General features: G+C 41.1%; 1 protein-coding gene and 2 pseudogenes across 2 annotated transcripts; 2 read left to right on the top strand and 1 right to left on the bottom strand.

The window, feature by feature from the left end:
- Window positions 1–1,778: 1,778 nt before the first annotated feature.
- On the top strand, window positions 1,779–69,530 carry AP1S3 (adaptor related protein complex 1 subunit sigma 3). Its single transcript, XM_027514737.1, has 5 exons — window positions 1,779–1,928; window positions 49,817–49,995; window positions 51,762–51,870; window positions 60,607–60,744; window positions 66,728–69,530. Exons 1-5 carry the CDS (start codon window positions 1,818–1,820, stop codon window positions 66,761–66,763), a joined length of 573 nt encoding a protein of 190 aa, XP_027370538.1. The 5' UTR covers window positions 1,779–1,817; the 3' UTR covers window positions 66,764–69,530.
- A 2,866-nt stretch (window positions 69,531–72,396) lies between these two features.
- Window positions 72,397–73,681, bottom strand: LOC113875968 (annotated as a pseudogene). The gene has a single exon (XR_003506368.1). The product of XR_003506368.1 is annotated as a succinate dehydrogenase cytochrome b560 subunit, mitochondrial pseudogene (transcript).
- A 36,328-nt stretch (window positions 73,682–110,009) lies between these two features.
- LOC113900399 lies at window positions 110,010–110,897 on the top strand (annotated as a pseudogene).
- The last annotated feature ends 10,999 nt before the right edge of the window (window positions 110,898–121,896 follow it).

The raw sequence follows: 121,896 nt of genomic DNA, 5'->3' as shown, positions 1-121,896 counted from the left end.
CCCAGGTGCCCCAGCTAAATAACTGTAGCTTCCCCTGTTCCTGTCCAGCAACCTGTACTCATCTTCTTGGTAATGTTCTCACCTACTTAGTATTCATTACTTTGTAATGATTTATTTACTTGTTTATTATTTGTTGAGCCAAAAGAGATTATAAGCTTCCGAAGAAAGTATCTTGCTGGTTCCCAGCTGGATCCCCTAGTCTCCTTGTGTAGGGCTCTGATTAATGTGGCTTCAACAATGCATGGACGTGGCTTGCTGTTTTTCAGTTGCTAAGCCACGTCTGACTCTTTGCAAACCCATGAACTGAAGCACACCCAGCTTTCCTGTCCTTCACTACCTCCTGGAGTTTGCTCAAACTCATATCCACTAAGACAGTGATGCCATCCAACCATCTCATCCTCTGTTGCCCCTTCTCTTCCTGCCCCGAATCTTTCCCAGCATCAGAGTCTTTTCCAATGACTTGGCTCTTCACACCAGATAGCTAAAGCATTGGAGCTTCAGCATGAGTTCTTCATGAATATACAGAGTTGATTTCCTTTAGGGTAAACTGTTTGATCTCCTTGCTGTCCAAGAGATTCCCAAGAGTCTTCTCCAGCACCACAGTTTGAAAGCATCAATTCTTTAGTGCTCAGCCTTCTTTAAGGTCCAACTCTCATATCCCTATATGACTGCTGGAAAAATCATAGGTTTGACTGTGGGACCTTTGTTGGCAAAGCAATGTCTCTGCTTTTTAATACGATGTCAAGGTTTGTCATAGCTTTTCTTCCAAGGAGCAAGCGCATGAGGGATATGGAGCTTATATCTCCAGGTCACCTGGGCTGGATCACACCGTACAAGGCAGATCTGAGGATTTTTACCAGTTTTGATTTCCAGAAACCACTCAGGCAAAGGTTCTTAACCTTTTCAGGGTCACAGATCTCTTTAGGTATTTGGTAAAACCAACCGACTCAACCAAAAGAACATAAAAATGCACTCAAAAACACGACGTACAACTTAGGGTTTGGAGACTTCTAACGCCCCAGGTGGCAACTCCAGGCTTAAGAAAAACCAAGGGGAGAAGAAGAAAGATTAGGAAGTCCACGCCGGAGTCTTAGGAGAAAGTTCTTAAAATCGGGTCTGCTTAAAATGACCTATGTTCTTGGATTGTACACACACATACACACACATACGAAGAAAAAAAACAACTCGGTGGCAAGAGATCGCTTCTGGTTCCGGCTCTACCAAATGCTTCCTCCCTTACGTGGTTCAGGAGAAGACAACCAGTGACACTTCCCGCCGCAAGTGTCTGGGGAAATCTCTTAGCCAGATCTGATCAACGTTTTCGGAATGAATGAAATCACATTCACGGCGCGGGTGAATCAGAAGAGTAGTTTCTTTCGCGCTCCCCGCGCAGGGCTCCTCAGTGCGGAACCCGCAGAGCCCTTGGTGCTCCGCGCACCGCAGGTCGGGCCGGATGCCGAGGTCTGCGCGCAGGTGTATTCGCACCTAGGGCCGCCCGCGCGGCGCGGAGCGGGGCGGAGCCAGCTGAGGCGGGGCGGGGCCATCGGAGGCGAGGTGGGGCGGGAGGAGAGAGGAGAAAGAAGGGAGTCGGGAAACTGGGAGGAGAGGGGGGGGAGAAAGGAGGGTGAGAAGTGATGAGGAAAGGGGAAGAGCAGGAGGAGGGAGAGGACGAGGGGAAGGAGGGAGGTGCGGCGGGTTGGGGGAGGAAGTGCGGTAGGGAGGGAGCAGGAGGAGCGGGAGGGGAGGGAGAGCTGCGGCGGGGGGCGGAGTCTGCAAACTTTCGCTTCGAGGGCATTGTGGGAAGCAGCCATGGTCTGATGTGGGCGCCTCACCTGTCAGCCGCGCCGGCTCCAGCGCTTGCGTCTCGCCCTCGCGTCCCCCGCGCTCGTCCCTCGCCGACCGGGGACGGCGGCGGCCCGGCCACCATGGTGAGTGCGGGAGAGCTGGGCGGCGGCGCGGACCCCAGCGGGTGTGTGCGGGCGCCCTCCCCAAGCACCTGCCGCGCCGGGCCGGGCTAAGGGAGCAGCCCGGTCGCGCCGCGCGGTCCCCCACCCCGCCATCCCGACCCCGGCCCGGGACACCAGGGACTCCAGCTCGGGTCCCTCGCGGCCACGGGGCGCCGCTGCTTCATTCATTCGACCGTTTTTGCTGAGCGCTTAGTCTGTGCCAGGCGCGGTGCCAGGCGGCGGAGACGTCGTGGGGACCCGGTGGAGCCCTGGCTGTTGGCGGCTTATCTTCTAGGAGGAGGATGTGGAAGGAGGGAGATGAGTAATAGACCAGTAAAATCGAGATAACTTCCGAGAGTAAGTGCTGTGAAGTCTCAAGTACAACCGGATGCAGGGATGGAGAGGCAGCTATAAAAGAGGGGCAGGAAGCGAAGGCCTCCTTGAGGAGGTGACATCTGAGCTGTTGGAAGTCCTAGGGGGGCATTGCAGGTAGTGGGAGCAGAGAGAGCAAAGGCCAGAGAGGAGGAACCCTTGCTTCTAGTGGGACAGGTAGTCAGGTACCAGATAAGACATCCTCATAAGCCCAGTTAAGGAGTTTGGATTTTATTCCAACCGAGTGGAAGGGGACCAGTGATCCAGGTGAGAGACCTGGTTGCAGTTGATGGAAGCAATAGCTTCAAGCACCTCTCGATCTTGCCTTCTGTCAGGGTAGTTGGTTTTTTGTTTTTTTTTTTTTTGAGTATGCAGTGGCCTGAACAGCACCGAGTTCCACTTCCCCAGGTGAGCTCACTTCCCAAATCAAAGGAGGAACAAAAGTGATCACACTCTGCACTTGAGTACCCGCTGCAGGCGGAGCAGGAAGGCCCCGAGGGTTACAAAAGTTGATGGACAAGGAGGGCAGCGGAGTGCTGAGCTCCTGGTCCAGAAGATCACAGATGGTGGCTCCTAGGTTTGGCTGCATAGACTGGAGGTGCTATTGTTGTTTGTTGAGGGTTCCTTGTAAATACAGCATGGTGCAAAAAGGAACCTGTAAATAATGGAGCAACTCTCCTGGCTTGCTCAGGTTTCCCAAGGAACACAGTGACGTATGTGCAGCACACTGCATCGTTTGCCTCATGAAGAATGGAATGAGGCCCTGGAGTTTGTGATCTGCAAAAATCTTCCATCCAGAAAGCTGGTACAAGTTCTGGACAACACTTGCAGTGGAGTTTTATTTTTTCTTGCTGGTGTCAATGATGAGTTGATCAAAAATGTGCAGTTTCCCTAGTTTTTCATCAGACCTTGCCCAATGGGAGATATTGATGTTTTTGAGTGCTTGTGATAACCAACTCTACCTTCTACCTTCGTGATCTCAGTTAGTTCTTGCAACAAGCAACCAAATGAAAGTATTATGCTCTTTGCATTTTACCTGCTCTGGCCTGTCCCAGCAACATGGCCTTGGATCATGCCTTGACCTCTCTATGCCAGTTTGCTCATTTATAAAGTAGAGATAATAACTGATCCTAACTCATAAGGCAGTGGTTCTCAAAGTTTGGTCTGGGTACACTTAGGAGTCCCCAAGGTTTTTTAGAGTCCAGAAGGCCAAAACTCTTTTCATAATAACACAAAGGTATTATTTACCTTTTACACATTCATTCCTACATGAGTATACATGATGTTTTCTCAAGGTTAACCTGACCTGGGAGAGTGCAGCAGAGTGAATGCAAAAGCAGTAGGCCAGTCCAGCTGTCTTCTATTGAGCCAGACTTTAAGGAAATTTGCCAAAATGTAAAACAATGCCAATCTCCCCCTTTTTTTTCCTTTGGAAAATATTGTTACTGTTCATATAAGAGTTTCTGTTAATGTGTAACAGGTTGATTATAGTTTTTAAGTGAATTAATAAGTATCTAAATTTTTTCTGTGCTTAAATTCACAATACAGTAAACATCAATACAACTTAAACAAAAAGTCTTTGGGGCTGAATTTTAAAAAATATATATGCATGTTTTGCTTTGTTGTTTCATTTAATTAATACCTTATTTTTATTATTTGGGGCTGAGTTTTTAAGAGTGAAAAGAGTCCCAGGCAGGTTCTGTGCGTGAATGCAAGTGAAAGCTGGTAGACCAGCTTTGCCCATTGTAAGTGCTCAGTGACTGTCACTTCTATCTTTTATTACTGTCATGTGGCAGAGAAGCATAAGTAGCCCTCCCCTTTGCCCAGCATCTCTAGGCTTTTTAGTGAGGATCGCTTTGTTTTTCTTCTGCTTCGTTCCTGACTCTTGCTGCTAGGAAACTGGAAGATGCCCACATCATCCCACTGGTACCTACACACAGAAAATGGTCCTTGGTTCCACTGGGCCAGTGATCTAGATTTCAAGGGCAGAAGTTTCACACACTTTGCATCTAGGGGCAGTGCTTATAGGTGGGTAGTTCTGTTTGCATCAGCTTTGTACTTCTGCACCCTACCTTTGTTTTAGAAATCTCTATCTTGGGAAATAAAGCTAGGGTTATTGTGTTTTCAGAGATCCCCACTGGCTGTGAGCCCAGTGCACTTAAACACTTAACTGGGGAGAATTTACTATTGCATGGTTGCCAGTGTTGATGGAAGAAGGAGGATTTTAAAACTTTGCTCCTTTATGTATTTGTTTTCCCTTGGACAGAGGAGCCTGATGGGCTATCGTCCATGGGGTCACAAAGAGTTGGACATGACTTAGACCACCACCATCACCAAGCAGATATCAGTGAGGATTTACAGGGTGAAGTTTGAAAGGCTTTGGGAACACCCTTAATAAAAATGCATGTGGACTTTGTTTTATGTAGTCATCATGCTTCTGAAAAGTTGAGGTGACTTTTAACATCACATTGTGAACAAAATTGGGAAATTACCCATTGAAAGAATCTCGTGGTGACCCTTTCTGAAACATCAGTAAGCACCTTCTTGTGTTGCAGTTCCAATTCTCATAATATATGTTATTATCTAAAGTAAAATAGACTTATGTTAAAAAAAAAGTCAAGGATTTTTTTATGTGATTTTGTTCTTGACTTGAGAGAGAGACCTTCCCAAACTGAACTGTAAAGTTATTCCTTTATCAGAATTCATGTTTGAATCAGCCTAAGTCCTTCCTTTTCCTAAATAGGGTAATTCCAAGCTTCCATGTGCATCATAATCTCGTTGTATTACAGAGAAATGGGAACAGTGAAAAGGAGTTGCCAAGAGTAAGGGTGGAGATATCTAACTCTGAACCTGGAGACCCTGCTGTGAGTCCCCCTCCCTACCCGATGTATCATTTTTATTGTCTCAGGTTTAAATAAATTGTAACTAGCATGTATTGTTGTTTTGGTTGGTGGTACATATCTACAATGGAATATTTCTCAGCCACTAAAAGGAATGAAATTACATCATTTCATTCCTTTGGCATGGACCAAAGGCATATACATTCCATGGAATTCTCCAGGCCAGAATACTGGAGTGGGTAGCCTTTCCCTTCTCCAGGAGATCTTCCCAACCCAGGGATTGAACCCAGGTCTCCTGCATTGCAGGCAGATTCTTTAACAGCTGAGCCACAAGGGAAGCCCAAGAATACTGGAGTGGATAGCCTGTCCCTTCTCCAGGGGATCTTCCCAACCCAGGAATTGAACTGAGGTCTCCTGCATTGCAGGCGGATTCTTTACCAACTGACCGATGACGGAAGCCATAGCTTTACAACACTGTAAAGCAACTATCAGTTTAGTTCAGTTGCTCAGTCGTATCCTACTCTTTGTGACCTTGTAGACTGCAGCATGCCAGGCTTCCCTGTCCATCACCAACTCCCAGAGCTTGCTCAAACTCATGTCTATCGAGTTGGCGATGCCATCCAACCATCTCATCCTCTGTCATCTCCTTCTCCTCCTGCCTTCAGTCTTTCCCAGCATCAGGGTCTTTTCCAAGGAGTCAGGTCTTTGCATCAGGTGGCCAAAGTATTGGAGTTTCAGCTTCAGCATCAGTCCTTCCAGTGAATATTCAGGACTGATTTCCTTTAGGATTGACTGGTTGGATCTCCTTGCAGTCCAAGGGACTCTCAAGAGTCTTCTCCAACACCACAGTTCAAAAGCATTCTTCAGTGCTCAGCTTTCTTTATAGTCCAACTCTCACATCCATACATGACTACTGGAAAAACCATAGCTTTGACTAGACGGACCTTTGTCAGCAAAGTAATGTCTCTGCATTTTAATATACTCGCTAGGTTTGTCATACCTTTTCTTCCAAGGAGCAAGCACCTTCTAATTTCATGGCTGCAGTCACCATCTGCAGTGATTTTGGAGCCCAAGAAAATAAAGTCTCTCACTGTTTCCATTGTTTCCCCATCTGTTTGCCCTGAAGTGATGGGACCAGATGCCATGATCTTTGTTTTTTGAATGTTGAGTTATAAACCAACTTTTTCACTTTCCTCTTTCACTTGCATCAAGAGGCTCTTTAGTTTTTCTTCACTTTCTGCCATAAGAGTGGTGTTATCTGCGTATCTGAGGTTATTGATATTTCTCCCAGCAATCTTGATTCTAGCCTGTGCTTCCTCCAGCCTGGCATTTCTCAAGATGTACTCTGAATATAAGTTAAATAAACAGGGTGACAATATACAGCCTTGATGTACTCCTTTCCCGATTTGGAACCACTCTATTGTTCCATGTCAGGTTCTAACTGTTGCTTCTTGACCTGCATACAGATTTCTCAGGAGGCAGGTCAGGTGGTCTCGTATTCCCATCTCTTGAAGAATTTTCCACAGTTTGTTGTGATCCACACAGTCAAAGGTTTTGGCATAGTCAATAAAGCAGAGGTAGATGTTTTTCTGATATTCTCTTGCTTTTTCTATGATCCAGCAGATGTTGGCAATTTGATCTCTGGTTCCGCTGCCTTTTCTAAATCCAGCTTGAATATCTGGAAGTTCAGGGTTCATATACTTTTGAAGCCTGGCTTGGAGAATTTTGAGCATTACTTTGCCAGCATGTGAGATGAGTGCAATTGTGCGGTAGCTTGAGCATTCTTTGGCGTTGCCTTTCTTTGGGATTGGAGTGAAAATTGACCTTTTCCAGTCCTGTGGCCACTGCTGAGTTTTCCAAATTTGCTGGCATATTGAATGCAGCACTTTCACAGCATCATCTTTTAGGATTTGTAATAGCTTAACTGGAATTCCATCACCTCCAGTAGCTTTGTTTGTAGTGATGCTTCCTAAGGCCCACTTGACTTCACATTCTAGAATGTCTGGCTCTAGGTGAGTGATCACACCATTGTGGTTATCTGGGTATGAAGATCTTTTTTGTGTAGTTCTTCTGTGGATTCTTGCCACCTTTTCTTAATATCTTCTGCTTCTGCTAGGTCCATACAAAAAAAAAAGCAAAAAGCAAAAAAAAAAAAAAAAAAGCTTTTTACATCTAAAGAAAATTCCAATTTGAGGGTGAGGAAGCCTCTTAACAGTAATGACCACACTCCTCTGAGTGTGATCTGACTGCTGGCTAGTACCTACTGTGGGTAGAGGGCTTGGGAATAGACACTCTGTGATGTTCTGTTCTCCCAAGAGGGTTCATCTACAATAGGCCCTTCTCATGTGTCTCCCAGCAACACCAATGAGACTTGTATTTACCCCTCACTGGGATTGTTACTTCTGAATTCCCATGACTGGTTTTGTGACAAATACTGTCAACAGCTTACAATTTTTGTGTGGTATTTTATTAAAAACAGAGGGAAGGAAATGGTCAGCTGATTGTGTATTTGCCGCAAATACACAGCTGCTTTTAACATCTGTCCTTTCAGGTTCCATGAATTATTTTATTACAGATTAAGACATAAGGATAAAATAACCCCTAACACAAGTAAAGAAACCTCCTGTGGAAACTTCCCTGGCGGTCCAGTGGTTATAACCCTGTGCTCCCTGTGCTGGGGAAATAGGTTCAATATCTGGTTGGGTAACTAAGATCCTACATGGAAATAAAAAAAAAAAAAGAATCCTCCTGAGTCCTCAAAGATTAGCATTCCTTGACATCTCTATAAATCGTTCCTTCAATTTTATTTTCTTGTTACTACGCAGAGATTCTCCCAGTGAGCTGAGGCTTCCCTGAGGTTCCTTCTTTCCTGGAGTCTATCTTTGCGTCTCTGACAGTCTCCCTTTCTGGTGTATCTAGTTTTACTCTGATGAAATTCTTTCCCCAGGAGAAATTCCCTTTCCACGGTGTGAAGCCCCCAAATCCTGTGATGTTAAAGAATGCACACAGAGATCAGAGGCAGACGCCCCTAAAATCCTCTCTGAAGTGTACTGAGCTGTCTTGCCAGCATTCTGAGTAGCTAGAGAAAATGAACTTCTTGCTAACATGGAATAACTTAAGAATTTTAACAGTGGAAAGGGGGTACTGAAAATTGTTTCGATTAGAAATGAAATGCGGCTGACCATTATGAGGAAGCTGGCCTTCAAAAAATCTCCCACAAAGTCCAAAGTCTGAAAACTTCCCAACAGGAAGAACTGGGTTCTAGCTCTCTCTAAATGGTTTTTGAAAACTGCCTGGGGAAAAAGAATATGACCACTCATGAGTCCCTCAGTGTGATAGAGTATAGACCTATATTATATTCAGTCGAGAACACAGGCGTGTGGGATTCTGTGTTTTATGTCCTTGTATCTTCTCTAGCAGGGCTTCTGGGCTGGTAAGAATGGTGGGTGTGTGGCAAGTTTCAGTGGCCAGTGAGATGCTCCAGGAGTCTTCCTTCCATGCTGGGCCTATTGAGGAGGAACTAAAGTCACATGTGGTCTGCAAACTGTGGTGCGTCTGCCCTTTGTATAACCACCCTTGTCAAGGGGGGGACTTCTAGAGATAAAAACAATCCATCCAGCTCATTGTAGATTAAAAGTTTTTTTTTTTGCATTAAAACATCAATGTATTTGGGTCCAAGATACAAAATTCACATAAACTTTAAAAATAAAACCCTAAGAGATAGCTTGTTTCTGACTAGTTTGTTGTTGTTCAGTCACTAAGTCATGTCTGACTCCTTACAACCTCATGAACTGCAGCTTGCTAGGCTACCCTGTCGTTCACTATCTCCTGGAGTTTGCTCAAACTCATGTCTGCTGAGTTGATGGTGTTATCTAAGGATTTCATTCTCTGCTTCCCCCTTCTCCTCCTCTCCTTAGTCTTTCCCAGAATCAGGATCTTTTCCAATGATGAGTCAGCTCTTTGCATCAGGTGGCCAGAGTATTGAAGCTTCAGTTGCTTAAGGCTAACCCTCCAGGTATCACACACCTACCTGCCTTTTCTGCTATTACAGTTATTTGGGAAGAGAAATTTGAGACAGTGTTCTAAGGCAGATGTCTGAAACATCTTTTCTGTAAAGGGCCAGACTGTAAGTATTTCAGGCTTTCTGGGCCCTATATAGTCTCTGTCCCTATTACCCAGCCCTTCTGTTGCAGAGTGAAAGCAGCCATGGACAAGAGGCAAATGGCTTTGATTGTGTTTTAATAAAGCTTTATTTACCAAAGCAGGTGGGAGAGCCAGAATTGGCCTGGAGGCTGTGGTTTGATCTGTAGACTCATGTCCTACCTCAGGTTCCATTAATTCACTCATGTGTGTAGTTTCCCTTTGTGGGACTGCACTGCAAGACGTGCAGAACTTCCCCAACCAGGGATTGAACTCGTGTACTCTGCCTTGGAAGCACAGAGTCTTAATTACTGGACCACCAAGAAAGTTCATTCATGTGTATATTTGACAAATATATTGAACACCTGCCCTACGACAAGCAATGTTTCAGGCAGGACTAGCTATGTAATTTTTGGTGTGTGTGTGCGTGCCAATTCACTCATTCTTGTCTGACTCTTTGTGGCCCTTTGGTCTGTAGCCCACCAGATTCCTCTGTCCTTGGGGATTCTCCATGCCAGAATACTGGAGTGGGTTGCCATGCTCTCCGCCAAGGGATCTTCCTGACCCAGGGATCGAACCTGCATCTCATGTCTCCTGCTTTGGCAGGCAGGTTCTTTACTACTGGCGCCACTTGGGAAGCCCATAATTTGTGGCACTCAGTGAAAAATGAAAATGTGGGAGCCCTTGTTCAGAATTTATTGGAAATTTCAAGATGATGTCTACAGAGCATTAAATCAAGGATGGTGCCTTTGTGAACCTATGGCCCCAGTGTCCACAGAAACCAGCCCTGGATCTGGGCCACAGAAGTTCTATTGAATAACCCGGAAACTCTCCTGGAGGCCACTTTCTGGGTAGGGTGGTGGGTGAGGGGAGTTCTGTAAGCTTTTTTAATATGTATTTTATATCAAGCACACAGAAGAGAGTTATACTCCCAAAGCATTTGTTCGTCATCATCTCATTTTTACTTCGTGAAAGTTGTAGGTGTTTCCCAGGCAGGTGGCGCAGGGACCCTAGCAGTGTTGGTTTTGGTGGCTCCGTCACATCCTGCCACCCTGTCCCTTCTTGTCCTGAGGTGGTGGGGCCATTCGTCCAGCTGCCTCACACTGCGCTTGGTCACTTCCTGTACACGTTCCGGCTGGATGGAGAGTTCAGGGCCGTATCTGTGCCCCCGCATCTGCTGTAGATTAAATCCTCAGGTTAGTGCTTCTGCTACTGATGTCACGTTTGCATGCCCATGGAGCCCTGGGCGCAGGATGCCATGTCTTCTCTAGCCCCTCCCAGTTCTGCCTGATTGTTAGGTATAGTGTCACTTGTCAGCTTAGATCCTGTACATTATTTCCCCATTTGTGTGAAATCAGGACACACATATGCCTACATACAAATAGCAAACTTCCAGAAGAGTATGCTAGAGACACTGATTGTTTTGGGGAAGAACTTTTAGCATCTGGTGTTGAAAAAGATTCCCTTTTTATTGTGTTCTGTTAGATCCTTTAGTTTTTTTATATTTGAATGTAATACCTTTTAAATTATATGAAATGTGACTTCAAAGATATTTCCATTTATATTACTTCTTCAGCAAAACTCTATTTTTCCCCGTGTTTTATAACTTCTTAAGCTTGGGTGTGTCTGGAATTGGGAATGAAGCAGAATAAGTTTCCTTAAAATACACACACATGGACACAGATGCATATACACACACATACATGTACACACACATGCGTGCACACACCCAGACACTTTGTTCTTTTCTCTTTAAGTTGGGCTCTTGGCCAGGCTTCCAGGACCCCTCTTTTTACCTTGCATTTGAAGGAGAATTGAGAATAGCTGAGGGGAAAAAAAGTGATCCAGCTTTCTCACTGAAATGACTCTGAAAGCTTCTGGTAATAAGATAAAATATTTCCAGTCACTTCAGCAGACGGAAGCATTAAAGCACAGATATGTTTGTCTGATGGTCTCGGGTTGGCCTTGGTGGAACGTTCTAGCAAGATTGAGAAGTCTTGTCTCTGAAAGAGTCAGGAAGGATTAGTCAAGGCTGGAACCAGATTCAGATGATCAGGGGATAGTTCAGCCCCCAGTTTTAGTGTCTGCTGCCCATTCACAGCTTCCCTTGGCTTCCTTAAATATCAGGGCAGCAACTTTTCCTTATGCAGGTGAAGCTGCTTTAGGCCTGAAATAGATAAACGTTCAAGTGTCAGAACTTCCTTGGGCTTATATACATGTTGAGCTACACGTTCCTGTGGGGGTGACATGCATACAGCGTTTCAGGAAGGCTGTCTGCATTCAGTTCTGAAGGCAGGTATGGGACATGGGTGTGATGTGATTGGAGGAGAATGTGCTGAGGCACCCAGCCTTGGGCCCGTGTGTGCAGGCTTCGTAATCTGGGTTGCTGTGCTCTTTGCTGTTGTAACTGGGCCCACTTCCTAAATTTCCCTGAAGATTGAGTGAGCCAGTCCAATCCTGGCACACATTCCATCAGTGGTAACCAGGATATTTTTAAAAGAAATAGGAAAAAGCTAAGGAAACACTTAAAAATAGATTGCAGAGACTGGGGAGGTGGGAGAAGGTAAGGGCTGTGCGTGTGCGCGTGCTCAGTCGCTTCAGTCATGTCCAACTCTTTGCGCCCCTGTGGACAGTAGCCTGCCCAGGCCCTCTGTCTGTGGGATTCTCCAGGCAAGACTACTGGCTACTGGAGTGGGTTGCCATACCCTTCTCCAGGGGATCTTCCTGATCCAGGGATTGGACTTGCGTCTGTTATGTCTCCTGCATTGGCAGGCAGGTTCTTTACCACTAGCGCCATCTGGGAACCCTTGAAGGTAAGAGTCACTGTACAATGATATCATATTAAAAATGTGGTTCTAAACTCAGTGTAGGACTTCCCTGGTGGTCCAGTGGTTAAGACTCTGCCTTTCAATGCAAGGGACGAAGGTTCGATTCCTGGTCAGGGAACTAAGCCTGCATGCCACAGCTACTGAGATGGCACTCCACAACCAGAGAGAAGCCCATGTACCACAACTAAGACTCGACACCACCAAAAATAAGTAAATAAAAAACAAACAAACAAAAACTCAGTGTATGTGTCTGAAATAAGTACTTGCCCTCAGTTTCTTTGTAAGAAGACAAGTTCTCGATTCTAAGTGCCCTGAGTATGAGTCCTACCTTTATAAGTGTGTTTGGCCTCAAGGTTTGGATACCTTAAGAATTCAGAAAATCTAGCCTGTGTTGACAATCTTTGCCAAAACTAAAGGGAAAGAGGGAGGCTTGACTGTATAACAAAGCAGGTCTGTCTCTCAGATTGAACCCAAACTTTCAAAAAATATGGTTGTACCATCTCTTAAATTTTGTTCACAACTGTCCACATGATTGTCAAGGTAGAAAGGCCCTGGGGACAGACTTTTAATGAGTGCTGAGTAGGCTGCAGCAGGAAGAAAAAAGATGGTCCTTAATAAACATTTAAGTGGTCATTACCATGCAGGGCGCTGAGTTTAGCATAATGATAGCCTTCTGAACAAAGTTGTTCCTGACCACAAAAAAATTCACATTAAGCAAGATCAAATAAGCATCACTATGAAATATGAATAGGGTCCCAAGTTGTTAATGTTTCATTCAACTTCAAAGTCATATTGAAAATTGCTTGGACGTTCTCCTCCCTGTTCCTAGGATCTTTTTTCTCCTTGAATGATTTGAAACAGAACCAAAGGCCTGTCTGCCTATCCGAGAGACTTCAGGAGAGAATCTAATTAGGAACATATTGACTGTAAGACAAAATTTAACTACTGATAGGTATTGTTGATAGACGCTAAGTTGATTACTCTGTCAAGAGGAAATGATAAATGAGAAAAGAATACATGAATCACTTTTCAGAGTTTTTTTTTTCTTCTTCATCTGTTAATCCTTGTGTTCTTAACTGGGGAGGTTATTAGAAAAGAAAACCCCGCCAGTATCTGTTTCTTGATTCCAAGAAACTTGTGGTGTTGGGAAGAAATTTCTTGCGTGCATAGCAAACCTAGATGAGTATGCTGCTGCTGCTGCTGCTGCTGCTAAGTCGCTTCAGTCATGTCTGACTCTGTGCGACCCCAGAGACGGCAGCCCACCAGGCTCCCCTGTCCCTGGGATTCTCCAGGCAAGAACACTGGAGTGGGTTGCCATGTCCTTCTCCGATCCATGAAAGTGAAAAGTGAAAGTGAAGTCGCTCAGCCGTGTCCGACTCCCAGCGACCCCATGGACTGCAGCCTACCAGGCCCCTCTGTCCATGGGATTTGCCAGGCAAAAGTACTGGAGTGGGTTGCCATTGCCTTCTCCGAAAAGAGTATGGGAATATATAATTAAGCTCTCAAGTATGTCATTCAGATTACATAATTGCTGCAGGAATTCTGTGGAGGAGGACAGGGGAGGGGCTCATGGGAGAGACAGGTGTGGGGCTGAGGCTGGAAAAGCAGGTGACCCTGCCATTAGCTTTTCAGGAAGACTGCATATCTGGTATATATGTGAGTGGGAAAGGGTTAATAAGGAGACAACACAGAAAGGTAGTATTAGGAAATTGAAGTCCTGGAGGAGGGCTTGCTGAAGGTCTGCCACAACAAACTGGTTTCTTATTGATTGTCCCATCTCTAACTCTGCCCTCTAGTCACCCCCGCTAAGAAATTCTTTATCCAGTATTATCAGAATGTATCCAGTATTATCAGAATGACGTTTCTCATGTAGGGACTTTCTAGAAAATGAAAATGGATGAACTTTTTATTTTAGAGTTGAAAAAATATCTTCCTTAAGTGTTTAAGGAAATGGGTCAAAAGTAGCTTGAGGCTTGTCCAGAGTCAGGAGGAACCTCACTTCACTTAACTGCATGGTTTTGGAGGTGACTTGCCTTCTTAGCAGACAAGAAACAATGTTACTGAAGTTGCAAGTGTGTTACAAGGGATGTGTGTGTATGTATTAATATTTTGTCTCTGAATGGGCTAGTGTCCTTGTGTATCTCTAAGAAACCATCTGCTGTTACCTTTCTTCATTACTTTAATGAATGTTTTGAAAATTAAAGCTTATTTTCTTTAACTTTTTATTTTGTATTGGAGTATAGCCTATGAACAATGTTGTGATAGTTTCAAATGAACAGAGAAGGGACTCAGCCATACATATACATGTATCCACTCTCCCCCAAACTCCCCTTCCATCCAAGCTGCTGCATAACTTTGATTAGAGTTCCATGTACTATACGGTAGGTCCTTGTTAGTTATTCATTTTAAATATAGCAGCATAAATTTGTCAATCAGCAATATGTGAACCATGAACTTCCTGATGTTCAAGCTGGTTTTAGAAAAGGCAGAGGAACCAGAGATCAAATTGCCAACATCCACTGGATTGTAGAAAAAGCAAGAGAGTTCCAGAAAAACATCTATTTCTGCTTTATTGACTATGCCAAAGCCTTTGACTGTGTGGATCACAATAAACTGTGGAAAATTCTGAAAGAGATGGGAATACCAGACCACCTGATCTGCCTCTTGAGAAATTTGTATGCAGGTCAGGAAGCAACAGTTAGAACTGGACATGGAACAATAGACTGGTTCCAAACAGGAAAAGGAGTACGTCAAGGCTGTATATTGTCACCCTGTTTATTTAACTTATATGCAGAGTACATCATGAGAAATGCTGGACTGGAAGAAACACAAGCTGGAATCAAGATTGCCGGGAGAGATATCAGTAACCTCAGATATGCAGATGACACCATCCTTATGGCAGAAAGTGAAGAGGAACTCAAAAGCCTCTTGATGAAAGTGAAAGTGGAGAGTGAAAAAGTTGGCTTAAAACTCAACATTCAGAAAATGAAGATCATGGCATCTGGTCCCACCACTTCATGGGAAATAGATGGGGAAACAGTGGAAACAGTGTCAGACTTTATTTTTTTTGGCTCCAAAATCACTGCAGATGGTGACTGCAGCCATGAAATTAAAAGACGCTTACTCCTTGGAAGGAAAGTTATGACCAACCTAGATAGCATATTCAAAAGCAGAGACATTACTTTGCCAACAAAGGTCTGTCTAGTCAAGGCTATGGTTTTTCCAGGGGTCATGTATGGATGTGAGAGTTGGACTGTGAAGAAGGCTGAGCACCGAAGAATTGATGCTTTTGAACTGTGGTGTTGGAGAAAACTCTTGAGAGTCCCTTGGACTACAAGGAGATCCAACCAGTCCATTCTAAAGATCAGCCCTGGGATTTCTTTGGAAGGAATGATGCTAAAGCTGAAACTCCAGTACTTTGGCCACCTGATGTGAAGAGTTGACTCATTGGAAAAGACTCTCATACTGGGAGGGATTGGGGGCGAGGAGAGGGGACGACAGAGGATGAGATGGCTGGATAGCATCACTGACTTGATGGACGTGAGTCTGAGTGAACTCCGGGAGTTGGTGATGGACAGGGAGGCCTGGCATGCTGCGATTCATGGGGTCGCAAAGAGTCGGACACGACTGAGCAACTGATCTGATCTGATCTGAAACTCCCTAACTATCCCTCCCCCCTTCACCCAAAACCATAAGTTAGTTCTCTAAGTCTGTGAGTCTCTTTCTGTTTTGTAAGTTCATTTGTATCATTTATTGTTAGATTCCACATATAAGGGATATCATACAATATTTCTCCTTCTCTGACTTAACTTCACTCAGTATGGCAATCTCTAGGGCCATCCATGTTGCTGCAAATGGTATTATTTCATGATTTTTAATGGCTGAGTAATATTCCATTGTATATACGTACCACATCTTTTTTTCATAGAAGCATTAGGCAAACATCACTAGAAAGACAGAAGAGCATGGTGCTTCGAAGGACTGTTGGGACTGGAAGATAAGGGACTTTGGTTCCTGTACCCAGCCTTGCGAATAACCATGACCTTTATTTACCAGATTACCTAACTCTTTGGAGACAGTTCTCAGCTGTTACATGAGGTGAGCATGGGCCTGAGAAAGAATCTTAAAAATCCTTTCTGGCTCTCACAGTTTGTATCGAGCTACAAGAAAATTGTTTGTCTCCCCAAACCCAGTATACATTATTTTCTGCACGTGTCAGATTCAGAAGCAAGGCTGGCCTTATTCTAAATCGTTGATCCGTATGTTCTTATGTTGCTGATGATCAGGATCTGGGCTTGTCTTAAGTGCAGCCTGCAGGTGGGGTTGTCATGTACCATGAAGGCGCAGCAGCTGTACCAACAGAGTTCATGTCACTGCATATGGAGTCATTGCACTGCTGGCCCATCAGTTTATGTGTGTGTTTTAGGAACAGGAGTAAGTGCAGTTTGGGCTTCAATCAATTCAAGTGTGAAAGAAACACAGCATTATTATTTTGCTCTAGGTACATATTTACTGAATACCAACTGTGTCCTGTACTCGGAATTGGAGATGATTAAGAGAGAAGAGACAGAAATGATTATGCTTCTGATTCCACAGGGAGGGAAAATGTATAAATAAAGCAAGTTGCGTGCTACCCTGAAGTATGGATTTCTTTTAAGAATGTTGAAAATAGAGATGTAGTCGGGAAAGGACAAAGTACATGGGGAAGTGTAAATTTTATTGGTGATTCTGAAAAGGTGTTATAGGCTTGGTTTGGTGAAGAGTGTATTTCAGGCATTGGGAAAGAAGGAGGAGCTGGGGTGTGAGAAGGATCCTAATAAGATGTGTTTCAGTTCCTGAAAGCAGATTGGTGCGGCTGCCTGTGGGATTGGGTGTGGGGCACACACATACTGAAATCTCCTAGAAACCTACTCCCTTAGAAAAAGTGGACGCATTTGGTGGAGGATGTTGAATGACAGAGAAGATTTGCTTCCTGTCATTTGTCAGGAGGACAATCCAGAAAGGTCTGGCTTTTTTTTGTTGTTGTTGTTGTTCAGAAAGATTTTAAAGTGAAATATAAAGTTTTATGTTCATTTTCTTTCATATGAGGTAAATTGAACACCCACGCCCATATCTCAGAAAAACTTGAATCTATCTTTTGTAATTTTTTTCACTTCCTCTGTATTGAGATGAACCTCCTGATCATGAGCTTCGTTGTTGGAACAATGTCAAATTGCTGTAATTTTTTTTTTGAAATATAACTGACATATAATAATATATTAGTTTTAAGTCTATAGCATAATGATTCAGTATATGTATAAACTGTGAAATGATCACTGCAATAAGTCTAGTTAACATCCGTGGTCATTTTTTAAGGAAAAACTATAATAATCATTATATTTTTAGCAAATATTTATAGCATGAATGCTTCCATAATATACTTCCAACTTAGAATTATATTCTGTGCTAGAGTCTTGGGTATGGAAGCTAAAAATTGGGCCTTGAAAGAGTGACCAAAAAAAAAAAAGACACAAATTCTTATGGGGTCACACAGAGTCGGACACGACTGAAGCGACTTAGCAGCAGCAGTAGCAAGATAAGAAAATGGAAATGGAAAAGAACTTTTCTTTACAAAGCATCTTTTTTCTTTCTAATTTTTTTGAGGTATAATAGACCAAAGCACCTTGGGGTGGTATTTTTTTTGTAACATGCTTGAAAGATCTATAATTAAACATCAATTTTATCACCAACTACCATATTTATTTATGGGTGCCAGAGATTTTATAGTTTATTTTGTAGTGATACATTGCTAAAATTAGGTTAGATTTCTGAATTTGAAGTAACAACTTAAAATGTTGGGCAAGGGAAAGAAATGAGAAAATAGAGTGTGCTTTTCTTTCATTGCCTATTTCTCTACCAGGTGATGTAAAGAATGGTTATTTCTTGCAAAAGTGACCCCCAAATATCTTTTGCATCCTCCCCTAAAAAAATTTCATGCTGTTTGGTAGATCTAATGAAAAAAGAAACAAGTGTTCAAAATTGAAGATGTTAAGTCCATCTTCAGCCCTCTCTGCACATGACTAATTGCCATGACCCTAAGATGGGCCAGGCCAGCCCTGGGTGTGGTGTGGTGTTCCCTGAGCTGTGTAGGGAGCTGGAAACCACCAGGTAAAGAACAGGTGTACTCTAGCAATGCATATTTATTTATTAATACTGCCTACCCTTACTCACATCACATTATAAGAATAGAAAAAGGCCCTAAATATAATGAGATTTGAGCAGAAGGCCAGATTCACTATCATTGTAATTAGCCCTGAAATTACTCTGTTGGCAATTAAAATAGATGTAAACTATTTCCCTGTGACTGAATCTGTGACCATTAAATAATGTCTTCAAAGCAGCTGATGGTTTTTAGAGTTTTCTGGGATAAGAATCCTTTCAAAAATCTGCTAAAATTTCTGGACTTTTTCCTTAGAGTGATGCTCATAAATCCAAAATATATTTTTAGGAAGTCTATCAGTACCCCTTTCTCTTCCAGATTATCCCTAGACGTCGGGCATTTCTTGTCAAGCTATAGAGTTCTATGTGAATTCAATACCTAGCTCTGCCATCTATAGCTTGATCACTCCAGGAAAGTCTTCTAAGTGTCAGCAATGTAATTTATTATTATGATTATTATTATTGTCTTCAATGTTGGTACATCACCTTGGTATGTGAATTAATGCATATAAACGTGCCCAGCATTTTGCCTGCCATGCAGTGGGCCATTTTTACCAATAAATAAAATTGTCATGTAGAATACTGCACTCATATTAGTTGGTCAGCAGGTTCGCGTCTCCTTGGAGGAAAGACTCCCAGGTAAGTTAGAAGATGATCAGAAGATTTTGTGGGGATCTTAGGACTGGAGTAGCAAGAGCTGGAGCACCAGTGCCAGTGTCTCCAGTGTCATCTGACTCATAGCTCTTGCATCTGTCTCCCCTTGAGGTAAAGAAGTCAGCAGCAGACACTCAAAGAGGCCAGATGAGACACCTTTGCTCCTGGAGATGTGTTCACAAATTCTTCCAAGTTGTCTTCTTTTTTTGAGGCCTGTAAACAGGCGCTGCTGTGAAGAGAGCCTTCTTTAGGCAGGCTACTGTAGAGAAGATCCTGGAGCCACGTTCTAGTTGTCATTCCAACCATGTCGTCCTCTGACCATACCACAGTTATGTTGACTGGAACGTGTCTTCTGCAGAGGAGTAATCACGCTGCCTATGGGCTATTTTAATTGCCAAGTTGGGGGATTGCATGTAGTCATTTGTGAGCAGTCTGCAGTACTGTGGATTCTAGTGTCATGCATCTATTTAACAGAGACTCCAAAGACTTGTGCAATGTAACAGCAGTCCTGTCTCCACTGTACATATATGTAGATTGCCTTCAATTGTGTGGATGATGGGAAGACCTTAGGCTCTACAGTCAGGTCTGGGTTGGAATCCCTGTTGTTTACTATCCTTAGCGCTCAGTCGTTAACGTAGGTATTATGGCACGTCTATCCATGGCCTTAGATGAACTCTCACTGTCTGTTCACTGCTGGTGATTATCTCAATGGTGATGGCTTGTGGCTGCTCACATTTCCTGCTTCTCTTAGCAACGCTGCATGTTCATGCCTGGCGTTGCCCAAAAAAGGGCCATTGGATCTGTTGATTTGCTTCTGACAAATGACCAGCGGAAGTAGTTTTTTCAAATGTGTGAGAATGGAAAAAAAATCATCCACTCTCTGTCATGGAGATTTATCATAGAATATATTACTTACAGGGCTTCCCAGGTAGCACTAGTGTTAAAGAACTGCCTGCCAATGCAGGGACACAAAAGACACAGGTTTGATCCCTGGGTTGGGAAGATCCCCTGGAGGAGGGCACAGCAACCCTCTCCGGTATTCTCACCTGCAGAATCCCGTGGACAGAGGAGTCTGGCGAGCTGCAGTCCATAGGGTCACAAAGAGTCTGACACTACTGAAGCCACTTAGAATGCATGTACACATATTACTTACATCCTAATTTAAGCGATTAACCTAGCTCTTGACAAAGTTCATTGTGGTGATATTATGTTCTATGGAATGTGGAGTAATGTATAGATAAAAATGGTTTATGTACTTGGGTTATTTGCTGTGGAATTTTGAGCATTTTAGATTTTAGTTGACAAGGACCCATTGCCTTAGTTTTTCTTACAAGGTTCAAATGCTAGGTTGGTTTTACAATATATGCAACATTCATCTTAGGTTCATTTCTACCTCAGTCCTTAGGAATTTGAAGTTAGTTCATAAACTAGGAGGGAAAGTGATTATCTGTGAGTCAGACCCTAAAGAATCATTACTTGAATCTGTCTAAAATTTAACCCAGTCTCTTTGTTTCCTTTTGGATTATACCCAAAATCAACCTGGGATGGTTTCTCCAAGAATTAGTTCCTTCAGACTCTTCCTGTCAAAAACAATGTGTCCTATCCTGGAGGCCATGGCTGGAATTTACCAACCAAGGAGAACCAATGACTGTTACAGTGCAAAAGAGTCTCATAAGTTTTGCAGAAATCATGGTTCTAGAAAACCATAGGTTCTGGTTTATAGAACATTGATACTGACTTTCAGAATCAATGGTATTGTTCTAACTCTGTCTATCCTATTGGTAGAATGAATTAAAAGTACAAAACTCTGAGTCAAAAGCCAAATCTCATTCTTTTAAAATAAAGATCAGGTCTGTTATTATTGTCAGCCTGGTATCTCCTCTACAGCCTTAGGACCCTTATAATTTTTTCGTTTAGTGTATGAGCCTCATTTTGATTGAAGTATAACTACATTTGAAACATGAAACTATATATTTTGCAAATGGTGGTTGTTTCCATGATCAGTGAGAATTTTGTTTGTAATATTTGGTAGGGTCATTGGAAAACCAGAGGGTTGCCATGCATGCCCTCCTCCAGGGGATTTCCCTGACCCAGGGACTGAACCTGCATCTCCTGCATTGCAAGTGGATTCTTTACCACTAAGCCACCTGGGCTTCCCCCAGTATTTCGTAGTGTCATTGGAAAATCAGCCCTGGCCACATGCCCCTGATTATTGTGGCTAGAGAGAGGCCAGGGATGGTTTAAATGTTACCTTACAAATAGATTCAGTTTCAGAATTAGGTGATGTCTGAGAAGCAGAAAGCCCAGCCTTTTGTTATTTTTGCCTCTTTGTTAGCAAACTCCGTTCTGATGGGTGTGGTCTCTGCTCCTAGGCTGTGGACTAAACAGTGCAGAACAGAAAACGAGTCACAGGGAGCAGCTGCTTCCCATTGTTAGTGGACGAAAGAAGGAACAGAGTGTGAGACACTGAGTGATGCCAACCATGTACACCATGGTCTTGTCTCTGATTTTTCTTTGACTTGCTCAGCACAGTCTTGCTCACAATGAGAGTCACAAAGGGTCAGAGCCTGGGGGACAGAGAGGGCATGAAGCCCAGGCCACTTCCATATTCTAAAGCCACTGGCATGTGACAAAATGAAAGTGTCCAAACAAGGCTATAAATATTGTGGCACTCTTTCAAGCCTTATGCTTAACAAGATAATACATGCAGTGTTCATAAAATGTTGTGCACTTTCACTGTGCCATTTGCAAAGTATTTTAAGAATTTGTAAAAATGTATTGATTCACTGTGTATGCCAGGATCTTGAACTGGTCGTGGGACACAGGCTTATAGCCATACAAAGAATGTCTCTATCTTTCAGCCTCACTGGGGTTTTTCTGTGGCAGCCTGAGTGATGCGTGATTCTAAACCTGAGATGCTTTGTGGTGTGAGGCCCGCCCCTTCCTTCTCACCCTTTCATCAGTGGAGCTTCCTCTGAGTCTGAGGTTGATTTGTCTATCTTTGCATCCAACACATCGGCACGCGAAGTATCCATATTTTGGAAAATGGCTTGTAGGAATGATGCAGGGACTGTGTCAGAGTGGGCTTAGCCAGGCTATGTACTCCAAACAAGGCTATAGAAGGTAAAAATATTCAGAGTCAGGGATTTGCTGCCAGTCTGCTGGCTTCCAAGCCCAATATCACCTGTAGCTGTGTGACCTTAGACAAGTTTCTTAACCTCTCTTGTCTCTCAGTTACCCCAACTTAGGAAGTAGAAAATACCTTTCTCTGTGTTCATTGTAGAAATTAAATGATGTAAAATACTTAGCACAGGCGTGACTGGCAGAAATGATATTCCAAATTATGCAAAATGGTAATAAATTCCTATTTGTTATATTACCCATTTTTCTTCCCAAGACTTTAGTTTATTTGTTCTCTTGCTCTTGGGCTCAGGCAGGTGATGAAGGCCTGTGAATATACCATGTAGAGATGCTGTGCTCCATCTCTAGGCATCAGTTTAAAAAAACAGGCTTTGGAAGTCATAGAAAAGTCACTCAAGTAAAGCTTCATGGAGTTCTCTGAAGCCTCCAGACTCTCTTTAACCAGAGTTGTTCAGATTTTGCTTTTTACTCTGTAATTAACTTTTATTTAGATTCAAGTTTTCCATGTTTAAGAAAAATCTCTCAGGGCAAGGGAACCAAAATTTACTACACCTCCCTCACAGCAGATAAACAATGGCTAACACATCGACATGCATAAATGGGGAGGACTTTGACCAATGAATGTGGTATCTGTGTTACTCTAATATTTGGTTTCTGAGAAATATGTAAAAAATGCTTTATGACTGCTGATTTGAGAATCATCCTCTGTATCCCATTATTTTAAAGAATGTGTGGTTATCTTTGTCTTGTGTGATAAATGGCTAGTGTCAGATGTTTAGAGGTGAAAAATACCTTAGAAGTTATTGCAGGTCCAATACCCCAGAGATGCTGGCCAACTTGCCAGTCATATAGAACTGGTTTTTGGAGAAAATCTGGACTCAAAACCACATGGTAGGCCACAACACCATATTGCTTTTCCTAAGGTTGTTATTTTACTGCTGCTGCTGCTGCTAACTTGCTTATTTTACTGGGTCAGTAGTAAATAGAGAATATAAACAGTGTGAGACTTTATTTTTTTGGGCTCCAAAATCACTGCACATGGTGACTGCAGCCATGAAATTAAAAGACGCTTACTCCTTGGAAGAAAAGTTATGAACAACCTAGATAGCATATTGAAAAGCAGAGACATTACTTTGCCAACAAAGGTCCGTCTAGTCAAGGCTATGGTTTTTCCAGGGGTCATGTATGGATGTGAGAGTTGGACTGTGAAGAAAGCTGAGTGCTGAAGAATTGATGCTTTTGAACTGTGGTGTTGGAGAAGACTCTTGAGAGTCCCTTGGACTGCAAGGAGATCCAACCAGTCCATTCTGAAGGAGATCAACCCTGGGATTTCTTTGGAGGGGATGATGCTGAAGCTGAAACTCCAGTACTTTGGCCACCTCATGTGAAGAGTTGACTCATTGGAAAAGACTCTGATGCTAGGAGGGATTGGGGGCAGGAGGAGAGGGGACGACAGAGGATGAGATGGCTGGATGGCATCACTGACTCGATGGACGTGAGTCTGAGTGAACTCCGGGAGTTGGTGATGGACAGGGAGGCCTGGCGTGCTGCAATTCATGGGGTCACAAAGAGTCAGACATGACTGAGCGACTGAATTGACTGACTGAACTGAAGCTACTTATACACAGGAGACATGGGTTTGATGCCTGGGTTGGGAAGATCTCTTGGAGGAGAAAATGGCAACCCACTCTAGTAGTCTTGTCTGAAAAATTCCATGGACAGAGGAGCCTGGTGGGCTACAGTTCATGGGGTGCTAAGAGTTGGACATGATTTAGTGACTGAGCACACACATATACAGCTTTATGACACCTGAAAACTACTAGATCATATATTCTTAATTTCTACAGCTTATATTCAAGGGACCCTAAGACATAAACATGATTCTCACATTCCAAATAATCACTAAACTGAAAAGCCCCAGCATTTACAATTGTATATAGATGGAAGTGTTTTTGGATGAGGCCAAAAACAGCTCTAGAGGAAGGTGGACAAAGAGCTTGAATAGACATTTCTCCAAAGAAGATATCCAAATGACCAATAAGCACACTATCACAGTGCTCACAATCACAGTTCATTCAGTTCAGTTCAGTCGCTCAGTCGTGTCCGACTCTTTGCGACCCCATGAATCGCAGCACACCAGGCCTCCCTGTCCATCACCAACTCCGAGAATTCACCTAAACTCATGTCCATTGAGTCAGTGATGCCATCCAGCCATCTTATTCTCTGTCGTCCCCTTCTCCTCCTGCCCCCAATCCCTCCCAGCATCAGAGTCTTTCCCAATGAGTCAACTCTTCGCATGAGATGGCCAAAGTATTGGAGTTTCAGCTTTAGCATCAGTCCTTCCAAAGAACACCCAGGACTGATCTCCTTTAGAATGGACTGGTTGGATCTCCTTGCAGTCCAAGGGACTCTCAAGAGTCTTCTCCAACACCACAGTTCAAAAGCATCAATTCTTTGGCGCTCAGCCTTCTTCACAGTCCAACTTTCACATCCATACATGACCACTGGAAAAACCATAGCCTTGACTAGACGGACCTTTGTTGGCAAAGTAATGTCTCTGCTTTTCAATATGCTATCTAGGTTGGTCATAACTTTCCTTCCAAGGTGTAAGCGTCTTTTAATATTATGGCTGCAATCACCATCTTCAGTGATTTTGGGACCCCAAAAAATAAAGTCTGACACTGTTTCCTCTGTTTCCCCATCTATTTCCCATGAAGTGATGGGACCAGATGCCATGGTCTTCAGTTCAGTTGCTCAGTCGTGTCCGACTCTTTGTGACCCCATGAATCGCAGCACGCCAGGCCTCCCTGTCCATCACCATCTCTCGGAGTTCACTCAAACTCACGTCCATGGAGTCGGTGATGCCATCCAGCCATCTCATCCTCTGTTGTCCCCTTTTCCTCCTGCCCCCAATCCCTCCCAGCATCAGAGTCTTTTCCAATGAGTCAACTCTTCACATGAGGTGGCCAAAGTACTGGAGTTTCAGCTTTAGCATCAGCCATGATCTTAGTTTTATGCAAATCCAAAGCACAATGAGATAGTATTCAATACCCATTAGAATGGCTATTTTTGTTTAATCCAATGACAGATTTTTTTTTAAGTAGAATCAATGAACAAGTGAAATTGTGTACAATGTAATCCCCAAGGATTTACCCATCAGGAGGCTACAAGAGAGATTCATCCACATCAGATGGGCAATGAAAATTTCTGAACTTGCTGCCCTGTTTTAAAGGGAATTCAAAGGCCAACAAGACTACACAGAAGTTTCTAAAGCTTGCTGAAGGGAGAGTTAGCAGAAGAGGTGGAGTCCCGAAAAGGATAAATGTTAGAATGACTACTATTTTTTTTTACAATCAGAAAATAAGTATTGGTGAAGATGTGGATAAATTGGAACTCTTGTGTACTGCTTAGAGGAATGTAAAATGATGTGGCTGCTATGAAAATAGTATGATGGTTCCTCAAAATATTAAACATAGAATTACCATATTATTAACCAATTCTGTTTCTGAGTGTGTACCCCAAAGAATTGAAAGCAGAGACTTGAAGAGATATTTGTATACTGTCTTCATAACAACATTATTCACAAATGGCCTAAAGGGGAAAGCAACCCAGGTGTCCATCCGTGGATGAATGGATAAGATGGACTATTTATATGTAGTGGAATGTTATTCAGACTTAAAAAGGAAGGAAATTCTGACATGTTTCAACATGGGTGAACCTTGAAGACATTACGTGAAGTAAAAGAAGCCAGTCACAAAAATTATAGTACTGTGTAATTTCATTTTTAAGAAATACCTAGAGTGGTCAAATCCATAGAGACATAAAGTAGAATGGTGTTTGCTAGGGGTTAGGGAAAGAAAGAGTGAGGAGGTATTGTTTAATGAGTGCAGAATTTCCTTTGCGGAAGATGAAAAAAGTTCTAGAGCTGGATGGTGGTGATGGTTCCACAACATTATGGGTGCCTTTAATAATACTGAACTGTTCACTGAAAAATGGTTACAATGACAATTTTCCATGTGGTTTTTTTACATAAAAGTTTAAAAAAACCTTAACAATGGAGCCAAAATTTAAACCACAGTAAAAAGATAATGTACTTCTGGAAAGAATATTGCAGTCAATGGGTCTGTAAGGGAGGGATCTTAAAGGGTTTTAGGATTTAATTATCACGAGTTTGTACCCATCACTAAGGATTTGTTGAATGTTTCTGTAAAGTATATATATATATATTTTTAATTCAGGACCACATCTTTGCATTTAGGCAAGTAGGCATTACATTACATGATGTGCTGTTTCAAGAAAGGAAAAAAATACTGCTTCTTTGGGTCAGGTGCAAACTTAAGAGTAGTGCATGGGATTGGGGTGGGGTCAGGTATCATTTATTTTTCCCTCTGTCATAAATTAAGCTATTTAACCTAAATATTCACTGCCCCAGCTGCATTTTGCTTTGGTCAAAAGACAACTGTGTTTGTCAACAGCTTAACAGCTTTGTGACTTTGGGCTGAGGCATTTTCTATAAAACTGACTACCTATTAGATTCTGTCCAAAATTTTATCCTGTTTTAGCCTTTTGTGAACTCTCCTGTCTATTACTTTGGGATTTTAAATAAATACACAGATTTTAAAAATATTGTTCTCTGCTCATGATCCATATAGATCTTTTCTAATTTACATAAAAAAAAATTCCTCCAAGTTTCATTTTGAATGAACTATAGGAAACCCTGTGGACTCAGTTATTAGCCCTGACTTGAGAAAGGCCATGGTTGAAGATGTAAAGGTCTCCTGATTTTAGAAGGTGTTCTGTTACATCATTCTCAGTATTACTGATAGAAGCATTATTGGGAAAGCTGTTATGCAGCCCTTGATGCTAGAGCTGATGAAGTCAGTTATTCACTCATTCTGCACCTAGTGGACATGGCTGCTGTTCTGTGACTTGAAGGAAACATGGGAAAAATTCTAAGGAGAACAGAAAGGGACGGATAATGACAAAGGCTTGGATCCTCATACTGAATTTAGCGGCTTGTAAATTAAAACTTAAGTTCTTCCAGGAAAACAAAAAAGTAAGATGGCTACCTCTAGTAATGGCTTTAAGAAAACCCTTAAATTTCATCCTCACCTACAGCTTCAAGGGTCCTTAGGTAGAGGCTTGTTTTCTGCTTTTGTACCTTGGTAATTCTTACAATCTTAAGTGCTCAGCCCAGTCTACTTTTGTGTTGTCAAGACATTTCTTTTGGCCATTATTTTGTTTTCTGATTGTTTATTATCTCTGCCTTATTTTCTGGGAGGAGGGTAATGTTGAATATTTTGGAAGAACAGATATTAGGTAGCCAGTCAGAAAGTTAAATGTTCATTTCTTTATTTGAAATTCAACTAAATGTTAAGTCCCCATGGCAGTTACTTTATGACTGTTAGCCTTACCAATAAATGGGCCAAGGGAGATTTTTTTTTTGACTTTGCTGTGATGGATCATTACATCTTTTTTTTCTTTTTATAATTACATTTACAGGAAGGAAAATTCATAGTGTTTTCATGTTGCTTTTAGTGTATTGTCCTAGAATTATCTATCATAGATTGACACCAAATGTACTTGTATGCTTTATTTCCAGAAAAAGTTAATCCCACAGGCAAAATCTGCTATTAAATGTGACACAGAGATGGATTTAGACATAGTTCAAAACCCATCAGTATTCTAAATGTTAATCTTCTAAATTCTTACAGTTTCATTGTAAGTTAATTAGGTAATTACATTTTACGTGTTATGTTTTCTTTTTTGGTATTATGGAACTACTATTAAGTAAATCTGTGCTTTGGCTTCACACAAGAATTGATTTGCCAAGGAACTTCATCCATTCATTCAGATGGTATTTCTTGAGGACCTCAGTTCAGTTCAGTCACTCAGTCATGTCCAATTCTTTGCCACCCCATGGACTGCAGCATGTCAGGCTTCCCTGTCCATCACCAACTCCCGGAGTTTACTCAGACTCACGTCCATTGAGTTGGTGATGCCATCCAACCATCATATCCTCTGTCATCCCCTTCTCCTCCTGCCTTCAATCTTTCCCAGCATCAGGGTCTTTTCCAATGAGTCAGTTCTTCCCATCAGGTGGGCAGAGTATTGGAGTTTCAGCTTTAGCAGAAGTCCTTCCAATGAATATTCAGGACTGATCTCCTTTAGGATGGACTGGTTGGATCTCCTTGCAGTCCAAGGGACTCTCATGAGTCTTCTTCAGCACCACAGTTCAAAAGCATCAGTTCTTTGGAGCTCAGCTTCCTTTATAGCCCAACTCTCACATACATACATGGCTACTGGAAAAACCATAGCCTTGACTAGATGGACCTTTGTTAGCAAAGTAATGTCTCTGCTTTTTAATATGATGTCTAGGTTGGTCATAGTTTTTCTTCCAAGGAGCAAGTGTCTTCTAATTTCATGACTGCAGTCACCATCTGCAGTGATTTTGGAGCCCAAGAAAATAAAGTCTCTCACTGTTTCCATTGTTTCCCCATCTATTTGCCATGAAGTGATGGGACCAGATGCCGTGATCTCATAGTTTTCTGAATGTTGAGTTTTAAGGCAGCTTTTTCACTCTCCTATTTTACTTTCATCAGGAGGCTCTTTAGTTGTTCTTCACTTTCTGCCATAAGGGTGGTATGGCATATCTCAGATATCTGCATATCTGAAGTTATTGATAGTTCTCCCAGCAATCTTGAGGACCTACTATGTGCTATTCCAGAACCTACTATGTACTATTCCAGAACCTTCTGGTGTTGAGAGAGCTACTATATTCTATATTTTCCTAGGAATAACTTAAATTTTAAAAAATTTTGACTAATACATAATTATTATAGAAAAATTAGGAAAAAATGTAGAAACGTAAAGAAGAAAATAAAAACTACCTGAAATGATGCCTTTGGAAAATCGTTGCAATGTTGTTTATACTATTACTTTTTTCTTCAAATATTATAAAAAGTAAATGTGAGCAATATTTCAGCATATATATATAAATATTTGCATTTATTTTGAGTACTGAAAGTATAAAGTTAACTTTCAAAAGTAAGAAAAGTAAAAGGGAGAATCTAAATGATATAAAATGATATGCAGTAAAATGATATAAAAACAGCTGAGTGATATAAATGGTATAAGCATACTCAGTTAAATAATATGAAAATAAACATATGGAAAAAGAATTCTTCATTTATGTGAAAAACTGAAATATGACTATGAATTTCACAAGCTATGCATTTTGCCTTTACTGGTGTGGTTACCAGGGGATTATCTGGGTTATTTGGGTTTGGCACTGTCAGCAGTGAAAGCATTCGCTCAGTTGGAACCTGTCTGGTTTCTTTTTAACTTGGCAGGCATACCTGCTAGAGAGCTGTGCAGTTTTTCTAGTGTTTATACTCAAGTCTGTCTTTATTTTTATTTCTTTAGAACTTAAAAGTTTGACATTCTTTCTCTGTCTCTCATTTGGTAAAATCTCTACTTAGTACAGAACCAACTCGCCTGGAACCTGGATTCTATACTCGATCAGTCAGTGTTAGGAATGGAGATTTCTGGTCTACTCGAAGTAGTGAAGGCACAGAAGGTATTCACATTTAATCTCAGATTCATCATCACTTGTAAAAGTCTAGAAGAAAATAATAAATTGTTGTGTGTACTACTTGGGGAAAATAAAGCAAAAGACACAAAAATTCTCTAAGGTGTCGAAACTAAATAGGTTGAGGTATAGCCTGTGAGAAACCAAAATACATTTTCTTAGAAATATAAGTGGTCAGATGTGGTTCTGAATGACAATGAGGTATTAGCCTATACTTGTTAAAGTAATTTGGAATGGTATTGGATACACATCTAAAAGTATCTAGTGAATCACTTACCAAGCAGAATGAATTCTGAGACTAATTTTGTCTTGACACCAGAAATCTAGCACTGGATATTGTAAATATAAAGGTACAATATTCAGAATTGTTTTGGAAGACTGTCCATCAACATAATGGTAAAACTGTAATGGTAACTGTTTCCTACTTCCTATGCCCCACTGATGGGTTTAAAGGCTTCTGTTCAACATTGGCCTTTTCTTTGCTGGCCATCAGAGGTCTTTCTGTACTTGTTTCTCCAGGAATGTTTTCTCACAGGTTTGTTTTCCTTGGCTTATTGTTGTACATGTATGAGCTTAAATCCTGAATAATTTCAGCTGTCAGTTTAAGGTGGTTTTCAACTAACTAGAAACGGAGTGTTCATTCTCCACAGCACTGCTGCAAAATTAAGTCTTCTCCTTATTCAGTATTCAAGATGGACATACAAGCACAATTTTCAGATTTTACCATTAATATCCTTCCTTTCAAAACTCACCTTCTTTTCATTTCCTTCAGAAGATTCTAGTCTTTTCCAGCTTCTCCTAGTTTGGAATTAGTGATCTGGAAAACTGGAGGAAAAGGGATTATGGTACTGGCAAGCAGGCATGCTCACTTGAAAGTGCATTGTGGAGATAATTAGTGGTTCCATCTCTGTGTTGACAGCAGAGATCTGCAGCCGCTAATTTGGATGTGTGCATCCACTAATTTGGATTTGGGATGTGTGCCTAGCCACTGGCTACTCTGTCATGCCAGAGTCATGGGTGGAACCTAAATTAGGAGCATGAATCTAGGCATCAATTGGGAGATTCTCTGTGTCTAGCTTTACCTGGCTTGTGTCACACATTGTTTTTTTGTTAAAGGGCCATTATCCAGCCTATGGAAAAGGGAAGATGCAGGGTGGGTTGGGAAAAAAATTCAACATTCTACTTGAGTTTGAATAGATATCCTTACACTACACATTTGTGCGGTCCATTCCACCTTTCAAAAGTCAGGAAAATTTTGCTCATTCTAAAGTGTTTTTTGGATACTTAATTTTCACACCAAAGATAATCAGTGACCTGCCATCCTGGGACTTTTAAGAACAATTTTCCTTGAGTCTATTCTATTACCTTTACCCTCATGCTTAGGTGCCATGCTTTTAGGATAGAACTCATTAATTATTGTATGAAGTAAAAACATTTACATATGGAATTCTGTGCAGTAACATTTAGTGACACTATAAACTTGCACCACAGTCTGTAATTTTTGCCTCCTCTTGATCTTCTTGGATGTAAATTAAAAAGCATAACTGGTTGCATTTAGCTTTGAATAAAGGTTTAACTTTCTGAAAGAGGAAGACTGATGAATGAATTTATGACCTGTTCAAAGATAGAAGATCTTGGAGTTTGGTTGGATTGTCTTCACTGAGAACTAGTGGTTTACAAAGAGAAAAACCTTGACTGCTGATAGATGTGTTTGTTTGCATTTGACAGTATCATTGCAGTTTAAAGTTACTCTAAATGGGGTTCAAGCAGTCATAGAAAATGGTTTGTCTGAACTATCAACTGATATAGAAATTTTAACTGATGGAAATGTTTAGACTTTAACAAAATTTAAGTAGATTGCAGTAATTGGAAAACTATCTTACTTTGATTCCATCTTATACTGGTTTATATAGCCAAGGATGTAGATGCTTATTTATTGCAGTTTCATCTATAAAAATGCTTAGTTGTTCAAATATATTTCTGGATTATGTAGTGTGCAGAAAGATTTTTTGTTTTGTTGTTTTTTAGAACTGTGATGGCGGAGAGGACTCAAAACTTCAGAAAAAATGCTTCTTGCCTAAACTAGTGATGGTACTCAACAGTTTACCTGACACTGAGTTTCAAAGAATAAAATAGTTTGCCTTTGTTGCATTTGAGATTAGTGTGGTTTGGGGCTAAAATTGTGTAAGTGGTACTGTTTTTTAACTAGTTTGCATATTGCCTAAGAATGTAATTTGTAATTTTAGAAATTGCTTTTAAAAAATAGGATTCATTAATGGGAATCAGAAAGGGAAAATTATCATTAGTAATTTTTACATTGTGTTTTATGAGAAAATACTTTTATTTGTTTATGTTAAAAACTTTGAAATGGTTAAAACAATCTAGAAAATAAATCACTATTTTTTTTTTTTTACATGTTAATGTTAATTAGGTTACAAATGGGAGGGGAGAGTGGAAATGTGTATATATGGCTGAGTCCCTTCACTATTCACCTGAAATTATCACAGCATTCTTAATCAGCTATACCCAATACAAAATAAAAATTTCAAAAAAAATAATATTAATTGGGACCGTCTGTATAAACATCTGGGCTTCCCTGATAGCTCAGTTGGTAAAGAATCCTCTTGCAGTGAAGGAGACCCCAGTTCGATTCCTGGGTCAGGAAGATCCTCTGGAGAGGGATAGGCTACCCACTCCAGTAATCTTGGGCTTCCCTTGTGACTTAGCTGGTAAAGAATCTGCCTGCAATGTGGGAGACCTGGGTTTGATCCCTGGGCTGAGAAGATCCCCTGGAGAAGGGAAAGGCCAGTATTCTGGCCTGGGGAATTCCATGGACTATACAGTCCATGGGGTCACAAAGAGTCAGACACAACTGAGTGACTTTCACCCACTCACATATAAGCATCACAGATTACATGGTTTATTATTGGGATGTGGTTCATTATTGTAAAATTCTGAGATACTCCCAGTCGACGTAGTGTTATTATTTTTTTTCCTGAGTTATTTTGAAATGCTCTTCTAATGTGAATCCAGAATTTTAAAAGAAATAGATACACAGCACAAGGGCTGTAACTAACGCTATCTTGCTGTCCAGCTCGGACAGCATGCTAGGCCTCCCTGCCCTTCACCTACTCCTGGAGTTTCCTCAACTCATGCCCACTGAGTTGTTGATGCCATCCAACCATTTCATTCTCTGTCACCCTTTTATCCTCCTGCCCTGAATCTTTCCCAGCCTCAGGGTCTTTTCCAATGAGTCTGCTCTTCACATCAGGTGGCCAAAAGTATTGGAGCTTTAGCTCCTTCCAGTGAATATTCAGGGTTGATTTCCTTTACGATTGACTGGTTTGATCTCCTCATAGTCCAGGGGGCTCTCAAGAGTCTTCTCCAACATCACTGTTGAAAAGCATCAGTTCTTTAGTGCTCAGCCTTTATGCTCCAGTTCTCACTACTGGAAAAACCATGGCTTTGACTATACAGACCTTTGTCGTCAAAATGATGTCTCTGCTTTTTAATATGCTGTCTAGGTTTGTCACAGCTTTTCTAGATATTCAGGAAATACTTGCTGAATTAATACATGAAAAAAGGAGAGAAAGGAAGAAAGGTAAAATTCTATGCATTTTCAGTAAGAAATCAAGCCCAGCAGGCACAGCTGTACCTTCTTTCTCTCCTTTCTTGACATTCTTCTCTCTACCTCTAGAAACAGGGACTTCCTTGCCAATACAGGCACTGTTTTAGTTATCACCTCAAAAGAAATAACGGCCTTTTCTCTCAGTAATGTTGTAGACCCTTGACAGAGCTCTAAGGGAGTTTTTTCCAAGTTCAAGGTCCTCACTGCTCCCCATTTATATGAGAAGCGATAAGGGCCCATGTTTGATCTAACTTAACTGCATAGATAGGTTCAGATGATCTTTTTCTGCTAGCGAGAAGCTTCCAGTATAATAAACTTCTCTTAATACTTTCTTCACTTACTTTGATGTCACTGCTGTGATATGTTTAGTAGTAGAGTGACTCAGAGTGATTCAGTGGTAAAGGCATTATTATCTTCGGTTGAATGTTTATTTCTCTTATTTTAATTTCTATAAGCACAGGCCTTTTGACCTTACCTGCTCATTTTAAAAGTTGTTCCAGGAAAAAAAGTAGCTTCCCAGGTGGCTCTAGTGGTAAAGAATTTACCTGCCAGTGCAAGAGATGAAAGAGGCAGGAGATCAATCCCTGGGTTGGGAAGATCCCCTGGAGTAGGAAGTACAGCCACTCCAGTATTCTTGCCAGGAAAATTCCACAGACAGAGGAGCCTGGTGAGCTGCAGTCCATAGGACTGCAGAGAGTCAGACAGGACTAAGCACAAACACAGAGACACAAAGAAAAAAATTTGTTACAGAAGCGTTGGTATCAGATAGGGCAGGGAGAGCTTCAGGGTCTACCTTCTGGTCACGAAGATGGTCGATACCATATTGACTTCAAAAGCGGGCAGATCCAGCCTCACTGGTGCCAGTGTCTGTATCTTTGCTGTCTTCTCACGGGGTGATGTTGCAGAGCAATTTAAAAAGTGGGTATCAAAGATATATATATATATCTCCACATAATATAGGCAAAGATGAATACAGAGAGATAGAATCAGGAAAGGAATATGTCTATATTATATAGATACTGTCTTAAAAAATAATAAAACTACTGTAAAACTCTTTATACCAATACATTTTTTTACTTAAAAAAAAAAGTGGGCTCTAGAATGAAAACCCAACTTTGGAACCTTCTCGCTGCTTAACCCAAAGCAAGGTACATGACTCTGTTGGATCTCGGTTTCCTTATCAATCAAGTGAGGGTAATAATAGTATCTACATCTTACAGTTTTAATGAAGGGTAAATGAGGTGACGTGATGTGCTTAGTGTGGTGTTGGCACATTTTTCAACATGTTAGTCATTATAAGTGGGTCTCTGGCATTAGTATAAGATTTGACTGTCATTATTTACATAAATGAAAAAAAAAAAGTAGTGGTTTTAGCTTTGCTGGATAAAAGTGGTTTTAAGGTGCCAAGTGCAAAGAGCCTTGGGCTGAGGAGGTGGTTTTAAACACTGCTTCTTCTTAACTATGCGACTGAGGGTCCAGTCACCGGCAATCTGTGTTAAAATGAGATTTGTACCAAATCACCTCTGTTATCCTTCCTAATGTTACTACATTACTTCCTAATGTCATTTTGTGAGTCTAGGAATGAGTGGTGGTTTCATTTTAAATACCTCACTGGGATAGACACTGAATAAATATTTGCTAAGCTGATTGGAATCTGCTGACTTTATCTCTGGAATATAGACAATTTGGTTTTATGATTTTGAATTGTAACTGACATGGGAAACAATGGTGGTGATTTGAGGGTTTTTTTTTTTTTTTTTTTTAAGACATAAAATTAAAAGCCAGAGACAAGTTTTGTACTAGGGCTATTGGTAGAAAGTATCACACACTGAGTGGCTTAAATGATAGAAATGGATAGTTTCAGTTTTGGAGGCTGAAAGTACAAAATCAAGGTTTCAATAGGGCTGGTTGCTCCTGGGGATTCTGAGACATTGGGGCTTCTCTCACAGCTCCTGGCACTTTGCTGCCAAGCTTCTGTGTTCCTTGGCCTCTGCTGCATCGCCTCACTCTCTGCCTTTATCTTCACACAGTGTTCTTTCTGTATGCATATCTTGTCCAAATTTCCCTTTTTTATTATTTTTTGGCCATGTGATGTGGCATGTGGGATCTTGGCTTCCTGACCAGGGATCGAACCCATGCCCATTGCAGGGGAAGCGCAGAGCCTTAACCACTTTACTGTCATGGAAGTCTCCAAATTTCCCTTTTTTTGTAATGAAACCTGTCATATTGATAGGTTACGGGCCCACCCTGCTCTCGTATGATCTTAACTTACTATTACGTCTTCACTGACCAAGGTCCCATTCTGGGGTACTGGAGTTAGGACTTTAGCATATGAATCTTAGGGTGAGGCAAATCCAGCCCCTCACAGGCTGCTTGTCCTGTCCTTTTCATATAACTAACCATCTCTCCATCCTCCTTTCCTCATAAACTGTATTGTGAGATGCAGATGGATGGATAACAATTTTATTTATTTATTTCTAACACCAAAACCATTTCGTTTTGGGGTGTAGCCGATTAACAATGTTGTGGTAGTTTCAGGTGAACAGCAAAGGGACTCAGCCACACGTATACATGTATCCATTCTCCCCCCAAACTCCCCTCCCATCCAGGCTGGCACATAACATTGAGCAGAGGTCCATGTACTATACAATAGGTCCTTGTTGGTTATCTATTTTAAATATAGCAGTGTGTACATGACCTTCCCACAGTCCTTAATATCCTTTCCCCCCAGCAACCATAAGTTCCTTTTCTAAGTCATAACAGACAATTTTTGGAGCATCTTTAAAGCTTTACATAAATGACTGCTAGCTAATTCTCAGCAGTTGAACTTTTAATATGTGGATTACTCATGACTTTTATTTCCATCTTATTTCCTTCTTTTTATTTTTTCTCTTACCGTTCCTCTTACTCTCCTCTTCCTCTTTCCTCCTCACCCAATTCACCTAATTTTCCTTTTTCTCTGAACATTTCACTATAAATAGATAGTTCCACCACCAGATGGTGTGCAAGAATTGAGAAAGGATTTGAAACACACTGGCCAGTGTAACAGCTTTTCAACATTTTATCTCAGGAAGAAGGTTGACATAATAAGCCAAAAATGAGGTTGTGTAGATTTTGCTTCTCTATATACACTTTTTCTCTTCCTGTATTTGTGGAAACAGAACCTGAGCTGGAAATCTTGAGGGCAAAAATATTTAAAAATTTGGTGAGTAAGAGTTCATAGGTCACTGATCTGAGAAGAGTTTCAACAATAATATTAGACTGAAAGGTGGAAGCCGGCTCTGAGGTCTGAGGTCTACTTCCTCAAATAGATTCTAAAACCACAAAAAAGGGGGAAATCAGCCCACGAGTGCCATAGGCTTCCCAGGTAGCTCAGTGGTAACGAATCTGCCTGCCAATGCAGGAGCTGCAGGAGACTCAAGTTTGATCCCTGGATTGGGAAAATCCCCTGGAGAAGGAAATGGCAACCCATTCCAGTGTTCTTGCCTGGGAAATCCTATGGACAGAGGAGCTTGGTGGGCCACAGTCCATGGGGTTACAAAGACTAGGATATGACTGAGTGACTGAGCATGCACATTGAGTGCAATAAAGCTATAAATGGCATTCATGAAGTGAGGGGCTTCAACTGTCACCTAATTCAGCAGTTTCAAATGAGGCCTGCAGCCCAAATGCAGCTCATGACCACAGCCACTCACAATGTGCTTGGTTTGACTTGCACAGGTTTTGTTGCCATTATCCCTATTAATTGCCAATATTAAAATAATCCCAGTATTTCACATAATCATCTAGGTTTCAGGCTTCTTTTGGGAAAAAAAAAAATTTGAAGACCTGGCAATACTGGCTGAATGTTTTTCTTGGCAAAACCTTACTATGGCTGAGTTGAAGCTGTCCCTTCAGTTGGAACTTGTGATTTCCAGTTTGATTTTGTGTCTTCATTCTCCTGTTGAATTACACTGAACTTTCACCCTTGTTGAAAATATTGCCTGCCTCTGCCCAGCCCATGAAAGGTATTTGGATACCTGACCCAGCTCTCCTGTTTCTTAGATGAAGAGATGAGGCTCAGAGAGGGGAGCTGGCAGCTGATTCAGTGCCATACCTGTCCTCGATTTCCCCCATGAAAGAGAAACTGGTGGTTAAAGAGTGAGTGTGACCCACCAGAGACAAGTGATGTGGTTCAAGCAAAGAGTCAGGAGGGAAGGTGAAAGCGTGACTTGCTCTTACTCAACTATAGAAAAAGAAACTGGAGCCACATGCACACACAAGTGAAAAAATGAGGAACCCCAAGTAAACACCTTACAGGGAACTTGGAGAGAATTCATAAATACATGATCAGAACACCACTGGTCAGGTATCAAAAGGAAGAAAGGAACTCTAAAGAACTTACACATTTGGGCTGTCTATGGAAGAAATTCATTGTTTAAGCATTAGGAAGGCGATTGATGAGCCTGGGTGATTGAGAAGGCAAGATAGAGAGTTATCCATTAATTAATATTATACAAAGAAACAGCAGACTGCCTTTCTGGGTACCTACGAAATGACTGTCACAGACACTTTCCATCAGAACATGGGAAAAGTGATGGAGGAGATGTGGAATGATTCCAAAGGCAGAAGTGGGGAGTTTTTTGCTTGCCTCAGTGAAGATAAATGGGACTGTAAGTGGGTGGGGCTGACTCCCCATGATTCCTTAGCCATAGCAAGTATTTACTGAGAGCTTACTCTGTGCTAAGCTCCTCACTAAAAGATAGTATCCTCTAACATTACTGATGTCATTTACTGTTGTCATCCCTGGTTCGTAGATGAAGAGACTGAGAAACAGAGAGATCAGGTAACTTTTACAAATGATGGAACCGGGATGCAAATACAAACTCTCAAGCTGCCTATCACCAGAATCTTCCCACTTAACAACCAACCTGCTCTACTGCCCCTGGCCCTGGCCAAGGTTGTGACCTGGCCTAGTGATAAATACCCCTCATGTCCTGAGTCTAATTTGAGTTGTGTTGTTGAGCCGCTAAGTTGTGTCTGACTCTTTGTGATCCCGTGGACTGAGGCACACCAAGCTTCCTTGTCCCTCTCTCCCAGAGTTTGCTCAAACTCATGTTCACTGACTCAGTGATGCCATCCCACCATCCCATCCTCTGTCACCCCCTTCTCTCCTTGCCCTCAGTCTTTCCCAGCATCAGGGTCTTTCCCAGTGAGTCAGCTTCCACATCAGGTGGCCAAAGTATTGGAGCTTCAGCTTCAGCATAAGTCCTTCCAATGAATATTCAGTGTTAATTTCCTTTAGGATTGACTGGTTTGATCTCTTGCTGCTCAAGGGACTCTCAAGAGTCTCCTCTGGCACCACCGTTCAAAAGCACCAATTTTTTGGCACTCAACCTTCTTTATGGCCCAACCTTCACATCTGTACATTACTGCTGGATGTGAGAGTTGACCTAGTGGTAAATGTGGGCTTCTCTGGTGGTTCAGTGCTAAAGAATCCACCTGCCAATGCAGAAGACATGAGTTTGACCCCTAGGTCAGGGAGATCCCCTAAAAGAAAATGAAAAACCCACTCCAGTATCCTTGCCTGAAAAATCCCAGAGGACATTTGTGACCACGGGGTCGCAAAGAGTCAGACATGAATGAGTGACTGAGCACAAACATGTACACACAGTGGTAAATGCACAGCATGTCCTGGATCAAGTCTGAAACAATGGTGGAGGTAACACAGTTTTGACTAGATGGCATATAATGAGTTTGATAAAACTATAAAATTTAAATTTCCAGGGAATTCCCTGGTGGTCCAGTGGTTATGATTTGGTACTTTCATGGATAGGGGGCTTTGATCCCTGGTCAGGTAACTAAGATCTTGCAAGTTCTGTGACATGGCCCAAGCAAACAAACAAACCACTTCCAGCATGCAACTAGTTAGTTTCAAAGGGTCACTAAGGTAGAAAACTGGCCAGTTGTCAATGAACCTTTGTCCTAAAAACATGGGTATCTGACTTCTGGGAAACTTTGGTCTGACACATCTTCTTTTTCTACCTGGAGTGTGCTGGTAAAATAAAGGTAGATCAGTTCAGTTCAGTCGCTCAGTCGTGTCCTACTCTTTGTGACCCCATGGACTGCAGCATGCCAGGCTTCCCTGTCCATCACCAACTCCCGGAGTTTACGCAAACTCATGTCCATTGAGTCGATGATGCCATCCAACCATCTCATCCTCTGTCATTCCCTCCTCTCACCTTCAATCTTTCCCAGCATCAGGGTCTTTTCAAATAAGTCAGCTCTTCCCATCAGATGGCCAAAGTATTGGAATTTCAGCTTCAACATCAATCCTTCCAATGAATATTCAGGACTGATTTCCTTTAGGATGGACTGGTGGGATCTCCTTGCAGTCAAAGAACTCTCAAGAGTCTTCTCCAACACCACAGTTCAAAGGCATCAGTTCTTCAATGCTCAGCTTTCTTTATAGTCCAGCTCTCACATCCATACATGACTACTGGAAAAACCATAGCCTTGACTAGACGGATCTTTGTTGGCAAAGTAATGTCTCTACTTTTTAATATGCTGTCTAGGTTGGTCATAATTTTCCTTCCAGGGAGTAAGTGTCTTTTAATTTCATGGCCGCAGTCACCATCTGCAGTGATTTTGGAGCCCCCCAAAAATAAAGTCTGCCACGGTTTCCTTTATTTCCCCATCTATTTACCATGAAGTGATGGGACTAGATGCCATGATCTTAGTTTTCTGAATGTTGAATTTTAAGCCAACTTTTTCACTCTCCTCTTTCACTTTCAAGAGACTCTCTAGTTCTTCACTCTCTGCCTAAGAGTGTGCATTCTGCATATCTGAGGTTACTGATATTTCTCCCGGCAATCTTGATTACAGCTTGTGCTTCATCCAGCCAAGGTAGATCACTGGTAATTTGCTTTACCTTTTTACCAAGAAGGCAGCTTGGTTTGTGGAAGAGAGAACTGGAGCTCAATGAGAAAGTGAGTAAATGAGGCTGACGAAGAAGCAGTGGATAGTCTGTCTTTCTATTTTCTGGAAACCCCTCCAATAGATCAAAGGGAGATGCCTGAGAGGCAGCAGTCCTAGGGGGTTGGTCTTGTCATATTTAGAGAAGGCTTAGAGGAAGGAAATCGGGGCTAGTTGTTTTGTTTTAATTTATTTGGCCTCGTCAGGTCTTAGTTGCAGCATGCAGAATCTTCTTTGCCTCACGTGGGATCTTACGCTGTGGCTCACGGACTCTCTAGTTGTGGTGTGCAGGCTCCAGAGCATGGCTCAGTAGTTGCACTCGGGCTTAGTTGCTCCTTGGCAGGTGGGATCTTAGTTCCCTGACTAGAGATTGAACCCATGTCCATTGCAACAGAAGGCAGATTCTCAACCACTGGCCACCAGGAAAGTCCCCAGGCACATTGTTAAAAGGATCATTCTTACTTGCAGATATAAAGTTGGGCCCTGAAGAAATGAGTGCCCAGACCAGTCGTGTGTAACATTTGTGTAACTGATCTAGCAGAGAGAACAGAGCAGCTGGAGCTCTTGGTGTATAAATGCTATTAAACTCTTCTGGCCAGAGAACTATTAAATCAGTCAGGATAAGCGGCCAGAAGATTGGGCAAAAAGCAAGCGATAGTTCAGTTTACTGAATCTGGAGAAATATCATCCCAGTTTCAAGCTCATGATGCTCAACAAAACCCCAAACCACAGTGTTCTCCAGCCCTTGTAGAAAACTCAGTTCCCTACTCAGAATATTAAGACAGAGCTAGTTGCCATTTCGCAAAATTCAACAGTTCCACCTATATTTACTGAGTCCTTGTTATGAGCAAAATGTGGAGTTAAACATCATTCAGGAAAAAAAAAAATGCAAAATGGTAAGAGAACTGAGAAACCGATAGTATGAAAAGAAGCTTCAGAGGAGAATGTCTTTGCTCCACAGAGAAAAGCTCGGGGTGGGTGTGTGTGTGTGTATAGGGAATTGTTAGTACATGAAGAATAGCACAGAACCTCCAAAAAATTTTGTCTGTCCTCTCTTTTTAAAAATTATGTTAGAAGGACTTTCCTGGTGGTTCAGTGGTTAAGAATCCACCTTCAAATGTGGGGGATGTGGGTTTGATCCCTGGTCCTGGAAGATTGTGCATGCTGTGGGGCAACTAAGCCCCTGTGCCACAACTCGAGAGCCTGTGAGCCACTGCAGCTAAGACCCAAGGCAAGCCCCAAATAAATAAATATAAAAAATATATTAAAAAGTTGTATTAGGAAGAGTAGCATTCTGGTCAAATGTTATGTGCTTGAAGTAAAATCAGGACGTAGAATATATTATTCCACCTGGAAGCTAGTAAACTAATGGCACTCTTACTCATGAGGTTGAAAAATAAAACTGCATCAGATAAAATCAAATGAAAGCTCATAAATGATAGTTACAACAGTTAATATATTTATGGATGTTTCCCCTCAAGTTTAGAGTTTAATATTGGGAGAGGGGAAGATATCCCAGAATATGTTTTTAATGTCACTGTTAAATATATGTAATCTACCATCCCTTATTTATTGATTTTTAATTCCATTAAACATTTTAAATATAGTAATATATGTGCATATTTTAAAAAATCTACTTGGGTAGATCTACTTTATAATGAAACACAGCAACTCTTCTTCTTTGCTATGTTCTTCTCCTAGAGGAATTAGTTTCAATAATTGCAGCCTTTCCTTTGGTGACAACCCACTCCAGTATTCTTGCCTGGAAAACTCCATGGACAGAGGAGCCTGGTATAGTCCATGGGGTTGCAAAGAGACACGACTGAGCAACCAAGCAGTTTGGGTATTTCCATCTATATTTCTAAATAATATGCTTATGCTGGCGTTTTCCTACTCATAATTCTTTACATTATCTCCTGACTAATGGTAACTGAGCATGTACTTCTCTTCTGCTCACACACATACTCCCTCATTTCTCTTTCTCCCAAAGTAGTTTTAAAAACTAAGATTATGATTTCTTGCTTGTATCATTTCTTTTTCTGAAGTTGTTAAGTATGTTTTCCACTGTCTGGTTTTCTATATAGCTATCATTATTTTTCCCCCCAGTCATCTGACAGATCTTTCAGATGACTATTGATATTTTTTTCCAACTATAAAAAGGAATGAAATGATCTATAAATTCTATCACTCCCTTCCCCACCTCTTCCTCCAGCCTCCACCACTTCCATCCGAAATGGTCGCTTTCTTGATCTGGTATGTGGCTGTCATTCTGGTCTTTCCTTTCACCACCATTTTGCTTTGGGGTCCCTGTACTCTAGGTTCTTGTTGTTCAGTCGCCCAGTCATGTCCCACTCTTTTCGACCTCATGGACGGCAGCACTCCAGGCTTCCCAGTCCCTCACCGTCTCCCGGAGTTTGCCCAAGTTCATGTCCATTGCATCGGTGATGCCATTCAGCCATCGCATCCTCTGATGCCTCAAGAATACTGGAGTGGGTTGCTATACCCTCTTCCAGGGGATCTTCCTGACTCAGGGATCAAACCTATGTCTCTTATGGGTCCTGCATTGGCAGGCAGGCTCTTTACCACTGTGCCACCTGGGAAGCCCGTACTCTAGGTAACCATATCTCTCTCCTACACTTTGCTGAGAGACATCTTCCAGTGGCTTCTTAAGGAAGATATTTGTTGTTGAGTTCTCAGTTGTGTTTGACTCTTTTGCAACTCCATGGACTGTAGCCTGCCAGGTTCTTCTGTCCATGGGGTTTCCCAGGAAAAGATACTGTTAGTGAATCGCCATTTTCTTATCCAGGGGATCTTCCCTACCCAAGGATGGAACCTGTGTCTCCTGCATTGGCAGGCAGATTTCTTTACCACTGAGCTGCCAGGGAAGCTGGATGCAAATTTCTTCTTTATTTTTCTCTTCATTTTTAGTCTATGCAAGGGTGAAAAGTCAAAGGTCTCTTCCTCTCTTTCACTGAGTTGATAATTTGGTTGGATGTAGACATCTAGTCTTCCAACAGCTGCAGGTGAGGAGTCCTATGCTCTTTGATTGCTTATCTGTTGAGTGTGAACTTTTTGTCCTCCTGGAATCTCTTAAGCTATTCTCCTTATCATAAGAGTTCTTTCATGCAATGTCCTTTTAAAATTCTTTGTGCTGGGCACATGATGAGCCTATCTAATCTGACATCTCATCTTGTTAGACCTAGGACAGTTTTTGAATTCTTTCTTTGATATTTTCTCCCATTATCTCTGTTTTAGCTCTCTGAATTTTGCACCTTCTGGGTTGACTCCTCAATAGTTTTGTCTTTTCCTCTAATTTTCCTTCTGTTTTTCTGTTTGTTCTTATTTCTCAGAGAGTCCTTTGGCTTTATTTTGGTTATCGTACTTTTTAATTCACAAGAGTTTTTTTTCTTGTCTCTTTTCCTCCATAGAACCCTGCTTTTGTTTTACTGATCTAGGAACTCCATCTTCTTTGAACTCTCTGAGCATACTCATGTCTGTGTGTGTGTGTGTAACAGTTTGTCCTGTTCCGTGCTTTCTTACTGTATCCACTACTTACTTTTTTTTTTCTATTTTTTCTTTTCAGTCTCTTTCTTTGACATTAGAGACTATTCTCAGATGTCAGGAAATCCTTGGTCTCTACTCATATTTAAAAGTGGATGCTAAGATGCTAATGGGCTTCCCTCATAGCTCAGTCAGTAAAGAATCTGCCTGCAATGTGGGAGACCCGGCTTCAATTCCTGGGTTGGGAGATCTCCTGGAGAAGGAAATGGCAAGCCACCCCAGTATTCTTGCCTAGAGAACCCCATGGACAGAGGAGCCTGGCGAGCTCCAGTCCATGGGGTCACAAGAGTCGGACACGACTGAGCGACTAAACCACCACCACGAGATGCTAATAGACAGTTCTGGGGGCATAGTCAGGTGGCCTGGGAGGCTCTGTTGTTAGTACCTAGAGATCTTTTCTCTGCCATTAAGTGTCTTCAGGGAGGAATCATTCAGTTTCCTAATTAATAATGAGCTTTTTTATACTACAGGGTTCGGTGGTAGAGGCAAGGAACATGGTTCTCACTTGATGAAGATGTATATATAGCTTTGCAGCTCTGAATTATGTTTAAGATCCAGGAGGGTTGCAGATGTCTGTAAATATTTCTTTTTGTGGACTTACTTGTGTAAGTCCCCTGAGAGGTAACGTAAGCCTTAAGTAAAGAAGAAGTGTGTGTGTGTGTGCATGCGCATGTGCTCAGTTGTATCCAACTCTTTGTGACCCCATGGAGCCTGCCAGACTCTTCTGTCCATTAAGTTTTCCAGGCAAAAATTCTGGAGTGGGTTGCCATCCTCCAGAGGATCTTCCTGACCCAGGAATTGAACCTGCATTTTCTCCATTGGCAGGCAGATTCTTGACCACTCGGCCACCTGGGAAGAAATATGGCTTTGCACAAATTTGAGCTTCTCAGGTTGGGTAAGTCAAGCCTTGTTGGCATTGCCAGCTGCTTGCTACCTGTTACTGACTGGGGGCCAGAGGAAGCTGAGCCAAGAGTTGCCCCCGCTGCCTGGACTCCACTTAATTTCTGTACCCTTGAGTAAAGCAGCTGGGAACTTACTGTGGGGTGTGTGTATATGCATGTGTGCTGTGTGCGTACACATGCATGAGTGTTCTCACTTAACTGTAATCCCCCAGGAACGCCACAGGTCGTCCATGCCAACCACTCTGTAGGTAGACCTTTAGCCAGTGTCCCTGTTTTTAGAAGTTTGCGGGGCCATGGTACCCCCAAGTGCTGCTCTCAGGCTTTCTCTGCTTTCCTCTTTGGAATCTACCTCTTAAGCTACAATTTTCCTTAATTTGCCAAGTTAGTTATTAGTCTTCTATCTCCTTCCATCTTCCAGAGAATTGTTGAAATCTCTTGGCTGCTATCACATCTCCTGCCATTCTCCTGGCCTTTGAGGGTTAATGTATTAAAGAAATTTTGCTATTGTCATTTTAGTGGCATTTTGGGAGATAGAAGAGGTAAGGGCTTCCCTGGTAGCTTAGTCTGTAAAAAATCCACCTGCAGTGCAAGAGACCCAGGTTTGATCCCTTTGTCGGGAAGATTCCCTGGAGAAGGAAATGCCTACCCACTCCAGTATTCTTACCTAGAGAATCCCATGGACAGAGGAGGCTGGTGGGATACCGTCCACGGGGTCACAAGAGTTAGACACGACTTAGTGACTAAACCACCAACCACCACCAGAGGATATTAAGGCCTGTGGTTTAATTCAATATGTTTACTTTTTTTTTTTTAGACTCTTTGTCATGATTAAAAGCTGTTCAAGGTAAAGAAGATAAAGAAGTTTTATGTTGTAGGTTCATGGTGCACATAGCAGGTACTCAGTAAATATGTATTGAGTAAATAAATAATCTGTACTTTAAGGTCTCTGAAATACAATTAATTTAGCTGCCAATGTGATTTCCTCTCAAATCATCTCAGGTTAACCTTGAATGAGGGAGGGAGATCTTGATGAAGCCAGATGCCTACCAGAGGCCAGAGCAGTTGGCCCAGATATAAGAAGTCAGCCTTGCTCATCACACTGCATTGGATTTTAGGGTTATTTCTGGAGTTGGCATTTCCCAAAAGAGGATTACCAGTCAGCCTCTCATTACTCCCTTCTTCTCAGCAATGTTATTGAAACAAAATGCCTGGGTGTTGTTTTCTGAAGTCAGATGAAGTTTGTTCATGACATCAACTTGAATTTAAGTCGACTCTGTGTATATTAGAAAAAAAAAACTTTCCAATTGCCTTTTTTTTTCATACTCTTTAAGCTAATGCTAATCAAAAATGGTATTTGATTAATCTCTTGAAACGTATTATCCAAATATGCTTTGAATGACTAAGTAGATAAATTGGATAACATTAATTGCTGCTGCTGCTGCTGTCGCTAAGTCGCCTCAGTCGTATCCGACTCTGTGCGACCCCATAGACGGCAGCCCACCAGGCTCCCCCGTCCCTGGGATTCTCCAGACAAGAACACTGGAGTGGGTTGCCATTTCCTTCTCCAATGCATGAAAGTGAAAAGTGAAAGTGAAGTCGCTCAGTCGTGTCCGACTCTTAGCAACCCCATGGACTGCAGCCCACCAGGCTCCTCTGTCCATGGGATTTTCTAGGCAAGAGTACTGGAGTGGGGTGCCATCGCTTTCTCCGACATTAATTGCTAGAGGCAATGAACTTCCGTGAGTCACTACAATTCGTTCCACCAGTTTTCTCATGCTACTTTGGTCAGTTTGAGATGTTAACAGATACCAGACACCACAACACAAGCTAATTTTTCCTCAGAGCAGAACCTGAGAGAATGAAATCTTTCAACACTGTTTTAATCAATGCAATGATTGGATAAACTTGAATCTATTTGTTGCTTCTTTTGAATCTGAAACGCATTTTTATATTTAAAATGACTTCATGAATGTGGGTATTATGTTCTTGATCATCGTTTCTCTTTGAATTCATTGTTAGAATGAAAAAGAGTTCTTTGTTTATTTTCTACCTTGTTGATCCCTTTAAGAAGGCAGGCACTTGATCTTGAGAGAAGGTTGTAAGAGAACTAGAAAGTAATCCACAATTAAACTCAGCAATAATTCCAGCTTCTCACTGGAACTTTGGGCATTGATCTGAGCTCTTTAAATTAAAAGTGACATTTATCTGTGAAGCAGTCCTGGAGGAATTGTAACTGATAGTTTTGAAATCTGGTAATAGAACCAATAAGAAGACATGAAACCAGGTAATTTCTTCTGGAAGGAAAAGACTCCAGATACACTTTAAAGCCTGTCTTCAAATATATGGAGAATTACTTATTATTTCAAGGATAGTGATATATTGTCTTTTAATATGCTCTGTGGATAAAATCAGGGAAAATCAGTTTAAATTGTAACAGAAGAGATTTAGGTTACATGGGAAGAAGAAAATGTTCTGACAGAAAATGCAAAGTCAACACCCAGAAAATATGTGAATTTCATTTCTCTAGCAAAGATCTGACCATTCACTTGAAATAGGATTGACTAGTCTTATCTACTGGTGATAATCCAAAGCTGAACCTTGTTCTCAAGATCCTGAGGTTTTATTATTCTATTCCCATTCAATTTTGTACTTTTAGAATGTCACTTTTATGATGATCTCTTCTTAGAAGTTAAAAATATCTTTCTCTCAATATGATTCTTAGAAAGTAGTAGTAGTTTCATTATGGAATTATCTATACCTGCACTGATAGTGAAATGGGTGTTTAAGAAAATGCTGTGTTCTAACTAGATGCTTAAAATTCCAGACTGAGGGTGATTTTTCTTAAAATGTCTAGATGAGCAGGACTTTATAACTTGCTTTCTATTCATTTTCTAGGTCTTTGTTTTTCAAGACCTTGTTATAAGGTCTTGTTTTTTTTTCCAAGAAAGAATATAACTTATTAAGAAGACCTCAAATTCTATAAGTTGGGGGTAGGGGATGCCCTGAAGAAAGAGCCTGGTTTCTTTTGATCTTCAGGTATCTCCACCTGCTGAGTTTGTATGACATATGACATATGCTGTGACATTCAGAGCCAAATCTCTTTAATAAAAAGAGTTGAATATTTGTAAAGTTTGAGAATTTTAATTATTTTGGTTCCTAGTATATATCATTCCCTCCATGACACAATTAGCCTCAATAATGAATTTTATTTTGTAAAGAACAAAAACTGCAAAATAAATTATGATTCTGGAATTGATCTTTTCATACTGTAGACTGAGAAAACTTAATCTCTTATAAAATGAAGATCATATCATCTGAAAATTTCTGAAAAACAAATCTTTGATACCCGCCAGGTTCCACAGTACGTTTCTACATATCACAGTGTCTTCTATTCATTTAAAACTTTTAAAATTCACTGAAATGGGAACATGCATTTCAAATACACATTTTGAAACTTAATTGAAAATAAAATCAGGCTTCTCCCTAATGTGGTCAACACTATCTAAATTGTTAAATATTTATTGTGATGCCAAAGATAATTTGATTCTAAATGTCTCAGCCCAATAATCCTCAAAGAACTTACATTTGAAACTTAGTTTGAGAAAGGTGCCAAGAACACCCAATGGACAAAGGACAGTTTCTTTAGTAAATGGTTAGGAAAACTAACATCCACATACAGAAGAATGAAATTGGACCCTCTTCTCACTTCACATACAACAACCAACTTAGAATGGTCTTAAAAGTCTTAAATGTAAGGCCTGAAACTGTTAAACTGTAAAACTACTAGAAGAAAACATACAGAAAATATTTCTTGACATTGACATTGGTTTGGCCAATGATATTTTGGATATGACTCTAAAAGCATAGGCAACAGAGGCAAAAATAGACAAATGGGATTGCATCAAACTCTGTACAAAGCCTCTGCACAGCAAATGAGACAACAAAGTAAAGAGACAACTTATGGGATGGAAGAAAATCTTTACAAATCGTACATCTGTTAAGAGGTTAATACCTCCAATCTGCAAGGAATTCAAACCAGTCAATAGCAAGGAAAAAATAACCTGATTAAAAAATGGGCAGAGGACTTGAAGAGACATACTTCCAAAGGAGATATGTAGATGTCCACTAGGTATATGAAAAGATGCTCAATATCACTAATCATTAGGGAAATGTCAATCAAAAGAACAATGAGATATCACCTTATACCTGTTAGAATGGCTGTTATCAAAATGACAAGAGATGAGAAGTGTTGGTGAGGGTGTGAAGAAAGGGGAGCCCTTGCACACAGCTGGTGGGAATGTCCATTGGTACAGCCATCATAAAAAATAGTGTGGAGGTCCTAGAGTATGATAGTTACTTCTAGGTATAGTTCCGAGGGAAATGCCACATCTGGCTATGTTTGTAATGGAAAGGCGATCAGTTTCTCAAAGAGGTAACTGCACCCCCATGTTCATTGCAGCATTGTTGACAGTAGCCCAAATATGGAATCAACCTGTGTCCATTGTCAAATGAATGGGTAAAGAAAGTATGGTGTGTGTATATGCATACATACATACATATACATACAATGGAATATTATTCTGCCTTGCAAAAGAAGAAAATCCTGTAATTTGTAACAACATGGGTGAACCTAGAAGACATCATGTTAAGTGAAATAAGCCAGGCACAGAAAGACAGATACTGCATGGGGTTACTTATATGTGGAATCTAGAAACATCAAACTCATAGAAGCAGAGAGTAGAACAGTAGTTGCAAGGACTGGGGAGGTGGGAGAAATGGAGAGATGACGTATCTCTATAATGAGTTTGTGACTCATAAAATGAAGTAAGAGAACCTATCTCTCTCCTGTAGTATAAATAAGCTATGTTTGCACTGTATACATTTCTTTGTTCTTTTTGGGTTAAATGTCATTTCCAGATGGGATAGTTTTCATACTGTAAATATTTTTCCTCTTTTCCAACTTATAATCCTTTGAAAACCCTGCTGCTTAATTTTAATATCTATGGTAGAATGATTTATCTGTCCAAATTCCATTAATTTTCTGTCCTTTATTTGTTCTAGATACATTTCATATTGCTCTTCAGTCGACAAGGGAAGTTACGGCTGCAGAAATGGTACACTACTCTCCCTGACAAGGAAAGGAAAAAGATCACGCGCGAAATTGTTCAGATTATTCTTTCCCGTGGTCAGAGAACAAGCAGTTTTGTTGACTGGAAGGAGCTAAAACTTGTTTATAAAAGGTGTGAGTAACTTTTTGAGAACTGAATTTCTCATTACTGTTTGGTTTGTTTAATCCTAAGCATTTTAGATTGCAACACCAATTCCATCATTTACTGTAACTGTTGAAGGCTGAAGCCCAAATGTTTGTACCAGTAGACTAAACAGAAGAGAACTCTCACTTATTGAATGGTTTTCCATGTACTAGGATGGATTCTAGATACTTATTTAAGATAATTTATGTGTTGATAAGGTATGCATACATTCAAGAAATATCTTCTGGGCATCTGTTATATTTCCAACACTATTCCAATGACTGTAGATGCAGTAGAGAATGACAGAGCATTCCTGGTCTCTTGGAACATATTCACCTATTAAGTAAACAAAACAGTTTCAGTTAGTAACATGCTATAGAAAAAAAGGTTAATGCAGAAGAAAGATGAGAAGCTCTTTGTTATTCACATTTGCAGATGAGGAAACTGAAGTTACAGAAAATTTAAGTAAGTAATCTAATTAATCCCCAGTTGCAATAATTCAATGGTAACTGGCAGAAAAATCCAGATTTTTTTTTCTGACTTTAAAGCCTTTATATCTTCTCATTGCTGCACCTGGTTGCCATGGCATGACCATACTAGAAAGGGACCTCAATTTCTAGATCAGGAAACTGAGGCCTTGAGAGGTTAAGTTATTTGCCCATAAAGACCCAGATAACTGATGCCTAAGCCAGGATCAGAACATAATTGATCTGACCCTGCAGAAGCAAAATGCACATTAGAAGGGCTCTCATAAGGGATGTTTACAAAATCAGAAGGGGAAAGACAAGGGTAACATTGAAGGCTATATTTAATGGAGTAAATTACCAGTAAGTGCCTGGGCAAAGCTTCTTCTGCTGGGCCCTGTGTCAAAGCTTCTCCTATGAGCATCATGAGAGATGTAAGTGAAGGCACCTTACAGTAATAAGCATCCCAGGGATGGAAAGGCAAAAGGGAATACTTGCTTCTCTCTGCCTGCTGGTTTTTACAACTTTGGGTTCCGTTGTGATTTAAACTGTTACATGAAGAATAGACTTCAGCAGTTTCCTCAACAGCTACTGTGTACAGCTACTGGATGAACAACAGTGAACAAGGCAGACTCAGTACTTGCCTTTGGGAAGCCACTGATTTGGTCGGAGAGAGACAGGCCATGAAACACAGAGTGAATGCTGCTAGACACTCTTTGGGGGAAGGGGAGGCACAGCAATGCATGACAGGGGCATCCAAGGCAAGGACATCCATGCTCAGAGCTACAGGAGAAGTAGGAGTGAGCCCCATGAATGGGGAGGGGAGGAGTATTCTAGGCAGAAGAAACACACATGGGAGGGAGGACCTGACAAGCTGAGGATGGGATATACTGTAGTACAGTGTGAGGTGAGAGGGTGGGCAATGTGGGCCCCTGGGCCCCTTGGTCAGGGGTTTGGAGTTTAGACAGGACAACTCACCATCCAAAGAAGCATGAACAGACCCCGGTTAAAGGACTCTGTCCCCTGATCACAGCACCTCAAGGTACAGTTTCGTTGAGGATCTTTCACATAATGAACAGAAATGATCCAGTCACCACCGTGTTTTTTCTATATGCTGCTTTACATTTTGGGAGGGTATTGAATGTGGTGAATGATGTTTCCCTTTTGAATGTGAACAGGGAGACTGCCTGGAGAGGAGGAGGTCACTGCATATTCATAGGAAAAACCATTGTCAGGTTGTGTAATGTGTCATCCTATTTTACGTTATCTTTTTTTTTTTTCCTTTTCAAGGTATGCTAGTTTATATTTTTGCTGTGCAGTAGAAAATCAGGACAATGAGCTCTTGACCCTAGAGATTGTGCATCGTTATGTGGAGTTGCTGGACAAATACTTTGGAAATGTAAGTGGTGTCCTGGTATTTAGAATGAGTTGGTCTCCACCCCAACTTTGACTTCAGTTCTAAGTCTGTCATCACATTTCTTCTCTCTCTCTGTCAAGTCTAAGGTATGAACTGTGCTTGTACCAAGGACCAGAAGGCTTTCCCTACTTCCCATAATTCTTAGTAAATGGAAGGTCCAAAGCTTATCAGAAGCAGGTGGTGTGTGTATCTCCAGGCCCGAGCCACAACTAGACACCTTGCTTTCATGAACTAGAATTTAGTTGTGAAGGATTCCTTAATATTTTGTCCCTTCATCTCCATGGACTGTCTTCTCTTTTCTGTTATGACTTTTTAATCCCCTCTCTGGTTTCTTTTTGGGGGGGGCTTCCCTGGTAGCTCAGATGGTAAAGAATCTGCCTACAATGTAGGAGACCTGGATTCAATCCCTGAGTCGGGAAGATCCTCTGGAAGGAAATGGCAACCCACTCTAGTATTCTTGCTTAGAGAATTCCACAGACAGAGGAGCCTGGGGCCTGGTGTGCTACAGTTTGTGGGGTCACAAAGACTTGGACACGATACACACGCTGCTTTCTTTCACTAAACACCCAAGTGTTTTTTAATATTGTTTGTATGTATTGAAAGAAGACCAGAATCCTTTCCCTTCACATTGCTATCCAGCCTCCATGCATTTACCTCCTAGTAACATACTCTCAGAGCTGCCCTTATGCCAGAACTTGTTTGCTTTGTGGCAGCTGATGGCTTGACTTCACTTTTACTCCTCCAAGGAAATCTTAGTGGTCAACGCCAGTGATGATTCTTTACTCTTCACCTGCCTTCACGTCTCTGCAGCCCTGCACCCTTGCTCATCACAACCCTGTCTTTAAATCAGCTCCACTCTATCTCACCCTGACCCTGAGTTCTGCTGACTTTCAACATGTGTTTCTCAAGACCCCAACTTGATTTCTTCCCCAGCTCCCTCCCTCCTCCTGCCTTTGAAATGCCCTCTTGGCTGTTTTTCCTCTCCTGTGTGTTTACCAGACTTTCTGTCCTGGAAACCCATCACCAGGTGACTCTTCCTCACTTTGCTGGTGACGGTCTTCACTGGGCTTCTTCGTGGTCATCTCAGCCTTAATGTGACAAGGACTAAAATCATCTTCTGAAAACCTCTTCAGTCTTGTGATTAGCATTATTATGTCCCAGGATCTTTCAGTGCAAAAGCACAGTGTTTCTTACATCTTTCTCCACTCTTTAGTTAAGTCTCCCTCCGTCTATTCAAATTGAACTGAAACTTATCTCCTTGTTTCACTCTCACTGGTATTACAGTTTTGCTTTTTTTTTTAACCCTCCTCTCTGCCCCTTTCTGTTTCTGGGCTCATCTCTGCTTCCCTTTTCTGGCTTGTTCATTATCACCATCCTTCCAAGGCACAGATCTCAGATGACATGCCTGCTCAGTCACTCTCCTCCAGCTTTAATGGATAAAATTCAAATTTCTTAGCCCTGCATTTTCTTGTTCTGCACATCGATCCCAGACCCACTTCTCCAACCTTCTCACTTTTCTGTCTTTTTATCCATGGCATATCCAGTGCTCCAGCAACATGGAACAGCCTTGTATTATCCTCAACTTGTACAGCATTTGCCTGACACCAGATTGCAAGTCTCCAGAGATCATGACCAGGGACTTACATGTTTGTTTTTTCCAACACTTGGAACCAGCTCTGGGCCAAGTTATAGCAAATGTTCTGGAAACTTTTTATTTAGTTTGCAGTCTCAAGAAATGAATTAGTGGACTAGGAAAATGTGTCCTTCTCAGTAATACTCTCTTCCCCACTCCCTTGTTCACTGAAGATTTTTAAGTACTGTTAGAATTTGCTTCCATAAGAGTTTTCTGTAGTGTATTCTATATAACGGAATGAATAGCATTAGAGGTACTGGTTAAGGTTGTATAAGATTTGTTGCAACAGTTTTCACAAAGATGAGTACTTGGAAGTTTTCCAGATTAATTTGCCCTCCCTCCCTTCCTTTCTGTCTATGATTCTTCCTTTTTTTTTTTTTTCCTTTGTAAATGATGTTATAAGACCTAAATATTGCTTCAGAAATTTCAGTTTGTTGGTCAGTGTTTAGAAGTGATAAGACAGACCATTTTTCTTTTGCTCTCTCCTGGTTCACCAAGTTTATTTTCATTTTTTAAAGAGATATTTCCAAGTATTTAATGACATGTTTTCAAACTTGAGTTTATTTAATTTTGTGCTTTCAGTTATTCAAATGAATTCTGACATCGCGGTACTTTCTTTTGAAATAAACTGCCGACTTGGCCTTTTGCAAGAGAGTTCTCCTGAGGCTCAGAGTTTCCCATAACCTGCCTTCTCCCCCTCATTTCTGCACTGTGGTGTGACCTGTTGTGTTTTCTTAGATGTATCCAACAGTGATAATGTGAATTGGGATTGAATCTCAATCTTATTTGACCAAATATCAGATATTTCAGAACACGTTGCTTTCTCAAGGGAATTTGAATCACCTTCACTTATTCTAAACCCAGTTAAAGGATAAGCAGAATCAGAATGCATTCCAATTTCTCCGACATTAATTTTTCATTCTATTTTGGCATACCTTTAGAAGCCCTGTCTTTGTCATGGACCAAAATTTAATGCACTAAAAAAATTCAATGAATCTTTCATTAAGCTAAGAGCAGCTTAAGGCTCTGTGCCCAGTAGGTGTTTGGTTTTTATTAATTAACTGTGATGAATAAACCCATCAATACTGAGTCTCATGACATCATCTCAGGTGTAATATATTTCTCTTTGGTCTTCTTTTCCTCTGTGTTAATACTGAAGGTTTCTTTGAATTTTACCCTTACACTCTCCCAGAAAAATACCTGTACTGAGCTTCTCATAACCCTAGAAAATATTACCTTCCTGTGACAGATGAATCAAAATCTCAAGCTACTTATTTAAGTTATGTATTTTTTTTTTCTTCTAGCACTTTTCAATTCCCAGGAGATTTATAGGGATTAACTAGTTAATCTTTTGGTCTTCCTTAAGTAGCATGAAGCCCAATTTATAGAAGCTAAGCAGCAATGCCTCTTAGGGTCAAGAGATAAGGGTCAGATTGAGGATTTAGACACCTGCCAATTTCCCATTATGGGCTGCCACATGAGATTTTACTGATGGTGTGGATGTTGTTGTCCCAGAGAGGTTTGATCTTGATTTAGGGAGTTTTCCTGTTGTCAGCAGAGGGATGCTATATGTCCTCCTGGACCCTCGTGTCAGCCGGCTCTCTCAACCAGACCCATAATTTGGCTCATCATTGATTCACAGATAAGAAAAATGATATGCACAAAGTTTAATAGAAATATTTACTTTGCTAAAGCTCATGGGGGCTATTGTGAGGATCAGAGCTATAGTGTAATTGACAGTACTTTGTAAACTGTCAGTTGCTGTGTCCTCTATACTTGGCATTATTGTTTTATATATACACTTATGTACTGGCTGTATGTAGCTTGAACTTTTTGTATTTTCTTTAGAACAGAATTCAGTAAAGGAAGGTCCTTCTTAGAGTCTATCCAAAAGGATTTAATTATTGATACTCTCCCTACATCATGTGTTCTGCTATAATGGAAGTCCCTCAAGCCAAATTACAGGAAAACCATAGTCAAGCACAAGGCTAGGGGATCAAAGATAACATTAAATGACCACTGCTTCTTCCTTTTATAAGCTTTCTTCCAGAATACAGAGACATGAAAAAAATGAGAAAAGATAAGGAAAGGGGCTCATGTGTTTATTAACACAGAAGCCATGTGCTTTTGCATAAAATGGAGGGCACTCATTTGAGCATCAAGGGTGTATTTCTGATATAGTGGGGCAGCACCCTGAAGGTAGAATTAGAAGTAATGTTTGAGTAATTAGATAGTAGCTGAAAAAATCTGCATTAGATCTTAAGTTCTCGTCTTACTCTCAGGTACAATAACCCTTTGGGGTTAGATTCAAAGAATTGCGAATAGTATTTTGGAATTGCTGTATATGAGTCTTGCTCATTTGTAACATTCTTTCTAAGGCGGATAGAACTTGTGCAGCACATCACAAGTTCCCTTATGATCTGGAACTAGTAACTGTATAATCAAAGTGTGCATGTATGTGTGTACGTGGGTGTTGTGAGTATCTGGCTTTGCCTGTCACCTGACCTTATCCCATCCCTTGCAACTTGGTACACTAAATTAATTGCCTTGTGGCTGCTGATGAGGTCAATAGCCTTGGGGATAGTTGCTGCTCGGAGAGTGGAGAGTGGGGTATGAGACGTTCCCAGAGGACTTGCATTAGTATCTGTCAAGTTCACTTCACAGGATTCTGGTTGCTGGTTTCTCCTAATGAGGTTCCTGTCTGTCCTCGACTCCTGGTCTACACCTGCCTTGAACTCTGGGGTTCCCCAGCTCTTGCTACTGTAACTCCTGACCTCCCGCCTCTTCTGACCTCTGGTAACTGCTTACTTCTTGTACCTTCTTTGATGTGCATGAATGTCTAATCTATGGTGCTTTCTTCCTGTTTATCTATATTGTTTAAAATTGTAATTTTTTATGTATCCTAGATGTATACAGGTTTTTAAGTAAAAAAAAAATGGGATTGCATTATGCATATTATTCTGCAACTTTCTGTCATTCCTCTTACTAGCCTGTCTTAGAAACTGTTTCCATGCCTATCCATGGAAATCTACTTTACTCTTTCCAACTTAAACATAGAATTTCCATGGTATATAATACAATACCAAGTAGGGGTAGACCATACTTTATTTAAGCAATTCTATTATGGCTGTACTTTGAGTTGCTTCCAGTTGTTATTACAAATGATGCTACTGTCATCCTTATTGTTAATACATATTATTGTGCATTAGTTTGGGTATAGCATAGGAATAAATTCTTTTATTGGGTCAAAGAATTATTGGGTCAAAGGATTTGTACTTTTGAAATTGATGGACACTACAATTTGAGCCTTCAAAATGGCTTGTAAAGTTTATAAATCCCACCAACAGTGAGTGTGAGTTTGTTTATCCATACACTTAACAGCAATGGGTATTCTCTCTTCATAATAGTCAGATGGTCATTAATTCAGTTTGCATTTTTCTGATAACTAGTGAGGCTGTGTGTGTCATTGGATGTGTATTGGCCTTTTCCATTTCTTGCCTTGTCTATTAATTGCTTCTTGACAGCCTTTATTTGATTTTTTATGCTGTGGTATTTATCTTAGGGATCTGCAAGAATTCTTTCTATATCTTGGGCTTTCCTTGTGGCTCAGCTGGTAAAGAATCTGCCTACAAGGCAGAAAACCTGGGTTTGATCCCTGGGTTGGGAAGATCCCCTGGAGAAGGGAAAGGCTAGCCACTTGAGTATTCTGGCCTGGAGAGTTCCATGGACTGTATAGTCCATGGGGTCTCAAAGAGTCAGACACGACTGAGCAACTTTTACTTCTTTCTATATCTTGGATAGTGTACTTCCCTTTCTATTATGTATGCTGTAAATATTATCCCCAGTCCAGGGCTCTACTTTTAACCTATACTCTGATCTTTCCACATTTTTGCCTGAGAAACTTGGTTCCATTGTCATTCAAATTCCTGGAGTAAAAGTGTTCTAGAAATAAAAGAATAGGTTTATAAGCTGAAAACATGTACTTTTGTAATGCCATCTTTTTTCTGATGGTTGTTCTTAAGAGGAAACCCTAACGGTCTGGGGAAATCCTAGATTATGGTATTATGTCCCAGGGAACAGATTCTCATTTTAAACTATACATATATGCACATATATATATGTTTGTGTATATGTGTCGAAAGACAGAGAGAGGGAAAGAGACAAAGAGTCAGACCCTGTAGGGAGAGGGAACTTAGATGTGTGTGTTACACACACACAGTTGTTGATTTCTTTTTTCTTTTTCTTTTGTTGGGCCACACCATGTGGCATGTGGGATTGTCCCCAACCAAAGATGGAACCTGGCCCCCTGCACTGGGAGTGTGGAGTCTTAACCACTGGACCAGGGAAGTCCCACACTTGTTGAATTGATGATATTTTCTAACGAATGAAGAGACCATAATGTTTGCAGATTAGTTAGGTTAATTTATCTGAGCTGGCCATATATTATAGTGATTTTGTACTTATTTGTTCTTATGCTTCTAGGTTCAGATGGAGAGTCTGCAAGTTTATTGACCTAAAGCATAAATATATAGAGCAATTTGTTAAAATATTGATATCCGTTTTATGTAAAGTCATAAAAATCGGAGGACTGTAGATCTGGGAAGCCATTAGTCCCCAGCAGCATAAAAGCAAGGCCTGTATCATGGCTGATTCATTCATTCATGCTGCAGACATTTATTGCATCCTACTATGTGCCAGGTTCCAGAGACACAAGGATGACTAAGGCAAGATCTATGCCTGAGCTCACAGGACAAGGGGAAGTGATTGATAAGTAAGTGTATACTCAGTCACACAAGATGTAAGAGAGAACATACAGGAAGTGATGCAAAAACCTCAAAGGGAGAAATGAGGATTTGGGGGAATCATTTTACTCATAACTTTTGAATTTGTCTTTGGAAAATGAGCTTGATTTTGTCAGCAGAATAAAGAAAAGGACATTTAGAGAATGTTCCAGGAATTTCTGGAATGTGCAAAGAGCAAAGGCAGGAAAGAACAGGGTGAGTTTGTAGAATGCGTAGCTGTAGCATGGGGTGGGTGCCAGCACAGGAAGCCAGCGAGCAAGCCCCAGGCCATGCTGAGCAATTCAGACTGTCCTGGACAGAAGACCTCACACAGGAAAGGAGCCAGATGAGCACTTTAGCAAAACATTAGTGGTCGTTGGCCTCTTGTGGGCACAGACACCACCGAGAAGGTCACTCCTTCTAGGATGCACTCTCTTGTGTCCTAAGCATGAGATAGTGCAGGTCTGAGCAACAGCAGTGAAAATAAGCAAGAATGGAAGGGTTATGAGCTTATGTACAAGATGGAATCCATAGGAGTTGGTGATCAAATTGAGAGGGATGAGACCAAGGGAGGGAGAAAAGGGAGAGGGAGGGGGAATGGAATAAATGTAGAATAAATGAGATTGAGCTGCTAGATAGAGGTTGCAGCTACTAAGCAAAGTAGGGACTAAAGGGAAAGGAATATGCTTGACTTCAGTTTGGGATTCAGAGACTTGGATGGAGGAATATGGAGGAAGAGATGTCTGGTTAGTGGGTAAAGATACTGGAGGAGCACTGCTGAGAGAGATCAGGCCCAGGCATCTCAGTTTGCTGTTACCTGCATGCAAGACACAGCTGCAGAGGGTCAATGAGATCATCCAGGAGAATGTATGTATCCCAAAGAGGCTCTCTTGAGAAACATTAGTCTTTAAGAGGAAAGCAGGTCCCTAGGATGTGAACATCAGAGAAGGCAATTGGACCCCACTCCAGTACTCTTGCCTGGAAAATCCCATGGACAGAGGAGCCTGGCAGGCTGCAGTCCATGGGGTCTCAAAGAGTCGTACACGACTGCGCGACTTCCCTTTCACTTTTCACTTTCATGCATTGGAGAAGGAAATGGCAACCCGCTCCAGTGTTCTTGCCTGGAGAATCCCAGGAACGGGGGAGTCTGGTGGGCTGCCGTCTGTGGTGTCGCACAGAGTCGGACACGACTGAAGCGACTTAGCAGCAGCAGCAGCAGGATAGAGATTTTTTTGCTTTGTCTGTTGATGTGTCTCAAGCATTTTTAAATACTTTTTAAATGAATGCAAGGTTCAGGGAGAGATAAATCATCCAAGGAGCCTGGAAAGAATCCTCAGAGATGGAGGAGGAAAGCAGGCATTGAGTCGTATTGGCAGCATCAGGCAGCCATCAAGAGGAGATTTTCAAGCAGGGGATTGGCGAAGTGTATCAGTGCTGTTGAGCAGTGAAGGTGAGAGAGGCCTGAAAGCTTTTGGTGAGCAGACATTCTGGAGGGTATGGAAAGGGAGAGTTGAGGACTATGTGGGAAGGGAAACGGTAGGGATGGGGCCTCGCTGGCTGGCTGGTGGAAGCATTGGAAGTGAGCCTTATTTGGATTATGCTCTTGCTACTTGCTACGTGTAACCAAATCTATCAGCCTCTGCATTGGTCTGTGACAGTGGCAGTGGTTCTCCACATGTGGTCCCCACACCAGCGTCATTAGCCTCACTTGGGCTCCTGTTAGACATTTAGTCTCTCAGGCTTTAACCTCCTGAATCGGAAACTCCAGAGGTGGGGCCTAGTAGTGTGTGTTGCAGTGAGCATTCTGGGTGATTGGGTCACACTCTGAAGTTTGAGAACCACTTTTTTGAGACATAGTTTTGAGAAAAATTAGCACAATTGAGCTAATTTGCCTCTGAAGAATGAGCTTCTGAGAGTTCTAAAGCTAGGAGCCAAACTTACAGACCAGTGATCAGGAGCAACGAAACTGCCCTCATGACTGAAGTCAGCGAGGACTCAGCTTTTATCTGTGCTGATGGAAGGATGAACTGAGCAGCTCCCCACCTCGACTGAGCCTCGAATTTCTTGTTGTGACATTAAACAGTATTATCTGTGGACATGCTCTGCTTTAATAGAATGTGGTTTTACTTTTTTTTCAGGGCTCGGATTCCCCTAGTTCTGCTTTTCTGGCCTTAAAAATACCATCTGATGTTTTTATCTTTGGTGTGCCACATGGGTGTCACCGTTGCAAAGCTTGAATCCCTGGCACGTGTTTCCCCTGATACTGCTGCAAGTTTATCAACACATTTGCTTTTGTCTTACCAGGTCTGTGAGCTAGATATTATCTTTAATTTTGAAAAGGCTTATTTTATCCTGGATGAGTTTATCATCGGTGGAGAAATTCAGGAAACATCCAAGAAATCTGCTGTCAAAGCCATTGAGGATTCTGATATGTTACAGGAGGTCAGTACACCTTTTCTCATGCCCTGGGAAAAGACGGTGGTGGCGGCGATGTATTAGCTGACACTTACTGTCTACTTTGTGCTGGGTATAGTTTCTAGGTAAGTCACATGTATTAACTTATTTAATTATCACTGCAATTCTAAGAGGTATATTGTTACCCACTTTTATTTATTTATTTTTTTGGCTCTGCCACAGCTTGTGGGATCTTAGTTCCCTGACCAGGCATCACAATGTAGGCACTCAGCAGTGAGACCACAGAGTTCTAACCATTGGACCACTAGGAAATTCTCTAGCCTCATTTTAAAGATGAATAAGCTGAGACACAGAGAAGTTTAATGATTGCTCAATGTCACAGAGCTAGTAATCGTGGAATAGAGATTTGAACCCAGGCACTTGGGCTCCAGAGTCTTTGCTTTTCATGTTTGACCTTATCAGTGAGGATCCCTCCCTCTCAAAAAGATATTAAATACTTGGTGCTATTCTTTTCAAGAATAATTTTATGGGAGGTATAAAAAGACTTGCATTAAAATACCCGTGTTGCCCTGGGAAAGAAGAATAACATCGTTATTCTATTTGCCAAGGTTACTAGAGCTTTATTACTGAAAGTGGCATTTATCATTTTAATTAAAATTTCCTACCTTCCTGGAGAGGCTGTGTGTATGCCTATTTGCATAAATAAATTGGGAATTCTGTAGCTTGCTGTCAAGGAATAAATGGGCCCTGAAGCATCCATTTGGTTATGCTCCTGACTCTGTGATACTTATATAAAATACTATGGGGCTTTTCTTATAGATCCAGTCTGGATTTCCATCATCCCTAATAAGGGAACTTATCTACATTAGCCCACAGTCACTATGAGAAAAGAGTGCGTCACCGCACTGACCTTTGCCCTCCCAAATGAGATGATCTGCCTAACCCCTGATCCAGCATACCTTTGAGGGCCTGGCTTCCATGCCTGCTCTGCCACGTCTAGGTTCTTCTTCTCACAGCATCGTTGAGTCTATCTGTCTTTCTGTTTTCATGACAGCAGGTCACAACATCTTAGAGCACTACAAAGTATCTTTTAGAAATTGGCGGTAAAGCCATTCTTGCTGCTGTTTGAAAATAAGAGCCTGCTTGAGTTAGTAAAACAACATTAGGAATGACTTCCAAATAACGGTTTTGGCACATCTTTGAGCTGATGACTTGCTCCTGCCCATCCAGGGAACCAGTCCTCAGGTGAATGGATACTGAGAAAGATACAGGGTACCCCTGAGCCTCTCTGCTTGCCTATTAGGAACCTGCTGCATTGATTTCTAGATGTGTTATCACCTCAAAAAATGCATTTAAACTTTCTGATGTTCATTTGGCTTTCCCCAAATGCCACAGGAAGGGTATTTTACAAGGTACATGAGAAATCACTGGTTTGGAAATTCCACAGAACAACCTTTCTTAAAATATGCCAGGGAGTTATTTATAATTCTGTCCTCAGGGCCCTTACTGTGGAATCACCTTATAGGAGAAACAGGCATTTAACAAGGTCTTTGGAACTTCAGTAATTAAAGCCTCTTGAATTAGGGCCAAGATACCCCTAGGTTATTTTGAGTTTCCCCTCCATAGGAAATAGTTTTAAAGGGCTTGCAGGTTGTATGGTGCTTCTTGTTCCAGTTAAATCTGGGAAGCAGGGAATGTCTGCTATTTCAAGAGAGAGACCCTTCACAATGAAACATTGATTGGTTGTTCATATCCCTGGTTATTGAGTGGAAGGTCTTGATAGGTAGGTCTCAGGGGGCCCCCCATTTAGCCGGCTTGTGAGCAGGGAGTATCACGACTGTCCTCTAAAACTCTCAATGAATTAGCAACACCTGCCAAATAGAAACAGAGTCACCAGTGTTCTCTTGGGATCTGGTACTTCAGCTAAGTCCGTGAACATTTGAGGAGCTGGTTGAAAAATTGACTGTGTATGTGTGGTTTGCTTTGTGTATCTGGTCAGAGCCACTGAGCATGAATAGACACATGTAATATAATTGGATAAAGAGAAAAAATTATTGCTTTCTTTTTTCCCTGTCTTTTGGACCTAAGCATGTATTTGTACTTGCTGATGTCTAAGGGAGGCCTTTGTAATATTCCTTTTACTTTTAGTACAACTGAACATCTCAAAGTAGCCCTGGACTTTTCCCTGACCCCTACCCAATAAAAGTTTTTTAGAATAAAAAGACTGTCTTTTTGTTTTTAGTGAGAAAATGCATAGTCTTAAACCTCTAAATTCTCAAAGCTTATTCTGAGTGTACTGGGGCTAGACATTGAAAATATGGAATGATGGAAGAGATTAACTGGTTGGGATGACTTTAAGAGGTACCTTATTTTGAAGGTACCTGTAGACACTGGTACAAAATGATTAGAAGAAAAAGGACACTCTGAAAGGAAGAAGATGATATTGTTGTTCAGTCACTAAGTTGTATCTGACTCTGCAACCTCATAGACTGTAACATGCCAGGCACCTCTGTCTTCCACTCTCTGCCAGAGTTTGTTCAAAATCATGTCGATTGAGTCAGTGATGCTATCTGACCATTTCATCCTCTGCCACTCGCTTCTTCTTTTGCCTGCAGTCTTTCCCAGCATCAGGGTCTTTTCCAATGAGTTGGTTCTTTGCATTGGGTGGCCAAAGTGTTGGAGCTTCAGTTTTAGCATCAGTCCTTCAGTGAGTATTCAGGGTTCATTTCCTTTAGGATTGACTGGTGTGATCTCCTTGCTATTCAAGGTACTCTCAAAAGTCTTCTCCAGCACCACAATTCAAAAGCATCAATTCTTTGGTGCTCAGCCTTCTTTATGGTTCATCTCTCAGCTCCATATATGACTAATGGAAAAACCACAGATTTGACTATACAGACCTTTGTCAGCAAAGTGATGCCTCTGCTTTTTAATACACTGATCCTCAAACACAGAGGTTGGTGCTCTTGGGATCACCAGTGGGGGTGACAAACATGTTCTGAGCACAGAATTAGAAAGCAAGTTAAGAAGGGAGGGTCAAAGGGTACCTCCTTAGGTCAAGCAATGAGATACCATGTATGTGTAGGTTGGGATTCATGAGAACTGACTAGGTATAATCCAACACTGTCTCCCTGAAAAGCACAAACATATTAGGCAGCTAAACCAAACCATAATACAATAAAATGTAGATTCCTAGTGCTGAATGCACAAGAGGCACTGCTGTGCGGGATAGAGAGCTGGAGTCCCATGATACCCTAGTCCTTGTGAAAGGCCAGGGCAGAGCTCTTTAAGCTTATGTGGCCTAAAAGTCTATTCCAACTTTTGAAGGGACAAGCTCCAGAAAATACCAACCACATATGTCATTGGCTTAAGTAACTTGAGTAGCAGCAAAGCTAGAGTTCTAAAGGGCAGCCAGTCTTTAGCAGATTGATTCCCTCAGTGGTGTGAATCAGTGCCAGTAACTAGAGACCAGTGAATTGTGAGGCCAGTGAAGTGACAACTCCAGGGCGTTTCCTGGGCCAGGCCCCTTCCAAGGCTGCAAGCTCCTATGGTCACATTTGCAAAGGTAAGGTATCTTAGCTGCAATGACTTTGTGGCCATTTAATGAATATGTAAGCTATTATAGAAGTGTGTCAGGCATTTAATTGATGAAACCCATATGCTTTTGTGACTTTTAAACATTTTTTAGAAAATTTATGATCCACTCCCATTTTTTCTCATTCTAATTAAACTTTATACCCAACTCTGTATTTGTAATTTTGTGTACTTTTTTATTTTAAAATTTTTATTTATTTTTAATATTTATTTATTTAACTAATTAATTTATTTTAATTGGAGGACAATTACTTTGCATATTGAGGTGGTTTTTGCCATACACCGACATAAATCAGCCACAGGTGCACATGTGTCCCCCATCCTGAACCCCCCTCCTGTGTCCCTCCCACCCCATCCCTCTGGGTTGTCCCAGGGCACTGGCTTTGAGTGCCCTGCTTCATGCATGCACTGGTCATCTATTTTACATATGGTAATATACATGTTTCAATGCTAACCTCTCAAATCATCTCACCCTCACCTTCTCCCTCAGAGCCCAAAAGTCTGTTCTTTACATCTGTGTCTCTTCTAATATTTATTTTTATTTGTTTGTTTATCTTCCTGTGCGGGGGTGTTAGTTGCGGCATGTGGGATTTAGTTACTTGACCAGGGATTGAATCTGGGCCCCCTACATTGGGAGCACAGACTCTTAACCACTGGATCACCAGGGAAGTGCCTGTATACCTAGTTAAATGCTATAAACTCTAGGTACCAAGAGACAGTCATGGCTCCTGGCCAATGTGATAGCCCAGGTTTAAAGACATGGACAATATCTGGGACTTCCCTTTTGGTCCAGTGGTTAAGACTACATGCTCCCAATGCATGGGGCACGAGTTTGATCCCTGGTTGGGGATCTGAGGTCCCCCAAGTCACACAAGGCATAGCCCCCCACCCCTCCTGAAAAAAGATATGGGCAATAGCTATAAGAGGAGATACAGGGCAGAGGTCTTAAGGTGTGGGCTTGCTCATCCAGGAGGTGTAATAACTTTGTAAGAAAGTGGATGATGACATGTGAGTATTTTCAGCAGAGGGGGACTGGAATTCTAAATAGAGCTGGTGGAAACAAGAAACCTGATTTCTAAGCCTACTATCCTCTGAGCAATCTTGCTTAGCCACGGTTTGGTCTGTTTGGCCCTTGCTGGGGGATGTTTTCACCAGCAGGTGCGTGTGAATCGCGTCCCCTGGAGTTCAAGCTTAAGACCAGGTTGAACATTACTGATTGTATGTGATTTACACAGAAGCAGTAGGGGTATTACCTAAGGCTGGCCCCTTGAGTTCTCTGACTGATTCAACCCAGAGGTCACTGTGTTGTATAAGTATATGTTTATAACAGGGACAGAGTGGAAGAGGAAGCCCATCCATCATGCATAATAAAGGGTTTGCAACATCAATGTAATTTTTAACTCTGCCTGTAACTGTGAATCCATTTAAACTTTTTTTTTTAAGTACTGGGAAAGAATTATGGTCTTGTGGCATGTTAGCAAACTTGGTAAGTGATGAGGAGGATGAAGAAACATAATTTGTATACTTTGGAGGATAGCCTTTTCAAAATACATGGAAGAAATTTAAAGTATTATGGTCTGTTTATCCTTTATGTCTTGGAAATAAAATACTCTGTATCTGTAATGATACATATGGTTTACCCAGTGGCTCAGCAGTAAAGAATCTTCCTGCAGTGCAGGAGATGCAGCAGGAGCCGTGGGTTCAATCCCTTGGCCAGAAAGATCCTCTGGAGAAAGAAATGGCAACCCAGTCCAGTATTCTTGCCTGGGAAATCTCATGTACAGAGAAGCCTGGCTGGCTACAGTCCATGGGTTCGCAAAGACTCAGATATGACTTAGCAACTAAACAACAATGATATGTATGTCATACAAATACCATTCAGATTTCTCTCATACCTGTTCCTGGAAGTGGTCGTCATGGTCATTTTAGCAGGTGCATTTTTCTGAAGTCAACAGTGATAGCTTAGCAGCTGCTGCTTAAGCATTTCTCTTATTAGGCATTGATTTTACAGTCAAACTTAGCTTTTCCTCTGTTGAAAGTTATTTAATTCCAGCCATAGAGATGTGTATATAAATTACACTCAAACTTTGAACCACTTTTCTTGATTAGAATGCAAATATTTATGACCATATACACTTCCCAAAACTTCTTTTTGAAAATTACCTGGCCATCCAGTGGTAGGACTCTGCCCTTTCACTGCTGTGGGCTTGGGTTCAGCTCCTGGTGATGGAAGTAAGATCCTACAAACTGTGAGGTATGGTCAAAAAAACCCCAAAACACACACAAACGAACAAACAAAAGCTTCTTTTCACCAGTGGCATAATAAATTAGTAGAAGAATGAAGTGATTTTCAAAATTTTCAGTCTCCTGCAGGATGTGGTTTAAGGGGGAATCATTTTAATCTATTGTTCTCTTTCAGACAATGGAAGAATACATGAACAAGCCCACCTTTTAACCACACATCTACTTGAAAACCTCAAGTGCTACGTGTTATGAACCTGTAAATAAGCAGTGCCTTGAATTTAGACGACAGAGCCTCTGGCACCATGCCAAAAATAGCTTAAAAGGGATTTTTTGTTCACTAGCAAAAATTAAAGTTGTTTGACATAATATATTTATCATTATTCATATCTGTATTATACTGTATATGACTGCTTGGATGTTAAAAAACTGCTTCATAGTTCAATAGACTGAATGTTTGCAGTGCTTTAACTCCATGTCATATTTTTGAGCAAATTTAAATAAATTTGTTGCAGAGTGTTTTGTTGCATTTGATCCTCTTCTGACAGGATGAAAACTGTATTATAATCCATGATTTTAAGTGTAAAGTATATCTTGTAATACTTTTTCTAAATGTTTAGCTTTTTAAATTGTGTAGTGATTCACATGTTAATAGTTCAGAGTTCATACATGATGTTAGACATTTTTAATACACTTAGTGCTGTCACTTCAATCCAGATACAGAGTATCTGATTTTGATGTCCTGAAGTCATTAATTTTTCAGGGCTGGAATTAAGGAAAACAACCAAAGATAGTATAGGACTTGAGTGCTTTTGTTATTGTTGTTTTAAATTTTATTTTATTTTTAATTGGAAGATAATGACTGAACTTAAATGTTTTTGATGCCTTAGAAGCTGCTATCTAGGCGAGGTTTTAATTTTACCTTTTAATTGAATATGAGGGGCATTCCAATAAGGTTGTGTTTTCTACAAGCTCTATGTATTTATTAAGATTTTGATACATCTGAAAATAAAGTGTCTATAACTTCCCTTGTCATAAATAGTGTAATAAAGATTAATAACGGTAGCAATAATAATTATTAATACTGCTATTTTAATTATCTTTTATGTTACAAGTACCCTTAGTTGCTTGAGATATTTTTGTTTCCAGTATGTTTTCATGTATATCTAATATATTTGAAGACTTACTGTTTATTAGGCTTGCTTGGAACATTGAATATTATTGTTGCCTGAGTAGTATGTGCCTTTCTCCTTTTTCTTTCCTCATCTCCCAAAGGAAGTACTTGCTGCTGCCTATTATTATTGTGACTATGTCACACTCATGCTTCCTGAAATGAAAGTTCTATATAACCAGGTAATAAAAGTGATCAGACCCTCCAGGGAGAACTAACTTCTACTGTTCTGTCTTGGTGCCCTGTTTTGATGTCTTACCTGTGCATTTTCAGTGTCCGTTTGAGGTCAGATATCATCATGTGGCAGTGGTTAGGGACCCTCTAGAGTTCTTCCTGAGAGAATAGTGTGCTTGCTGTTGGAGAATCCAACATGAGAGAAAAATGTCCTCTTTAATTGATCTTGCTAGACATACTTAGGGTAAAATGGCTGGAGAAGAGTGGAAGAACATGAGTAAAAATGGAGCAACTCCAAAATAGAACCATCATAAAAAAGAAATAACTCAGATTAGTCTATGAAGAAATTATAAGACTTTTAATATCTGACACTTCCTCAGCTTAATCATGTATTTACAAGTAGGGCATCAGATTGAAGTTTGTCATTTTTCACCACTTTTGGATGAAGGTATTGATTGAACCTCACTCTCAAATGTAACATATACACTGGAGAAGTCTGTATTAGACACTGTCTGACTGTAGATGGGCCTCCTCAAACTTCATGTCTGCAGCACACACGGAACGTGAACATAACGATATGGCACTCTGGGGTAAATCTGAGGGATCCTGGGTACGTCTTACATGGACCTTGGTGAAAATAATCATGTTTTCTTTATATCATTTAATGTAATAAAACTACTAAGGGAAAGGAAAGATAATAAATATTAAACTTGTATAAAACTTCCAAATAAATTTTTTTTAAGTTTTTTAATGAGGAATTGGAGTGTGTTTTTATGAATATATATTTTTTAAAATCAGATTTTATGTCTGAAATTGCTGTTCATACTTTCTAGTGAAGTCCTTATAACCTCTTCATTTTCTGTGTAATCACCACCAAGGAGAAACTTCATAAGCACGTGACAGAAAACGAGAGAAGAGAATTTATTGTTCTGCACCCACTGGCTTTCTTCTCACCATTCACCTACATTTTGATAATTTGATCTTTTTATGTGTGGTAAATCATTCTTTAAACTACTAACTCCTTTTCTTTTATTAGCAAATGTAAAGTTGACATTTCTTATGACCAGTCAAGTGAATTTTTAATTCACACTTTTTCCCACATCAAGTCTCCTAAAATAATAAAAAGCTTTTCCCTCAAACATACACACATGTTGTTCTTCTACATCTAATAATTCATCTTTAGGATTTGTATTACAGTATCCATGAAACATCATTCATGAACTCTGTTTAGCTTTACTTTTCTGTTGTAATTAATCAATAAACTTTATTGGTAAATGTTTTAATTTCTTTTCCACATGGTCCCTGCAATTTTACATTAAGTTCATTAGATCCTCTGGAATGTAAGTAAGCAAGCCAATTATTTGCAAAGGGAGGGTCAATAAATTTTTTTCAATCCTTATTTTAACTCTTGAAAAAATCCTGACCTTCAACCATGTTCTGTGGTATTCAATGGTGATAATCTATTTTGTCACATAAAGCTAAAACTAGAAAGAACTGTAATAACCAGGGCCAAATTAGATTGACTTTTTGATAGTACTACTTGATAATGGAATTCAAGCCAGCTATTTAATACGGAATTCAGATGTACTTTTACTTTTGATCAGTTCTTTGTGAATAAACTCACATATTGACTGAATCCAACTGACTAAATCTCCTTGCGTCTCTGTTGTCCAGTGCATAACTTACACTGTGTTTCCATCACAACTTACTTGTTTCAAAGTGTTAATTTACTATTACTTTTTCACTTCCACTTTGATTTGCTGCTGCTGCTGCTAAGTCACTTCAGTTGTGTCCGACTCTTCCACGTGTGCGACCACCTGCAGCCTACCAGGCTCCTCCGTCCATGGGATTTTCCAGGTAAGAGTACGGGAATGGGGTGCCGTTGCCTTCTCCATTTGATTTGCTACTTTACAGAATAAGTAATGTAAGCATATCTCTTCAGAGCTTACTAGCACAGTTCCGAATAACAATAGATTAATATGAGATGATATGTTTATGATTTAACTATCTTCTAGATTAGACCAAATTGTTTTCATGTCTGTGGCATGTCCTCTGTTTAACTAATAGTATTATTCAAAAGTGGTAATTTTCCCTCATTCCTTTGGAAAATATTAAGTGTTTCCATGGAGGTTGTCTGCAATTCTGTGAGTTAATGTGGGCTTTTGTAGTTGGTAGCATGATCTTAAAACTAACTTTATGAGCTACACCTGATATCGCTAATTTTGAAAAGAACTGTGCTTCTTATTTTATTCTTATTTAAAATGTGAATCTTGCATATAGTGGATGTTTAGTAGAAAGATGCCAGCATGTTTACTTGATAATAATTTGAAGTAAAGAAAACATTTAAGCTGAAGAAGAGGAAGAATTATGGGAACTCTCAGTTGCAAGTGTAAGATAATTCTCATACTGCTTTATTAGTGATTTGAACTATTTTATGCAGTTTTCTTGAGGGAGAGAAATCTGTTGAATTTATGGAGCCTCCAGTTTTAAAAAACATTTTTACTCTGTTGTGGAAAAATATCTGTGAAATTTGAGACTATGTAAATGTGAAGAAAAATAATGGACTTATAAGAGGTTTATGGTCAAGAATTAAGTTTTAAAAATAATTTAGGCTTTTATACTTTTAAGAATGACACAAAAATAAATTTTAAAATTATAAAAATGTAATTTTGAAAATGAGTGCAGTCAATATTGGAAGCAGTAAAATATTAATTTCCACTTAATAAAAAAACTAAAAATGTTTTAAAAGTATAAATATTACTTTCACTTATGTGTGTATGTGTGTTAGTTGCTCAGTTGTGTCCAACTCTTTGCGACCCCATGGACTGTAGCTCTCCAGGCTTCTCTGTCCATGGAATTCTCCAGGCAAAAATACTGGAGTGGGTTGCCAGTCCCTTCTCCAGGGGGTCTTCCTGACCCAGGGATTGAACCCGGGTCTCCCACATTGTGGGCAAATTCTTTACCATCTGAGCCACCAGGGAAGCCTTATGTAGGATAAAATAATTTTGGAGAATCTGTACATGATGATTATGTTTTCATGTTTTTAAAAATAAGCAGTTTTATTTCTTGAAGTGTATTTTTAATGATCTTTTACTGAGTCAGTTCAGCTAATTATAATATTAAAGCTAAAAGTGAAACAATGGATGTGCAAGTGAATAAACAAAGGCACATAATAAGAAAAATAAAATCAATTATGTTCTACTTAAAATATCTAATCTTATATGATGATAATGGTGAAGAAAATGTGTACATATTTCCTCTATTAGTTGAATACTTCATTAAAAATGTAAGAGCAGACAGCAAATTAAATTGCAAGAAAATTTAAATTTTTACCTACATGCAAAGAAGCTCAAAAATGACAAATCATAAACTAAAAATCAGACTCATTCAGGGAGTGTTACCTGTGCTTATATTTTATTTACACCCTCTCTGCTCTCTGTGCTTTCTGTATTCAAAATCTTACAAGCATAATTACTGAATTTTTCTGAGGCAGCCATCCAAATGCTATTCAAATATAAGTTAAACTTTTGTGAACTTTTGAATTGATAGAAATAATTGCTCATTCTTTCTAAAATTTCTGTATATGATTTTCATCTATCAGTCTCTCCTAGCAAACAAGTGGGCCATCGCTCACTGCTAAGGATGTTCTGAGCCATAAGACTAAGTGTCTTGATTATGTTTAGAGCATCAAAATGGACTAGGAATTGGGAGCTTTCATACCCATTCTGAATGTACCACTGACAAAGTTCATGAACTTGCTCTTTGAAATGGATGGAATGTCAGAATTAGATGGGATTGTGGAACTGAGCTAGTCTAAACCATTCACTATACAGAAGAGGAAAGAATAATCATTACATTGACATCTATGCTTTGATTAGGTCCCAGTGCTAGTCATTTGCTTAATTAAACCTTGTCTTGATCAAAGATCTTAAACTTCATGAAAGTATTTGATGAGTTTGTTTCCTGGTATGAAATAAAAGCCTAATGACATTCAAGCATGTTTTTCACCCTTTTAAATGATACAAGTGAAGTATATTGAGTGCACTTTAGATAAAGCATGCCATTATAGGAGCAGAAAGAAGGGCAACTCTTGGAATACAGATAAAGAGTGAATCACCAAGGTTGTGTTGTTGAATTTTGGAGGTGGAATATCTTATGTGTTTTAGGGGAGAGAAGAGAACAGAAGTGCAATACATTTTGTGGCTAATGTGAATAAAAGAGATTAATAATCTAGAAAAATCACTGAATTATGTGACATTTCCTGCTTTCAGTTAAAGTTTGTCATTTCAACCTTTTTTATAGCTAACTATGAAATAAAAGGAGAAGGCAATGGCACCCCACTCCAGTACTCTTGCCTGGAAAATTCCATGGGCGGAGGAGCCTGGTAGGCTGCAGTCCATGGGGTCGCACAGAGTCGGACATGACTGAGTGACTTCACCTTCACCCATGCACTGGAGAAGGAAATGGCAACCCACTCCAGTGTTCTTTTTTTTTTTTTTTTCCAAAGGCAAAATAATAATTTTAATTCAGTTTCAGAAAAAGATGTCACGTGATTCTGGATTAGAAAACATGACAGTAAGAGGTTTGGTTTTTCTGGAAACACAAGGAAAAGAAATAACCCGTAACAGATTCAACAATAATTTTCTGGATTTTCTTCTTGCATCAAAAGCTATATATCTTCTCCCCAAGACCTGCTCCAAGAGCCAACTTAACTCTTCTTATCTCCCGCTAGCTGGGACAGGCTAATTCTCCTGCACCCCCACCCCTCTCCTTTCAGTCACACTATGTGGGTGCTAAAGACCCTGGGCTCTGACCAATGGACAGAATTGTCCTTTGAGCCAGCAACCCACAGGCAGTGGCACCCGGATCCCCACTCCCAGTCCCCACGGCAGAGGCCACAGAGCTGGCATTGTTTCCACTGTCTCAGGAAAAAGGAGCCAAAGGCTGACCCTCAGCATAAATCAAGGCCTAACATGGAGAGAGAAAGAAGGCTCCCAAGCCCAGAGTAGGCTGCAAGCCGGGGGCAAGAAAAGGGAGTTTTTGCAGTCATTCCATCCTTAGAAATAAGGAGAAAACTGGACCCTTTTCCACCGTTATGGTTCTGTAAGGTACTCTACTGCTGAGCTCCAAGGGGATCTGCAAGCAAAGAAGGGTCTAAACAAATCAGAATAACTTTGCCCTGGCCAAAGACAAGAGTAACAAACAGGAAGACAGGTCAATGTGATAATTTGTAGGATGATGACACTGGGAACTTCGGCTCTTCACATGGCTGCCAGCCCTACAGAGGACAACACAGTAAGAACCAGGACAGCCTCTCCAGACTGGTGTAGCTGGGAAATCGTCAGGCCTTTTCCTAGATCCCACATCAAGTGTCGGATCCCATTCCAGGTGTGATACATGAGAGGGAAGACAAGTGCAAATTTGGCTGTGTGGATCAGTGCTGGCCCCAAACACAGGGACTTCACAAATTCCAAATGAGACTCAAAGCTCCCAGGGACCAAGAGGGCTGACAAGCCAAAAAGAGAGACTCCTGCACTCAAGGCAATACCAGTGCCACGGTGGCAAATGGACATCGCCATGGGAAGAGACCAGCCGTAGATGCTGATATGGGGAGACAAAGGACTAGTGTTCTTACTCCAGAACCTCTCCATCTCTTCTTTGGCTGTGGTTCCCAAAGGAACAGCATTTCTGATACAGAGCTGAGGACTAAGGTGGGCACGGAGGCAGTGACGGCCAACATGTCTCAACAAGAGCGCAGCCATCTTGGGATCCGGCCTGACGGAAGTCCACTCCAGTGTTCTTGACTGGAGAATCCCAGGGACGGTGGAGCCTGGTGGGCTGCCGTCTATGGGGTCTCACAGAGTCAGACAGGACTGAAGCCACTTAGCTGCAGCAGCAGCAGCAGCAGCAGCAGCAGCATGAAATAAAACCTTCCATTTGGATCTGAGTCAAGGACCAGTGCTGGATGAAATCAAAACACTGCTTGGAAAATATGGTCAAGACAAGATGTTCATTTACCAAATCATTTCGTGTTTCCTCCTGGGCTTACTGCTAGACTTCACTTCCCACCCTTCTTGAAGTTTGATTTCTCCATAATGGAATCATAACCAGTGGCATGTGGGTCCAAGTAACATATGCCCAAGTGCAGGTCTGGCTATTGAAACACTCCCAAGTGTAACCCTCCATTCTCTCATCTTTCCCGGTTTATAGCTGAAGGAAAATACGCGAGAATACAGAGAAGGCAAAGCCCTGAGGTGGAAGGAACCTAAAAAAGTTTTGTTTGGAAAGCCAACCAAGCAGGAACAGTCGCACTGTACTGTTATGTGTGATGGAAATAAACTTCTCTGATGTTAAGTCCCTGAACTCTTCAGTTCAGTTGAGTCGCTCAGTCGTGTCCGACTCTTTGCGACCCCATGAATCGCAGCACGCCAGGCCTCCCTGTCCATCACCAACTCCCAGAGTTCACTTAGACTCACATCCACCGAGTCAGTGATGCCATCTCATCCTCTGTCGTCCCCTTCTCCTCCTGCCCCCAATCCCTCCCAGCATCAGAGTCTTTTCCAATGAGTCAACTCTTCGAATGAGGTGGCCAAAGTACTGGAGTTTCAGCTTCAGCATCATTCCCTCCAAAGAAATTCCAGGGCTGATCTCCTTCAGAATGGACTGGTTGGATCTCCTTGCAGTCCAAGGGACTCTCAAGAGTCTTCTCCAACACCACAGTTCAAAAGCATCAATTCTTCGGTGCTCAACCTTCTTCACAGTTCAAATCTCACATCCATACGTGACCACAGGAAAAACCATAGCCTTGACTAGACGGACCTTTGTTGGCAAAGTAATGTCTCTGCTTTTGAATATGCTATCTAGGTTGGACATAAATTTCCTTCCAAGGAGTAAGCGTCTTTTAATTTCATGGCTGCAGTCACCATCTGCAGTGATTTTGGAGCCCCCCAAAATAAAGTCTGACACTGTTTCCACTGTTTTCCCATCTATTTCCCATGAAGTGATGGGACCGGATGCCATGATCTTCGTTTTCTGAACTCTTATGCTTGTTTATTACAGCAGTGAACCTACCCTAATACATGAAACAATTGTGGGCTACCATCAGCAGGGTCAGGATTTGTATAATCAAGGTTATCTTCAGAGAGGGGAAAAGTATAGCACCTTTTAGAGTTACACACACAATGAATGTACACACAATATGTAGAAGAAGTAATCAGATAATAAATCTGATTGAGAGAGTAGTCTGCCAAAAAGTAGAAACAGTATTACCATCCACTCAACATGTCAGCTTTGCAAATTGGGTGCCACAGGCTACCCTGAGCCTGCATACAAATTTTGTTTGGCCCTCACTGTATAATGGAATCAATTGTGTGATTTCATATAAAAATTAGATTTCCCTTTTTTTTTTGCTTTGCTTTGCTTGGAAAATTGTAAGAACTGGCCACATAGGGAGGGCCTGCATGTCTGCATTCAGGAATCAGCAGAAGGTGGGGGAAGTGCACTGCAGACTTCCACAGTCCCCATTGTTATACCTGCCTAACCTCACTGATGGTACATGGGCTTGCCACCCTGTACTAAATGTTTACTCTGCTTCAGGGTTGCTGATGCAACTTCTTACTCTGACTTTTAAGACCTTCCATGATCTGACTTCCAAGTCATGCATCCCACCCTTCCACAGGTTGATGTGTTACTCTTCTTGGCTGTTGCTTGTTCTGCTTTTTCCTTTTACTGGAAATGTTATTTACTCCATCTCCCTACGTCCAGGTTCTTTAGTACCCAAGTGTCACTTTCATGACTCCTGTCTTATTCCAGCCTACCTTCCTCTGAAAATTAGAAGATGAAATTAAAAGATGCTTGCTCCTTGGGAGAAAAGCCATGACAAACCTAGCCAGCATATTAAAAAGCAGAGATATCAGTTTATTGACAAAGGTACACGTAGTCAAAGCTATGGTCTTTCCAGTAGTCATGTATGGATGTGAGAGTTGAATGATAAAGAAACCAGAGTGGCGAAGAATTGACGCTTTTGAATTATGGTGTTGGAGAAGACTTTTGAGAGTCCCTTCGACTGCAAGGAGATCCAACCATTCAATCCTAAAGGAAATCAGTCCTGAATATTCATTGGAAGGACCGATGCTAAAGCTGAAGCTCCAATACTTAGGCTACCTGATGCGAAGAACTGACTCATTGGAAAAGACCCTGATGCTGGAAAGATTGAATGCAGGAGGAGAAGGGGACGACAGAGGATGAGATAGTTGGATGGCATCACCAACTTGATGGACATGAGTTTAAGTAAACTCCGGGAGTTGGTGATGGACAGGAAGGCCTGGCGTGCTGCAGTCCATGGGGTCGCAAAGACCTGGACACGACTGAGCAACTGAACTTCCTCCTCTAAAACCCCTTTGTTTTATAATTGTGCCTCCCAGGATGCTTATCATTTTTAGTATAATAGTATAAATATTTATGGACTGGACCTATCACTTGCAGCTATGAACAGTCCTTTCGAGCTGGGTGTGTGTGTGTGTTTATGTTTGTGTGAAAGAGAGACAGAGAAGATTGCTTTTCTGAATCTCCTAAAGGGCCTATTAAAGACTTACAGTCACTGACACAGTTTCTCATACAGATATCCCTCACTTTTCAAAAGTTTGCTTTACACCACTTAGCTTTTACAAAAGACCTTTATTAGTTCCTGTTGTTGATATCCAAAATGAATCTGAAGAGGATTTTCAATTTTACAAAAAAGGCAAAAAACAAAAATAGGCTACTGTGTGTGTTTCATGGGGAGCTGCTTCCCAGGTGGCACTAGTGGTAAAAAACCTGCCTGTCAATGCAGGAGACTTAAAAAAAGAGTCTGATTCGATCCCTGGTTTGGGAAGTTCCCCGGAGGAGGGCACAGCAACCCACTCCAGTATTCTTGTCTGGAGAATCCCTTGGACGGAAAAGCCTGGCAAGCTACAGTCCATAGGCTTGCAGAGTCAGACACGACTGAAGCGACTCAGCACACAGGCATGCATGTGTGTTTCCCGGGAAGCTGCTACAGAGGCAGCAGGCACCCAGAGTGGTGCCACAAAACTCCTTCCTCGGAGCTACACGCAGCGTGTCAGCATCAAGCTGCCATAGCTTTGAACTGTGTGTATAAGTACCTGTGCTTTATCTCCATTTATTTATGCATCTGTGAGCAACATGTGTCCTGAGGTAATTGCTTCTCTGCATTTATGCCATTATGGCTTACAAAAACTTTCATAAGACACCCTGCTTTTGCATAATGGAAGAAACCTATAGTTATCAAACCAGAACCTGAGACCTCCCCTTTAAGAAAGTACATTTTTCAGCAGTTCCTGGTGGCCCAGTGGTTAGGCCTCAGCGCTTTCACTATCATGAGTCCCAGTTTGATCCTCGTTGGGGAAATAAGGCTCCACAAGCTACACAGCATGGCCAAAAAATAAAATAAAAGGGTTTTCTTAACACTTCCAGATGGGAATGTGTTTGAAGAATCTTAAGAGAATCATTAGGCCAGCAAGCAGTCTGCTCATTTCTAGAGTGTGTCACCAGAATAGTTCATTTTTCATCAAGAGAGTTTATACTATCTCTTGTTTGTCTTGGTACAGTTCACTACAATTCTTGATACTGTTCAGAAATAGCATTAAATTACTGTATTTCTGAAGGACAGTAGAGTCCCAAAACTTCGGGTGACACTCTGTTTCCGCTTTGTCTGCAGAAGGTGCCCAGATGCTTATCAGTGCCTGTTACTGTTGTTCAGTTGCTGAGTCATGTCCGACTCTTTGCGATCCCATGGACTGCAGCATGCCAGACTTCCTTATCCTTCACTGTCTCTAGCAGCTTGGTCAAATTCATGTCCATCGAGTTGGTGATGCTGTCTAACCATCTCATCCTCTGCTACCCCTCTTCTCCTTTTGCCTTCAGTCTTTCCCAGCATCAGGATCTTTTCCAATGAGTCACCTCTTTTCATCAGGTGACCAAAGTCTTGAAACTTCAGCTTCAGCATCAATCCTTCCAATGAATATTCAGGGTTGATTTCCTTTAGGATTGACTGATTTGACCTCCTTGCTGTCCAAGGGAATCTCAAGAGTCTTCTCAAGAGTTTGAGAGTATCAATTCCTTGGTGTTCAGCCTTCTTTATGGTCCTGACACACAGTAAAATATCAATAAATGTTTGCTAAATGAAATTGGATGACAAAAAGCTAAATTCAATATGGCAGCTAATTGGCTGCACTTGTCCCTGTGATAATAGTAAAGTGACCAAGGTTAAAGCTGAGTACTTGGTGGTGGTACCATAATGGTATGTTTAGTTTCTTGGGAAAGAGGAAACAAGGAAAGAACACAAGTGATTTGGGACCAGAAGTTAACCTATTACACTTCCAGGTCAGTCTTAATTCAATACATTTTGTGTGAGTGACTGAACTTTTTTATATTGACGTCATTCATCTGAGTTGTAAACCCATTGTCAGCTCTTACCAGCAACATGAGAGAATCTAATGGTTTATAGATGTGATTGTACAAAGAACAGCCTCCTCAAATATATATATTTAACTTCTATCCAAAGATATGCACTTGTTGTGTTTTTAATTGTGTCACATAGACTATGTATGACTCTGCTATGTGATTATTACAGAGGTTGGCTTTTTTGTTAGAATAGAACTTCCCTTTCTGATTTTTTTTTTTCTAACTCCTGGAATAGAAAACAGTGATATGCTAGATCCCCTCCATCTCTTCAGCTTTCCTTTGTCCTCTGCTACAAAAAATGAGTTGACTAGATTTTTAGATACCATGTGAGATCTGTGCTAATGAAACTGATGTGAAAACAAAGCTATGAGGACACATAATGGAAACAGAAAAACACCTTCCAAAGAAGCTTGCTGTAGCAGAAGGTGGTATTTGCCTTGGTAATGATAGCTACCAATAAATTACGTTTCACAGTAGACTTAGCTAAGACATAACTCATAAGGGACCAGAAAGGCAATTTCTTTTAAAAATTTAGGACAGATGAGTAGGGAAGGAAGTAAAGACAGCATAAAAGAGAATAGGTTATTTCGTGCTGGTAACTGTAAATGTTGTCCATTTATTGATTTTTTTCATCTCATGCTCTTGTTAATACATTGAAAAGTAGTAAAATAAGAATTAGAATGAGCATAAATTCTAAAGGAAGTCTGAGAGCCAAACAGGATTATCTTTTATGAATGCCATGACATAAAAAGGTTGGGAAACTGCCATAAACTACCTAGTAAAAACTAGCCTTACAAACTTGACCTTACAGAGAAGACTTAGAAAAGAAACCTTATTAATATGACAGTCTGGAAACCCCCAAAGCTTGAAGCTCTTCAGTCTCTAATACATGCGCCTGACCCTTAACCTGAATACCCTAGAAAGCTCTTTCCTGCCTTGAGAGCATCCTGCTCACCATTGACCTGGCAATTCTCGGGCACCATCTGGGCCCCAGTTCAGGTGTCAGCTCCTGTGAAACTGCCTGCATCGTCCCTCCCCAGCATTAACGGGTGACATCAGAGGCTACAGGAACAGAGAACACTGTGGCTCAGAGATACGTGACCACATGTGGACAAAAGGGTACATCTAACTCAAGATTGCGAGTGTCTTCAGGGCAGATATAGCTACTTACTCTTTGTTCCATAAGTAAATACATTTGAACTTCAGGTGGAAGTTAAGGTTAAAACTCTGTTCAGGGGGTTCCCACCGAATCCACGAGGATTTAGGCTCCTACTGTTTCCCTTTTTAAAAATAATTTTTTTAAAAAAGATTTCTAAAAATGTATTATTTGACTGCAACAGTCTTAACTGTGGCATGTAGAATCTTCATTGTGGTGAGTGGAATCTAGCTCCCTGACCAGGGAACCCAGGCCCCCTGCACTGCGAGCAGTCTTAACTGCTGGACCACCAGTGAAGTCCCCCTACTGTCCCATTTTATTCCTTAATGTTGTAGATAAATTCATTTGAGAAGATCTTTCTCTCTTTTTCTCATGACTTGTACAGAAAGGGTTAACTCAGCAGGTCTGCATTGCTCAAACCCTGCACATTCTAAATAAAAGCCCACCTCCAGAGCTGGCTGGCTCTAGGGAGAAAACCTCTGAGCCTTGGGAATGTTCTGCCTGATAAGAGTGTTTTTCATGCCTGAGGGCTGGGCCATGCAACTACAGCATGACAGTTTATCCTGACAATGGGAGTGATGGGAAACACCTGTCTTTTTTTGAACACTGGGGCTCATGTACCCTTTCTATTTATTTTTAAATTTTTATTTATTTAGTTTTGGTTGCGCTGAGTCTTCGTTGCTGTGTATGGGCTTTCTCTAGTTGCAGGGAGCAGGGGCTACTCTTCGTTTCAGTGGCTTCGCTTGCTGCAGAGCACAGGCTCTAGGTGTACAGGTTTCAGTAGCTTCAGTACACAGGCTCAGTAGTTGTGGTGCATGGGCTTAGTTGTTCCATGGCACGTGGAATCTTCCTGGACCAGGCATCGAACCCATGTCCCCTGCATTGGTAGGTGGATTCTTATCCAGTGTGCCACCAGGGAAGTCCTAAAAGCCTGTCTTTTTACTTCGGGTTGGGGAACATCCCTGACTGACAACACTTAGCAGGTGTTGTGCCCATCTTTGCTGGGAGAATTAAAGGTATTCCCGTGTGACATCATCAAGTGGGACACATAGGCTGCACCTGGTTTCTCCTGGGCTTTGCCCCACATGCCTCTTCCCTTTGCTGATTTTGTTTTCTGTCCTTTTACAGCCATAAACTGTAACTGTCACTTTCACAGCTTCTGATCCTTGGGAGTCCTAGTGAAGCATCCAGCCTGAGCGTGGTCTTGGGGACCTCAGATAACAAGCTTATTCAGATGCTATGACTTAGGAGTATAGTCAAAGCTATAGTTTTTCCAGTAATCATGTATGGATGTGAGAGTTGAACCATAAAGAAAGCTGAGTGCTGAAGAATTGATGCTTTTCTCTTGAGTTCAAGAGTCCCTTAAACTGCAAGGAGATCCAACCAGTCCATCCTAAAGGAGATCAGCCCTGAATATTCACTGGAAGGACTGATGCTGAAGCTGAAGCTCTAATACTTTGGCCACCTGATGCAAAGAGCTGACTCACTGGGAAAGACCCTGAGGAGAAGGGGCAACAGAGGATGAGCTGGTTGGATGGCATCACTGACTCAATGGATATGAGTCTGAGCAAACTCCAGGAGGTAGCGAAGGACAGGGAAGCCTGGCGTGCTGCAGTCCATGGGGTCACAAAGAGTTGTACGTGATTGAGCGACTGAACTGAACTGATTGAAAACAAATCATTATGGAAATCAGGAAGGGGAGAGTCTAGGAAGGTGTTTTGGGGATGGAGAGGAGGTGGGGTCATTCCTCTTTGCTGGGATTACATGATCAAAGCTAGAGATGACATGGCTGGGGAAAAACTCTCAGCTCTGTTTTTCCTTCTTAAAATTTTTATTTCTTTATTTGTTATATTTGGCTACACTGGGTCTTTGCTGTGCGAGGACTTTCTCCATTTGCAGCAAGCCGGGGCTGCGCTCTAGCTGTGGTGCATGGGCTTCTTGTGGTGGTGGCTTCTCTTGTAGTGGAGCACAGGCTCTAGAGAGCGTGGGCTTCAATAGTTGGCGCTCGCAGGCTTAGCTGCCCTGAGGCATGTGGAATCTTCCAGGAGCAGGGATTGAACCTGTGACCCCTGCTTTGGCAGGCAGATTCTTAACCACTGTACCACCAGGGAAGTCCAGTTCTGTTTCTTCTGACATTAAAAATATCTCCATGTTCTCAAGGGATGAGATAAGCAAAAGGTAAGTATATATAAAACGGACAGTTTGGGTGACTTGAAGTTCTAACTCTGCCTGTGGAAGCTTATCTATCAGCCTTGCTGGGACTGGTCCCTCAGGGAAATCAGGAAAGGCAGACCTGCACGGGAGCAAGGGGAGGGTCCCTTTCTCAGCTCTTTGAGACCCCATGGACTGTAGCCTACCAGGCTTCTCCCTCCATGGGATTCTTCAGGCAAGAGTACTGGAGTGGGTTGCCATTTCCTTCTCCAGGGGATCTTCCTGACCCAGGGATCGAACCCGGGTCTCCCGCATTCCAGGCAGATGCTTTAACCTCTGAGCCACCAGGGAAGCCCTTCTCAGCTTTAAGGCCAAGTTAATCTCTTTACATAGTCCACTTTCTAAACTCTTGACATTAGCACCTAGAATCTCTGAGTTGATCAATAAGGTACCCAAGGTCTTATTTGGATGTGGAACTTTGGGATTCAGATCCTGATGCTGTTACCTGCCAGTTGTGTGACTTTGACAGGTATGTTACACCAGCCTCAGCATCCCATCTATGCTCAGGACAGGGCGTGGAACCCTAAAAGTGCTCCATCAATGCTGGTCTTGGTTTTTCTTCTGTATTATCTTTAGGGAGGAAATAGATGGGCCCCAGGCTGAGCAGCTGAAATATGTCCTGTGGACAGAGACTCTAAGATGAAGATAATGGCAAGAACAAAGAGGAATTGAGTCCTGCCCAGGTAAGAGATAAAGAGATCACATATTTCTCATCGTGGGAAACTTTATTTTCAAGGTCAAGGAGAACTTCATATGTACATGTGCACAGAAAATGTCGCTGCAGGCCAAGAAGGGAAGGAGTGCCACCCCATAATATGTGATGTCAACCTATCCATAGTCCTCTATGCTGGAATCCAATCCATCTTGCACACATACACAGGGAAGGACCCTGAATTATACCAAGTATGGACTCAGAATCAGGCAAAGCAAGATGGTTGGCCAGAGGGAAACTAGAAGACATCCCCTATATAAGTGATTTAAACTACCACAAGGGCAGGGCTCTGTCTGAACCCACCCATATGTATCTATCCACCTGTACTGTTTTTCCTCCTAATAAACACCTTACTTGTTTCACTACTTTCTGTCTCTGTTGAAATTCATTTATACATAGCAGACAAGCTAGGGCCTTGTCACCAGCCATTGGCTTGAGCTTGTGGTCTAGTGGTTAAGTCCAGTGCCACAGCCTGGCTTCAATCTCTGGTCAGGGAACTGAGATCCTGCTTCAAGCTTCTGACAGTTGAGGGCCCCAAGATCAGTGGAAACAATGGAAATAGTGGGAGACTTTATTTTGGGGGGTTTCAAAATCACTGCAGATGGTGACTGCAGCCATGAAATTAAAAGATGCTCGCTCCTTGGAAGAAAAGCTATGACCAACCCAGACAGTGTATTAAAAAGCAGAGACATTACTTTGCTAACGAAGGTCCATCAAAGCTATGGTTTTTCCAGTGGTCATGTATGTGAGAGTTGGACTATAAAGAAAGCTGAATGCCGAATAATGGGTGCTTTTAAATTGTGGTGTTAGAGAAGACTCTTGAGAGTTCCATAGACTGCAAGGAGATCCAACCAGTCAATTTTAAAGGAAATTAGTCCTGAATATTCACTGGAAGGACTGATGCTGAAGCTGAAGCTCCAGTGCTTTGGCCACCTGATGCAAACTGACTCATTGGAAAAGACCCTGATGTTGGGAAAGACTGAAGGCAGGAAGAGAGGGGGATAACAGAGGATGAGATGGTTGGATGGCATTACTGACTCAATGGACATGAGTTTGAGTAAGCTCCGGGAGTTGGAGATAGACAGGGAAGCCTGGTGTGCTGCAGTCCATGGGATCGCAAAGAGTCAGACACGACTGAGAGACAGAACTGAACTGAGATTAATCTGATAAACAGCAGACAGGCTGTCCCAACTGTCATGTTGGGGGAGAAGGTTTATTTTGCCTAAATAGCTTCAAGAAGAAAACTAGAGCATCCTGTAAGTTGATTGCAGAAACTGCACTTGAACACAGGGCTTCCTGGCTCAGTGGCAATGAACCCGGCTGCCAGTGCAGGAGATGCAAGATGCACAGGTGAGGCAGGACGATCCCTTGGAGGAGGGCATGGCAACCCACTCCAGTAATCTTGCCTGGAGAATCCCATGCCCAGAGGAGCCTGATGGGCTACAGTCCTTGGGGTTGCAAAGAGTCAGATACAGTTGAGTGACTGAGCACACACAGTTCCTACATATTGAATTCAAGGAAGAGGATTCCTTTAAGGCAGACGTGGTGGTCTTTCTCCTCCCCTTTTCCCCACAGGCTCCTTTCTGAACTCCTGCCTGCTGTCGTGATGGAAGCTGCAGGCCTGCCGCTGGCCAGGACGAATTTCTTGCTTCACTGGACAAAGCAAGCGTGAGATTAATATCACCCCTGAGGCCAAGAGGATAAATTTGACTCAAGATGAACTTTAATCATAGGCAAACTCTAGGTTTAAAACAGTCTCTTCCTTTGACATATTCGGGATAATTCCCAAATGAAAATCTAATTTTTACACAGCTTCAAAAGGCCACGGGCTAGTCATGGAGTGTAACATCCTCAGTGCACTGAGGGTCTGATATGACATGGCACCTTCTGTGATTTGGCTAGGTTGCCTCTCCACAATACAGTTCAAAGGATGGCAGAAGGAGGCGTTTTATTTCTCTGGGGCCATGGGCTCCACTTCCAAACTCTTAAAAGTTGTAGTAAAATGGAAATGATAAGAATTTCTGGCATTTCTTTAATGAAAATATGTGATATTTAGCAAAAAACCCAAAACTGAGAATAATGCCCAGTGTTGGATAGCATGCGTAAACAGCACACATGCTGAAGAAGCATTTGTTGGTGCGTGTAAATAGCATTATAATGACCCTATCCTTTGGCCGAGGAATTCTGAGAATGTAATGCAGGGTTGACCATGAACTAAATTCAATCTGAGGACCGGTTTTGTATAACCACCCAGTTAAGGATGGATGTACACATTTGAAAGATTACACATTAAAAGAGGAAAGACAAGAAAAAGGAGGAGGAAGACTGCATGCCCCACCAAGCCTAAAATTTTTGCTATCTGAACCTTCCACAGCAAATTTGGCTACTTCTACCAACAAAGGTTCGTCTAGTCAAGGCTATGGTTTTTCCTGTGGTCATGTATGGATGTGAGAGTTGGACTGTGAAGAAGGCTGAGTGCCGAAGAATTGATGCTTTTGAACTGTGGTGTTGGAGAAGACTCTTGAGAGTCCCTTGGACTGCAAGGAGATCCAACCAGTCTATTCTGAAGGAGATCTTTGGAAGGGATTTCATTGGAAGGACTGATGCTAAAGCTGAAACTTCAGTACTTTGGCCACCTGATGCGAAGAGTTGACTCATTGGAAAAGACTCTGACACTGGAAGGGGTTGGGGCAAGAAGAGAAGGGGACGACAGAGGATGAGGTGCCTGGATGGCATCACTGACTCGATGGACGTGAGTCTGAGTGAACTCAGGGAGTTGGTGATGGACAGGGAGGCCTGGCATGCTGCGATTCATGGGGTCACAAAGAGTCGGACACGACTGAGAGACTGAACTGAACTGAACAATATGAAATATCAAAATGAGCAAAGATAATTTTGGCAATAGTTTTGCAGAAGTTCAAAAGATTAGGACCAATCTAAATGCTCAGGATAGGGGAATGGTTATGTTTTAATAGCGATTAAGTATTGTTGTTGTTGTTCAGTTGATGAGTTATGTTGACTTTTTGTGACCCCATGGACTGCAGCATGCCAGTGTCCCTGTCCATCACCATCTCCTGGAGCTTGCTCAAACTCATGTCCATTGAGTCGGTGATGCCATCCAACCATCTCACACTCTGTCACCCCCTTCTCCTCATGCCCTCAAATCTTTCCCAGAATGAGGGTCTTTTCCAATGAGTTGGCTCTTTGCATCAGGTGGGCAAAATATTGAGTTATTAAATATTAATATTAAAGATTAAGCATTGGGCTGTCAAGTATGGGGGTTGGCCAAAAAATTCGTTTGGGGTTTCCATCCCATCTTATGGAAAAATCCAAGCGAACTTTTTGACTAACCCAATAATTCACGTGGGTGTATTTTATGACCACTAAAGTGACAGCTAGTGAGGGTTACAGGTCCGTGACTGTGAATTTTGTCCATCTTTCAGACAAAATTGCATGGCTCACATACCTCTTCCCACTCTTCAGTGCTCAAAGCAGATGTTGGATAAACTGCATATTTAAAAAATTGATGATGAAATTAAGGAAGAGACCCTGGCAGTTCAGGACACTCTGTGCTTCTTTGTCTTTTAAGAAGCTTCTCCTTTTCCTGGCTGCCTGCAGGACCCCTTTCTCCACACTCTGCAGAGTATGCTGTGGGTGGGTGGGATTCTTATGCTCCTTAATTGATTTATGTCATTTTGAAAACTGATGCTGTAAGGCATGTCACACATATCTCATTTCTTGTGACTTTTGTGGTTATTTCTGTAAAAGTCTGGCTTCAGAGCCTCGCCCGGGAATATAATCATGGTCATATTTGTTTTGTTGAAAAACATCAGATATAGTTTACATTGTTTGCCCTTTTTCAGGGAAGGAGACAATGTTGACTGTTTCAGTCTCTCCAATGAAGAATTGGAGAGTGAATTTTTAACCCAGGTTCTGTGCCAGTGATATCTTTGGGATTGAGCAAAGCGCAGATACGTTACCACCTCTTTGTTACCCTAAACCCTGCCATGTTCCCTGGTGCCTGTAAAATAATGTCCAAATTCTCTGTCATGCCTGAGGTCTTGTCCCAGTCTCTCCACCTAAGTGACTGCAGTAACCACCCCCATGTAACCCAACACGTGATGTTGTTGCTAAGTCATGTCTGACTCTTTGCCACCCCCTGGACTGTAGCCTGCCATGCTCCTCTGTCCATGGGATTTCCTAGGCAAGAATCCTGGAGTGGGTTGCCATTTCCTTCTCCAGGGGATCTTCCCGACCCAGGGGCTGAACCTGCATCTCCTTCATTGGCAGGTACAGGCAGGAGGATTTTTTTTTACTGCTGAGCCGCCAGGGAAACCCAACATGTGTGACAGCCTCTGGTTTACTTTTGCAATTTTGCAAGTATGGTATATATAAATACCTATGTGTTATCTCCTCAGAGCGTCCTTTGTTGACCATTCCAGTTAAGCCCCAATCTATCTCTTTCCCCCTTAACGCTTTCTTTCCCATATCCCTGTCTTTATTATAATTGAAAAGCTTTTAAATAAGTTTAAGGTAGACTTATTTTCAGCAAGTGACTTTCCCAGTAGACAGTGAATTGCAGAGTTGAAGATGGAACCCACATCTTGGGACAGATTCCTAGTTCAGTGCTGAAGTTAGACCAGAATTCCTTATTCAATGTCATGTTTAGACTAGAGTTCCTTATTCAAGGTCATAATTAAATATTTAATATGAATTTGAATCTTAGCTCTGCCACTTATTCTCAGTGGGACCTTGGGTTCTCAATTTTTTTCATCAGTGGAACTGAGGAGGAGAAAAATCCCTCTTTTCATTTAAGATTGTTGTGGGAATTGAATGAAGTAAAGCTTCTAGGAGCTTGGTTCAATGCCTGAGATTTAGAAAGACCTCAATAACTGTCAGCTAACCCTGATAGCTCAGTTGGTAAAGAATCTGCCTGCAATGCAGGAGACCCTGGTTCGATTCCTGGGTCAGGAAGATACACTGGAGAAGGGATATGCTACCCACTCCAGTATTCTTGGTCTTGGGCTTTTCTTGTGGCTCAGCTGGTAAAGACTCCGCCTGCAGTGCAGGAGATATGGGTTTGATTCCTGGGTTGGGAAGATCCCCTGGAGAAGGGAAAGGCTACCCACTCCAGTATTCTGGCCTGGAGAATTCCATGGACTCTATGGTCCATGGGGTTGCAAATAGTCAGACACGACTGAGTGACTTTCACTTCACTTCAGTTAAACCAGTTACTTCCCCGGTGGCACTAGTAGTAAAGAACGCGCCTGCTAATGCAGGAGATGCAAGAGATGCAGGCTTGATTCCTGGGTCCAGAAGATCCCCTGGAGGAGGGCATGAAAACCCACTTCAGTATTCTTGCCTGGAGAATTCCATGGATAGAGGAGTCTGGCGGGGTACAGTTCGTAGGGTCACAAAGAGTGGGACACGACGGAAGTGACTGAGCGTAAACTCAGGTACAGCTACTTGAATGAGTGGAATTGAGCTATTGTGACAGACCCTCTTCTGAGACATCCACACCACAGTCAGAAAGTAAATTGATCCAGGATGCTGGTGAGTGGGTAGATGCTAAATGCATTGAAGAACTCTGCCAAAGAAACAGCTGAGTGAAAGGCCAGATTCCTGGCTCACAGTATTTTTAAAAATGGATTCCTGTCTATTCCTGGTTTGGACAAGAATGCACTCAGAACGGATAAATGGAAGATTGACATGAAGAGGAGGGCCACGGGAAGACTGTGCTTTTGTTTTTCAGGTGCTTCGAAGCCTGCACAGGGCCCTCTGTGGACTTGTGACCTAGGGCGAGAGAAATCGTGGTGGGTTCAAGCTAAACCTGGGCAACCCTGAGAAACATACCATTCACCGAGGGCTCATCTCCAACTCCTCTCTACAAAGACCTGCTTGGAGCTCCTCCTTGTTCCCTACCTTCTCCAAGGGGCCTCTCCTGCTCTAGCAGAGGTACCCCACCATGGTGCTGAGCGACCCATTTCTGTTCTGTTGGCAAATCCATGCAAACATCCCAGTCATCTAAGCAGTTCTTGGCCCTAAGAGGCCCTGCCTCAGCCCAGGTAGGATGTGCCTAGCTGAAGATCTGGGGAGGGACACAGAGCCACAAGCCCACAGTCACAAAGTTTGCCCTGAGCCAAGCCTGAGCTTTTCTCCCTCTCTGTCGACCTGTGCTCAATCTTTACTCCGTATTCTCTCTTCTCTGTTGTTGTTCCCTAGCTTTAAAAAAATATATTTATTTATTTATTTTTGACTGCCCTGGGTCTTCGTTGCTGCACACAGGTTGTTCTCTAGTTGCAATGAGCAGGGGCTATGTTTAGTTGCAGTGTGGGGGCTTCTCACTGTGGTGGCTTGTCTCGTTGCAGAGCACAGGCTCTAGATGTATGGGCTTCAGTAGCTGCAGCATGCAGGCTCAGGACTTGTGGTACATGGATTTAGTTGTCCCATGACATGTGGAATCTTCCCGGAGCAGGGATTATATCTGTCCCCTGCACTGGCAGGCAGATTCTTAAACTATGAACCATCAGGGAAGTCCTTGCTGTCCCCTAGCTCTTAGAGGTGGAATGTCCACCTCTGATCTCAGGCTCTGTCTGCATTCTTCTCTCAGTCATGTGTGGCTCAGAGCCTTCCTGGTAGGTGACCTCCTGGACTTGACCTCAGAGTCCTCTGAATAATTCCTTCTGACAGTCTGAAGGCTGAGATTGGACCTCGCCACAGCCACTTCCCCCGGCTTAGTTGCTCTGCCACATGAGAGATTTTCCTGGACCAGCGATGCACTGGCCTGCAAGGCAGGGGATTCTTTTTTTTTTTTTCATTTTCACTGAGAACTTCATTGAAGTTTTGTTCCATTACCTTCTGCCATTTTTTCAGGCAACATCATAATTCTGTCTTCCCAAAACTTTCTATCTTTTTGGGCAAAGAACTCTTCTAGGTGATTTTTATAGTCTTCCAGGGAAGGCAGGCAGATTCTTAACCACTAGACCACCAGGGAAGTTCAAGAGTATGCTTTATTGGAGTGGGTAGCCTTTCCCTTCTCCAGGAGAATCTTCCCAACCCAGGGATCGAACCCAGATCTCCTGCACTTCAGGCGGATTGTTTACCATCTGAGCCACTAGGGAAGCCCCACAGGAAGGCAGGCAGATTCTTAACTGCTGGACCACAAGGGAAATCCAGGAGCATGCTTAGCTTTCAAAGAAACTGCAAGATTGTCTTCCAGACTGTATCACTTAGCATTCGCACCAGCAGTGAATGAGAGTTTCTGTTGCTTCACACCTTTGCCAGCATTTTGGACTGCCAGCGATTGCTCTGTTGCAAAGAGGAAGTTGAGACTCAGACAGGTGAAGTAGTTCCACAGAGTCTATAGAGACAGGGTTTAATCCCTGACCCAGAGTCTGCTCGATGTGGACTCCGTGTTCCCACTGGCAATCTAGGGTGAGGAACACACCTCTTGTTGTCTAATCTGCTTGTGTCCCCTGTCAGAGTGGCAGGAGAGGAGCAATGTCACCTCTCTGGACAACTGTCCAGAAGGGCTAAGAAGGAAACCCACTCTTTGTTGCTGTGGGGCTGACCGGGGAGTCTAGCCTTCATAATCTACCCCTCTACTTTGTTCATCCCTCTCCCTTACCTCCAGCCCACCTCTAAGATCTGTCAGCTGTCTCTTCCAAAGATTTTAAAAAATTCAGACTATTTTTGTCACCTCTGCCTTTACTACCCTAGTTCAAGCCACCAGAAATTTAAAAAACAAATTATATAATTTGTAAAGGTTACTTTCCATTTATAGTTAATACAAAATGTTGACTGTAGTCCGCATGTTGTACAACATATCCTTGAGCCTATCTTACACCCAACAGTCTGTACCTCCCCCTCCCCAACCCCTTCCTTCCCTGCCCCCCTGATAACCACTAGTTTATTCTCTGTATCTGTGAGTCTGTCCAGCCACCAAAATTTGCTGCCAGGATATCATAAAGGTCCTTTAGCTGGTCACTTCCATTCTTTCTTTACTACAGTTCATCCTGTAACAACAAGAGTGATCTTTTAGAAATAATAAACACATCATGGCATGTCTGTTCTCAAAAGCCTCCAAAAGCTTCCCATCACATGTTAAACCAAGTTCAGGTACTTCATCTTCATCTGCATGAACCTGGCTCCTGCCAGACCTCTGCTTTCAGGTCACTCTCACCTTTGGTTTACTGGGGCCATGCAGGTTTTCACTCCTGATTTGTGATGGAGCCCAGCCAAGATCAGCAGACTCATCTAGCTAAGCCCCTGGACATGTGGGAAGCACAAGCTCAGTGTTGTACTCCACAGAGGTTTCACACTTGCTTTTTATAGGCACCATTTGGCTATAAAGAGCCAATTATCTGTTATTGTATTACTACAACACAGGGAACAGAGCCAATATTTTATAATAACTATAAATAGAGTATAACCTTTAAATAGCGTGAATCACTATACTGTGTACCTGTAACTTATGTAAAATTGTAATCAATTATACTTCAATTAAAAAAAGAGAATGTAAAAAAAATGAGTCCATTGTCTGGCTTCCTCACTTTACTGATTTGTATTTAATGTCTCCTACTCAAAGTGGCTGTTCCTGACTTTCCATTTCTTTATTTTTTATTGCAATTTTTAGCAATATATATTTTGTTTTATTTGTCTTATTACTTTCTACTTCTTCAGAAATTCTTTCTATTTCCTTACTTTGCTTTAGTTTCTTCTAGGAGTTATCAGTATCTAAAGTAATAGTATATATTCATTATCTGCTTATTTACTGTCAGTCTCTTTCAATAAACTACCTGAGAGCAGGGATTTTGTCTTATTCATTACTGTGTCCCCAAGGTCTGTAACAGTGCTTGTGTAGATAAGAGGCTCAATGAACTTAGTTTTTAATTTTTAAAGATTTATTTATTTCATTTTTGACAATCTTTGTTGTGGTGTGCAGGCTTTCTCTTGTGGCAAGCGGGGGCTATTTTTCTAGTTGAGGTGCACGGGCTTCTCATTGCAGTGGCTTCTTCCGTTGCAGAGCACCAGCTCTAAAGTGCAGGCTCCGTAGTTACGGCTCATGGGCTTAGTTGCTCTGTGGAATAAGAGATCTTTGTGGACTAGGGATCGAACAGGTGTCCCCTGCATTGCAAGGTGCATTCTTAACCACTGGATCACCAGGGAAGCCCTTGATAAATATTTGTTGAATAAAGGACTGATATTAAATTCTTTCCCTCTCAACCTATGTGTTACCTTCAGGGCGCCTTCTCTGATTCTGCCTACTCAATGGTGATGTGTACTCAGACCTGGTACTTCTTCCGTGTCCAGAATTTCCCTGGCTTAGCACTTTCATGCTGCTTGTCTCTTTATCTGTATTCATCTTTAGACAATAAGTTTCTGGAGACAGGGGCTCAGTGCTGCTTGTTCTTTTATCCCTAGGGTTTAACACAAAGTCTTTGAATATTGTGCTAGGTGCTAAATATTTTCTGAAGTTATGGGTCTCAGCACACAGCTTGTTCTGGGATGAATAAATTTATCTATTGTGCTAAGGGAAGAAGCAAATAGAGGGAAAAATACCCCAAAGAGGAGAATAACATTTCCTTATGCTCACTTGTTTTCTTTGTATAGGATTTATTTTATGAAAATTGAAAATTTTACTTTTAGTTGACTGAACTGTCTACCCACAGATGATTTAAAATTGTCCCTGAAGAGGGAATGACGCAGAAAAACAAGAATAACTGGTGTTGATGTGTGAATTATACCCTTCAAAGACACTCAGCAGCCTGCGTTATCAGTTACACCAGGCTCCTCTTCCTTATTGTATTTATGACGTGAACTTGGATTCAGAAGACTAAATATAGCTTCAGGAGCCCCAGGCACTTCATAGGAGACATTGCCAAGAGTTTATCTCATGATTTCTTTCCATCTAGCTCCCATTTGAGCCTGTCCCTTTTAATCTGGTTTAACTGGATAAACCAGGAACAAGAAACGTTTTATTACAGATACTTATTTAAGGTTAAAAAGCACCTCCACCTGTGACTCACAGTGCAGAACATATTCAAAGCTGGTTTGTTTTTGTCGCTCTTTTCCTGCCCTTTCTTCCTTTTCCCGTTCCTTCTCTCCCTCTCTCTCTTTCTCTCTCTTCTTTCATTCTTCCTCTTCCCCTCTCTCCTTCCTTCCTCCCTCCCTCTGTCCTTTCCCGCCATCCCTCCCTCCCTGCCTCTCTTCTTCCCACCTTTCCTTTCTTCCCTCCCTACCTCCCTCTTTTTCTCTCTTTCTTCCTTTTCCTCCTTCTCTTTTTCTTACCTCCCTTCCTCCTCCTGAAGCCTCACTAAAGAGTAGAAATATATCCACAACGGTAATTAGATCGCTTGACAGGGAGGTTGCTAACTCATTGAGGTCCATGGTGAAGTCAGTCCTTATTCCAAAGGACAACTTGTAAGAGCAAGTCTGTGCTGCCTTGGAAGAGTCCAAAGCTTTTATTTAGTTTGGGGAAAAGGTCTAAGGTCATGGTGTGAAGATGTGATCTATCCTATTATTTTCTAAGGAGAAAGACCACAATGAATTATAGACATGAGTAGCTAATAGAGTCATGAATTATTCATACTTGTGCACAATTACCACTTTTTAATGCAAGACTGAGAATGTGTGTGCTTAGTTGCTCAGTTGTGTCCGACTGTTTGCAACACTTTGGACTGTGGCCCCCACCAGGATCCTCTGTCCATGGGATTTTTTTAGGACAGACTGAGAATATGGGTAACTAAAGGAGTTGAAATGAAACTCTCATCCTTCTTAGTTATATCTGGCTGGGAAAGCAGACGACAGAATCCATTGAGATGGTTAGCATAGTGCCTACTACCCAGGGAGTGCTCAGTGGATGCTAGCTGCAATTATTTTGTTGTTGTTGCTATTGCTACTGAGTTCTTAGTATATCTATTCTAGAAGCTTTGTATTCATGCACTTACAACAAGCTTACTAAGTATATATTCATATCATTTCCATTTTCCATTTGAGGAAATGAAGAGAGAGCAAAAGATCACACTGGTAGGTAAGTGGTGAAGTCAGATTATCCTCATCACAAACATCATCACAACCTTTGTTACTTACACCTGCCTTCGGGTACTATGTATGAAGGAGGATTCTTGCATAGCTATTACACAGGATAGGGCTTTTATTTGAGAGGATTTTAACACAAGATTTATTCAAACTATAAAGCAAGTATAAATTTATTTAGTATAAGTTTATTATAAATTTAGTATAAATTTATTACTGAGACCTTGGAAAAGAAAAAATTAATTTTAAAAAAGAAAATGAATCCTGCTTATTACCTATTCTAACAAGAAGACCTGGATTATTCTCCTATTTCTGGCTTCAAACCAATTCCAAAATAACATATTTACACCATTCTCAAGGATCTTTTCTATAAATGGTAGCTTTCTTCTTATATAAAGTACTCCTACATCACTTATTATTTTACAACATCATACGACTTAATGATTGCATTACAATTTATCTGTGTACATTTATTTCTACTAGACTGCCTCTTCCAGAAAAAAAACAAAACAACATTCCTTGAGGGCAGCCCTCTTGTCTCATCATCTTTTCATCCTTTGCTCAGTGTCTGATACATAGTAGGTACTCAGCAAATATTATTACTGACTGACTTAAACACACACAGAATCACAAGGATATACTCTAATTTGTCCTCTAAGCTTTTCACAAAAAGACCTCAAAGACTTATAAAATGCAGAGATGTTGATCATCCTGCTATTCCAAAGAACAGCACACTAGTCTACAACATCAATGACATTGTGCCCACTGGAGTTAGATAAGCTGGAATTACCAACTAGCTTAGCCATCTTCAGTTCAGTTCAGTTGCTCAGTTGTGTCTAACTCTTTGTGATCCCATGGACTGCAGCATGCCACACTTCCCTGTCCATTACCAACTCCTGGAGCTTTCTTAAACTCACGTCCATCCAGTTGGTGATGCCTTCCAACCATCTCGTCCTCTGTCATCCCCTTCTCCTCCTGCCTTCAATCTTTCCCAGCATCAGAATCTTTTCCAGTGAGTCAGCTCTTTGCATCAAGTGGCCAAAGTATTGGAGCTTTAGCTTCAGCATCAGTCCTTCCAATGAATATTCAGGACTGATTTCCTTTAGGATGGACTGGTTGGATCTCCTTGCAGTCCAAGGGACTCTCAAGAGTCTTCTCCAACACCACAGTTCAAAAGCATCAATTCTTTGGTGCTCAGCTTTCTTTATATTCCAACTTTCACATTCATATGTGACTACTGGAAAAACCATAGCTTTGACTAGATGGACCTTTGTTGGCAAAGTAATGTCTCTGCTTTTTAATATGCTGTCTAGGTTGGTCATAGCTTTTCTTCCAAGGAGCAAGTGTCTTTTAATTTCATGGCTGCAGTCACCACTTGCAATGGCTTTGGAACCCAAGAAAATAAAGTCAGTCACTGTTTCCACTGTTTCCCCATCTATTCGCCATGAAATGATGGGACCGGATGCCATAATCTTAGTTTTCTGAATGTTGAGTTTTAAGCCAGGTTTTTGACTCTCCTCTTTCACTTTCATCAAGAGGCTCTTTACCTCTTCTTCACTTTCTGCCATAAGGGTGGTGTCATCTGCATATCTGAGGTCATTGATATTTCTCCCAGAAGTCTTGATTCCAGCTTGTGCTTCTTCCAGCCCAGCGTTTCTCATGATGTACTGCACATAAGTTAAATAAGCAGGGTGACGATATACAGCCTTGATGTACTCCTTTCCCATTTTGCAACCAGTCCTTTGTTCCATGTCCAGATCTAATTGTTGCTTCTTGACCTGCATACAGATTTCTCAGGAGGCAGGTCAGGTGGTCTGTTATCAGCCACCTTACTAAGACACATGTGAGCCAGTGGGTGGGAAAGAACTCTGATTTCTGGTATCAGTAATAGTATTAGTTAGGATTCAGCCATTAAAACAGATATCAGTCATTTTAGCAGAGAAAATGTAATATAAAGAATTGTTCAAACAGGAAGGGAGGTTGAAAAGGCTAAAATTGAATCTTGATGTATCACAGAGGAAGTTGGCACTCTTAGCAAACAGAGGAAAGATGCTGGAGTTATTGGAAACTCGAATCTTGAAGGAGAAATGAATAATCCAGAGCCTGGCCTGGGTCTCTGACAAGTTTTAGAACTTGGACAGGGGCTGTGGTCCTGCAGAGTTACTGACATTCAGACCTTCCTCTGAAAGAATGAGAGAAATAACAATAGGAAGCATTGTTGGACATAAAATGAGGTTTCATACAAGGGTGTTGGAACATCAGTTTATACTTACCGTGTTGAGAAATTTATTCAGCTTGATCTATTTTAGGAATGGGATGAAGAAGTAAATGTATGAGATGAGATAACATTCAAGAAGATGTAGGATATATTTCAAGCAGATATAGCTCACTTTTACTTCACATTAGAATCAATGTCGGCAGAGATGCAATGTCTACAGAAAACAAGCAGAAAGTCAATAGAAATACAGTCACTGATTCCTGGAGCTGAGAGGCAGCAGTTCTCGAGAAGTAAAGCATTACTCATGCTATTAAACCTTGAGATTTTATATATATATATTTGTCTGTATCAGGTCTTAGTTGCAGATGTGGGATCTTTGTTGTGGCACTCAGGTTTCTCTCTAGTTGTGGTATGAGGGTGGGTTCCGTAGATGTGGCATGAGGGCTTAGCTGCCCTGAGGCATGTAGGATCTTAGTTCCCTGACCAAGGATTAAAACCAAGTCCCCTGCATTGCAAGGTGAATTCTTAACCACTGGACTACAAGGCAAGTCCTAAACCTTGAGATTTTTATTACACTATCACATACTCAGTTCTACAGAGTTAAAACCAAAGTGCCATATGACGCCTGCTGCTGCTAAGTCACTTCAGTTGTGTCCGACTCTGTGCGACCCCATAGACAGCAGCCCACCAGGCTCCCCCGTCCCTGGGATTCTCCAGGCAAGAACACTGGAGTGGGTTGCCATTTCCTTCTCCAATGCATGAAAGTGAAAAGTGAAAGGGAAGTCTCTCAGTCGCGTCCGACTCCTAGCGACCTCATGGACTGCAGCCCACCAGGCTCCTCCATCCATGGGATTCTCCAGGCAAAAGTACTGGAGTGGGGTGTCATTGCCTTCTCCGATATGATGCCTACACTTATCCATACTTCATTTTGAGCCTGCTTCTTCCCTAAAGATCCCCTATAGGAGGATATGGCAACCCACTCTAGTATTCTTGCCTGGAGAATTGCATGGACAGAGGAGCCTGGTGGGCTACAGTCCATGGTGTCGCAGAGTCAGACAACGACTGAGCAACTAACACTTCTCCCCTAAAACTCTCCAGTATAATGACCACGAACCACCTGCCTTTATCTGATCTCTAATAATCATGTATGATGCTCCTTTTTTTCTCTAGTAGATGCCAAATGTTTGGATCTCTTTAGGGTGACCTTCTGGAACTGCTTCAGTTTCTTGACACAAATCCAAACTTGGGACATTCCAGACTGAATATGGAATACAAAGGGTTAGAGGCTACCATGTGGATGTTCCCCAGGAGTCCAGAAGACAGAATCTCAATGAGAGTGATAATAACAATACCCAGCACAGAAATGACCCCTCTAAAGAGAGGGGGAAAGGCAGAGAGTTTTGAGATAACATGAAGATGTAGAATTCAGAAGATACAGACTTACGTAAAGTTTAGACAAAGGAGTCAGAGGATAAGACTTGGTCATGGAACATATTAATTGGAAAGACTGATGCTGAAGCTGAAGCTCCAATAGTTTGGCCACATGATGGGAAGAGCTGATTCATTGGAAAAGACTCTGATGCTGGGAAAGATTAAAGGCAAAAGGAGAAGGGGACGGCAGAGGAAGAGATTTTTGGATAGCATTACCAATTCAATGGACACGAATCTGGCCAATCTCCGGGAGACAATGAAGGACAAAGGAGCCTGGCATGATGCAGTCCATGGGATTGCCAAGAGTTGGACATGACTTAGTGACTGAACAACAGCAGCAGTGGTGGCTCTAGGCATTTTCCGAAGATCAGGGTTCCAATTTCAAGAGACCAAAATGTTATCCTTCCAGAAGGAAAGGGCAGTTTATCAGCTTTCTGAAGCCTGTTAAGAGTATCTCTGTTTAACTCTTATCCAACATGCATCAGGCATCTACTTTTTGTTCTAATTCGCTTTCTTTAGCAGACTTATACCCTAGGAAGTGCCCTCCACTAGTGTCATAGTTCATAGCCTAGGTCCTTCTCTCATGATGTCAGCAATTGGTTTTCTGTTACTAATCGGTCCTGTGTACATTTGGATCATGATGTCACACTGAGGCCTAAGCTGGGGCAGGATTTAGCATCAAATTAATTAGGACTAATCTCTCATATCAATATAACATATATGCGGATATGTTAAGGGGTCCCCAGAGTCCTTCTTACCCTGAATTATCTTTATTACCCACCTACTATAATACCTGAAATGCTGTTGGGTTCATGCCATTTCACTTTAGTTTCAGAGGTTACCATCTTGTAATTATCATGCAATCTCATAAGTTCTTATTGGGTGAATCTTTAGTGCAAAGCATTGTGGTGATGGATGCTCTGAGTAAAAGAACAAAAGAAAAACTAAGATGATGATAAAGTGAGCTTATCTCTCTCAAGATCCACAAAGAAAACTGTAAGATATAATGAACAGTTAATATTATATAAAAAATGCTTAAAGGTGTGATGAGGACCTTTATGAAATAAAAATTCAGAGAATTAAGTGATCAGTGGGTGCTGGAACAAACAGACATATGACTTGAATTGAGACTTCAGAGGAAGACCAAGTAACCTACTAGATGTCATCAACAATTTAGGTTTAACTGATACCCAGTTTAACTAGACATCCAGTTTCCCTGGAAAGAAGAGAAAGATTTAGAATAGATTAGATGAAATAGATCAAATGACCCAGGAGACTGAACAGTAAAGCAAGCCTGGGCGGAAGGCCCCAGGACCGATGCCAAAGGGGGCTGAACCACAGTTCAGCCAAAAATGTCCAAGGTCACATTTGTTTAACTTTTCTGACTCTTGTCAGAGCTTTGTTGAACTGTGACCCAGGGGTTACTCAGTGCACCTGAACCTCTGTTTGAATGAGTAAGTAGTGGAATGGCCCTATGCATAACCTGGTAAAGTCCTTGGCAATCATAAAGAAAAAGGTACGCTGGAACTGATCACTTTTAACATGTAAGTGAAAGTTGCTCAGTCGTGTCCGACTCTTTTGCTATCCTCCAGGCTAGAATACTGGAGTGGGTAAGCCTTTCCCCTCTCCAGGGGATCTTCCCAACACAGGGAATGAACCCAGGTCTCTCACATTTCAGGCAGATTCTTTACTAGCTGAGCCACAAGGGAAGCCTAAGAATACTGGAGTGAGAAGCCTATCCCTTCTCCAGCAGATCTTCCTGACACAGGGGTCGAACCAGGGTCTCCTGTATTGCAGGTGGATTCTTTACCAATTGAGCTATCAGGGAAGCCCTTTAACATGTAAGTAAATGATTATATACTGCATATGTGTGTCCCTCCCACATTTATATGTTGATGCCCTAACCCTTAATGTAATGGTGTTTGGAGAGGGGCCTTTAAAAGGTCATTAGGCTTAGATGAGGTCATGATGGTGAACCCCCCGTGATGGGATTGGTGTCCTTATAAAAAGAGGAAGAGACAAGAGCTCCCTCTTTCTCTTTTTCTATCATGGGAGGATATAGCAAGAAGGCAGCCATCTGCAAACCAGGAAGAGGGTCGTGGTCAGATTCCAAATCTGCCAGCACTTTGATCTTGGATTTTCCAACTTCCAGAACTGTGAGAAATAAATGCCTGTTGTTTAAGCCACCAGGTTGGTAGTATTTGATATAGTAGCCTGAGCTAAGACCCAAATCAATACAAAACACGGAACGAAAGGGATTGCATTCTTTTAGCATTTTCCAAAGAGGAAAAACAAAACAAAACCAAAACTCACAACAAAGCTTGGCTATCAGTTGACAGGAGGAAAAACTCCTGCTTTTGGTTTTCCAGTCACCTTGACAATGAAACTGGAGTTTTCACAGCTCCCACTTTCTTTGGGTTGAAATCATCACCGTCAGGCAGGGAAGGAGTAAGCTGTCATGACCCGCACAGACTCAGGGGGGCATCTGGGTCATTCGACCCAAGCCATTACCACTCTCTTCCGACTCTGAAAGGAACAGAGGCTTTGACGTCAGGGGCACATGAGTCATCCTTCCTCTTGGGGACTCTGGCTGAGATTCACAGGCCGCCTTTTCAGGAGCTGTTCTCTTAGTCATTCACAAAAAAGCATGCTGGAAAAGCTGAAGGGAAATGCTTGGACGAACAAGTGATTAAATTTCTATTTTCAAAGCAGAGAGCACACTTGCTTGCTCACAAAAGCAGTCTCATCCATACCACGTGCCCTAAGGACACAGTAAATACTTGTTGATTGACTGACAAAAGCATCTGCTGGGTTTTTGTAAATCCTGGTGTTGAAACTGAATTTTCAGATATGATTATGTGGTTGGAATACAGAGGTTTGTGCTTATTTACTCCTTAGAGCCATGGAATGTCACTCAGATTCAGAGGGTTTACATCAAGAAGTTAGTAACATCCCTGGCTCTGCTATCGTGAGCACTCTGAAAGGAAAAGGAACAAGGACTTTTCTGGAGCTTTATCTTCAGGCCACATTCAATGAGAGGAAAATGAACTGTGTTCTAAGGATTATTCTTTGTTTTGCTCCAAAGCCCTCATCAGTCTTTCAACCTATTTGAGAACATGTTAGGACATAGAATAAAAATATCTTCTTACTTGCCAGCACTGTAGAGGGCGATCAAGAATGAATAAAAGGAAAGAGTGTTACTCCTAGATTCCTCCAGCCTGGGATAGGATGTATCATTATTACTTTGCTCCCATTTAACTGGTAGGGAATCTGAGACCCAGAAAGGGATGGTGAATTAGCCAATGATGCCTAGGAACTGTGGTCTAAGACTTCTTCTCTTCTTTACTCTCTTGGGAGATCTCCATGTTTTTCCTTAAAAAAAAAATATATATATATAAATATATGTATATATATATATATATTTATTTATTTGGATGCATGGGTCTTAGTTACAGCATGGGGGGATCTTTTGTGGCTTGGGCTCAGTAGTTGTGGCACAAAGGAATCTTAGTTCCCTGACCAGGGATTGAGCACACATTCTCTGCATTGCAAGGTGAATTCTTAACCGCTGGACCACCAGGGAAGTCCCTCCATGGCTTTAAATACCTTACATGTCAATGACGCTCACATTTCTTTGTCTAGCCCTAGGGTCAAACTGCATATACAACTTTGTGCTTTACATCTTTCCATGAAGACCTCATAGGTATTTCAGACTTCATATTCAAAATGAAACTCATACCTTTCCCCCCGAGACTTGATCTTTTCTTGTCTCCCTTTGAGGAATCACCATTTGTAGTTATTTAAGCCAAAAAAGTCTAGGTTTTTGGCTTAAATAGGTTCATAGGTTCATCATAGGTTCATAGGTTCAGTTCAGTTCAGTCTCTCAGTCGTGTCTGACTCTTTGTGACTCCATGGACTGCAGCATGCCAGGCCTCCCTGTCCATCACCAACTCCAGGAGTTTATTCAAACTCACGTCCATCGAGTTGGTGATGCCATCCAACCATCTTATCATAAGTAAGACTTTAAATTTCTACCTCTGTCCCTATCTCTCCATGTCCAGTGTCAGCATTCTAGTTTAAACTATGATCTCTCCTTACTGGGTTGACAGCATTAGCTCTGAACTGCTTTCTCTTCTTTGTCTCTTGATTCCTAAAATCTATTCTCCAGTATGAAAGCTATTGTGAAACTCTGAAAATATTAATGAGATCTTATTCTGATTCTCATTTTAAAATGTCTACTGGTTCTGCATTAATTTTCAGGTGACATTCAAACCTCCCATCATGGCAGGAGGGTCTTACATAATCTAGTTTATATCACTTCTCTTTCTCCTCTTGCTCTGGCCTCCTTGGGTGTGGCATTGAGTCGCTAGGTCATGTCCGACTCTGAACTAATGGACTGCACCATGCCAGGCTCCCTTGTCCACCACTATCTTCTGGAGTTTGTTCAAATTTATGTCCATTAAGTCAGTGATGCAATCTAACATTCTCATCCTCAGCCTTTTTACTTTTGCTTTCAATCTTTCCTAGCATCAGTGTCTTTTCCAATGAGTCAGTTCTTTGCATCTGGTGGCCAAAGTATTGGAATTTCAGCTTCAGCATCAGTCCTTCCAATGAATATTTAGGGTTGATTTCCTTCAGGACTGACTGGTTTAATCTCCTTGCTGTCCAAGGGATTCTCAAGAGTCTTATCCAGAACCACAATTTGAAAGCATCAATTCTTGGGCACTCAGACTTCTTTATGATCTGACTTTCACATCTGTACATGACTACTGGAAAAACCATTTGTTGTTCAGTCAATCAGTTGTGTCCTACTCTTTTCAACCCCATGGACTGCTGCATGCCAGACTTCCTTGTCCTTCACTATCCCCCGGAGTTTACTCAAATCATGTCCATTGAGTCTGTGATACCTGATATCATCCAACCATCTCATTCTCTATCACGCCCTTCTCCTCCTGGCTTCAATCTTTCCTAGCATCAGGGTTTTTTTTTTTTTTCCAGTGAGTCACTTCTTTACATCAGGTGACCAAAGAACTGGAGCTTTGGCTTCAGTATCAGTCCTTTCAAAGAATATTTAGGGTGGATTTCCTTTAGAATTGATTGGCTTGATCTCCTTGTTGTCCAGGGGATTCTCTAGCACCACAGTTTGAAAGCATCAATTCTTATGTGTTAAGCCTTCTTTATTGTCCAACTCTCACATATGTGTATGACAACTGGAAAAACCATAGCTTTGACTAGATGACCTTTCTCAACAAAGTAATGTCTCTCCTTTTTAATATGCTGTCTAGGATTGTCATAGCTTTTCTTCCAAGGAGCAAGTGACTTTTAATTTCATGGCTGCAGTCACCATCTGCAGTGATTTTGGAGCCCTAGAAAATAAAATCTGTCACTGTTTCCACTTTTCCCCATGTTTGCTATGGAGTGATGGGACCAGATGCATAATCTGAGTTTTTTTGAATATTGAGCTTTAAACCAGCTTTTTCACTCTCCTCTTTCACTTTCATCAAGAGTCTCTTTAGTTCCTCTTCACTTTCTGCCATTAGGGTGGTGTCATCTGCATATCTGAGGTTATTGGTAATTCTCCCAGCAATCTTGATTCCAGCTTGTGAGTCATCCAGGCTGGCATTTCACATGAGGTTCTCTGCATGTAAGTTAAATAAGCAGGGTGACAATATACAGCCTTGGGATACTCCTTTCCCAATTTGAAATCAGTCCACTGTTCCATGTCCAGTTCTAACTGTTGCTTCTTGACCTGCCTACAGATTTCTCAGGAGGCAGGTAGGGTGGTCTGGTATTCCCATCTCTTTAAGAATTTTTCACAGTTTGCTGTGGTCCGTATAGTCAAAGGAGAAGGCAATGGCAACCCATTCCAGTACTCTTGCCTGGAAAATCCCATGGATGGAGGAGCCTGGTAGGCTGCAATCCATGGGGTCGCTAAGAGTCAGGCATGACTGAGCAACTTCACTTTCACTTTTCACTTTCATGCATTGGAGAAGGAAATGGTGACCCACTCCAGTATTCTTGCCTGGAGAATCCCAGGGACAGAGAAGCCTAGTGGACTGCCATCTATGGGGTCGCACAGAGTTGGACATGACTGAATCGACTTAGCAGTAGCAGCAGCAGTACAGTCAAAGGCTTTATTTAGCGTAGTCAGTGAAGCAGAAGTAGATTCTGACTTCCTTTAGCTCCTCCCATACACCAGTCTTGCCCTGCCTCTAGACAGATGTGTTTGCTATTTTCTCCACTGGAATTCTTTTCTCTACTTTTTCACAGAGCTATCTCTTTTCCATCTTTTAAGTGTCAGTTCTAAGGCCCCTCCCTCAGGAAGTCATCTCTTCTAAAGCAAGGTTCCCCTGCCCACCCTTAATCCTTATTCACCACATCATTTGGTTTAATCCCTTTGAAAGACTAACCACAAATGGCAATTATCAAGCTTATTTATTTACTTGTTTATTGAATTTCTGTGGTCTCCCTGCCTCTTTCTAAGTAAGTTGTAAACTCTAGGCAAGCCAGTGCCTTGTCTGTCTTCAAGGAGACAAATGGAGCCCTCACATCCTAGAGGTAGATTTCTTGCCTTCTTAAGTCCAGCTTTGCCACTTGCTAGGAGAAAATGTTTAACCTCTTTGTCCTCTGTTACTAAAATTATGGCTTCAAAAGTACTAATACTTGCCTCAAATTTTTTCTGAAGAACTCACTATTCTTAAGACAGCCTTTCCCAAGGGTATGTCCTCAGCAAATTTTAGCCGTCATCATTATCCATCACATACTTACGTAACATGCATTTGCTAAATGACCAATACATGAATTTTATGCATTCAAGGAAGACGTCTGCCATGTTACAGAACATAATTTATTTTTTGAAAAAATATTTACTTATTTATTTGGCTGTGCCATGTCTTAGTTGCAGCATGTGGGATCTAGCTGCCTACCCAGGGATAGAACCCAGGCCCCTTGCATTGGGAGTGTGGAGTCTTAGCCACTGGACCACCGGGGAAGTTCCCAGAACAGAATTTAGAATACATATCAAAAGGGGTTCCTGTCTGGGGATTGAGAGTACATCCTCAATGTCATCCTCAGAAGGTGTTTGTTTAGAAGCGGGCTGAGAGAGCTGTAGCTGTGGAGAGAGGTGGGAGGCGGTGTGTGGAAATGGAATATGATAATAATAGAAGCTCAAGTTTATTTAGCACTTACTCTGTATTAAGTACTGTCACTCATATTTCTATTTTTTTCCCTCAAAATGACTGATGAATTATTATGAAGTTACATTATGAAGAAATTCTTTTTAATTTCTATTTTTTGGCTATGCCACAGACAATGTGAGACCTTAGCTACCCAATCAGGAATTGAACCCACATGCCCTACACTGGAAGCATGGATTCTTAATCATTGGACCACCATGGAAGTCATGTGAGGCACTTTTTGTGGCTCAAACAAAACTTCCTCAGATGACAGAAGCTGTGGACAGTCCATTTTTCTGCCAGAATACTCCTCTCATCCTCTACCCCATGCCTTGGTTTTACCCATCTTGAATTCTCAACCTCATCTGACCCAGATGGAATGCTCCAGATCCTCCTATAATATGTACTCATCATGCCACCTACCTTTCCTTTCTTATATTCTTCATTGTTGTTGTTCAGTCATTCATTTGTGTCCCACTGTTTGTGACCCCACGGACTGCAGCATGCCAGGCCTCTGTGTCCTTCATTGTCTCCCAGAGCTTGCTCAAGCTCATGTCCATTGAATGATGCCATCCAACCATCTCGTATAGCTAACATTAATTTACATGATTGTTTAATTAATCTTCTTGACTCTATTCTCTACTTTGTGGGGTGAGGTCTCTGTCTTGTTTTTCTCACCATTTTATCTCCAGAGCCTGATACCCAGAGGTGTATCCTCCCCTCCTCCCCATGCTTGGCATGCAGGAAATACTGAATAAGTAAGAGGGTATCCATACCACAGCAGAATGAACCTCATCCTTAAAACTGACTGTGATTCTTCTTTGAAGACTGAAAAATGCAAAAGCCAGTTTTATTTGAATTGCATTTTGGTGCTTATCAGCTCCCACGCTTCTCATTTCCTTCCCAACTGAATTTAAGCCGAGATAATGATGAAAAACAAAATTTGTCTTCAGCTCTAAGAGAAAAGAGAAGTCACGGAAAGAAAGAAATTTAAGAGAGATAGCAGTGGGAAGTGAAAGATCAAACCAGGGCACTTTGTAGCATCTTTAAACTTTTATTCTATTGAGAATATTTAAGGAAAAAAAGAGAAATAATTGTATCTTCCTCTTTGCAACTAAAAAGTCACAATCTGACTCATACAGTTATCTGTACATTCATTATATTTTCTCTCGAAGAAATACTTGATTTTCTTTAAAATTTTAAATGGCAGTAAGAGAAGTCAAAGAGTCAGACATGGCTGAGTGACTGAGAACACACATACAATGAGAGGTCGTGCTGAGAGCATGAAATGTATAAATGAAAAAATATCACCAATTAACAGTATTTCTGAAGAGTTTGGCTCAACAACAACAACAGGAAATTCAGAAGAAAAGAATCATCAAATAGCAATGTTTTTTCCTTATCACTTTATAACAAAGGTCACTTAGTACTCTTTTATTTCCATTAAAATAAGGATAACTCTAATTCATTAAGAATCATACAAATGATTTTGATCATTGATGCCAGTGATTTTCACTAGGGCTGATGGAATTCAGGAAGAAAAAAGAGTATCACTGGATGCTGCTGCTGCTAAGTCACTTCAGTCGTGTCTGACTCTGTGCGACCCCATAGATGGCAGCCCACCAGGCTCCCCCATCCCTGGGATTCTCCAGACAAGAACACTGGAGTGGGTTGCCATTTCCTTCTCCAATGCGTGAAAGTGAAAAGTGAAAGTGAAGTCACTCAGTCATGTCCGACTCTTAGCGACCCCATGGACTGCAGCCTACTAAGCTCCTCCATCCATGGGATTTTCCAGGCAAGAGTACTGGAGTGGGGTGCCATTGCCTTAGTATTGTCAAATATGGCAAAAATAGGGAAATGAGCAAAAGAAGCTTGTTTACTCACTCAAGTGATGGTTTATAAGGAGAAATGCTTCTGATTGAAGAGATTAGGTGGAACCTCTAGCAGAAGTTCAAAAGAAAACATGACAGGTTTGAATTCAAAGACAGTTCGAAGTAAGACATGGATCAAGTCTGATTATGAACATATATTTCAAATATAAAGCCAAATCTCTCATTTGGAATTTGAATTTTTACTAACCTTTAACAAATTAATATTTTAAGCAGCAGTAGGATTTTCAGAAGGGCATATGAAAGTTATATTTGTCATTGGGATTAGATGTGAGAACAATAAACTGAAATTACATTATTGATGTGAGGGTTGGGCCATAAAGAAGGTTGAGTGCCAAAGAATTGATGTTTTTGAATTATGCTGCTGGAGAAGAATCTTTCGAACCCCTTGTACTGCAAGGAGATCAAACCAAAGGAAATCAACCGTGAATATTCACTGGAAGGACTGATAATGAAGCTGAAGCTCCAATACTTTGGCTACCTGATACAAAGAGCTAAATTGTTGGAAAAGACCCCAATGCTGGGAAAGATTGAAGGCAAAAGGAGAAGAGGGTGGCAGAGGATGAGTTGGTTAGATAGCATCACCAACTCAACGAACATCATGAATTTGAGCAAACTCCAGGAGCTAGTGGAGGACAGAGGAGCCTGGAGCGCTGCAGTCTATGGGGTTGCCAACAGTCAGACACAATTTAGCGACTGGACAGCAATAACAATTAGAATTCACCTTTTAGTTATTCAAAAGTTTTTTGTTCTTTTTATTTATTTTAATTTATGCAAGCAATTTAGAAATTTATCCTTCTGAACTCTATATTAATGAGTCAGTTTTGGAAAGCTATTTTCCTGCATAATTATCCATTTCACCTAGTTTTCCAAATGTATTTGTATAGAGGTCTGCAAGTTAATCTTATTTAAAAAATTCTTATATTTCAATGATTATTTCCCCCAATGCATTAGTTTTGTATATTTGTATTTCCTTCCCAGTTAAGTTAGTTAGTGCTTTACTTAATTTGTTAATGTTTAAAGAAACTGATATCTTGTTTTACTAATTACATATGCTGTTTTTCTGTTACCTCTTTCATTAATTTCTGTTTTTATATTTATTCTTTCTTTCTTTATGCTATATTTTGGTTTACTTTGTTGCTGTGATGGTGGTGGTTTTTTTTTTTTTTTACTTTTATGAGTTGGGAATTTAGCTTAACATGTTTTTTGTATTGATAAAGTATTTACGGCTTCAAATTTTCCTCAATTAACAGCTTTAAATATATACCACAGATTCTGAACTGTAGTGTTTCAACCAATTATAAAGATTGATATAGACAATGAGTCTTCTTTTGGCTTTGCTTACCTATATTTTTGGCTCTATATCAAAATCTCTTAAGCACTCAATTTTACTATTGTAATTCTTTAATTATATGGATTATAGTATTGATTTCATTATACAGATACTAAAGAGCTTAATAGATTTTTAGAGATTTTATGAATGATAAGTAGGTCTATTTGGTTATATCTTAGAGAGTAATAAATACCTGAGATACCTGAGTCAAAAATAATGCAATAACTTTTAGAAGTTCTGTTATTTTGATTGTGTAGCTCCTTGATAGAAGTGTTTTTCAGTTGAAAGCTTTTAAAACTAGTTTTTTATTTTGAAATGATTTTACATTTATGGAACCATTGCAAATATAATACAGAGTTCCCATATAGTCTTCAACCAGTTTGCCTGTTGTTAATATCTTATATTATTGTGGTACATCTGTCAAAACTAAGAACCAACATTGGTACGCTATGCTGTGAACTCTGAGGGGCTTCCTTATGACTCAGACAGTAAAGAATCTGCCTGCAATTCAGGAGACCTGGGTTCAGTCCCTGGGTTGGGAAGATCCTTGGAGAAGTGAATGGCTACTCACTCCAGTATTCTTGCCTACAGAATTCCATGGACAGAGGAGCCTGTTGGGCTATAGTCTTTTGGGTCACGAAAATTTGGACTCGACTGAAAACTGAGAAACAACATTGGTACACTATGCTGTGAATTAGACTCCAGACTTTATCTGGATTTTTCAGTTTTCCCATTAATGTTTTCTTTCTGTTCCAAGATTCAATCCAGGGTATCACACTGCATTTAGAAGTCATATCTCCTTAGTCTCCTCAGATCTGCAACAGTTAAATTGTAGCTTTCAAATTTCCAGGAGGAAGGGCCTTTTAGCTTTTTAAAAAATACATTATTAATATTTTTTTATTTTATTGCACTGTCATTTGAGTTATTTTTTTGTCTTAAGCAATTTACTATTATTTTCCTTGTGACCTAATATTTGATCACTTTTGTAAATACACTATGTGTTTTCTATTGTCAGGGTTAATGTTCAGTATGGGTCCATAAGAGCTATCTTATTAAATATGTTATTTAGGTCTTCTATATATTTATTGTCATCATGATTTATCTTCTACTGAGAGTGGAAGTCTCCTATTATTAGTATGTTTCTATTTCTCTTTGCATCCCCTATGGTTCTGCTTAATAAAGATTAATAAATGTAGTTTGTACCTTACTTAACATATTGATACTCAGCTGTCTGGTATTTTTTGTGGATTTTAAAACTTGGTATTCATACGGACCTTTTATCTTTAATGAATTTTGGCTTGATTCTGTTTGAGACATCAAAATCTGAAGACTTGCTTTCTTACTATTTCCATATTCCTAGGATGTTTTTGCCCATTTCATTTTAAACTTCTGAGTCACTTTATTTTAGGTGTGTCTCTTGAATGCATCATGAAGTTAGGTCTTGCTCTGTGAGTATAATAGAGATTTATTTCTTTTAATAGCTGAGTTAAGATCATTCACATTTATTGATAGAGTTTTTGTGTTTTGTTTTAACATTTCCAAATTATTTTGTATTGTTTTCTGTCTTTATTTATGTGATGTGTTTTTTAAAATTTATCATTTGATATTTCTGATACTTTTATAGTTATCTTTTGGAAAGACCTAGATTTCTATGTTTTTTAATTTAATCTTCACTCTCTGGTTTGGGAGGTTTTATTTTTTTAAGATTTTATTTTTATATGTACCATTTTTTAAAAAGCCTTTATTGAGTTTGTTACAATATTGTTTCTGTTTTATGTTATTTTGGGGGGAGGGGCATTTGAGGCCTGTGGGATCTTAGTTCTCCAACCAGGGATTGAACCCCTGCATTGGAAGGAGAGGTCTTAACTACTCAACCATTATGGAAGTCCCCTGGTTTGGGAGTTTTTAATGGTATCCTTTGACATCCAGGCTTCCCTTGTGGCTCAGCTGGTAAAGAATCTCCCTGTAATGCTGGAGACCTGGGTTTGACCTCTGGGTTGACAAGATCCCCTGGAGAAGGGAGAGGCTACCCACTCCAGTATTCCAGCCTGGAGAATTCCCTGTACTCTATAGTTCATGGGGTTGCAAAAAGTTGGGCATGACTGAATGACTTTCACTTTCACTTTGACATCTAGGAGCTTCCCTGGTGGTTTAGATGATAAAGAATCTGCCTGCAGTGCAGGAGACTCAGGTTTGATCTCTGAGTCAGGAAGATCCCCTGGAAAGATAATGGCAACCTACTCCAGTATCCTTGCATGGAGAATTCCATGGATGGAGGAGGCTTGTGGGCTACAGTCCATGGTTGCAAAGAGTTGGACATGACTGAGTAACACTTTTGTTTTCACTTTGACACCCATTGATTTGATGCCCATTTTCACCAGTGAACTCACTCTGCCTTCCTCACCAATTAGTGGTCATGTGAGTTATTTCAATTTTTTGGCAGTTATGAATAAAGCTACTATAAACAACAAAAAAGTGCTGTCCAGGTAAAGATGGCAGAGCACAGTTATCACTTTTCACTGACCGCATCCAGCCTTTCTGCTAAACTTGTCCAGACTGAAGACCTGGAGACCTGGGTTTGACCTCTGGGTTGATAAGATCCCCTGGAGAAGGGAGAGGCTACCCACTCCAGTATTCCAGCCTGGAGAATTCCCTGTACTCTATAGTTCATGGGGTTGCAAAAAGTTGGGCATGACTGAATGACTTTCACTTTCACTTTGACATCCACTTTGAATACCGTTTGGCTGCTGTAGCTGGAGGAATCCCTTCAGTGAAAACTATAGCTGCAAATGGTATAGTATCAGCAACCGAGAAGAAACAGAAATCCATTCTGTAGGATGAGTGTCAAGAACACAGTGTGGAAGCAATGACCGAGCACTGAGGTTTGATGTGCGGTGGCATGAGCTCACATCGCTGAGTGCTGGTGCAAAGAGTTGGGAAACCAGCTCAGCCACACTGTCTTGTTTCCCGAGAACCCACTGTCACAACTCTGCTGGTACAGAGCATAACTTCTGTGATTCAAGGATACACTCAGCCAGGTGGTGTTCCTTCACTTGGAGGGTTTTCTTTTTTTTTTGGTTGGAATGATGAGGGACGATCATATTTATTTCAGTCACATCCATCTAGGCCTTACTTTGCCTGGAAAGTCACATCAATGGGAAAGAACTATGTAACTGGGAAAACTTCTCCTTAAGAAAATATGTAAACAAGATCTGTAACTTGAAGATGCCACCCGTACAGCCAAATTAACCCTAAAGGAAAGCTTGGAAGGGCAGAGGAGAAAAGATTACATAGCAGCAGGAATCTGCAGTGAAGCCAGCCTTCCCAGTCTTACACCAGCTAAAGTTAAGAATTAGTTGGCTGCCTTAGCATCAGAATAAAGTGACTGAAAAATCCAGAATTTCAGATGAGCTATCTACTGAAACATATTTAAAGTATACTTTGTTTTGCCAACTTGTTGCATATTTATTTCTACATAATTTAGTGGACTGATTTTTTTAAGATGACACTTACAAATCATAATTGTTAAATTTAAAAAGTGTCCCACACCCTTTCATACCTCTGTTCTTTCCTCTGTGATCTTCCTACTGGTTGGAGAATACGTCGGCCATAGTACCTGACTCAAAATTCAGCTCTGAAGGCAACTCATTTATGAATTTTTCCTGGAGTTCCCCAGACTGAGTTGGATGCCCCTCTTATACTCAGTCCTATAGCACATTTAAAGCCTTCCAGGTGGCTCAGTGGGTAAAGAATCCGCCTGCCAATGCAGGAGACACAGGAAGCTCGAGTTCAATCCCCGGGTTGGGAAGATCCCCTGGAGGAGGGTATGACAACCCACTCCAGTATTGTTGCCTGGAGAATCCCATGGATAGAGGAGCCTGGAAGGCTACAGTCCATGGGGACACAAGAGCCAAACATGACTAAGCAACAGAGCACATGCGTAATAAATCTAAGTCACAAATTACTTTCCAGCTTTGTCTCTCACTATGGTCCATCATACATTTATAGGTAGGTTTGCACAGTGAATAAGAGAGAGGGCTCTGATATAAAATGTTAGCATTAAAATTCTGGTTCTACTATTTCTAATTATGCGACCTTGGGCAATTTCCTAACTCTGAGTCTCATCCTTTGTAAGCAACATGGATATTTTAATATCACTCAACTCTAGATAAAATCAGGTATCATGATAATGAAGTAATTTGCTTAGTAAGTTGTCTCACACCAATTAGACATGCTGTACGCATTAGGTGTAATGTTATTACCATGCTGGAGGCTTCCCTGGTGGCTCAGTGGGAAAGAACCCACCTGCCAATCCAAGATAGGCAAGAGACTCCGGTTCGATCATGGGTTGGGAAGATCCCCTGGAGGAGGAAATGGCAACTCACTCTGGTATTCTTGCCTGAAACATCCCATGGACAGAGGATCCTGGCAGGCTACAACCCATGGATTGCAAGAGTTGGACATGACTGAATGACTGTGCGTGCACATATCTCATGCTGGACTTTGCTTGATTTTCCTAAAGTTTGATTAAAGCCTGAAAGCTGCCGTAGAAGAGCTTTCTACCATGTTAAAAGTTCAACCTAGAATAAAGTCAATAGGAAGAAAGAAGTCAAGATATGTATAGTGGCATAGAAAAGAAGGTAATAGACTCAAGCTGTGAAAAATTACCTAAAATGGGTTAGCACTCAGAGAGATAAGGCTTATTCTAATGGCAGGGAAAAGATCAATCCGGTCAGAGAAGACATTTGCATCAACCTAGGAGTGGTATAGATGAGCACGTTGCCTAAAGATCTATTTCAAGTTTATCCTTAAAGAGGCTTTAGATTAGACTATATTGAGATTTATTTTAAGGAACTAAAAATGCTCAGAATTTATTTTATTTCATAAACCCAATTATAGATATTATATATTATATGCATTTTATGTTTCTGGCAAGAATACACAGGAGAACTGTACAAAAAAGATCTTCATGACCAACATAATCACGATGGTGTGATCACTCACCTAGAGACAGATATCCTGGAATGTGAAGTCAAGTGGGCCTTAGAAAGCATCACTTTAAACAAAGCTAGTGGAGGTGATGGAATTCCAGTTGAGTTATTTCAAATCCTGAAAGATGATGCTGTGAAAATGCTGCACTCAATATGCCAGCAAATTTGGAAAACTCAGCAGTGGCCACAGGACTGGAAAAGGTCAGTTTTCATTCCAATCCCAAAGAAAGGCAATGCCAAAGAATGCTCAAACTACCACACAATTGCACTCATCTCACATGCTAGTAAAGTAATGCTCAAAATTCTCCAAGCCAGGCTTCAGCAATACGTGAAACTTTAACTTCCAGATGTTCAAGCTGGTTTTAGAAAAGGCATAGGAACCAGAGACCAATTGTCAACATCCGCTGGATCATGGAAAAAGCTAGAGAGTTCCAGAAAAACATCTATTTCTGCTTTATTGACTATACCAAAGCCTTTGTGTGGATCACAATAAACTGTGGAAAATTCTGAAAGAGATGGGAATACCAGACCACCTGACCTGCCTCTTGAGAAGTTTGTATGCAGGTCAGGAAGCAACAGTTAGAACTGGACATGGAACAACAGACTGGTTCCAAATAGGAAAAGGAGTTCATCAAGGCTGTATATTGTCACCCTGCTTATTTAACTTCTATGCAGAGTACATCACGAGAAATGCTGGTCTGGAAGAAGCACAAGCTGGAATCAAGATTGCCAGGAGAAATATCAATAACCTCAGATATGCAGATGACACCACCCTTATGGCAGAAAGTGAAGAGGAACCAAAAAGCCTCTTGATGAAAGTGAAAGTGGAGAGTGAAAAAGTTGGCTTAAAGCTCAACATTCAGAAAACTAAGATCATGGCATCTGGTCCCATCACTTCATGGGAAATAGATGGGGAAACAGTGGAAACAGTGTCAGACTTTATTTTTCTGGGCTCCAAAATCACTGCAGATGGTGACTGCAGCCATGAAATTAAAAGATGCTTACTCCTTGGAAGGAAAGTTATGACCCACCTAGATAGCATATTCAAAAGCAGAGACATTACTTTGCCAACAAAGGTCCATCTAGTCAAGGCTATGGTTTTTCCTGTGGTCATGTATGGATGTGAGAGTTGGACTGTGAAGAAAGCTGAGGGCCGAAGAATTGATGCTTTTGAACTGTGGTGTTGGAGAAGACTCTTGAGAGCCCCTTGGACTGCAAGGAGATCCAACCAGTCCATTCTAAAGGAGATTAGCCTTGGGTGTTCTTTGGAGGGACTGATGCTAAAGCTGAAACTCCAAGACTTTGGCCACCTCATTCGAAGAGTTGACTCATTGGAAAAGACTCTGATGCTGGGAGGGATTGGGGGCAGGAGGAGAAGAGGACAACAGAGGATGAGATAGCTGGATGGCATCACCGACTCGATGGACATGAGTTTGAGTGAACTCTGGGAGTTGGTGATGGACAGGGAGGCCTGGCGTGCTGCGATTCATGGGGTTGCAAAGAGTTGGACACGACTGACTGACTGAACTGAACTGAAGGGAAAAAAGGTGATTCACATATTTTGATGAATTTTCTTTCTCCCTGTGCCAAGCATTTGTGAAATAAAATGATAGGATGGGATGATTACTAAGGCAGTCTATAGTCTTTTAAGATGACCTCTACCTCTGACATTCTATGACGTTTTTGAAAATTCTGTTTTCCTAAGAAGATTTTTATGATAGAGAAGGGATTGTAATATAGCAACAATCTTCTTAATGTGCATCCCTCAGTGGAGGGTCATTTAGAGTTTAATAGGATTAATTTGGCTGCCATGTTCAATTTTAGAAGGGATCTCTGTTCTTGTGCCAGCCAATATGGATCTTGACAGGCTAAAAGCTCAGATCCTGCCAGCTTCACTCAGGAGTGTGGCCCCTTAAGCTGTGACTCTGGCTGAAAGCCGCCTGCCGTGCTGGTGGCTGAGATGCTGAATAGATGGTTGGGTGAAACGCTCTATCCCAGGACTCTCGTAGGGAGCAATCTTCCTTGTTCTCCCCGCTATTCCAGCCCAGTCTCTGGGCCCCTCTTCCCAATATGTGAATAAGATAATCAGATTTAGAGGGGAACAGAGTTCCTCCACTACAGACCTCGTGCACACTTGAAAAGGAATTTCAGATAAAAGAAAGTTTATCTCAAAAAGCAATGTAAAGTTTTCTATTGTGGAGGCAGTCTTGACAGCCCCATAAATTCCCCTTTCCCTCTCTAACTCTTTCTGTATCTTCAGGCTCACACAGAAATAGTTTTCTGGGGCTTCCCCAGTAGTCCAGTGGTTAGGAATCTGCCTGCCAATGCAAGGGACATGGGTTTGATCCCTGGTCTTGCAAAATCCCACATGCTGCAGAGTAACTAAGATTGTGTGCCACAACTGCTGAAGCCCACACGCTCTAGAGCCCGAGAGCCGAAACTAGAGAAGGCCCACACTCAGCAACGAAGACCTAGAGCAGCAGTTTCTACTGGTGGTACTGGTGTTTTCAATAGCAGCCAGGTCTTATTTATTTGCGCCAGGTCTTAGGCATGTGGGATCTTTGCATGGCATGTGAACTCTCAGTTGTAGTATGTAGGATCATGTTCCAAACCAGGGATGGAAGCCAGGCCCCCTGTATTGGGAGCACAGAGTCTTAGCTACTGGACCATCAGGGAAGTCCTCAGAAGATAACTTTAATGCTGAAATACAGATGCTGAGGTGTTGGTAGAGCATCCAGAACAAATATCTAGCTGGCAAGTGCAAAAACATGGAAAATATTTTTTTGTTGTTGTTTGCTTGCCTCTAGAAACTATGAAAAGATTCTGAATATGATTTTGATGACTTTATTTTAGATATTTTTACTCAAGATTTTAAATAGCATTGACATATAGTCTCATTCTTTTATCCAACAGTATTTGAATGCACTTTAAGCTTCAGTTCAGTCACACAGTCGAGTCCAACTTTTGCGACCCCATGGACTGCAGAATTCCAGGCTTCGCTGTCCATCACCAACTCCCAGAGCTTGCTCAAACTCATGTCCACCGAGTCTGTGATGCCATCCAACCATCTCATCCACTGTCATCTCCTTTTCCTCCTGCCTTCAATCTTTCCCAGCATCAGGGTCTTTTTCAATGAGTCAGGTTTTTGCATCAAGTGGCCAAAGTATTGGAGTTTCGGCTTCAGCATCAATCCTTCCAATGAACACCTAGGACTGATCTCCTTTAGGATCGACTGGTCTGATATTGCAGTCCAAGGGACTCTAAAGAGTCTTCTCCAACACCACAGTTCCAAAGCATCAGTTCTTCAGTGCTCAGCTTTCATTATAGTTCAATTCTCCCCTTTCATACATGACTGCTGGAAAAGCCATAGCTTTGACTAGATGGACCTTTGCTGGTAAAGTAATGTCTCTGCTTTTTAATAAGCTGTCTAGGTTGGTCATGGCTTTTCTTCCAAGGAGCACGCCTTTTTTAATTTCATGGCTGCAGTCACCATCTGCAGTGATTTTGGAGCCCCCAAAAATAAAGTCTGTCACTGTTTCCATTGTTTCCCCATCTATTTGCCATGAAGTGATGGGAACAGAGCCCATGATCTTAATTTTTTGAATGTTGAGTTTCAAGCCAGCTTTTTCACTCTCCTCTTTCAGTTTCATCAAGAGGCTCTTTAGCTCCTCTTTGCTTTCTGCCATAAAGGTGATGTCATTTGCATATCTAATGTTACTGATATTTCTCTCTGCAATCTTGATTCCAGCTTTTGCTTCATCCACCCCAGGGTTTCTCATGATGTACTCTGCATATAAGTTAAATAAACAGGGTGACAATATACAGCCTTGACATACTCCTTTCCCAATTTGGAACCAGTCCATTGTTCCATGTCTGGTTCTAACTATTGCTTCTTGACCTGAATATGGATTTCTCAGGATGCAGGTGTTCCCATCTCTTTAAGAATTTTCCAGTTTATTGTGATACACACACTTTAAGCTTAACTTTTAAATTATGCTTTTCTTTTTTGGAAGTGTTTAACATTATAATTTTTTTCAGGAAATTTTATTGGGGTTTCCCAGGTGGCTCATTGGTAAAGAATCTATCTGCCAACAAAGGAGACATGGGTTCAGTCTGTGGGTGGGAAAGATCCCCTGGAGGAGGAAATGGCAACCAATTCCAGTATTCTTGCCTGGGGAATCCCTTGGACAGAGGAGCCTGGCGGGCTACAGTCCATGGGGTCGCAAAAGAGTCAGATAGGATTTAGCGACTAAACAACAACTACATAAACTTTGTTTTTCTCTAAGAATTTTACCCATATATGAACATGTTTTGATCTTACTTGATGAAGAAAAACATGCCCTGAAACCTAGGAGTTCTAACTACACAGGAGTGTGTTCATTATTTATTGCTTCATTGATTCACAACTCAAAACTCTCTCTAAATGATAGTCCATTAGGAAAATGTCTCCCTTTCAAAAGAGATGTTCTGAGCATAATCCTATTAGGCTAGAAGCTTGCTAAGCTTATTAACTCTAGACACATTTCTCTACAAAGGGGAGAAAAAAAGGCAAATAAAATGAATGTGACAAGTAAATGTTGATAGAAAACATGTATTTAATTTCAGAAAATAATAACGATGTTATATCCAAATGTCAGTTTCATGCCAGGAAAAATCTGATGATCTTTCAAAATCTAAGCTTGATAACATTTAGATTTAGAGTGAAAAATTCAGTCTGTCTTCAAATATTTGGATGAATGCGATTCTTTAAAGAGCCATCTGTGTGTGCTTGCTAAGTTGCTTCAGTTGTGTCTGCCTCTTTGTGACCTCTGTCCGTGGGATTCTCCAGGCATGAATACCTGGAGTGGGTTGCCATGCCCTCCTCCATTAAAGAGCCACATGTATCTTTAAATTTAAGAGAATAATAATCATTTATATATTTACACATATTTCTCAATGTTAACGCACTTTATTACTTCCTGAAGATGTAGGTTTTTGTTCCGTTCAGCCTGAAGAACTTTCTTTAGCATTTTTGGCAGTGCATGTTGGCAGGTCAAGAAATCTTATTTTTTTCCTGTCTGAAAATGTCTTTGATCTTGATTTTTGAGGAATGATTTTGCTGGAGATAAAATTTTGCATTCACTATTTAAAAAAATATCTCAGCACTGTAAAGATCATTGTTTCTGGTGAGAAGTCAGCGATTCCTGTTCCTTTGTGTGCCTCGTGTTATTTTTCTTTGTCTAGTGTTAAGATTTTTCTCTTTGGTTTTCACCAGCTTGACTATGATGGGTCTAGGAATCGTTCTTTTTGAATTAATTCTGCTTAGTGTTTACTGTAAATTTATTACTTTTACCAAATTTGAAAAGAACAAGCATTATTTTTTCAGAAATTTTTTCTACATCATATTTACCCTCCACTCATTCTGAGACTCCCAATTATGTGTATAGAAGACCTTTTGATATTGTTCCACAAGTCCCTGATGCTCTGCTTCTTTTGTTATTTTCTTTTTAAATTAATTTATTTATTTTAATTGGAGGCTAATTACTTTACAATATTGTGATTTTTTTTTTGCCATACATCGACATGAATCAGCCAGCCATGGGTGTACATGTGTTCCACCATCCTGAACCCCCCTCCTGCCTCCCTCCACACCCCATCCCTCTGGGTTGTCCCAGAGCACCAGTTTTGAGTTCCCTGTTTCATCAGCGAACTTGCTGCTGCTGCTGCTGCTAAGTCACTTCAGTCGTGTCCGACTCTGTGCGACCCCAGAAGGCTACCCTGTCCCTGGGATTGTCCAGGCAAGAACACTGTAGTGGGTTGCCATTTCCTTCTCCAATGCATGAAAGTGAAAAGTGAAAGTGAAGTCGCTCAGTCGTGTCCGACTCTTCAAGACCCCATGGACTGCAGCCTACCAGGCTCCTCTGTCCATGGGATTTTCTAGGTAAGAGTACTGGAGTGGGGTGCCATCGCCTTCTCCTCAGCAACTTGCACTGGTCTTCTATTTTGCATATGGCAATATACATGTTTCAGTGCTATTCTCTCACATCCTCTTTTCTATTCCTCTTTTCTTAAAATTTTTTTTAAAGATTTTTTTTTTTGATGTGGACCATTTTAAAAGTCTTTGCTGAATTTTTTACAATATTGCTTCAGTTTTACGATGTGTTTTTTTGGCCATGAGCTATGTGGGATCTTAGCTCCCCAACCAGGGTTCGAACCTGTACCCCCTGCATTAGAAGGCAGATTCTTAACCACTAGACCTTCATGGAAATACCTCTGCTTTAGATGGTTATCACTTGCATTGATCTGGTTTTAAGCTGGCTGACCTTTCCTCTATCATCTCTACTCTGATGCTAAACCCATTTGATAACACTTTAATTTCAGATATAGCATGTTCCAGGTGAGGAGATTATATTTAATTCCTTTTTATAGTTTTTACTTTTCTGTTGAGATGCCCTAATATTCACACACTGTGAGAATATTTTCCCTTACATCCTTGGGCATAATCATAATATCTGCTTTAAAAATCCTAATCTGCTAATGTCAACATCTGGATCTTCTCAAGACTGGTCTCTATTATCTTTTCTCTTGAGAATAAGCCATATTTTTCTATTTCTTTGTATGTTGAGCAATTTTGTATTGTATCCTGAACATTGTGAAGAATGTGTTATAGAAATTCTTGGTTCTATTACGTTCCTTTGAAGAATATTGATGTTTAAAAAAAATCAGGCTGGTAACTTGGCTAAACTGAATTGGAAATTTTTGTCTTTCCTGCAGTAGATGTCAGCTCAAATTTCAACTCAGTTCTTTAATCCTTGAGACTTCCATCCTTTAGAAAGTTACAAAAACTGGAATTTTACCCAGTGTCATTCTCTCTCTCTCTCTTTTTTTTTTTTTTAACAGATATTGACTCCACACCATTTCTGCCTGCCTTTGTTCACCCTTCAGTATCTTCAGTTAATTGTGTTTTATACTTTGCCCAGAGTTTGTGGTTATTATTTACCAGAGGGTTGGCCTGAGAGGAGGTCCTCAGCCATACTAAAAATAGAATACACCACCTCTTTACCCATTCCCGGAAAATGGAATGACTGCAATAAATTCATTGATTTGAGCACTCTTGCTCTTCTCTCATCTATTATTTCCTTTTCCTTTTCATATTGCTTTCCTGGAAATAGAGAGTGATCTGTCTCATATATATGAAGGGTAAGATGTTTCAGTAGATGACAAACTAAAAGACGACTTTTAGTTTGTGTTTCCTTCACATTATTAAACTACAAGGAATTTACCTATATCTCTGGGCAGGTAACACCTCAAGTGGTGGTGCATTGAGAATGTAATATATAAAAATGCAGTGCAAGTTGCATTGCAGAGATTATTTGAAATCAGTTGCTTTTCTTTGTGCTGGGAAGGCTAATATTTTCTCTTTGACTGTGATGAATAAAATAAAATGAATTTATTAGAAATGTTACTTTAACTGTATTATACAAATCACAATTATCAGCACTTGTTCAGATGAACATGTACCCCAATACAGTTCTTGGAAAAAGGGTATGTGCTTCAATAAATTAGAAAAAAATTATTTGTACAATATAAATGTGTATTTATTGCCACTCACAAATTCTGAGTTCACCAAGATTGGCAGAAATAAAACTCTCCTGGCACTGGTTAACTATAATGAACATGATTAACTCTTACTTAGATGGTTCAGAAAGTACATCAAGATATTTCCTCATCTTCCTTTCTCTTTCTACATTCTCTGCCTAGATAATTTCATTCATTTCTATGGCTTAAATGCTGTCTATGAGCTGATGACTCCCCAATTTATGTTGAAACCTCTTGAGTACATTCAACATTCTACCTGAAAGTTCTACTTGGATGTTTTATGGATATTTCAAAATCAGTAGTCCAATCTAGAATTTTAATTCTACCCCCCATACAAAAGTATATTCCTACTTACGATTTCATTAAATGGCATCACCATTTACTTATGCTAAGAAGTTTGGAGTCATCTTTGACTCATCTGTTATATTAGTGAGTCCTATTTGCTGTTGGTTCTCTTGCCAAAATATACCTTGAATCCATCTACTAGTTCAAGATTTTGCTATCAGTTAAATATGATGGAAAAATGTTTATCATGTTATTCTCTGAGAACTAAAGTCTTATGGATTATTCTAATGCCTAAAGTTCGCTGTTTTATATTTTTCATTTTCTCGTTGTTTTTCAGTCGCTCAGTTGTGCCTGACTCTTTGTGACCCCATGGACTGCAACACGCCAGGCTTCCGAGTCCTTCACCATCTCCCAGAGTTTGCTCAAATTTATGTCCATTGAATTTGTGATGCTATCCAACCATCTCATCCTCTGTCATCCCCTTCTCCTCTTGCCTTTAGCCTTTCCCAAGATCAGGGTCTTTTCCAATCAGTCGACTCTTCCCAGCAGGTGGCCAAGGTACTGAAGCTTTAGCTTCAGCATCAGCACTTTCAATGAATATTCAGGGCTGATTTCCTTTAGGATTGACTGGTTCGATCTCCTTGCTGTCCAAGGGACTAAGATTCTTCTCCAGTACCGCAGTTTGAAGGCATCAATTCTTTGGTGCTCTGCTTTTTTTATTGTCCAACTCTCACATCCATACATGACTACTGGAAAAACCATAGCTTTGACTCTATGGGCCTTTTAGGCAAAGTATTGTCTTCCCCTTTTAATATGCTCTCAGTTTTGTCAGCGTTTTTCTTCCAAGGAGCAAGTGTTTTTAATTTCATGGCTTCAGTGATCAAAGTCACCTGTGATAATTTAGAAAAGGGATCAGAAATTATGTCTATGGACCATATTTGGCCTACCACATGTTTTTTGTAAAGTTTTATTGGAACAGAAGATAAAGGCAAAGGAGAAAAGGAAAGATATACCCATTTGAACGCAGAGTTCCAAAGAATAGCAAGGAGAGATAAGAAAGCCTTCCTCAGCAATCAATGCAAAGAAATAGAGGAAAACAATAGAATGGGAAAGATTAGAGATTTCCTCAAGAAAATGAGAGATACCAAGGGAACATTTCATGCAAAGATGGGCTCAATAAAGGACAGATATGGTATGGACCTAACAGAAGCAGAAGATATTAAGAAGAGGTGGCAAGGATACACAGAGGAACTGTACAAAAAAGATCTTCACGACCCAGATTATCACGATGGTGTGATCACTCACACTCACCTAGAGCCAGACATCCTGGAATGTGAAGTGAAGTGGGCCTTAGGAAGAATCACTATGAACAAAGCTAATGGAGGTGATGGAATTCCAGTTGAACTATTTCAAATCCTGAAAGATGACACTGTGAAAATGCTGCACTCAATATACCAGCAAATTTGGAAAACTCAGCAATGGCCACAGGACTGGAAAAGGTCAGTTTTCATTCCTATCTCTAAGA

This window comes from Bos indicus x Bos taurus, chromosome 2, assembly GCF_003369695.1.
Source record: "Bos indicus x Bos taurus breed Angus x Brahman F1 hybrid chromosome 2, Bos_hybrid_MaternalHap_v2.0, whole genome shotgun sequence".
Lineage (NCBI taxonomy): Eukaryota > Metazoa > Chordata > Mammalia > Artiodactyla > Bovidae > Bos > Bos indicus x Bos taurus.
The sequence above is the reverse complement of the archived record's forward strand: the minus strand, read 5'-3'. Positions and strand labels throughout refer to the sequence as shown.

Excerpts from the sequence above, each read along its gene's own strand:
- AP1S3 (XM_027514737.1), top strand. The coding sequence starts at position 1,818 with ATGTGGGCGCCTCACCTGTCAGCCGCGCCGGCTCCAGCGCTTGCGTCT. Across the intron at positions 1,929-49,816 it reads GCGGCGGCCCGGCCACCATG|ATACATTTCATATTGCTCTT; the intron begins GTGAGTGCGGGA and ends TATTTGTTCTAG. Across the intron at positions 49,996-51,761 it reads CTAAAACTTGTTTATAAAAG|GTATGCTAGTTTATATTTTT; the intron begins GTGTGAGTAACT and ends TTCCTTTTCAAG.